The sequence below is a fragment of the Haliotis rubra genome, unplaced genomic scaffold (genome assembly GCF_003918875.1).
Source record: "Haliotis rubra isolate DU_JTF1 unplaced genomic scaffold, ASM391887v1 Scf270, whole genome shotgun sequence".
Lineage (NCBI taxonomy): Eukaryota > Metazoa > Mollusca > Gastropoda > Lepetellida > Haliotidae > Haliotis > Haliotis rubra.
In genome coordinates, this window is record NW_025766781.1 from 407,671 (window position 1) to 551,849 (window position 144,179).

At 40.2% G+C, this 144,179-nt stretch overlaps 5 protein-coding genes, 1 long non-coding RNA gene and 1 other non-coding gene across 10 annotated transcripts in view; 4 read left to right on the forward strand and 3 right to left on the reverse strand.

The window, feature by feature from the left end:
* Positions 1 to 8,046: 8,046 nt before the first annotated feature.
* Positions 8,047 to 47,188, forward strand: LOC124280641 (serine/threonine-protein phosphatase 2A 55 kDa regulatory subunit B alpha isoform-like). 4 transcript variants are annotated; one of them, XM_046716622.1, is made up of 8 exons: positions 8,047 to 8,359; positions 34,909 to 34,977; positions 36,433 to 36,545; positions 37,018 to 37,204; positions 37,965 to 38,255; positions 39,447 to 39,611; positions 41,343 to 41,604; positions 42,688 to 47,188. In XM_046716622.1, the coding sequence occupies exons 1-8, from the start codon at positions 8,266 to 8,268 to the stop codon at positions 42,962 to 42,964; spliced, it is 1,458 nt and encodes a 485-aa protein (XP_046572578.1). In that variant the 5' UTR covers positions 8,047 to 8,265; the 3' UTR covers positions 42,965 to 47,188. The 4 variants fall into 4 exon arrangements, with proteins under 4 accessions (XP_046572578.1, XP_046572579.1, XP_046572581.1 ...); XM_046716623.1 differs by having other exon boundaries at positions 8,049 to 8,359; positions 36,448 to 36,545; XM_046716625.1 differs by lacking the exon at positions 8,047 to 8,359 and adding an exon at positions 34,633 to 34,801.
* Positions 47,189 to 47,709: 521 nt separating this feature from the next.
* Positions 47,710 to 60,787, reverse strand: LOC124280643 (probable ATP-dependent RNA helicase DDX41). Its single transcript, XM_046716627.1, has 15 exons — positions 60,681 to 60,787; positions 60,109 to 60,198; positions 59,808 to 59,982; positions 58,430 to 58,504; positions 58,142 to 58,202; positions 57,358 to 57,567; positions 56,510 to 56,663; positions 55,182 to 55,318; positions 54,201 to 54,363; positions 53,062 to 53,265; positions 52,186 to 52,282; positions 50,707 to 50,856; positions 49,621 to 49,692; positions 49,041 to 49,151; positions 47,710 to 48,409 (listed from the first exon to the last, which is right to left on the reverse strand). Exons 1-15 carry the CDS (start codon positions 60,705 to 60,707, stop codon positions 48,273 to 48,275), a joined length of 1,863 nt encoding a protein of 620 aa, XP_046572583.1. The 5' UTR covers positions 60,708 to 60,787; the 3' UTR covers positions 47,710 to 48,272.
* An 18,675-nt stretch (positions 60,788 to 79,462) lies between these two features.
* Positions 79,463 to 107,175, forward strand: LOC124280644 (DNA ligase 1-like). Its single transcript, XM_046716628.1, has 4 exons — positions 79,463 to 79,474; positions 79,604 to 79,662; positions 103,699 to 104,068; positions 105,406 to 107,175. The coding sequence occupies exons 3-4, from the start codon at positions 104,032 to 104,034 to the stop codon at positions 106,959 to 106,961; spliced, it is 1,593 nt and encodes a 530-aa protein (XP_046572584.1). The 5' UTR covers positions 79,463 to 79,474; positions 79,604 to 79,662; positions 103,699 to 104,031; the 3' UTR covers positions 106,962 to 107,175.
* Positions 107,176 to 119,891: 12,716 nt separating this feature from the next.
* On the reverse strand, positions 119,892 to 139,850 carry LOC124280623 (golgin IMH1-like). The gene is made up of 10 exons (XM_046716603.1): positions 139,730 to 139,850; positions 136,277 to 136,362; positions 135,601 to 135,717; positions 132,297 to 132,526; positions 131,494 to 131,591; positions 130,357 to 130,459; positions 127,133 to 127,307; positions 125,494 to 125,568; positions 120,344 to 121,359; positions 119,892 to 120,098 (listed from the first exon to the last, which is right to left on the reverse strand). The coding sequence occupies exons 1-9, from the start codon at positions 139,812 to 139,814 to the stop codon at positions 121,204 to 121,206; spliced, it is 1,125 nt and encodes a 374-aa protein (XP_046572559.1). The 5' UTR covers positions 139,815 to 139,850; the 3' UTR covers positions 119,892 to 120,098; positions 120,344 to 121,203.
* Positions 122,760 to 122,832, forward strand: Trnat-ugu. The gene has a single exon. It is a non-coding gene; the product is annotated as a tRNA-Thr (tRNA).
* Positions 139,851 to 140,362: 512 nt separating the features above from the next.
* Positions 140,363 to 144,179, reverse strand: part of LOC124280646 — a 10,114-nt gene continuing 6,297 nt past the window's right edge. The window contains exon 3 of the long non-coding RNA XR_006899730.1: positions 140,363 to 140,529. This is a non-coding gene — a long non-coding RNA (uncharacterized LOC124280646). The remainder of the gene's footprint in view (positions 140,530 to 144,179) is intronic.
* LOC124280645 (probable E3 ubiquitin-protein ligase LUL4) overlaps positions 141,633 to 144,179 on the forward strand; it is a 6,345-nt gene continuing 3,798 nt past the window's right edge. The window contains 3 exon segments of the mRNA XM_046716629.1: positions 141,633 to 141,881; positions 143,138 to 143,342; positions 143,344 to 143,563. Coding sequence (XP_046572585.1) covers positions 141,754 to 141,881; positions 143,138 to 143,342; positions 143,344 to 143,563 — 553 coding nt within the window. The 5' untranslated portion in view covers positions 141,633 to 141,753.

Genomic DNA, 144,179 nt, shown 5'->3' on the forward strand with positions numbered 1-144,179 from the left:
ACTATCAAATAGTGTTGATACCAGGTGTTCACGAAAATGTAAGCGTATCCTGCCTCGGGTTTGAATACCTACATGGGTACATGAATACGTGATGTAGATGGTATAAAATTTCTAAAACTTTTCTCATTCACTCCATCAAACAGAGATCGATGCTCACGTCAATCACTGGATTGTCTGAACCAAACTCGATAATTTTCATATAGCAGGAAAACCGATATTTGCCGGACAAACAACAAACAAAAACCTTACATTAAATCAAAACATTTATATGTATAATGGGTAGCAACATGTGATAGGGTTGGATTAATATCGAAGCAACACCAATACATTCATGGTCTTTTCAAAATTCACACCGGAATTTACGAACCGTTTTGTATGGATTTGTCTACAGGTCGGTCAAGTCATATCTCGTTCCGATTCCATAAAACATTATGGCACGTTTCACCATATCAGTAGAACCATTATTTGACCTAGCAGGAATCCACATTGGAACTACTTTCGTGCCACAACAGAAACTGACGCCAGTCATAATTCGAACTACTTCCGTTTGCCTTTCATACAGAGGTTATAAGTAACTTCTGCCCATCACAGAATAATATGTCTTCAAAAAGAGCTGGGGGCGGTGGGGTAGCATAGTGGTTAAAGTGTTTGCTCGTCACGCCGAAGACCCGGGTTCGATTCCCCACATGGGTACAATGTGTGAGGCCCATTTCTGGTGTTCCCCGCTGTGATGTTGCTGGAATATTGCTAAAAGCGGCGTAAAACCATACTCAGTCAGTCAAAACTAGTTGCTCTATCATGCGAACTATATGACATTGGATCTCGCTGTTTACCGTGAATTCACGCAGTATCACTACGCCATTGCTGCCCGCGGATGTATGCAGGCAGCGGAATAAGCCGAGTGGGCGCGACTGAGTCACGTACGTGGATATTACCGAATTCTCAGTCCATCGTCCATCACACTTATCGTTGTGACTGGCTCCTGTTCTGATGATTCAGTGTTCAAGGTCACACGCTCTTGCTGGCGGGGAAATCCAGGATCTTCTGAAGCGGAAGACGTTAAAAATAGGCCACGCGGAAACGTGTCTCAAGCGATGTCAATTGCTATGGCGATGTAGACAAAGATCGTACATTTGGTGCTTATTTTAAATTTATCATAAGTCTCTGTGCATTGCACACAGACGGCCATATTTCATAAGGTGTAAATAAACTTAAACTTGGTTGTCTGTAATTGATTCAGGACACAAATAGTGAATTTGCATAGTTCTTATGAATATGTCATTTCATCTCTTTAAAAACCATTAAAGATTCTTTCGCAGTAGAATTTTTAATTGGTGATCCAACATTGTGTCTATTTAATTCGACTGATGGAAAATAAGTGTATTTACGATGCACATAGTTGACACCGTATTGGAATACCGGTGCAGAATCCCCCTCTCTCTCTCTCTCTCTCTCTCTCTCTCTCTCTCTCTCACACACACACACAGACACACACACATACCATGTATGCCGTAAGCGTTGTTCATAATATCAATCACCGGTTCCCCTTGCCCCTTGCCAAACCCGGATACAGTATAACCGAGACATTGCTGTCTCTCCTCACAAATAACTCTGACACATGATACATACATATCCTATTTCGGGGATTAGCGTCACACAACAATCAGGCATGTGGTTGTCACTGGCAACGTGATCACAATGTCTCTCTAATTGCTGGAATTTCTCCCCTGACCGAGACTGTTTCAAGGGTCAGTTGTTTAAGCACGAGATCATAGTGGTATGATATATAAGCATGTAATCGCCTTTGTTGGAGGGCCCTAGAGTTTGGAATTTAGGCTAATGCAGTCACCTGTTGTTCACAGCAAGGCTATCACGTGTCGTTGGCCTGTCAGGATGGAGTGTTGTGTGATAAGGTCATCAAAACAAACGCCATCAAACGTATCTGACCTCTTTCAAACTGCACAAGTGCCTTACGTGCATACAGCGTTTGATCGGAGTGAGTGAGTTGTGTTTTACGCCGCATATTCCGGCTATATGGCAACGGTCTGTAAATAATCGAGTCTTGACCAGACAGTCAGGTATCAACAGCAGGAGCATCGATCTACGCAGCATGTGTTGCCAAGTCAGCGAGAATGACCACCCGATCCCGTTAGTCGCCTCTTACGACAAGCATGGGTTCCTGAAGATCAATTCTAACCCGGATCTTCACAGGTTGTTTGATCGAATGGGCGGTGGGGTAGCCTGGTGGTTAAAGCGTTCGCTCGTCACGCCGAACACCCGAGTTCGATTCCCGAATTGGGTACAAGCCCATTTCTGAAGATATTGTTGGAATATTGCTAAGAGCGGCGTAAAATTCAAATAACACACTGTTTGATCGATCAAATGAAGATGAGCTAATTATACTGATTATTATACTACAAAAAGAAACTATACACTTAAAAATTGGGTTCGACCAAAGACGTTATCAAACCGACGATTATAATGATAATGATTATCAAAACGGATATGTTTACAATGATTATCATAGTAATCATGATGATAATTATTACTTGGGAACGTATTGTCATGTGTATTGTGAGAAATCTATGATATCTGTATCAAATTTATACATCACCATGGAATAAGCATTTATAATTTGTGTCATTTTTAGCTACCACCAACCTTTGGTGTAATGACCAGCAGTATATTTTTATAATGGCAAAAAATATTTGAGTGAAGTATAAATATTTACTTAAACAATCGAGGAGGAAGGGTGTGTGTGTATGGTGGGTGAAGAAAACAACAATGAAAACGACCACTTAGCGATTAATATACATGGGCGCCCGTGAAGATTAGAATCGATATTCAGTAATCCATGCTTGTCGTAAAAGGCGACTGACGGGATAGGGTGGTCAACCTCGCTCACTTGGTTGACACATGTCATCGTATTCCATTGGCGTAAATCGATGCTCATGTTGTTGATCACTGGATTGTCTGACCCGGACTCTTGACAGGCCGCCGCCATATAGCTGGAATATCCGAGAGAGACTTCCAACAATAACAACTAACACAATCACCATTGTTATGATGACAATGATTATCACAGTGGTTATGGTGACACTGATTATCACAGTGGTTGTGAATACAATCATTATCACAATTGTTATGATGACAATGATTATCACAACGGTTATGATAACTGATTATCACAACGGTTATGATGACAATGATTATCACAATGGTAATGATGACAATGATAATCACAGTGGTTATGATGACAATGATTATCACAAAGGTTATGATGACAGTGATTATCACAATGGCTATGATGACAGTGATTATCACAGTGGTTATGATGACAATGATTATCACAATGGTTATGATGACAATGATTTCCACAATGGTTATGATGACAATGATTATCACAGTGGTTATGATGACAATGATTATCACAATGGTTCTGAAGACAATGATTATCACAATGGTTATGATGACAATGATTATCACAGTGGTTATGATGACAATGATTATCACAACGGTCATGATGACACTGATTATCACAATGGTCATGATGACACTGATTATCACAGTGGTTATGATGACAATGGTTATCACAACGGTTATGATGACAATGATTATCACAATGGTTTTGATGACACTGATTATAACAGTGGTTATGATGACAATGATTATCACAGTGGTTGTGATGACAATGATTATCACAATGGTAATGATGACAATGATTATCACAGTGGTTATGATGACAATGATTATCAAAATGGTTATAATGACAATGATTATCACAACGGTTATGATGACAATGATTATCACAATGGTTATGATGACAATGATTATCACAATGGTTATGATGACAATGATTATCACAGTGGTTTGGATGACAATGATTATCACAATGTTCTGAAGACAATGATTATCACAATGGTTATGATGACACTGATTATCACAGTGGTTATGGTGACAATGATTATCACAGTGGTTGTGAATACAATCAGTATCACAATTGTAATGATGACAATGATTATCACAACGGTTATGATGACAATGATTATCACAACGGTTATGATGACAATGATTATCACAATGGTAATGATGACAGTGATTATCACAACGGTTATGATGACAGTGATTATCACAATGGTTATGATGACAATGATTATCACAATCGTAATGATGACGATGATTATCACAATGGCTATGATGACAATGATTATCACAATGGTTATGATGACATTGATTATCACAATGGTTATGATCACAATGATTATCACAATTGTTATGATGACAATGATTATCACAATGGCTATGATGACAGTGATTATCACAATGGTTATGATGACAGTGATTATCACAATGGTAATGGTGACATGATTATCACAGTGGTTATGATGACTATGATCATCACAATGGTTATGATGACAATGATTATCACAATGGTTATGATGACAATGATTATCACAATGGTTATGATGACAGTGATTATCCCAATGGTTATGATGACAATGATTATCACAATGGTAATGATGACAATGATTATCACAATGGCTATGATGACAATGATTATCAGAATGGTTATGATGACAATGATTATTCCAATGGTTATGATGACAATGATTATCACAGTGGTTATGATGACAATGATTATCACAGTGGCTATGATGACGATGATTATCACAATGGTTATGATGACAATGATTATCACAATGGTTACGATGACAATGATTATCACAATGGTAATGATGACAATGATTATCACAATGGTTATGATGACAATGATTATCACAGTGGTTATGATGACAATGATTATCACAATGGTTCTGAAGTCAATGATTATCACAGTGGTTATGATGACAATGATTATCACAGTGGTTATGATGACAATGATTATCACAATGGTTCTGAAGACAATGATCATCACAATGGTCATGATGACAATGATCATCACAATGGTTTTTATGACAATGATTATCCCAATGGTTATGATGACAATGATTATCCCAGTGGCTATGATGACAATGATTATCCCAATGGCTATGATGACAATGATTATCACAATGGTTATGATGACAATGATTATCCCAATGGCTATGATGACAATGATTATCACAATGGCTATGATGACAATGATTATCACAATGGTTATGACAATGATTATCCCAATGGCTATGATGACAATGATTATCACAATGGCTATGATGACAATGATTATCACAATGGCTATCATGACAATGATTATCATAATGTCTATGATGACAATGATTATCCCAGTGGTTATCATGACAATGATTATCATAATGTCTATGATGACAATGATTATCACAATGGCTATCATGACAATGATTATCATAATGTCTATGATGACAATGATTATCGCAGTGGTTATAATAACATTGATTATCACAATGGTTATGATGACAATGATTATCACAATGGCTATGATGACAATGATTATCACAATGGTTATAATGACAATTATTACCATAATGATTGCTTAAACAGGTGTTATCATATATAGTGTGAGAAGTGTCTTGTTGCCTATGTCCACGACACCTTAATCACTGCCTACCTACTATCCTCACTCGCATCGTGATATCGGAGTCCTACATGCTATCGCTGACTTGCACTGGCTGTGTTTAAGATATCACCCAGATTCTGCGTCGTGCCATGCATACAGATAAACATCTCTGACTGTTTTGTCATTCTTCTCGTCACGTGACACTTGCGCAGTTCCAGAGCACTGAGAATCACCTACTGCGCAACCACGATGGGATGGAAAGAACTGTACATGGTAAAGAAAAATGTATTAAGTGGGTTCGTTTTGTCATGGCCTCGCTGGTAATAATAGGTAATAGTACGAATCATGAGGTTAATGAGGTCACACACACAAACATAGAAGTCTTTGTGTCAGATAAACAAGTGGTTGACAAAAGCAAAGATGGCCGCCGTCGGGGCAAAACGGTACGCAATCAGCTGAACCTGAAACCAGCTGTGTGTGCGTGCGTGTGTGTGTGAGTGACTTTGTAAGCTGTGATGACTGGGTCAGATAAAATGAAGCGCACGAAAAGTCAGCTAATGTTATATAACACGGATCAGAATTGTAATAAAGGCTAAGAAAACGAGAATAAAGGGTTCAAGTTGGGGCTTCAGAGGAGGGCCTCGCAGGCAAATCGGAAACCTAGTTACACATTGTGTTGGTCCCACATACAATATATGGATTCACTTTTTACCAAATTAATGCAAATTTAGTATTTTTCTCCTATGATGTTAAAGCATTTTCGTAGTATTAGAGGACGTTAGCTGCGGGTTTCGCAACTCAAGACGTTTCATGTTACACCATAGGACATACCACATCTCAATTACCTGCATCCGTCCTTCAAACCTCCTTGTTTAACTGACAAGAAGGTAGATTGGTTTTCACAAACCAAGGTTCGTTTTCTGGTCTCAGATACTTAACGAGACTTCCACTGTGGATAATGATGCAGAAATGAAATTTAATGTACATTTTTGCGACAAGCTCGTGATTTTAGTATAGCAACATTTACCTGAAGTTTTAATTTGACTATGTATGCTTTTGTACTTTCTAATACCCTCTCGGGAAAGAAGCGGGGGTATTTGTCAAGGATTCCAAAATAAGGGCACCTGGCAAGCAAATTTGGAAACAATCATTACTTTGTAACATATGTTATGATTGGGATTTTGCTTTCTCAGTACATGTTGTAGTACTTCTGGGGTTGAGTATCCGGGGATCGAACCCACATTTCAGAGTGATACACTTAATCGCCAGCACACAAACTCAGCGAAGAACCCACCTAGCCAACGTGACATACAAAATGTATTACTATTTTCAAAGGAAAAGGGGGGGGGGGTATGCTTCCCCATTTCTTACAATTCAGAGGTCTTTTAACACTGCATATGGACAATTAGCAATTTCCTTCTTTACTGGCCCAGTTATTATGCGGTGATGTGTGGTCAAGTTGCCTAGAGCCCAGGTCACAGATCAGTTAAAGTAAACTAACGTTGGTCACGGAGAGTCCGTGGGTGGTTGAGCGTGTTTGGCAGCTTGACTCCTGAGAGTTTCTTTCAATCCTGCCCCACAACGAATCACACTTGACACATATGGTCTCACCACACGCAAGTGAGTTTTGTCAAAAAATTACCTCTGTTCACCCAGCAGGGAATGGGTACCCGGTGGGATAAGTCACATGAGTGGTAACCTGGCGCCTCAGAATCAGTTTAGGTTAACTTGGGAGTCACGGGTGCGTGAATACAGTGGCTTTATAAATAACCATTATTATATTATTATTATCGATGACATACATAGCACCTCTACAAAGAGACCACATTTGTTATAACTATACGCTATAAATGTACATGACATAACGTCTTTTGATTGACACGGGGGCCGAATACCGGAATGTAAGCAAGTGTACAGAAAGCAGTGTGAAATGAGTGAGTAATGTCTTGTGACACTTTCAACAATATTCCAACAATATCACAGAGAAAATTCACTCTCCATGTTTTTCGCTTGAGGCTGGCACTATTTGTTTTCTTAACTCTCTCACACACACACACACACACACTCTCTCTCTCTCTCTCTCTCTCTCTCTCTCACACACACACACGCACCTCAGCTCTGAAAATAATTGATTATCATGTAATTCACATCTATCTCCTAAACTGCCGACAAACACACACACACTATATACATATACTCAGCTCCGATAATTATTGATAATCATACCGTCTAAGTCACATCCATCACCAGCAACATCCCAGAACTGGGCTTACCACAGTGTACCCATACGGAGAAATGAACCCGGGTTTTCGGCGTGACGAGCGAGCACTCTAACCACTACCCCACCGCCCCTCCATTATCCAGAAAGATAAAAAGACTGAAAATTCAACGTTTGTGAATGTCACTCCTACTGTCAAACTGGCAACAGGAAGCCCCAATAGAATAGGTTACAGTCCATCCCAGCTTGGTGAGACTATACCGACAGTCCCAGTCAATCAGCAATTTGTTTACATAGGACACAGCCTGGCGTCACCCTGTTTTGGGCGCACTACGTACCTATTCGCAACGGTTCGGCGACCTGGGCACGAAATAAGCAGGACAGGCCCGCTTATCACATGCTCCAGAATCTATCCCTGAGCACATTCACTTGTGTTTACATCACCGAGCAAGTACGACCCCAAGCTCCGGAGCGAACCACCGCCTTACCAACTATCGGATATTTTTACTTGTGGGAGTCAATCGAATAGACGGCCATGGTGACCATCGGCTCACCGGTCAAGCTGACCAACAAGTTTTCGTCCATGTTACACTCGGCCGTCCACCACCATCATCACCATAAGGATAAAGGTAACACGAAGCTTTGTGTGAATTTTGTTTAGGTACGTTTTGAGAAACAACAGCTTGAAAACTGGGACGTGCATGTTTTGAAAATACTTTCACTATGTGCACTTTGGACGCAACCTGATTTGGTAGGCTGAGTGTTGCTTACGGTTTGATGTGCAAGTGTGGTAATTTCTGTGTAACTGTCGAACCAAGACAGTTATTGATCAAAAGAAGTTAAGGGCCACCTAATTCTTTTCATGTTATCATTGTTGATCAGATATGATATGACACTTCAACTATAGTGATATGAAACACTAGTGAAGAATCAGGTGGTCCTTTTCTTTGTTTAGATAGTATACGTCATGGCAGTTAACGTTAGTATGACAGACTTGGTGGCCCTTAACTTATTTTGAGTGGTATAATTTATTGCGTTTGTACAGTTGACTGACAATCGTTACTAACCATAATCAACTAACACATTCAACCTTATAGTTGATATTAAATTGGTTAACGACAATATCTCGTTTTCAAAGTTAAGATATAAGCATATATATAATCCGATATTTTAATTCGTATAGTGATTTAACGTGGGTGTATTCTTCCAGTTGCTTGGGCGGTGGGGTAGCCTAATGGTTACATCGTTCTCTCGCCACGCTGAAGACCCGGGTTCAATTTCCCTACATGGGTATAATGCGTGAAGCCCATTTCTGGTGTCCCCGGCCGTGATATTGCTGGAATATTGCTAAAAGGGTGTAAAACTAAACTCACTCACTCACTTTCCGTTGCAACTTACGTTGTAGCTCTATGGCTCTATGGTTTCATTCAATTCATGCAAAGCGGAAACGCCAGAAGCACTGTTATATTAAGATACCGAATCGAAACACATATATCGGAAGTAAGGAGTGGTTGAGGTAGCTCAGTGGTTAATGTGTTCAGGTTCGAACTTCACGCTCCATCGCCCACCGCCAACCCACCCACCTTCCGTAATCTGGCGCTCAAAGTCGCCAAGTGTAAGTGGCTCGAAAAATGTTTCATAACCTATACCCTTACTCATAAAATATGTTAGGATTAACTAGGGATAGGCACATCAGTCAGATTCTCAAACATTCGTGGTCAAGATGTGGTCAGTCTCAGGTCAGTCTCAGGTCATTGCTGAGGTCAGGGGGCGTGAAGGTCAGGTGTGATGTGACAGAGAAAGATGGTGGGCGTGGCGCGCGTACCGCGTCTTGGCGTAGTGAGATGATCCTCGATCAATGGGATTTCCTACTAGATATGCAGGAAGATACGATGAAAGACTGCTAGAAAAAATTAAAACAATTGTCACTTATTCTCATTTATTTTTTGTTTAAACATATGTACTTTCTTGTACCTTTGCTTGATATACATGGAAGGCTTTTCGCTGGGCTGACGTTCGTGGATGTGAATCTTATATCATGATATTTGACACCATGCATGTGCTCGTGGGTTTCAATTAAAATGTCGAGGGATTCTATATTAGGTGGGCCTGTCCTCCCACATTGCACTCACTAACTCAATACACTCGTTCGCTCGTCACGCCGTGGACTCGGGTTCGATTCCCCACATGGGCACGATGTGTGAAATCCATTTCTGGTGTCCCCCGCCGTGATATTGCTGGAATATTGCTAAAAAAGGCGTAAAACTAAACTCACTCACTGAAGGCACGCCAGGTATAACATCACTCACAAAACTAAGTTGGGACGGTGGGAAAGCCTAGTGGTGAAAGCGTTTGCTGTTTGAAAGCCTCGATAACCTGTCAACGTTCCTCGCCTTTGGTATATATGTATCCAGTTAATATTGACTTTGTATGTACAAACATTATACAACAAATTCACTTCACATTTGCCTTCACTGGAGCCTTGATATAGGATGATTACTTTACTGTCACCTGTATCAACTGAGCAGGGCATACGTTACTTTGATGTGTAATTCGTGTATTTACCGTTTAGCTGTAGAAACACTTGTTCGACACCGACCCTGACAAAGATAACACGGCAGTATTTCAAACTGAAATCTGCCATGTCAGAGATTGGGAGACCCATCTGTGCAAACCTTCCCAGGCATATAGCGATCACCAACAACGACGGTTGTAAATGTACGTCAAACGTGGTAGTCGTTGCAGTGATATTGCTGGTTTCGAAGAGTGAGTGAGTAAGTTTAATTTTACGCCGCTTTTAGCGATATTACATTCCAGCAATATCACAGCGGGGGACACCAGAAATGAGCTTCACACAGTATACCCATGTGGGGAATCGAACCCGGGTCTTCGGCGTGACGAGCGAACGCTTTAACCACAAGGCTACCCCAGCGCCCCCGGTTTCGAAGTGGTTGTGGTGTATTTTGCAGAGCCCTGATGTATTCAATCTTTAGGAATTACCGCCCGAAGAGATCCCAATAACCTAATGCGCGTCGTGGGAACCCAACTAAAATGTGGATTGGGTGGTCAGGCTCTGCGTCATGTAATTTCGTATGATCATTCCGTTGACATTGATCGCTGCTCATGCTCTCAGTCAGCGGTTTGCGTGACTCGGAGTCGATCATATACAGACCGCCGCCATATAGCTGGACTATTGCTGAGTGCGGCGTAAAACTAAACTCACTACAAGCCTTTGCGACATGGATGAAATATTTTGTGTGGCATTAAACGACATCCACTAAAATGTTTTCGGTCGACTGGGGTGTGTAACGCGTACAATACACATGAATCGGTGGGGTAGCCTAATGGTTAAGGCGTTCGCTGGTCACGCCGAACATCCGGGTTCGATTTCCACACATCGATACAATGTGTAAAGCCAATTCTCTTTTCCCCGAGATATTGCTGGAATATTGGTTGCTAAAAGGGACGTAAAACCATACTCATTCGGCACACTTACTTCTCGCGTAACACTGGTTGTAAATCTGAAATATTAACCTTTATCACATACCTCACATATCAGTGATATAGTGATGATGATAATCATGATATCATAATCAATGATACGAGTCATTTTTAATGTACGATAAAGCCAACACAGAGACCGCCATATCACAGATGGTGTTACAAACTCACTCACCCACAATACACCTGCGGACACAAGTGGGTTTCATAAGTATGTTTCATAAAACTAGGGGCACCGTCGTAACTCAAGATCATTGTGCAGAGTTGTGTCCCTTAGGCGTGTATGGAACCTGTTCTCCTGGGTTCGAATTCCGGTTTGTCACGATTATGTGTCTTGGTTTTATCGCATCATGCCCGTACTCGTCGTAATCGTCGAAGTGGTTAGCGTCAAAGATGTGCATTACTTCGGGATCTCCTCCCTCGCGACGTTGACACGCTAAACTTGAGTGAGTGAGTGAGTTTGGTTTTACGCCGCTTTTAGCAATTTCCAGCAATATCACGGCGGGGGACACCAGAAATGGGCTTCACACATTGTACCCATGTGGGGAATCGAACTCGGGTCTTCGGCGTGACGAGCGAACGCTTAACCATTAGGCTACCCCACCGCCCCTCGCTGAACTTGAACATTGTACAAAGTGCGTTAAACAGAACTCACCCACTTGTAAACTGATTCCCGGCACCTTTTGCGCGTCGTCAGCTTACACTCATATTGCGATATGAGAGACGGAACCCAGCTGAACTCGTTCCCTCTCCCTTTTAAGCGCACACACAAATGATCTGTGTGAATCCGGCGCAAAGCGACATTTAACCAAAACTAACCAGCTCACCCTATCTGTTGTACACTTCAGATATTATTAGGTGAACGGCGGCATGCTTGTCGTGCCGTCATCATTTCTGATAAAGGCGGATTTACTAGATGTGTTCTTGTGGGACATTGCGCATTCTGTTTACATGCCAGGTCTAAGACATCACATAGGGCGTCATCACTATTCTTTGTGCATGGAATGCGTTCAGGCAATTAAATGCAGCGCAGTGAACTTCGTGCCCTACGCTAAATAAAGCGATCCCACAGCTAATTATACCTATTTGCCTGAGCATGACGACCTTCAGGAGTGGTATAGATGCGTCATTTAAAAGATACTTGATGAGTGAATAACTTGATGTACGGTTTATTATTATGTTAGAAGGGGCGGTGGGGTAGCCTAGTGGTTAAAACGTTCGCTAGTCACGCCGAAGAACCGGGTTCGATTCCCCACATGGTTACAATATGTAAAGTCCGTTTCTGGTGTCCTCCGCTGTGATATTGCTGGAATATGGCTAAAAGTGGCATAAAACTAACTCACTATTATGCTAGCTGGATGGCCCGTGGTTAATTGTTAGAGCGTCTGTTGAAATACGTACGTCATGTACACAAGGACTGGTCGGCTCAGAGTCAGTATATTGTGTCGAGGTGGAGTATCCATGCTTAACTGCGGAGAGGTTATCTATGAGGGCAAGCACTAAAACGATAGTCCGGACTAGAACATGGATAGAAGAATCGGTCTTCAACAACCAATGCTTGTCGTGAGAGGCGACTAACGGGATCGGGTGGTCGGGCTTGCTGACTTGGTTGACACATGTCATCGTATCCCAATTGCGTAGATAGATGCTCATGCTGTTGATCACTGGATTGTCTTGTCCAGAATATTGCTGAGTGCGGCGTTAAACATCAAACAAACAAAACGAACATGAGTGCAATAACCTTGAACGCGATGTTCAACCCAAGCCACCCTCACCTCTGTGACCCCCAAACAAACCGATCACTTCGTTGAGATATACATTAAGTAAGAGAGTCCTATCTACCGCGTAGGCAATGCAATATGTCGTGATTATTTCGCAATATCATTCCATAAGCACAATGAATTCAATGTGTAAATATATTTTCCGCTGTGGGCGAAATCTAAATATGAGCACCGCAACAGTCTCGTATTCAATGAATACATAAATCATATTCTGCTTGTCGACGGAATATGTACACAGATGGCTAGATGTCAACACTGTAAGATTGTTCCCGAGAAACTCAATAACGTGAAATATACATGTATCGATATGCGCGTGCTGGACACAGCTGCTTGTCAACAAACGTGCCAACTGTCTCATGATGGCTGAAGAAGATCGATAGTGCTTGAAATTGACACTGACGGTTGAGCAAGTCACGAGTCTGCATACCTCCAAATCAACGTATCGGCATGACTCCACCCCTCTATCCCCCGTCCCCCTAGCCCCCTGTTGTTACAAGCCACTAAGTAGTACCTCTAGCCCCTCGCCTGGCTGTTCTGTTAGCTGTACTCACTCCCCTGTAGCTGGATTAACTACTCACTCCTCTGTAGCGGGATTAACTGCTACTATTAATTAACTCGTAAGCTCGTTAGGTTAGGTGTTGGTAGTGAGTACCGATACTTAGGGAGATAATAGTAGCTAATGGACAAAACAAATATGAAGATTCTATATTTATTTACATTCACAAATGTATTGATTCAGATCTTGAAGGTAGAGTCAGATCAGTTGTTTTTATGCGACATACATATTGTCCATCATATGTCCAATGGCACACAGTATGAGTCAAGATTTCTGTCACATAACATGTATACTCTAGTTCAAGGCGTTTAATCTTTCGTCTCTATCTACATATTGCTTCCCGCTTCATAATTTATGGCTTTTGTTTTGCTTTTTTTTTTACCAACACCTCACCCCCTACATAGTTAACAGCTTAGCAGCAGTTAATCCAGTTACAGGGGAGTGAGTACAGCTAACAGAACAGCCAGGCGAGGGGCTAGAGGTACCACTTAGTGGCTTGTCACAACAGGGGGTAGGGGAATTATGCCATCGGCATGACGTCTAATTAGACAGTAGTCCGAGTGACGTCTTTCAGTGTTCAGCTTATTAATACACATTCAGGGAGCAAGCGTGATGTCTTAAGCCCAGTTGGTAATCGTCTAGTTACACATGTGCAGGGGACAGCAGATACTGATATTGGGATATGGAAGCTTCTCGGGGAAATAACTTATGAATGATACATAATGGGTTTCGTGTAACAGCTCTGAATATCCCTTAATGCATCGAGCTGAATAATTGGTGATTTTGTCTGTAAATGTATGGAACACACTGTAGTAAACACGCAATGACACTGTTGTAATACGGGGCGGTGGGGTAGCCTAGTGGTTAAAGCGTTTGCTCGTCACGCCGAAAACCCGGGTTCGATTCCCAACATGGGTAACAATGTGTGAAGCCCCATATCTAGTGTCCCTCGCCGTGATATTGGTGGAATATTGCTGAAAGCGGCGTAAAAAACTCACTCACTGATCATATGATGAGCCCCTTATCTGGGTCAGTGAATCATTGACATACTCAAGGCGTGGATCAGCGTTTTTCAGCGTCACATTACTAATGATTGTGTTTACTTGACATCCAACTCTAGATTTTTCACAGGTTGCCATTCCACCATGATATTGCTGGAATTTGCTGAAAGCGGCGTAAAACCATACTCACTCTACAGGGTACCATGGTATAGTTTGAACCTTGTAAGCTGCGGCGTAAAACCATACTCACTCTACAGGGTACCATGGTATAGTTTGAACCTTGTACGTTACGGCGTAAAACCATACTCACTCTACAGGGTACCATGGTATAGTTTGAACCTTGTACGCTACGGCGTTAAACCATACTCACTCAACAGGGTACCATGGTATAGTTTGAACCTTGTACGCTACGGCGTTAAACCATACTCACTCTACAGGGTACCATGGTTAGTTTGAACCTTGTAAACTACGGCGTTAAACAACATTCACTTATACATATAATTTCATAACAAAACGACCCGTGAAGATCCGGGTTAGAATTGATCTTCAGTAACCCATGCTTGTCGTAAGAGGCGACTAACGGGATCCGGTGGTCGGGCTTGCTTACTTGGTTGACACATGCCACTGTATCCCATTGGCGTAGATCGATGCTCATGCTGCTGATCATTGGGTTGTCTGGTCCAGACTCGATTATTTACAGACCACCGCCATATAACTGGAATATTGCAGAGTGCGGCGTAAAACAAAATTCACTCACTCATAATAAAACACGATGCTAATCCATTCTGAAAACATGTTTCTAAACACGGTAACAGTAAGGATATCGAGATACACGTATCATTTACATCAAAACAAGGACCGGTTTCCGCACCGTCAAACATCCGTGTCCCACAACAATGACTGGGCGTTCATGTCCATGTTGCCCGGACAGATAAAGAACTGTTTACCAAAAATAATAAATAACATCCAACCCGTCGTTGGTATAGGATGTCGCGCTGTACGTTCGTACCCTTGAACTCGCGGTGTGGTTCAAATGAGAGTTTCAGGATTTCGCCTTGTCTTCAAAACTCTGAGTCACCGTGACTCCTTGCGTCAAGAAGAGAGTGAGAGAGTATTCGTTAAAACCACGTGTAGCAGTATTCCTGCAATGTCACGACCGGGAATATCAGATATGGAATTCACCGATTCTACCAATGTTGGGAATCGATCCTGGTCCTTCGAAGTGACCTGCGAACGCTTTTCCCATAGGCTACTCCACCGCCCCATCATTCTCAAAGGAGAATATGAACGAAAACAAAACTTTTGATATATTGTAAAGGATATTCTGTAGCGCTTGGTCTTTGGCAATATGGCGGACTCCAGGCACATTTGACGTCACGAGCGGAAAGGTCACGTGGGTTCCAGCGAAATATGCATAATGGCCGAAGCTGAGATTTACAGAAACTGTTTTCGCGATTAAAACATAATTATACATAAGTTTTAATTGAAAATTTGGGAATATGTTTCTGATGACTTTATCTTTCATCCATCAAATTATTGCAATTCACTCGTATTCTCCTTTAAGGTCGTGAGAATCACATTGGGAGTTCTACATGAGTCTGATATTCCAGGGTTAGTTGGATATTGAATCTCACCAATAAAGGATTTGGGTATGTTACATATGTATAATATGGTGTGCAGTCCTTTCACGGGAATTAACTAGCACAGATTCTGTTTCAACATTGATATTGAATTTAATGTGGGAACTTAATAGAGAAGGAATATAGAAGCGAGTCGTAACCTTCCGTCTTCCCGTCCTTTCAAACGTTGTCATATTCAAATAATTGCTGTGATGTTTTGGGAGACCGTCATGGCCAAAAATATATGTCCAATCGTGATCATTTTCGTCATCACGGTCGTTGGTAAAATGTCACCAGTGACTCAAGCTGCAGAAATCCGGGTTTAATAATGAAGTTGACATCCCACCGCTTTTGGTCGTTACATGTTACGTGATCCTTGTTACAGAGGTTTTTCTTTTCTTCTTGTTTATTTTATTTTATTTTCATAGCGTACCAAAATTTTCGGTTGTTTGATGTATGGGCCCAGCACAACCACAGCAACTTATTGTGCCTTTAGGCAGCGACTAAGGGGATCGGGTGGTGAGGTTCGCTGACTTCTCAATTGCGTAGATGGATGCTCTTGATTTCAGTCCTGGACAGTCTACTCCAGACTCGATTATTCACAGACAGCATTCATATTACGCGAATATTGCTGAGCGCCGCGGTATGCAACACACAAACAGTGCTAGTTATCTTCGGGCCGCAGTTCTGTGGAATTCCCGTGGCCATGTCCGGATCCTGTAGTCGTGGGTTTGAATCCCATATTCGGACCGGTTATGATCCTTGGTTCGGCAGCACTATACTGGTGTGAGAGACTTTCCCCAATCTGAATTAGTTAACGATTAACCTGACCGACTGACTGATCGTCACACCCGACGGGATGACTCGTTGCTCATGCTCTTAACCATTCGCCAGCCAGCCGTGATATATCTCGAAGAGGCGGTGGGGTAGCCTAGTGGTTAAAGCGTGCGCTCGGCACTCTGAAGACCCGGGTTTGAGTCCCCAAATGGGTATAATTTGTGAAGCCCATTTCTGGTGTCATCCTTCTTTGATATTGCTGAAAGCGGCGTAAAACTATTCTCACTCACTCACTGATGTGTCTCGAATAGTGCGGCGTATTACAACATTCAGCTTTTCATGTCAATAATCAACATAAATATACCACATATGTGATAATAGCCGCGAAGATCCGGGTAAGAACTGGTTTCAATAAACCCATTCTTGTCGGGAACGCCTACGAAGACGATAGAGTGGTCAGGCTCGCTGACTACGCTGATGCATGCCATTGTTTCCCCACTGGATTGTCTGTTCCAGACTCGATTATTTACAGACTGCCGTCATATAGATAGAATATTGCTGAGTGCGGCGTTAAACAACAAACAAACAGACATACTTTTATGATAGGTACTTCACCACTGGACCCCAAAGTCTGCCGTTCGTCACGTTTGTATTCAGGAAGTCGGATGTAGGTCCTGAGAAATGTACAGTGATTGACACATGTATATATCACCGAGTATGCCAGAGCGTCAGCCCCTGGTACTCTTCCGTTGCTCGTACATGTTCATTACGTGAATGACCGACATACTGAAAGGTCGCGGTGACCTAGACTTTAGTCGGACGGCTGTAAGCTCATCGTACGATAGTGTTTTGCTGATGTGTAATACTTTTTGTGTCTCCTTTTGTTTGCGTATTTTTAGCATGTGCATCAATGTTACCAAGTGATTCCTGTTACTTATAGTACACAATTTTTCGCCTCGCTAACTCGAGAAACCTGCCATAAGTTGACCTCGGTAAATATGTTAAGTCAATAGCCTGACAGATTTTGGGAGTGTGGGTTCGCATTACAGAGATATCCCAGACGTTCGCTCGTCACGCCGAAACCCGGGTTCGTTTCCCCACTTGGCTACAGTTTGTGAAACCCATTTCTGGTGTCCCCCGTCGTGATATTGCTGGAATATTGCTAAAAGTGTCGTAAAACTAAACTCACTCCCACACTACTCGACTTTGTCTCACTCACTCACCTCTCGGAGTTGTGGGTCTAAGGGCACCGCAATTCGTTGGACAGAAAGCAAGAAACCAATGATTGTGGCCATGGGTTCGAGTACCGGCTCGTCCCATTAATATTTTCAGGTTTCTCTGAACCATGTTCGTAGGTTTCACCAATAATGTAAACGTTAGTCCTGCATCATTTTGGGCATCCCACCCGCAGAAAACGATGTTGTATCAGTGAAATTCTGTTCCAAGTGGCGGAAAACCCAACTCCCTCATTCTCGACCTTCTCTCGGGGCGATGGGATGGCTCAGTGGTGAAAGCGTTCGCTCGCCACGCCGAAGACCAGGGTTTGATTCCCCACATTAGTACAATGTGTGAAGCCCATTTCTGATGTCCCCCGCCGTGATATTGCTGGAAGATTGATAAAAGCGACGTAAAACTGAACTCACTCACTCACTCAATCGACTTTCTCTCAGTCATAGGCTAGTTGCATTTGTGTTGCATCTCACACATCGATAGGGCTCGATAAATTTTCTAAACTCACCTGTCCGCCAGCTCTGTAGGCGTGATTATTCGCCCAGCGTTTGTTTGGACGGATGTTCCTTCCGGCGACTGTAACGACGGTTAGACTCCAAAAATCACAGTTCTTCTAATAATCGTATCTCCAAGTACATATTGCGGATAATTTAAATAGGTTATGTCATTGGAAAAACACAATGCTTCTCCAAACGCGATTTTGAGCGGCAATTTCCAAATTTGTGATGATCATGTTGAGAAGTCCGCCGTGATATTGCTGTATTATATTGCTAAAAGCAACGCAAAACCATTCTCACTCATTCGCTTAACCCGTGAAGGTCCGGGTTAGAATATTGATCTTCAGTAACCCATGCTTGTCGTAAGAGGCGACTAATGGGATCGGATGGTCAGACTCGCTGACTTGGTTGACACATGTCATCGGTTCCCAATTGCGCAGATCGGTGCTTATGCTGTTGATCACTGGATTGTCTGGTCTAGACTAGATTATTTACAGACTGCCGCCATGTAGCTGGAATATAGCTGAGTGCGGCGTAAAACTAAACTCACTCACTCACTTCTAATTACTGTAGTCGTGGGGGCCGTGAGTAGTCAGTTCTTGTTAGTTATATTCCAGCTATATGGCGGCGGTAAATAATCAGGTCTGGACCAGACAATCCAGTGATCAACAGCATGAACATCGATCTTCGCGACAGGGAAACGATGACATGTCACATGATGTGTCAACTAAGCTAGCGAGCCTGACCCCCCGATCCCGTTAGTCGCCTCTTACAACAAACATTGATAGCTGAAGATCAATTCTAACCCGGATTTTCACGGGTAAATGACTAAATGAGACAGGGTGACCGTTATCACCTGGCCAGACCAAAAGATATATACATAGAGACCTAGCATAACAGATCAACTCTAGCAATGAAATGATATGAAATAAACAAAAACGTCTTCTGAGTGGTACACATTTCGTTGTCATGACCCAGCCCCGATAATACCTGGAAAAAAGCCCGATAAAGAAGCGATTGTTTTTTTAGCGTCTCGAGGGCGTGTCCAGACTAAAAGGTTCGTGGCCTATTGTCATTAAGTTTACTTAAATACTTGTTTAACCTTCTAACCAAGTTAATATAAGCAGCGTATTTGTAACTACGTGGCGTCGATTTAATACGGATATCGAAGACGAAATACTGGAAGAAGAAAACGGACTGGACATTTTGCAATCCGTGCGCATCGGAATCCATTTTCCACCAAAGGGACTGTGGTAGTTATTGGCACGGTGCACGTGAAGTTCATTCTGCAGTTTGTCACAGCCTCTGAACCGTAGTGTCTGTAGTGCCCTGTCTGTAGTGCCAAAGTCCTAACAGAACTGCGTCTAGATTTCCTCAGATTCGAAATCTCCTAACTCACTGGGGCTCCTTTTCAATTTATAATAAATTATTTGTTCAAAATTATATACATTCAGAGAGTATGCGTTATTCGATGGCACCAATACCTATTGCGCACACAAAGCGTGTTCTACTCTCTGCTAATCTCCAGGGCAACAGGAGTGCAGTCCTAACTCTTATGTACGTAAAAGAATAATTCAAACACTAGATGTCTCGGTTTTCGCCATTGACATATAACTGCAAAACGGAAATTACAACCATGGCAGGTTAGCCAAACGTAGAGCAAATATACAGACTTTTGTAACACCTTGCAACGTACGGAATAATACAGATCAAACGGACAAACCAAGGGCGACAACTGTTGTTGGAGAAACATCAACCAAATTTCGTTAAAAGCCACCAAAATGGATTTCATCCTAACACTTCCGCCATTTCTCAAAGAGCCAAGTCCAGCAAATTATCTGACTTACGCCGGACTGAGCCCTTTGACATTGTGAGACCAATGGCGCGAAAGATCATCAATAATTCGGGTCAAGAAGGGAAGATACGACTGCTCTCTGACAGTTGAAAGATCAAGGTTGCAGAAATATGATTGTCTGTCGTCGCCGATATTCGCCTTATATTTATAACATGTGGTCACATTTAAAGCCACGGTCAACAATATTCCAACAATATCAGTGAGTGAGTGAGTATAGTTTCAGCAACATCACGTTTGGGGATACCAGTGAGTGAGTGAGTTTAGTTTTACGCCGCTGTTAGCCCTATTCCAGCAATATCACGGCGGGGGACAACAGAAATGGGCTTCACACATTGTGCCCATGTGGAGAATTGAACCCCGGTCTTCAACGTGACGAGTGAACGCTTTAACCACTAGGCTATCCCACCGCCCCTTGTGAGACAGACGAAGTCTAGTGTTAAATGTTGAATTAATGGCTGAATTTAGCATGTTGTTTTGGGGTATCGATTAAGTAGGGACACGGGAAAGAAGGCGTGGGAAGTTAAATTTGGGCTTTTTCCAACAGCAATTGATAGACAAGACAAATTGACATTCACTTGACTTTGCGTGTCACTTGTTCCAAAGGTCGTGGTGTGCTATAAACGTCTGTTCTGGTAATATATACCCCCTTTTGTGGAAACACTGGAAAATTTATATCCTACCGAGGCTATTGTCTACAGTGACAGTGGTGGCGGGTGTCCAATTCTCCGACTCCTTCTCCAAACAAGACTTGTGCGTGCCAAGTACTCTTTATGTATTGTTGTACGTGTAATACGAGAAGTTGGTCAGATGTCTGAAGTACAAACGACATAGGTAGACTGATCTTGTTTGTGGTAACGGTTGACTAAATTGTCAGTTGGATGTTCGCAGTGAGTGACCTGGCTCTGAGCGTGCCTTCAAATCATGGCGACGTGGGTTTTGGTCATGCTCTCAACCCATGGTTTTCTGGTCGGGGTTCGGTTATTTCCCAGCTAACACACAACGTTTCCGCAACGTTGTGGGAAGGTTGTAGATTGGTAACGTCATGACACAACGTTAGTATTCGGCATTTTATAACCCTATGTCACAACGTAATAACAACGTTGCAAATTTACGTTAGGGAAACGTTATGCTTTGTGCTCCTCACAACGTTATAACAACGTTTCTTATAACTTGGTGTCACGATAGAGTTTTCTGTAAAACGTTTCACTTTGAGATTCTTTCTTCACTATTCAGCTACAGCTTCAGAAAGCACAAACACAAACAAAAACGACGTGCAAATTGACGAATAAACATTAAAGTGAATATCTGCTTTGTTTCTGTACTGTTCACTACTGGGAAACTGTTCAACTATTAATGTTAAATAGAACGTTAAAACAACGTAAAATACGTTAGCATCACAACGTCAGGTCACAAAGTTGTCACAACGTAAATGGGAGTCCACAAAATAAACGTTGTAGCAACGGAAATATAACGTTGTGACAACGTGAACTTGATAGCTTGGAGAAGTACGAACGACCTGGGGAGACTTGATCTTGTTTGTGGCAAAAGTTGAATAAATTGTCAGTTTGATATTCGCAGCGAGTGATCGTGATCACAGCGTACCATCGAATCATGGCGATGTTCATGTTATCAACCACTGGTTTGCCTGGTCGGGGCTCGGTTATTTACGGGTTCAGTGATCGGGGTCAAGAGGGACACGGATAAAGTTTAGAAAGGTTTGGGAGAGGTGCGAGGGAGCGCAAGGACGGGTTCACTCTCCTACCCAGAGTTCAATGCGGCCAGCCAGCATAGTACCTCTGCCACTGGCCTGAAAGATGTGACGATTCGTCACATCTTGCACCGTCCATTCAATATAATGTACATAATTCGTAACTCTTTTATTTTTGACGAGCCTAAACATCTAACTAAACATCTTTAATAGAATGGTTTAGTTTCACTGAGAAAATATCCTAAAACATGTAACACTATTTCGATTTGCGTAGCGATCCTTTGTTTACATAGGTTGTACGGCTCCACGTGCTGTCATCGAAGCCGATGGAGAGCAAACGATGCAGCCAATTTGATATCTAAATATGTACTGTCATAAACCTTACTGTCGCTGTTGTGGAAGAATATATATATAACAATGTAAAACATTGTGAAGAGCGCGCCGAAAAGCTTAGGTAAGGCCAGTCTCTTCTTATTACGAATATAAGCGTTTGTTTACAAACAAGAGAAAAGTCCGGTCACATGATATGCAAATTAGCCTGTGGCAGTGATGTTATGCTAAGTCATCACTGCGCCGGAGTGTGGTACGGGTTGGGTCGACAGGAGGCCCAGGACGGGTGAGTTCGAGAGGGGGCCTATTACGGGTAGTGTCGAGCTGAGGTTGGATGGATTCGAGAGTGACGGGATCGGTCGAGAGGAGGACGAGTATTTCTTAGAATTATTTCTCTTTTTGCAAAATGTGCAACTTGTCAAACTCAGTTGGTAAGTCCTGACTGTTAGTTCAGATGCTGACGGTTCATGAGTACATATACGCATGCCGGGCCATTGGGAAATACCCGCACTGAACATTGAACCTCTATCGCCATTGTTCACAGACTGAGCCCCAATCCGGTCCTGAAACCTTCCTCGAGTGTGTATTATTTTAGGTGCGCTTCTCGCAATCACGACTTGATCGCGAGTGGGGACATTTTTCTGTTGTTTGTATTGTGACTGAGTTTGGTTTTACGCCGCTTTTAGCAATATTCCAGCAACATAACGGCGGGGGACACCAGAAATGGGCTTCCCACATTGTACCAATGTGGGGATTCGAACCCGGGTCTTCGGCGTGACGAGCCAACGCTTTGACCACTAGGCTACCCCACCGCCCCCTTGTATTGTGATGTAGTTTATGTCGGTATATAATACAGTTCCAGTTTAGGTACTAATTGCAACATATAAAGAAAATATGTAGATTTCAGTAAAGTCCCAAGAACTGGCAGATGACATAGTGAGTTGTAAGCTGTACCTCTGTTGGTGGTGATGGTGATTTGTTTGGCTTGCTTGGTTGGTTGGTTGGTTGGTTGGTCATTCAGTAATTTGCAAATATTCGAGTCTGGACGCAACATCCTAGTGATTTCAACCATGAGCATTGATCCATGTAATTAATGGCACCGAACCAGAACATCTCGATTTTCACAAGCACCTTTTCACCTGGAACCACTTATATGTAAGACCTGTGAAGGTCCGGGTTAGAATATTGGCCTTCAGTAACCCATACTTGTCGTAAGAGGCGACTAACGGGATCGGGTGGTCAGGCTCGCTGACTTGGTTGACACATATCATCGGGCAGATCGATGTTCATGCTGTTGATCACTGGATTGTCTGGTCCAGACTCGATTATTTACAGACCGCCGCCATAAAGCTGGGATGTTGCTGAGTGCGGCGTAAAACTCAACTCACTCACTCACTTACTTATATGTATAATATTGGTAAAAAAGGTAGTGAGGATTTTTCGAATGGATACCCACACTGTGTATTTCGGATCAAAGCGAATGGAAAAGTAAATGGTTGTCATTATTTGCCTTCATTTTTTTGCGTTCGATGCAATCATTATTTCTCAGAAATACACGTTTTTTAACTATTGAGACTTAACTTGTCATCGATGTATTGGCCTTGATTGATTGACAGTTGCAGTCCATCCATAGTTTGATGTATCGTTACAAGCTTATCAATTTGTAACTTTTTTTGTGTGTGTAGAAAATGTAGACTCTTATCACGCTTGAAAAATATATATTTGTTTTTAGATTTTAACTATGGCTGGCATTTGTTTTTATTTGGTTTAGTTTGGGTTTGTTTTATTAGGTTCTTTTTTTCTAAATCGATCAACTCATCAAAATACTTCACATTAAGAATTAGGTTCGGACCGTCTCTCCTGTGTGTGTCACCTCGACACAGTGGGTGGTGAATTCATGTTGGTAGTAGTTTCTTGACAACTTGTCCTGATTGCACTCACGGCTGTCCGATATGAAACGCAGTGTTATAATTTTATCGTAGAAGATAAAAAAAATGTGGTCTCTGATGAAGTGCATCACAAAGTAAAATTACCCCAGTCACTATCTATCCCACTTGTGTCCAGCTCTTGCCTTTTGGGGCAAACTGATGTGAAACTTACGGAAAGATGCGAGGTGTTACGAGTGACTGTATCTGTCGTTATCAGTATGAGACTAGTCTTGTTACGAAAGTCACATGATGGACAATACGAAATTAGATAAGCACCTGTTATCAACAAAAACAAAAACATATTTGTTGTATCTTATCAACATGTGGATGAAAGTTCAAGGTTCTCCATCCCTTCAAGCATACCGCCAGGTCACTACGACTCAATATTTGGGGTGGTGATTGAAGCAGTCGTATAATCTACGCATTTCGCGCCTGATTCCGTGAACACTCACAACGCACCAAATCCTTAGATGTGCCACCGGTCTACGACTCGACATTTATACCTCTCCTGTGGGAGATACAAAAACTATAAAACATCTCCATCTGTTCCGCGCATTTTGTTTCCGGAACCCAATCTTTAATCACACCCCTTTAGGCCGTTTGGTTGTCATGATTCATTGTTGCCGGGGGTGGGGTGGGGTTTATTTCCAGGAATATTTTTTCCTTTTCTATTTGGGTGATTTTGTTTTTCGTTGTCGTTTTTGGGGTGGAGAGGGTTTGCTGTTATTTTTGGCGCCAGAAATGGGCTTCACATATTGTACCCATATGGGGAATCGAACCCGGGCTTTCGGCGTGACGAGCGAACGTTGTAACCGTTAGACTACCACCACCGCCCCCTCAAACTCAAGAGACTCCTCACGACCAAAGTTACTTCACTTTGCCAAAAGTTGCTCTTTACAAGGCACTGTTTTAATTTGGTTGAAAATTTGATAAATCGGTGACTTGGTTGACACCGCGTGACCGTACGTTGGATCGTTGTTCATTACATCAGCCATTGGTTTTGGTTGTTGTTTTACGCCGCACTCGTCAATATTATAACGACATGGCTGCGGTGTGTAAATCGAACATCGATTTACGCAGTTGGGATACGATGTCATGTGTCAACCACGTCAGCGTTATTCGTCTCTTACAACAAGCATGGGTTTCTAACCCGGATCTTCACGGGTAGCGGCTGGATTATATGATTCAGGCTCTATAATCTAAAGACCGCATTCCTGAATACAGAGTTAAACAACAAAATACATAAATACTGAGAAACATAAACAAAACATGCATTATTAAACCTTGTTTAAACCATCTCCGAGCAACGTCGAAACCGTTACACGAGTCTACAAGCGCATACATACCGACCCTCTTATCAGGACAATCTACTATATCGTCTTAACCTGTCATTAGCAATGAATTGCGTTTTGTTGCCAATATGTCAATCACGATCGGTGTTCATGCAATATACATCAAGAAATAGACAATTTTCTGCCAATCCATTGCTTACGGTTTTCGCCCCGCAAACAATATTTTGTCATATGCGACTGGCACACACTCAACACTCCGTATTATTTGCCCCAAATCTAATATCTCTCAATCTCTGGACAGCTAACACACCTCCGAGCAGCCTTCTCGACTTGAGCACTAATCTTGTCCCATCGACCGCTATCCGACCGCTTAGGACACGCGGCATCGTTAGTGATATTGATTAGATGAAATCTGTGTCGACCTTCTCGTCGATGTCCATTACTTGAGTTATTTTTGACAAGCTAAAAATACTGGATGTTACGTTGGTTAGCTCCGTGCATTCAACTTCAAGCAGTTTTTGTATCTAAAAATATTCTGCAAATTACATTTATGTAGCCAGTTGTATTTAAGGTATGTGCACTGACAAGCAGACTGTTCTGTTTTGTAACAACGTTTTGAGGTGCGGATGTTTCTCTGATTATTTCTTAAAGGAATGTGTTAATGTTTTTGTGTGTTTTCCTTTTTCTGTTCTTTTGATAAGTGGTTTTTAAATATTTTATTGGGTGGTATTGAGTAGAGTGGTTCTTGGATAATTAAGAGAAATAGGTAGTAGTTGGGAGCTGGATGGTAGTTGGGAAATGTAGAGATAGTGGTAGTGGGGAGATGGGTGGGAGATGGGTGGTAGTTGGGAAATGTAGAGATGGTGGTAGTGGGGAGATGGAGAGATGGGTGGGAGATGGGTGGTAGTTGGGAGATGTAGAGATGGTGGTGGTGGGGGAGATGGAGGATGGGTGGTAGTTTGGAGATGGGTGGTAGTTGGGAAATGGAGACATGGTGGTAGATGGGAATGGAGGTGGGTGGTAGTTGGGAGATGTGGTAGTGGGAGACTGAGAGAGTAGTTGGGAGATGGAGAGATGGGTGGTAGTTGGGAGATGGAGAGATGGGTGGTAGTTGGGAGATGGATGGGTGGTAGTTGGGAGATGGGAGATGGGTGGTAGTTGGGAGATGGAGAGATGGGTGGTAGTTGGGAGATGGAGAGATGGGTGGTAGTTGGGAGATGGAGATGGGTGGTAGTTGGGGAGAGATGGGGAGATGGAGATGGGTGGTAGTTGGGATGGTGGGTTGGGAGATGGAGAGATGGGTGGTAGTTGGGAGATGAAGAGATGGGTGGTAGTTGGGGAGATGGAGATGGGTGGTAGTGGAGATGGGTGGGTGGGAGATGGGTGGTAGTTGGGGAGATGGAGAGATGGGTGGTAGTTGGGAGATGGAGAGATGGGTGGTGGGAGATGGGTGGGAGATGGGGTAGTTGGGAGATGGGAGATGGGTGGTGGTTGGGAGATGGGAGATGGGTGGTAGTTGGGAGATTGGGAGATGGACAGATGGTTGGGGAGATGGAGATGGGTGGGGGAGATGGAGAGATGGGTGGTAGTTGATGGGAGATGTGGGAGAGATGGGTGGGAGATGGGAGATGGGTGGTAGTTGGAGATGGAGAGATGGGTGGTAGTTTGGAGATGGGTGAGAGATGAGATGGAGATGGTGGTAGTTGGGAGATGGAGAGATGGGTGGGAGGGTGATAGTTGGGTGGAGATGGAGAGATGGGTGGTAGTTGGGAGATGGAGAGATGGGTGGTAGTTGGTGGAGATGGAGAGATGGGTGGTAGTTGGGAGATGGAGAGATGGGTGGTAGTTGGGAGATGGGTGGTAGTGGGAGATGGAGAGGTGAGAGAGTTGGGAGATGGAGAGATGGGTGGTATGGTTGGGAGATGGAGAGATGGGTGGGTTGGAGATGGGAGGTGGGTTGGGAGATGGAGAGATGGGTGGTAGTTGGGAGATGGAGATGGAGAGATGGGTGGTGGTTGGGAGATGGAGAAGAGGTGGTAGTTGGGAGGTGGGTGGAGAGATGGGAGATGGGTGGTAGTTGGGAGATGGGTGGTAGTTGGGAGATGGAGATGGGTGGATAGTTGGGAGATGGAAGATGTGGGTGGTAGTTGGGAGATGGAGACAGGTGGTGGAGATGGAGAGATGAGATGGGTGGTAGTTGGGAGATGGAGAGATGGAGGTGGTAGTTTGGGAGATGGAGAGTGGGAGTTGTGGAGATGGGAGAGAGGGGGTGGTAGTTGGGAGATGGAGATGGGTGGTAGTTGGGAGATGGAGACATGGTGGAGTTGGGGGAGATGGATGGGTGGTAGTTGGAGAGATGGGTGGTGGAGAGATAGGTGGTAGTTGGGAGATGAAAGAGATGGGTGGTAGTTGGGAGATGGAGAGATGGGTGGTAGTTGGGAGATGGAGAGATGGGAGTTGGGGGGTGGAGAGTTGATGGAGAATGGGAGTAGTTGGAGAGAGAGATAGAGTGGGGAGTGGTAGTTGGGAGATGTGGTAGTTGGGAGATGGAGAGATGGAGTAGTTGGGAGATGGAGAGATAGTTGGGAGATGGAGAGATGGTGGTGGGAGATTAGGAGGTGGTAGATTAGAGATGTAGAGATGGTGGTAGTTGGGAGATGAGAGATAGGTGGTAGTTGGGAGGAGAGATGGGTGAGAATGGGGAGATGGGAGATGGGGGAGATGGAGAGGTGGGTAGTAGTTGGGAGATGGAGAGATGGGTGGTAGTTGGAGAGATGAACCAGGGAGACTGAGAATAGAGTTATAGGTAGTTGAACAGTAGTTGGGCAGAGGGTTTGTTCAAGTCCGGGAGTTGTGCATTATGGGTGGTGAAAGTGGTAGGTGATGGTTTAGAGATTGCTATGTGGGCGGTATGATTAAGGATGGGTAGTTATATGAGAATACAAATTGCTGTTCCTGTTACTATTATTGCCCTTCATTGACTGCTATAATACGAAGATGTAATCAGATATACAAGATTACAACGTGATATCGTGTCAAAGAAGATTATTAACTACGGGTGAGGCGATTTTCCTTAAGACAACTCTTAAGTATACATGATAGGGCTTGTGTCACACGTGAATGTATCGTCAAAGGACGTATCAGTAGTTTACAAACACGAAAACTCTGACATAAGCATTGCTGTTATTGTTGTCATATATAGAAGACACGAGAGTGGGTTTGTGTGGTTTGTTTTTTATAAATATGTTTCATATATGTATTTTTATCTTATTTTCATGTGGGTTTTTTTTCCTATTTTATTATTATATTGTTTTGTGGGGGTGGCGTGAATGGGGGTCACTCTTTGTTTTGGGGGTAGGGGTAGGGGAGCGAGCGTGTCCTTTGCATGTGCATCCTTTATCTATTCTACAGTTTGAATTGTGCTTCACGGATAGGCGGGGCGGTGGGGTAGTCTAGTGGTTAAAGCGTTGGCTCGTCACGCCGAAGACCCGGGTTCGAATCCCCACATGGGTACAATGAGTGAAGCCCATTTCTGGTGTCCCCCGCCGTGATATTGCTGGAATATGGCTAAAAGCGGCGTAAAACCAAACTCAGTCAGTCACGGATAGTCTCTTACACTGCAGTAGTTACCCTTCATTATATATGCTACAGTCAGATTGTGAAATCCGTCATTTCGTGAAATTACTAAAAGAAAATCCGTTATTTCGTGAAATGACTAAGAGGAAGAGCCATTTCACTATTGGCTATATAAATAGGTTTGGACTTTTCCATCAAATTTGATGTAAATGTGCTTGATAACGATTGCCAATGTTCGTGATGCACGAAACAAATCCCCAAAACGCATTTTGTGGCCCCGACTCTCAGAAATACGAAACATGTCTTAGTCGGATATATGGGAAAGATCGTGCGAAATATCAGTATAAATGGCCTGTCCAACACTGAAATATCACTGCACATAAAGTCACACAGAGAGAATGCCAAGGTTAACCCAGGAAGAAAGAGAACGAGCAGTAGGGATAGTTGAAAGGCTGAATCTCTCAGTTATTTCACTGAAATTTTTAGTCATTTCACGAAATGGCTGATTTCACAATCTGACTGTAACATATATAGCATCTTAAATTCAAATATACCCCACTTTCATATAGCGAGGGGGCGGTGGGGTAGCCTAATGGTTAAAGCGTTGGCTCGTCACGCCGAAGACCCGGGTTCGATTCCCCACATGGGCACAATGTTTGAAGCCCATTTCTGGTGTCCCCCGCCGTGATATTGCTGGAATATTGCTAAAAGCGGCGTAAAACTAAACTAAGTCATATAGCGAGGTCGGTGGGATAGCCCAGTGGTTAAAGCGGTCGGTTATGACACGTTCACAGCCCGAGCGGATCCGGGTTAGAATTGATCTTCTGCAACTCATGCTTGTCGTAAGAGGCGACTAACGGGATCGGGTGTTGAGGCTCGCTGACTTACTTGACACGTCTACGTGTCCCATTTGCGTAGATCGAAATTCATGATGTTGATCACTGGATTGTCTGGCCCAGACGCGATTATTTACAGGAGGTGGCCATATCGCTGGAATTTTGCGGCACTAAACAGTGTATGAAATAAGGCCCATCCGACCGCCCGAGACGGTTTAGATTTCTGACGGACGGTCTAAATTTACAGCTAGCCAGCCCGATGGTCTGGTAACAATTTTAGATGTTCCATACATCTGAGTAAATACACCATATTTGGTCTGGTTAAATCCATTTTGGGCTGGTGACATTTTGAAGTTACCAGCCCTTATGTCTGACTGGATTTTTGGCTTATTTCACACACTGGTAAACTGCAAAGAAACATGCCTCAAATAGAACTCACTTAAACCATTATCAGGTGACGGGTCTCAGAACAAGGTGCTGAAGTCCGGTCAGTCTGACAAATCTTGCAGATTTCGGGTTAGAAGCGGTCCCCACCAACCTAGTCAATTACAAAAATCAGTTGTCAGCTATGGTAACTTGGTACCCAATAAACTGGTATTCCAATCCGTGAATCGAGGCTCACAATGTCGGTCACTGGATGGTCTAATCTGATTATTTGAAGAACAATTGGATTATTGGTGAGTGCCGCAGTAAATAACACTGTCAGAGGTTTCTTCCCCTTACACTAAAACTTAACTATACCAGACCGGGCATTCTTGACAAGGCACGGAAGGAATAACGGCCGGGCATCTAATACGGTATTTCCTCTAATAGACGCCCAAACATGAAAGACATTCGCGCAATCTGTTGTGTCGGCGTCTATTCTGTTTGTGCTGGTACAGTGGCAAATATCCTATCAAAATCCCAAATCCTGTAGTCACGAAAAGTGTACATTTTTACTAGAAACGGTTATTTCTTAATCACCAACATTATCACAGTATAAGAAGGAAACTCATCTTGACACCTCGCGTCTTATAGAGACCCCTGTCTCCATTTGTTTGGGCAGAACTTCAGACCCGGTTTCAAATGGAGGCCGACTGGTATTGGGTTCACGACGTATAACAGAGGAGAGAGTGAGTTTAAGTTTACGCCGCACTCAGCAATATTCCAACTATATGGCGGCGGTCTGTAAATAATCGAGTCTGGACCAGACAATCCAGTGATCACCAGCATGAGCATCGATCTGCGAAATTAGGAACCGATGACATGTGTCAACCAAGCCAGCGAGCCTGACCACCCAATCCCGTTAGTCGCCTCCTACGACAAGCATGGGTTACTGAAGATCAATTCTAACCCGGACCTTCACGGGTCTATAACAGAAGCAATACGGTATATGAACCGGGCTCTGATACGGGCCGGGTTTTTTCTTAGATTATGGTAGGTTTCAAGTGCCTAATGTTTGCTGTTAAAGCTGTCAAAAATGGGGATCGGTTGGTCGGTCTCGTGCATTGATCGCGGCGATCGTTGCTCATGCCCTGACATGGCCGGCGAAATTATAGCTGTAAAACTACTGACTGTAGTGTTAAACACTCACTCATAAACGTACGAGACCAATTACCACCATCACCCACTCATAATCGTTACCCGCGGTAGCCTTGTGGTTAAAGCGTTCACTCGTCAGGCTGGAAGGGTCTGGGTTCGATTCCCCACTTGGGTACAATGTGTGCAGCCCATTTCTGGTGTCTCTCGCCGTGATATTGCTGGGCTATTGCTAAAAGCGGCGTAAAACTAAACTCACTCACTAATTGTTACCCGCGGAGGGGTGGCCAAGTGGTTAAAGCGTTCGCCCTACAGGCTGGAAGGTCTGGGTTCGGTTCCCAAAATGGGTACAATGTTGAAGACCTCATCTGACGCCCGCGTTGTAGAATGACGAAACGGCGTAAAACAGTACTGAATCAGTCGGCAATCTACAGGGAAGTTCTGTTTCAATTCCACAAATTCAAAAAGTTATCACGCGAAGCACCCACAGATATAGATAAACACCACACCTACTGCCTTTGTTCGATGGCTCGATCGTAAGTGTTCGGTGATTAGATATTGTTGTAATGAGTAGGCCTATATATCGTGGGTTTTACCTTAAGCCTTTACCTGTTTATTTGTATTTACGTATGCAAGAGATGATTAGTCGTTTATTAATCAGAAGCTCAAAGGAAGTGTTACGAAGATCCGGGGCTGTGTGTTGACAGTGATGATAACACTGAATAACCGAGGTTCCACTGAACTGTTCCGAACATTCCCAATGTTTCACGATTGTAGTGTGTTCGTGACAGGAAATGGAAATAATACTTTTAATGGGCGATATACCAAATTATAGACGTGAAATGGTTTGTCGTGTGTTTATACACTACCCAACTTTTGTTACGAACCATAAAAATACGGGTGCGTGCGTCTATAAATTTGTACGTCAGCAAAAAAAGGTTATCGTGTGTACAGTTATACTTTCAAGTTTTGAATATTGTGGTTAAGTGTCAAAAGTAGCTGTTTGTTTTTCTCTTGTGGTTTCCCTGAAAAAGCCCTTCATTTTCCCATTGACAATGTACCTGTTCACGTGGCAAGTAAATGTAAACACAAATAAAATTTACTGTACTTCCCATTTCAGTTTTATTTGGAACTGCTTCGTCCGACGATATGGGAAAAAGATGTAAATAGTGTTAACCTAACAACTGGCTTTGAATGCGACATGTAATGCATGGCCTACTGACGCAAGGGTTTGAAAGGGGGGTGTTGGGGGTGGTATCGAGATAAAATGACAAGAAATAACCAACGATGGAATCTTTCTTAGTCCATCGTCACTTATTTTTGTCATTTTAAAGGGCACAGTGGTAAGGCTTAGATATTTACAGACCAGCTGGATGAGGCTGTGCAGTATTACGGCGTTGAACAACGTTAATTCAACCGCTTCTAGCTTTCTATGCACCTGCACCTATTAACTTTGCAAAGTTAACCAAAGTAAACATCAAGATAACTACTTCATTGTTGCAGGTGATTTTTAAAGATATAATTGGAAAACATTATTAATTCACTCAATCGTTAGAAATTGAAATGGCTAATATCATTTCTAAAGGACGAGTTAAATGGACACTATCCCTGTTGGGTTATTCGTTTTCACAGAAAACCTTATTTCACTTTGAGCGACACACACACGCGACAGACGTCGAAGGCGCCGCAAGTCCCTTACAGATTTGCGTCCCTTGGCCACGCCAGGACCCTGCTGTTGTTGGTTCAAATTCCCATTCGCCCCAGATTGTTTCCAGGTTTGTCGCCACCAAACCCCTGTTCGTGGGTTCGACCAATGTGGTATAGGTTTGAGGCCTGCGGGGCGGTGTTGTAGCCCAGTGGTTAATGCGTTCGCTCGTTACGCCGAAGACTCATATTCGATTACCCACATGTGTACAATGTGTGAAGCCCATATCTGGTGTCCCCCGTCGTGATATTGCTGGAATATTGCTAAAAGCGGCGTAAAACTAAACTCACTTACTCACTCGGCTGACACGACCTGATCTAACTGGAATACTGTTCAAAGCGGTGTTCAACCCACTCACTCACTCACTCACTCACCATGGCTTCCAACTACTTTTTTCAGTGTACGCAAAAACTCTGACGTATTAAAACTTTGGCCTTGGGACAAAGAAACTGAAAATTAAAAACATTGGCAGAGGAAAACATACCTGCTTATCAACGATAGTATGTTTTCTACTAATACACCCAGAAATACGCTTTTTCCAATCAGCGAAAATTCAAATACATAGTATTTTAGTGTAATCATTAATATTAGTATTTCTAATTCCCGGATAAAGGTTGCCTGTTTATACCTAATTTTGAAGGTATTGCAAGAGGGAAGTTTGTACGAAATATATACATTAACTATCGTCATATTTGGAATGATTAATACAAAATAAAATTGAAGTTTATATATATATATATGTTAAAATATATATATATATATTAACACACTGTTCCAGCTGTTCTGACTGGGGTTTACTGTTATAAACATGTGGAAACACTTATTTTTAACAAACAATCAAAAATAACGAACGGTAACCATACGTATAACAAGTAATGAAGTTTTCAATGTAGCTTTAGTTTCAAACTGAACGTTCAGATTACAAATACCATGGCGTTTTATGTTTAACAAGAATCCCGGCAATTATAAACATACAATTTGTATTTTGTTCATCAAATCTTTGACAAAATATGTTTAGCTGTAAAATGCTGTTTCGTAGAAGAAGCCGCATTTATTTTGTCCGTATTAACACAAGGAGTGGGAATCGTATGTTTCAACAGACGGTTTATGTCGTACATTGATGTGTCGTTAAGAAAACACTATATGTATGCCGGGCTTCCCATGGTGCATTATGGAAGTGACGTCATACAACACTTAGCCACAGTGCGCCATTTTGATATGTCTTCTATGAAACTACGTTAAATGTCAAATCCAATGACATCCTCTATTAACCAGTATTCCTGTGGAATTTAAATCCCTCTGCAAATTGCTAAAACGTTTGAAAAAATTAGAGCAAGATCCATTTTGATTCATGATGGCGGGTAGGTGCAAAATTATTTATCTTGTCGAGTCTTGACAGCGTCTTTCCGGCATGAAGATAAGATTCACTCGCAACAGCATGATAATGAATGTTTTTTTGTTTTTGCAGGCAATGGCGGGGAGATTCAGTGGTGTTTCTCACAAGTTAAAGGGACGATAGAAGATGAAGTGACTGAAGGTATATGAGTCCTCGTTACTTGGATATTGCATATGTAATAAGCTGTAAATTCATTCTGTCTGCCCAACTCCCACTCGTCTGACACAAGTATTCGACATAGAGCCCGCCTGATCTATATATCGGATCCAATTCACTCCTAATTCAGAGTACGGTCTTCAGAAAAATCGTTATTGTATAGGATGCAGAGAGATAACTTGTTAAACTGTTCCAAGAAACATAGCCCTATATCACGTTTGTTACCCGTCAAGAGTATTTTGCAGGTGTCTGTTTCTTTCGCCAAGTAGATGGTCACAAATGGAATTTCGTGTTTTACATTTACATTCTAACTGCGTATGTTTGCATGTTTCCTTTGATGTTTATCACTCACTATTACGAGCTCATGATGCAGGTCTAGTTGGACCTGAATGAAGGTTAACGGAAGTACCTCGGTGTTGCAATGGGAATCGCTTTGAATTGTACTTAGTTCTATTTTGGGCATGCTCTCTTGATACTAAACTGTTCTCGCCGTTTGTTTGTTTTGCTGAATTAGCATCAAACTTTCATTTTAAGAAATAACATTGCTTGGCATTAGGTACATAAAGGTAGTTATGGACAGTGGCTTTCATCCTATCTCTAAGCCTCTTTTACAATTTGGCATTTTTGTCAGTACTCAGAAATTCTGCTTTCCTAAGTCATGTGCTAGTTGCTTACAAAAAGGGATTTAGAATCACAGTACCACTTCAATTCTTTTAACAGGGATTTAGTTACTATTCTAATGCATTAATCACATCTGCATAAAGTTTTCTGTGAATGATACGCCATAAAATCTATATAGATCTATCTGGCTATGCACAGCATGCTTTGGCACATAAACATGGGCTACAACAGAAATACATGAAACAGCATTCTAACTTGAACAATGTTTAAAAAGTGCCACTTTTGGGGTTAAAATACCCACAAGACTGAACCCAAGTGGCTAAAAATGTATCAAAGACAGAAAGGAAACAAAATCCAGAGAGTAAATACTCACTGCTATTAAAATCTGTGACCCTCTTTGCATTGTGTGAAATACTGAACATGTCATTTGTTTCGCAAAGTCTTTAGTTATCCTGTCACTGTATAGGTGACACAATGCTAACTTATTCACTCGTTGCCCTGTCAATTTTAAAGTCTGTGGTCTGCAAGACATAACAAAGTGCAATGTAGTTTAAATTTATCTGAAAGTTCACATTCTTATGATTGTAAAATTATTTGTGCATGTTTACATTTGTGTCAGCTTGTGATACCTTATGCCAGCTGTTCGATGTCAGTTTTAATGTGTTGTCATTGGCAAAACTTATGCTCTATGATACTAATTTGTCTTGGCATGATGATTATTCTTTGCTCCCATGTTCACCTGCTTTTTAAAATATTTTTCACAGTCTTCAATTAGTACATGAAATCTACATTGAAATCAATAAAAATGTTGATCCACAGTTCCTGTTTTTGCAGCCGACATAATTTCCTGTGTCGAGTTCAACAGTGATGGGGATTTGCTAGCCACTGGGGACAAGGGTGGACGTGTTGTCATATTCCAGCGCGACAGGCTGGTCAGTAACATATCAGTGTTTCTTGTTTTAATGTGTCGACAATCATGAAATCTAAAATGTGTTGTAGTACTTGTGCTTCTGTAAATGTCAACATGACCTTTCATGGCGTTTTTATCAGACATTCTTTTATGCCACTACTAGGGTATTTGAATAAAAACAATCAGCTGATTTTAAACCCTGCTTAATACATAATGTGCAAGCTCAACATGTTAAGTATAATCAGGAGTTAAACACCCAGTACATTCATTTACTGTAGTTAATCTCATGACAAAGTAATGCACAGACAAGGTTGCATAGCCAAACTAAGACAGATGAATATTTGAGTTCCCTTTTAAATTTTCTTGTGAGTTTACAATGTCTATTCTAATTGTCTTGGAGGAGGATAGTTAACATTTGAAAATGGGACTACGTTTGTATTGATAAGTAAGTGCACTGCAGCAGATTTATCACCATTTGTCATGTTCCTTTTCAGAATGATACGTTGCTTCAGAGCAAGGTAGCAGGTGGCCCAAATCGTGGGGAATACAATGTGTACAGCACATTCCAGTCTCATGAACCAGAGTTTGATTACCTCAAAAGTTTAGAAATTGAAGAGAAGATCAACAAAATCCGTTGGCTGAAACGAACAAACAGGAATCATTTCCTTCTGTCTACCAATGGTAGGTTGGGCACTGTTGACAGGGAGTCCTTATTTGCAGGTCTTTGCAATTCCCAAAACTGTGGTTGATAAAGGCTCCAGCAGACGTACCTGACATTCCTGTAAAATGTGAACCTGATTTACCTTTTCCATTGTACTGTGTAGAAACTAATCTTGGGTGAGACTCCCCTTAACATTACAAACATTGCTTTTCTGCTGGTAAATTCCAAATTGAGCCTTGTGGTTAAATCTTTCACTACATGGGTACAATCTGTGAAGTCCCATTTCAGGTGCCCCCTTCTGTGATGTTGCTGGAGCATTGCTAAAAGTTCAATAAAACTAGACTCACACTCTTCAAATTATGATATGACTGCCTCCGTGGTGTCGTGGTTAGAGAGTCCGCCTGGAGAGCGGAAGGTCACGGGTTCGATTCCCGACCGCGTCATACCAAAAGACGTTAAAATATGGTTCTTGTTGGTCCCTGTCTGGGGCTCGGCATTAATGGGTACAACAAGGACTGGTTGGCTCTGAGTCAGTATATGTGTCTGAGTGGGGTATTCATGCTTCACTGCTGCATGGTATCTCAGTGAGCTAGCACTATAAAACCAGCTTAAGTCTGGGCTAGTACAAGCAGCCGCACATACACATACACACACATGCACGTCTTCATATGAGCGAAATATTCTCATGCACGATGTTAAACCCAATGTCACCTCACCTCAAATTATGATAAACAGACTCAAGTATGTATCCATCATAAAAAATGTCATGATTTCTTTCAGATAAGACAATCAAGTTGTGGAAGGTTGCTGAACGTGACAAGCGACCAGAAGGCTACAACCTGAAAGATGAAAATGGGGTCCTCCGTGACCCGAACTCCATCACCTCACTCAGAGTGCCAGTGTTTGCTCCCATGGAGCTCATGGTTGAAGCTAGTCCCAAGAGAGTTTTTGCTAATGCTCACACATATCACATTAACTCCATATCGGTCAACAGTGACCAGGCCACCTATCTCTCTGCTGATGACCTGCGCATCAATTTATGGAACTTGGAAATTACAGACCAAAGTTTCAGTATCCTTCTCTAAGAAAATATTTGTCTTTCATTTTCAACTTCTATACCTTATTGAACAACACACTTGGCAAGTCTTTTCCAGACAATATGCTGTCGTGCAGCCAGTCTAGTCACCAAGTCGAGCCACTTATTACATTTTGTCACCTCTTAGGCATCTCTAAGGCATCTCTTCCCTGCTTCCACCTGCAGCAGCTACCCACCCATCTGTGCTTTCATTGTAGAGGCTGCTATAATCCCAGCTTCAACCTGTCACAGCTTTAATCTTTTGAAGTTTGCATCTTCTTCTGATTTGAATTGGCAGGGATAGTAACTGTAGGTCTTGAGCTTTGAGATGTCATTTTCTCCCAAGTTCCAACTACTGCAAACATATTTAGAATTAGTAATAAATTCATTTGGTCTCTCTCCATACCTTTCTGATTCACAGCTGAATCATATTTAATTATTTCAATGTTCAGACTGGTATTCAAAGGTACGTTTGTGTTAAACATTACTGAGATTCTATCCTGATGTGCATTTGTAATCCCTACAGTACTTTCTTGCTAATCTTGTCCATCTAATATGGCAATCACATCACTGTCTTCTTGAGCACTTAAATGGGGACAGAATAAATCTGAAAAAGCATATGGTGGCTGTAACACAGTGAAACCTATATGGAGCACTGGTGTTGTGACCTGGTTTATTGCTTGTCATGGTACTTTGCAGGCTCAAATCCTTGCTCACAAGACATCTTGTTTGTTTGGGGCGGTGGGGTAACCCAGTGGTTAAAGCGTTCTCTCATCACGCAGAAGACCTGGGTTCGATTCCCCACATTGGTCCAATGTGTGAAGCCCATTTCTGGTGTCCCCTGCCGTGATATTGCTGGAATATTGCTAAAAGCAGCGTAATACTAAACTCGCTCACTGTTTGTTTAACAAAGCACTCTGCAATGTTCCAGATGTGATGGTGGTCTTTACAGGCTTGAACCTGGACCACACAAACCAGTGATTGACACCATAAGCATTGATAAGGGTGGTGGGGGATTCAGGATCATTTGAAAGCACGACTTGGCATGGATCATCTTTACAAAAACTGGATTGTCACGGCATCTTTTCAAGCAGCTGTCTGAGCTGGAACATGGCTGAGCATTAATCAGCAAGGCATATTTTGATGCATCATTGGATCTCAGCTTGTTTTCTTTAACCAGTATTAAGATATTGTTGACATCAAACCAGCAAACATGGAGGAGTTGACTGAGGTGATTACAGCGTCTGAGTTCCACCCTCGGGAATGTAACATGTTTGTCTATAGTAGCAGCAAAGGAACAATTAGGTTATGTGACATGAGGGACAACGCCTTGTGTGATAAACATGCCAAACGTAAGTATGCTATCAATAAATGTGAAATAACAAATGACTTTCAGAAGATGCAACCTCTGTCTGAAATAGATAAAATTTCTAACCATTATTCTGCAACACACAATTCTGGATTTTGCCACTGCTGGAGTGATAAGTACCTGTGAGACACTTGTTTGTCCTGATATTTGTTTTCTTGACAAAACTAGAAACACAGGGATAATAAGATGCAGGCTTCGTGCTTGAAGACTCTAATGTCATGTCTTACAAGCCCCGTTACCTGCAGATATAATTCCTAGATATTCAAACATTTTTCTATATCCGATTTTTTGGAGTAAGCTGAGTTGTTAATGATTCTTGTAACCAGCACCAAGATCACCTGAAAATTATCTTTAGAGGCAAGTTTGTGCCGTCTTGGCCAAAAGCAGGAAATACTAGCACAATCACGTCTTATGGATAGGTTCATTTCCTCAGGTTTTGGGGTTTTTTCAACCACAGTACTAATGGTGTTTGGTTTTTTTATAAAAAAATGTTCTCCATAAAATGGACCAATATGACCCATCAGTGTAGTCTTTGTGATGATAAGTGATTATTTACAGTTGATGATGCGACAAAGATTTTCTGCCAAGAAGTAGACTGATCACATTATTATAAAACATTAAAATTCAAGCCAAATCTTAAATCAATAGCAGCAAAAACTTTTACAAACTTCTAAATATCCATGTTCTCAAGTGTCAATTAGCTACCAAAAATGTCTTTCAAAGAGGGTGGAAAATCTGCTTTACAAATTACAGGCATCTGTTTATGCTTTCATGTGTTTTTCCACTGATTTCTGTAGTGCCTGTGAGACACTTGTTTGTCCTGATATTTGTTTTCTTGACAAAACTAGAAACACAGGGATAATAAGATGCAGGCTTCGTGCTTGAAGACTCTAATGTCATGTCTTACAAGCCCCGTTACCTGCAGATATAATTCCTAGATATTCAAACATTTTTCTATATCCGATTTTTTGGAGTAAGCTGAGCTGTTAATGATTCTTGTAACCAGCACCAAGATCACCTGAAAATTATCTTTAGAGCCAAGTTTGTGCCGTCTTGGCCAAAAGCAGGATATACTAGCACAATCACGTCTTATGGATAGGTTCATTTCCTCAGGTTTTGGGGTTTTTTTCAACCACAGTACTAAAGGTGATTTTTTTTATATAATTTTTTTTTCTCCATAAAATGGACCAATATGACCCATCAGTGTAGTCTTTGTGATGATGAGTGATTATCTACAGTTGATGATGCGACAAAGGTTTTCTGCCAAGAAGTAGACTGATCACATTATTATAAAACATTCAAATTCAAGCCAAATCTTAAATCAATAGCAGCAAAAACTTTTACGAACTTCTAAATATCCATGTTCTCAAGTGTCAATTAGCTACCAAAAATGTCTTTCAAAGAGGGTGGAAAATCTGCTTTACAAATTACAGGCATCTGTTTATGCTTTCATGTGTTTTTCCACTGATTTCTGTAGTGCCTGTGAGACACTTGTTTGTCCTGATATTTGTTTTCTTGACAAAACTAGAAACACAGGGATATTAAGATGCAGGCTTCGTGCTTGAAGACTCTAATGTCATGTCTTACAAGCCCCGTTACCTGCAGATATGGTTTTCTTTGGTTGTAATTAAATAATCTTAAAATGTACAATCCCCATTTTTTTCCGTTCTTTGTCACATAAATTGTACAATCCGTTTTTGTTATATTCTTTCAGTTTTTGAGGAGCCAGAAGACCCAACAAACAGGAGTTTCTTTTCGGAAATTATATCAAGTATATCTGATGTGAAGTTTAGTCACAATGGAAGATACTTGATAACTAGAGACTATTTGTCAGTTAAAGTGTGGGACTTGAACATGGAAAACAAGCCTGTTGAAACTTACCAGGTCCATGAATATTTGAGGAGCAAGTTGTGTTCTCTCTATGAAAATGACTGTATATTTGACAAGTTTGAGTGTTCCTGGAGTGGAGATGATAGGTGAGTACTGCAAATGTGTCCATTAGATGAAATATAACATGTGGTTTAACAGTCTTAAATTCATCTCTACAGTCCGTTTGAGTCAGAAATGGACCGATGAATTGCAAATTTTAACATTGTACAAAATTGCCACATAAATATAAATAGTACACATGTTTATCATTTACTAATACCCAACAGCTTTCTTATATTTGAAAATTTTCCGGACTCCACCAAGAAAGTTCTTTAAGAAACTATCAGTAAACTTTTGACACAGTTCACTATTTGTTACGAGGGAGGAGTGCAGAGAAAGGGACAGCCAGGTGTGCGAGAAAGGATGGAGACGGCACAGCACAGGCTAATGAATCAATAACTTGGTGGGCACTTGTGCACGTGCTTCTCTAACACCTGGCTGTCCCTTTCTCTGCACTCCTCCCTCGTAACAAATAGTGAACTGTGTCAAAAGTTTACTGATAAGTTTCTTAAAGAACTTTTTTGGTGGAGTCCGGAAAATTTTCAAATATAAGAAAGCTGTTGGGTATTAGTAAATGATAAACGTGTACTATTTATATTTATGTGGCAATTTTGTACAATGATAAAATTTGCAATTCATCGGTCCGTTTCTGACTCAAATGGACTGTAATCATTGTTTTGAAAGTAGAAATTTTTGTGACATCTGGTCAAGTCTATTAAATTATTTCACTCCTACATATACATACTCAATTTAACCCTTGAAGATCCGGGTTATAATTGGTCTTCCGTAACCCATGCTTATCGTAAGGCGACTAACAGAAGCGTCAGGCTCACCAAGTTGGTTGACAAGACATCGTATCCCAATTGCATAGATCTGTGTTCATGCTGTTGATCACTGGATTGTCTGGTCCAGACCCGATTATTAGACCTTCATCATATAGCTGGAATATTGCTGAGTGCAGCATAAAACTAAACTCACTCGCCCACTCACGTACTCATTTTGTGGAAGATATTTTTAGCATGTTCGTGTCTATATGTACTGATGATTACTGGATTAAAATTTATCCATTGTAACTGCTTGTCAAATGATGGTATTTAAGAAAGAAATGAACACCGACTGTTTCTTTTCAGGCACATTATGACAGGTTCATACAACAATTTCTTCCGTATGTTCGATCGTGACCAGAAGAGGGACAGTACGCTTGAAGCATGTCGGGAGAACATGAAGCCAAAAACAGTCCTGAAACCCCGCAAGGTTTGCACTGGAGGCAAACGCAAGAAGGATGAGATTAGTGTAGACTGTCTGGACTTCAACAAAAAGATTTTGCACACTGCATGGCATCCTCAGGAGAACATTATTGCCATCGCAGCTACCAACAATTTGTATATATTTCAAAGCAAAGACTAGCACAGACATGAACCTAGATGTATTGTTCTAATTGGTGCAAACGATGCCTGGAGACAGAACACTTGTGAAGACACAGTTCAGTCTCAGGTTTTTTGTGCAGGCGTAACTGATGTCCGGAAGTTAACATGACTCCCTCGGAAGCGATTGTAAATATGAGAATGAATTCATGCTCCATTCCTTGAAAGGAATAAGGATATTGTTTTTCTAAGTGATATCCCAAGGAACAAAATGAAGTCGGGATGGCTTTAAAGAATCAAGGATAAGTTCAGTGGTCCTTTCTGACCAAAAGACCCTATCTTCACACATGCTCTCCAAGTCTCGAGCATAATTTCTCGGCAGTGAGACTGATTCAAGCAGCACTCTCCATAAGCATAAGTTTTCAGAAACCGTTCCACCCCGAGTGTTCTCTTACCTTCTCGGCATAAACTGACTTATCTGTGCTGGTGTTTCTAAAATTTTGAGTTGGTTTTCACTAGCACCTGATTACATGGAATGTCTTAACACAATAGTGCTGCAATGTTTCATCTACTACTGTTAACACTGGTTTTGAAGTGCTATGTTAGATACAGGTTTATCATCCACATAATCATTGCATTATCTATCATGTGCCAATAACATTTCCCATGATCATTTAAGAAGGAAGGCTGCTGTAAAGTACTTGACAGTTCAGGCCTAGAAAATTGTTCTGTTCGCTATGAAATGTTGCTCTATTCACTTCTGAAATGAAATGACTTTATAATTTGAAGCAGAAAAATTTAGGGTAGCTATCAAGAAGTTTCTGGCATCATTAACTTATGTGATGAAATGTGTATTTCATATCCTTTAAGCCAGAAAATGATTTGCATTATCAAGACTAACAAACTGGTATACACAACTTTAATCTATTAATAATATGAATGAGAAACGGGTATATAACAGGCTTTAAGCATTAAATTTGTAACATGAACTAACAGTAATAGAATGGATTGGTGGGGCTAACAAAAGTGTACATGTGCTTGAGGCTTTCAGGGCAGCAGATGGACAACTTTGTATTCTTTTTTATTTTAGAAACAATATTGGTATAATTTACTTGACTCTTATGTAAGCACTAGTCAAACATGTTTTCAGGGAAATAAGAGATTGACATAATGCCTTGGTTTAATATGCCTAGAATGGTTCTGATTAGTTTGAATTAAGCCTCTTGTTGAACATGGATCTTTTATTTGTTTTTCAGTGGTTAGTGTCATGGTAGTTGAGCTCTCTTTAAAATTCATCCTTTTTAGGGCTGCATGTTGTGCTTATTCCTATGTTGCTTGTACAAAAAATTACTGAGGAGCAGAAGAGTGGTTTCATATTTAAAAGTGTCATGTCGTTTTTCTGTATATCTTAAGGTATAACTTCATAAGTGATAAAAGAATGAGCTTCCCTGTTAGAGAAGTTGAAGGTGCTAAGTTTATATCTAAATTTACTTTGTTACACAATTAAACCTCATAATATACGTTAGAGATGGTTTAAGAAATAAACACATTCTTTTGCTTTTGTTCCAGCAATACATGGTTTTAGTAAACCAATAGTGTAATTTTAAAAAAGTAAAAGTGTTCAAGCACCAAGCTATTAGGTATCTCCTCCCTTTCTTTTAAATTAAAGTTTTAAACCAGATCTTTTCTTCAGTTCTACATTACACTGCTGGTGCATTTGTAGAGGGTTAGGTTCTTCTGTGCTCATGATAGATTCTTTGAATTGTTTTTGCTCAAGTCTTTGCCAAACTATACAAAAGAACTGTTTGTGTATGGGATTAGGTAGTGCTCAGTCTATTTGTTCATCACGGACTTCCTTGTTACCCTGTTGCTTTGTGTAAGACCTCAGTATTAGTAATGTACTTAGTTGTGTAATTGAAGATCAGTTTGTACACTTGTGCAATATGTTTTGTTATTGACATGAAATGTCATGGCTTGTCTGGACATTTCCCTGAAGCCCCCTGATGGTTAGCAACTGATATGGCAAACCATCCCTCAAGGAAATGTCAAGAACGTTGGCTGTAGTTACAGACCTGGGACACACATGCCTGTTTAGGTACCATACAATCAGTGCCGAAATATTGGTTCTTTTCACTAGGACTCGCATGAAACCCTTAAGGCCAGAGCATATTATTAAGTATGTATTGTAACTTTGTTTCTAAGCGAAGTAAAGAATGAACTAAGTTTAATTTAATTTTCTGAAAAGACATTACTGGGCCATCTTGCAGAATATTGAGAGGTACAAAGGGGCCTTTAGTCAAGTGTTGATAGTCATTTGAAATGAGATAATGTGTGTACTATGCTAGTGCCTATTTCAGCAAGATGCTGGCCATAGCAAAAACATGTCAGCAGAAAAGCATATAACCCATGAGTTACTACGTTGTAACCCCAACTACTGTAAAGGATGTCAGCAGAAAACATGTAGACTGCAATCCAGTCAAAATCAAATTACCTTGAAGGATATTTTTTAGATAGAACTTGCATCAGTCTCTGTGAAACATGAAGGCTTTTGGTAAGGATCTTCCCCCTAGTGACAAATATTAAAGGTGCATGAACGTTTGCTCTATTGTGTGCAGTACAATTACAGTATTGATTCCTGTTCTCTGATAGTGCAACCAAGTTGCGAACAGGAGTTTTAATGATAACAGGACTAGTGATACTGGAAGTGTTTCCACTTTAAGGCTTCAACAATAAGTGTACAACGATTTCATGCCAGTTGACCCCTTCTTGATTAATAACTTTAAAATCAACAGTGTTCTAACTAGTCCATGAATTATACAAACGATGGCACTGAGCCGGTGATGTGAATAAAGATTAATCAAAATATACCTATGTGTAACCTCAGTCTTAGCTGAATCTGCAGTGTGTCCCAGTAGAAACTCACAGATCATTCCATTATGAGTTTGTACTCCTGTATGTTTGTGAACATATAACATGTTATGACTTTTGTGTTGGCAATGAACTTTCATTGTAATATCTATCAGGTACTCTCATTTGTATGCATATCAGAAAGCTTGGATTTGCGCTGTAGCATTCTGTTGCACTGTAACTCTGCAGTAATGTCTTCAGTGTTGTTTATCAAGGTTGAGTTTTTCTCGTTGTCCCGGTTTAATCACGTACAAAATCCTATTAGCCCGAATTGTGCTTGTGCCATGATATTAATATGCTACTACTTAATTTGTTACAACTAAGAAATCTAGTCTTGTGTGAAACCTGAGATTCACATTAACAATTCTAACCTGACCAGAAAGATTTGACATCAATCACAATCTCTTTATGTTCCTCTTTACACTTTAATTCTGTATGAAAATTGACCAGTGTATCTTCTGTTTGGTCCAGCTTACTTGTATCTATCCAAGCTTGAAGTAATTAAAATATGGATTTTGTCCATGTTTATTTTAAGATTTGTGAACATCAAGGAATATTTGAGTTGCATGACATCAGATGAAATTTTTGCATTCCAAAGCAAACTGTATGCATAATGCTGAGGTTTAACAAAGCTGTGTACCTGAATATTTGTTGATATAATTTGTTGATCATATATCAAGTGATTCAATTGAAATGTCCTTAGCATTAAGTTGCCACACAGGTCATGTTGACCTTGTGTTGCTAAAAACCGACTTGGCAACCACTGTTCTCTCAAGTTGATTCATTATTATTTTCTTCATATATTTTTTTGGTTTTGATTTGAAATAATTTTGTGCACCAATATCAAATTGCAGTTCCTAGTAAAACTGTAGAAATAAACCTGTTGAATAAAACAGAAAAATGTACTTAATGAAAGTTCCCCGGGGTTATTGAAACCCAAATATCAACAATACAGATTGGATTTTCAGTTTCCCTTCCCTTTTGCCTGCCCTCTGGTCTGTCCATTTCCTTCCAAAATAAAGCAGTATTGCTACACTGTACATAGAGATGAACAAAGCTATTGTGATAAGAAATGAATCAAAGGACCAATGTGAAGACTTGAAGAGAATGGTAACCAGTCCGGAAGTTAGTTGAGATTAAACCTGCACCAGCACAAGGCTGCAAGTATTGCACTAGCAGCGAGCGACTCAATAAACAGTGGAGACAGACCGAGTGTTGTTATACGTGTGGATATGTCGTCATGTATGACATGTGCATCCATCCCATTGTTATCATTGCCATGCAGGTAGTCAGTCTCATCATTGTAGACACAAGTCTGTGTCGTCAAAAATCTGCTACAGCAATAAAAAGAAAAAAAATACTTGTTGGTTTTGTGTTGTGTGAGGCTAGAAGAAGTTGGTGCATGGAAAACATTCACATCTTGCAATGACTGTTTACTCGTACTATAACAAAGGTTAACTATAGCTTTTTGCATTGCATGTTCTACAGAATCTCAGATGGAAAGTGTAAGAAACCTTTTATCTTCATTAAAAAATCTGTTGAAGACCAAATCTTTCCTCCCACAATGTCAAGCAGACGATTTCACAAAACAATAGCTGGAATCTTGCTGTTTGGCAAAAATTAATCAACATAACTCTGCATATTGCAGATACCAGTGTACAACTCATTTGGAGCAATTCATACTGAATGGGGCCGTTTTACTTGGAAGTTTTATTTTGTGAGCATCTAAAATTCAAAGTTACTTTTAACAAAAACAGATTTTTCAAAAATTTAAATAAAAAACACTGATTCCATGAACTGTCAACAGAATTTGTTGTAGAGTGACTGTGTGATGATGGAAAGTGAACTTCTATAAAACTTCCTAAATAGACACAATTTCCATAGAATGATCACGGTTTATTGACATGGATATTTACACAAACATGAAATAGTCATATGAAGAAACATCTGATAGTTAAGTTCGTAGTTTAACTCGTACATTGACAGTGCTGAAGAAAAACAGTACAGTGTATTATACCATTTTCAAATCAGTTCAGGGACCTGTTCCACGAAATGTCCATGCTAAAATATGGGAGATGCTTCTGTTACTTAACAGACCCATAAAACAAAATATACCAGCAAGTTTTTCATTGGTCATAAGAATGCCTTAGATTAAGGACATCTTACCACTGTCAGATTAGGTATACCACTCTAGAAAAGCCTGTAAAATCACTGGAACAGTTTCAGCAGTGTGCACAACATGAAACAAGCTGACAACATCACAGTGGTTCAATCCAATAATTACACAGCTTGGATTCTAGGCAAACAATGTGCTTTTTATCCCATTTATCTGAGTTTGAGGGGCTTGTCAACTAGTATCCAAGAACATCCTAGAAACAAAGTCACTGCTTGCACAGATGTGTTCTCGGAAGTAGATCAGCAGTTTTGCCTTGACATGATCCACTCTACCAGTCTGCACTGTTGTGAGCCAAATAGTCTCTCCGACCGATGCCCTGGGCTTGTTTCGTCTGCATTGCCTCCAACTTGGGACAATCCGCAATACGATGACCCAAACCGCCACAATATGAACATCCAATCTCACCTGGAACAAGACAAATTATGATAGAAACTACATAATTTTAACACTGTTTTATAATATAGCATATGCTACTCCCTGCTAGTAATTTGTTCTGGTACAGTAAAAATGGGGTGCTATATGTATTTTCAGAATAATTGGTGAGTTGAAGCTAAGCCATGTTCTCATCACTGTAATTGATATTTCTGTACTGTCAAGAGTTATGTGCCTTGGACCACCACAGCGCACGTCAATCCTAGTGTTAGCACAACACTTGCACTTCAATACCAGTGTTAGCACAACACTGGGATTAAAGTGCGCTGTGGTGTTCCAAGGCACACTTATATCATACTGGTATATAGCACAGACTTACAAGAATTGTAGCACTCTGACCACTTTGTGTAACTATCCCTTCAGCCTTAATCAGAGTTTTAATCAAAGCTTATGTAAAAATAGCCAGTCATAATTGTGGTTATTAAACTCGAAATATAGAGACAATTTTCAATATTTCTCAGGCACCATGCTTTAAAATCGGGTGTTTGATTTTTTTTAAACATTGAATCAAACATTTTTGCAGAGGGATTAAATATCCCAACATCCCATCCAGCGTAACAGTATAGTGGATGTCAACGCCATGTGTTCCTGTTTGGATACTGACCACCAATGTCCAAGTACTTCTCACTCTCTGAGGACAGAGTAGCCAGGAATGCCGGCACCTTCTGTTTGGCTTCAATCAGGAGATGCTTCAAGTCCAGCAACACAGACTCATCTGCAACCACAAAACCTTAACTGTTAGAATTACAAAATATGGTAAGTTTTAAATAATTCTCAAACAAGATGATACTGTGTCATCCTGGAAATATATGTTGCTCTTATCTAAATATCCAAGCCAGCAAGAAAAGATTTGTTGTCATGGCAACTTACAGTGGAGTTTGTGGTCACAATGACTACCAAGCATGGACAGTCCTTGATGGGATCATGGCACCAGACAGCATTAATTGTTACTTGCACTGTTAACCACTGGTTTCCTGGTCCAGAATTGTTTCTGTTCAGCTGGCATGACATGCGACAATACTTGATTACTATGTTGTTCATCCTTCAGTTTTGATAACTCATTTTGGCCTCAATGTTTCTTTAAGAAATAAGTAAAGCCAGGATTTAGTATAAATAACAGAGAATTGGTCTATTCAATCTGAGTATTGAAACTGCAATGTCGGCACTCTCAATTATGGCCTTACCAACTGTCTTATTAATGAAAGTTGTTGCAATGCCCGTCTTGCCGCAACGGCCTGTACGTCCAATTCTGTGAACTAAAACACAAAGAAAAGTTTTAATTTGTTGCAAAAAATCAACTGATGCATCATGTGATCTTTCCGATGAGCCAGTCAGCATCAAGGCTTTACAGTTCTCAGTACAAATGCGCGAATCATTCAGACATTATCTGATTATCTGTTTCCAAAAAGAACTTTGAACATTTCACAAATGAACATAAATTCCGCTTTTTACAAGATTGTTGCATGGCTGTAATTTGGCTCACAGTAGAACACAATTACCCTCCCCAAGAATCTTCAAGTGTTATCAAGGGGAGACTACCTCAAACCACAACAGACAGTTGATCCAATCTAACAAGCAAACAAAAAGTCTGCCAAATTTCATCACAGTTACTGTGAAAACAACCAGCTCATGGATCTCTTGCTATAAAATACCTTATTACTTCAAATATAAAGTATGACTTCAAAAGGTTTTTTACTGTTCTCTAAAGGGCCAGTTTGTTTAAGTAGTTGAGCAGAATCACCTGACTGATAACCAGACCCAAAGAAATATCTCACTGACTACCCATGAAGATCCGGGGTAGAATTGATCTTCAGTAACCCATGCTTGTCGTAAGGGGCGACTAACAGCATCGGGTGGTCAGGCTCGCTGACTTGTTTGGCACATTTCATTGCATCCCAGTTGATTATTACCCCTGGTCAATGAGTACAGAACACTCTGCGGAGAATACAACCAGTCGCCTGTCAGGCGTTCAAGGCTCAAATTCAGACTCAAGGTTCAAATTCGTATCATATCAGGTACCCAGTTTTACTGGTGGGTGGACAGAGGCAAGTTTGAACAAACTCACTTGCCTAAGGTGAGACCACATGTATCACATATGCTTCGTTGTGGGGCAGGACTGAAGTCCTAGAAACTCTCAGGAGTCAAGCTGCCAAACATGGTCACCCATCCGAGGACTGTCCGCGAACCACCGTTGTTTAACTTCAACTGGTTGTGACCTGAGCTCTACGCACAGGACCACACGCCGCCACGGTACTGGGACCTAATCTTACCATAGTTCTCTATGTCCTCCGGCATGTCGTAGTTAATAACATGTTGAATGTCAGGGAAGTCAAGACCCTTTGATGCCACGTCTGTAGCCACCAGCACGTCTTTCTCCCCCTTCCGGAACTGTTCCACTGAACGACTTCTCTCTTCCTGGTCTAAAAAAAAGAAAGAGAATGAGTCCTTACAGCACAACTCCATATACCCTCACTGCAGACAACCCCCTGGTGAGCATATTTATTCGTTAAATGCCTGTCTATCTAACATTAAATTGAAAGTCATATTTCTACTTGTTCAAAAAAAATGAAGTGTACCCCTTATTGCTGCTATTTTGCTTTTTGCTATAAGACCATTATGTGGAAACACAAAGGGAAGATATTATGACAGAAGTGGTGGAGGTTATCAACAAGGGAAAGGTAGTCTTTTTAGAGAGGACAGTAGCTCACCCTTCTGCCCACTGGAAACAAGCACTATATATCACTGACCTAGTGCCCTGTGATATGGGGTACTGGGCCCTATTCTGCTCCATGACATAGGGTACTGGGCCCTATTCTGCTCCATGACATGTGGTACTGGGACCCTATTCTGCTCCATGACATGTGGTACTGGGACCTATTCTGCTCCATGACATGGGGTACTGGGCCCTATTCTGCTCCATGACATAGGGTACTGGGACCTATTCTGCTCTATGACATGGGTACTGGGACCTATTCTGCTCCATGACATGGGTACTGGAACCTATTCTGCTCCATGACATGTGGTACTGGGACCTACTCTGCTCCATGACATGTGGTACTGGGACCTATTCTGCTCCATGACATGTGGTACTGAGCCCTACTCTGCTCCATGACATGGGTACTGGAACCTATTCTGCTCCATGACATGTGGTACTGGAACCTATTCTGCTCCATAACATGTGGTTCTGGGACCTATTCTGCTCCATGACATGGGGTACTGGGACCTATTCTGCTACTTGACATGGGGTACTGGGACCTATTCTGCTACTTGACATGGGTACTGGGGCCTATTCTGCTACTTGACATGGGGTACTGGGACCTATTCTGCTACTTGACATGGGTACTGGGACCTATTCTGCTCCATGACATGGGTACTGGGGCCTATTCTGCTACTTGACATGGGTACTGGGACCAATTCTGCTACTTGACATGGGTACTGGGGCCTATTCTGCTACTTGACATGGGTACTGGGACCTATCTGCTCCTTGACATAGGGTACTGGGACCTATTCTGCTCCATGACATGGGTACTCGGACCTATTCTGCTACTTGACATGGGGTACTGGGATCTATTCTGCTCCATGACATGGGTACTGGGACCTATTCTGCTCCATGACATGGGGTACTGGGACCTATTCTGCTCCATGACATGGGGTACTGGGACCTATTCTGCTACTTGACATGGGGTACTGGGGCCTATTCTGCTCCTTGACATGTGGTACTGGGACCTATTCTGGTCCTTGACACTCACCCTTCCCTCCGTGTATAGCAACAGCCTCCACACCCTTGAGCAGTAAGTACTCATGTATGGCATCAACATCCTGTTTCTTCTCTGCGAATATCAGCACCTGGAAATGGAACTGTGTTGTTACTCTCATTCACTGTTAACATCAATGACACACTATCTTACACATGATATCCTATTATGTTTAACCCATTATTTTCAATAACATCGCTTCAGTGAGGCAATAGATTAATTCAAAATGACAGATAAATCACAATTAAGTTCCTCAGTACAGTAATGAACTATGAGGCATATAAAGGAGAGAAATCTCCGATGACAGTTCTGCAATGGGGAAGGAAGTGGTCACCTTATCAAAACACTTGTACAAATATCAATTTCTTTGAAGTCCAGAAGTAAAAATGCTTTCAAGAATTACTGATAAGGGTCACTGTATAAGAAAAGTAGAAGTGGAATGCATAACGAAAGCAAGATTTATGGATGTCAACTTCTTTATAGTGAATAATATGTTGTTTCGGAGTCTATCCTTCACCTGATAAAGGAGCAAGCATACGCTCCAAAACATCGTGTTATTCACAATGAAATAAAGAGAAAAAAAATGAAAATTATTAGTGATATGGCTGAGAGGGTTAGTAGATGAGTGAGTGAGTGAGTTTAGTTTTACGCCGCACTCAGCAATATTCCAGCTATATAGTGGTGGTCTATAAATAATTGAGTCTTGACCAGACAATCCAGTGATCAACAGTATGAGCATCGATCTGCACAATTTGGACACGATGACATGTGTCAACCCAGTCAGCGGGTCTGACCACCCGATCCCGGTTTAGGAGATGAAGAAACGCTAACACCACTTAGTGAAAAATGGCTCTGGCATTGGTTTCTTACCGGCGGTGAAGTCTTCTGAAGACATTCCAACAAGTACACCATCTTGGCTTCCTGTTTGACGTACTCAGCTTCCTGTATGACGTCCATGCTCGCAGCACCGGCTCGGCCGACATTGACCGTCACAGGCTTCACCAGGGCACTGCGGGCGAAGTTCTGGATCTTCTTGGGCATAGTAGCTGAGAATAGCAGGGTTTGCCTCTGACCCTAAACAAACCAAAGACATAGTCAGGAGCCATTTTGACCACCTGATAAAACGTAAGAAGGAAAGGAGGGTGCAAGTTGTTAGATGGTTGGTTTGGTGGGTGGCTTCCAGGTGGGTAAATGATCAATGCCAGAGGAACAATCACAAAAACAGCCAAACCACACAGCATGACTGGGTCCCGTTCCTCAAAGCGATCGTAGCGCTACGACAGTTGTAAGTCTATGTTAAAGTATGGGAGTTACGATCACCTTAGTGCTACGATCGCTTTCAGGAACGGGGCCCTGGTTGGTTTCTTGTTTAACACCGCAGTCAGCAATATTCCATCTATATGGCTGCAGTCTGTAAATAATCAAGTCTGGACCAGACAATCCAGTGATCAACAGCATGAGCATCGATCTGCGTAATTGGGATACAATGACATGTGTCAACCAAGTCAGCGAGCCTGACCACCCAATCCTGTAAGCCGCCTCTTACGACAAGCATGGGTTGCTGAGACCAACATTTTAACCCGGATCAACACTCAATACATCACTTATTTCCATGAACCTCTGGACCCAGTATTCGTGTAATTCTAACCTGCATCTTCATGGGTCACACACAGCTTAACTATCTGATCTCCACATCTGTCAGCTCTTAAGAAAATCATGAGGTACTTAACACCAATTCTGACCTGTAAACTGTAGTGTGCATACACTTGAAGAAATTGATGGAGTGAAGTGACATTTTTTCCCTAATATCACTGTGGTCAGTAATTCTGGAGTAAGTGAGTGAGAATGGTTTTAAATCACTTTTAGCAATATTCCAGGGATATCATAGCAGAAATGGCTTCACCCACTGTACCCATGTGGGGAATCAAACCCAAGTCTTCAGCATAATGAGCGAACGCTTTAACCACAAGGTTCCTTGCAGGTTTAGTTCTCATTTCTCATGAACTTACCTTAAAGTAGGAGAAGATTGTTCTGACATCCTCCTCAAAGCCCATGTCAATCATCCTGTCCGCCTCGTCCATGCTGAGATATCGACACACGTCCAGATTTATCAGCTTCTTGTCCAGCATGTCCATCAGTCGACCAGGTGTGGCCACCATGATGTGCACACCCCTGGAAAGGAGAAGGGGAGTGAGTGAGTGAATGAGTTTAGTTTTATGCCGCTTATAGAAATATTCGAGCAATATCACGGCAGGGGACACCAGAAATGGGCTTCACACATTGTGCCCATGTTGGTCTTCAGCGTGACAAGCGAACGCTTAACCACTAGGCTAACCCACCGCCCCTGGAGAAGAAGAGGAGATACGTGGGTGGACTAAACTCAGTATAATCAGCGTCACACACAGTTAAGTACTTCATAGCTATTTTGCAGGTGACAACGCCCTTGTCAGCGAAGTCAGAAGTGGACACTGTTGGCTCAGTCTCCTGATTTGATTCTTACTGAGAGTTGATCTTAAATAGCTGAAAGGACAAATACCTAACCAACATTATAGATTTTTCCAGAAATTTCAAAAGTGGATGATGACACAAGGAACACAGGGTTTCAAGGCAGGTTTGTAGAGATTGGCAGTGGTTGTCTTGGTGTACACGGGAGATATCCAGGTTTATATGAGCCGTGGCTACTAAATCACATTATGCTGCTTCACGTTCACACAGTTTTATAACATTATATCCAGTTTGGCATTATAACCAGGGTATTATACAGGCAGGAAATGTGTTCTGGCAAAATCATGGCTTTATATCCAGGGTAGCATTATAACCAGGGTGCACTGTATGTTTAATAATAGTAAAAACAACCAAAGCAGTCAACTCAACACCACCTGCCATCTCTTTTCCGTTTGTTTGTTTGTTTGTATTTCTGTTTAATGCCAACAATATTCAAGTATTGACATCCAAACTACTGACAAGGCTATCGTGTTTATCGTGCTCACCTTCTGATGACCTCCAGTTGATCCTTCACGGACATGCCGCCGATACACAGGGCGGCCCTCAGCGCCGGGAACCCGTCAGCCTCCAGACACTTGCAGTAGTACATGATGATGTCATGGGTTTGTTTTGCCAACTCTCTCTAGAAATATCAGTAGTACATATTAAATGAACCCAAATCTATTCATCAGGTGGGAAAAAGGTTTTGTCTGATATCGTATTCAAATGGGACAGAATCACCTTTGTGTGACATCTGAGTAAAGAGATCAAAATGGCTAAAGGGAGAAAATTATGTGCTAAAATCATGAATTATTTCCCCTTAGACTGCAGATGTTTTATTTAACGTGTTGTAGTTGTCAGGTCTGCCATCACTTGTCTGCTTGTATTTCTGCAAAATGAAGTAGGCAGGCAGATATTGAGGTCAGTGTGGTACATTATGGATATGTCACAAGGCTCTACAGTCTCTGCCCCTTCCCAAATGGCACCCATGTCACCCCAACTCACCTACAGGCAGATGATGAGGCCATACAGTAGCTCACCCTTACCACACACCATTCATCCCTTTCACCAATGGACAAATAAGGCTGTATCACCCCACCCCCTTACTAAAACAGCATCCATCTCACCCTAACTCACCGATGGACAGATGATGAGGCTACATGGCTCCTCCATCTCATCAAATGGCATCAATCTCACCATAACTCACCGATGGAGAGATGATGTGGTCATACAGACCCCTCCCCAATGTCAAATGACATTCATCCCACCCTAACTCACCGATGGACAGATGATGACACCTTACTGGCCCTCCCCTTTGTGAAACGGCATTCATCTCACCCTAACTCACCGATGGACAGATGATGACACCTTACTGGCCCTCTCCTTTGTGAAACGGCATTCATCTCACACTAACTCACCGATGGACAGATGATGACACCTTACTGGCCCTTCCCTTTGTGAAACGGCATTCATCTCACCCTAACTCACCGATGGACAGATGATGACACCTTACTGGCCCTCCCCTTTGTAAAACAGCATTCATCTCACCCTAACTCACCGATGGACAGATGATGACACCTTACTGGCCCTCCCCTTTGTGAAACGGCATTCATCTCACCCTAACTCACCGATGGACAGATGATGACACCTTACTGGCCCTCCCCTTTGTGAAACGGCATTCATCTCACCCTAACTCACCAATGGACAGATGATGACACCTTACTGGCCCTCCCCTTTGTGAAATGGCATTGATCTCACCCTAACTCAAAATGGACAGATAATGAGGCAATACAGTGCCTCACCCTTATCACACACCAATCTCACCCTAACTCACCGATGGACAGATGATGAGGCCATACGGCCCCTCCCCCTTGTCAAACGGCATCCTCTTCTCCTGTTCCATAGAGAACATGATGATAGGTAGGATGAACACCAAGGTCTTCCCCGACCCAGTGAACGTAATCCCGATCATGTCACGCCCACACAGCCTGAAAAAACAACACAGAGCCACATGAACCAGTGAACTGGGCTTGATACTGCAATAGGTTCATGAATCATAATCCATAATTTGGGGGATGGAGGGGAAGGGGCCTGAAAAACTGTTACACAAAATGAGGTGTGTGGTAGAGTCAGCAAAACAAGATACATCCCCAAAACCAATCCAGATAGCTACGCCAATAATAAACGCCAGTGTCTTGAACAATAGTCATCAGAAGATGACATATCCCTCCAGTTCTGCATCTCAAGTTTGGTTATTGCCATTGGAAACATCCACTTCAGCAAAGAACAAGATAATGCTGTTCAGTATATTTCAATATTTCAAATCATCAACATCAGCTCACCTCTAGACTGATCTGTTGAGCAACTTTCATACAGCAGTAATGGAGTTGTACTCTGGAAACAATAGACAGATGGACGGACAGACAGCCAGATTGACAGATGGCCAGACAGACAGACACAGATGGCCAGACAGACAGCCAGACTGACAGATGGCCAGACAGACAGATGGACGAACAGACAAAGGGATGGCCAGACAGAGACACACACAGATGGACAGGCAGATGGACATGCTGAGTAATGTCCCCATGCACTTTTCAAACCGGGACATAAATATTCATCCAGACCAGATAATCCATAATGTTTCCTAGCCCCTAGTTTATTCTGCAGTTACTCTCCACTCACACAGCAGGAATCCCTTGCATCTGTATGGGCGTGGGTTTGAGGATGCTCTTCTTCTTCAGTCCATTGATGATAGCTTTGGGAAACTTCATCTCCTGGAATGTCTTGATGGGGGGTGGCAAGTCCTCGCCCTCTGTCAGTATGTGCATTTTCCTGCGCAGCTTCTCGTGGCGCTGGAACGGCATCGCCAGGACACGGCGTGGAGGGCGCCATCTGATAATGACGAGGAGTGAAAGTTTAAACTGCGTAGCCATGTGAATGACGTACAGCTGTAAAACTGCTGAGTGTGGTGACAAACAAGAATTTGAAGGGGTGATGAGGTAGCCTAGTGGTCAAAGCAATTGTTTGTCACACTGAAGACCCAGGTTCAATTCCCCACCAGGGTACAACGTGTAAAGTTCTGGTGTCTTCTGCCATGATATTGCTGGAATATTGCTGCAGGCAGCATAAAACCCAACTCACTCACTCACTCCAATACAAAAATTTAAAACTGTAACCAAGGGTAGATAACTCTAACCTTCTTTACCCAAAAGTGAAAGTACAAACTTAAAATGATGCATGAAGATATATATCTAATAAAACACAACATAGAGCAAATTTGTCTTTCCCTGAATGGACCTTGATTGTAGTCTGCACTGTAAAACATTTTACAGCATTGTCTTTTTTTCAAGAAGTAAATGATTCTAATCAATATGTGTACAGACAACTATTGTAATCAATGTGTGAAAACATTATATGAGAATGTTCACATTCACATTGAACACCTTCCCCAACTTGTGGCACCTACCCTGTTTTTATCGGATCCTGATATGAAATACCTTTTGCCAACTCAGCCACACCCATCAAAGCTGAAAATAAAGCACACATATTTCACGTATCTGTGCCAGATTTTTTTAGTGCTTAGACTATTCTTTTATTGCATTAAACTGATAATAAAATTAGAATTGACATGCCAATTCTCATGAGTTACACTGACATACAGCAACAAAATTAATAAACTGGTGGATAGTAATAAATTCTTATGATTTCATCTCATGAGCAGGTGTCTCTTGTACAGAAGGTTGTGACCACTGACCTTTCTTCTCAGCAACACTCTCCAGGATCTTCTGTTCTTCCTTCAGCAACTTCTCACGGGCCGTCTCCTTCCGAGCTGAAACAAGTAACAATAACAATCAGCAGTCTAATTACAATCCCATCATTAGGTCCAGATTAGAATTGCTCTTCAGTAAGCCATGCTTGTCGTAAGAGGCGACTAATGGGATTGGGTGGTCAGGCTCGCTGACTTGGTTGACACGCGTCATCAGTTCCCAATTGCGTAGATCAATGCTCTTGCTGTTGATCACTGGATTGTCTGGTTCAGACTTGATTATTTACAGACAGCTGCCTTATAGCTGGAATATTGCTGAGTGGGGCATGAAACTAAACTCACTCTAACTTGGTCACACTAATCTACGACAAACATGAACCCTTTCCCTTCACCTACGACACTACACACCACTGTCCTCCACCTCGATATTCATCGTCTACCCTACATATCCTGCCTCCAATATCACCCTCCGACTACAGCACTTCTCCACCCCTACCTGACCATACCCCATTCTCACCCACACCTTCAAACTATTAGTCGCCACCCTACTCTCCCCCATCCACCTACCCCACCCTACTCTTCCCATCGATCTACCCCACCCTACTCTCCCCCATCCACCTACCCCACCCTACTCTCCCCAATCCATCTACCAACCCTACAATCCCCCATCCATCTACCCCCACCCTACTCCCCCCGTCCATCTACCTCCGTGGTGTAGTGGTTGGAGCGTCTGCCCGGAGAGCGGAAAGTCGCGGGTTCGATCCCCGATCGCGTCATACCAAAAGACGTTAAAATATGGTACTTGTTGGTCCCTGCCTGGCGCTCGGCATTAATGGGTACAACAAGGACTGGTCGGCTCGGGAGTCAGTATAATGTGTCTGAGTGGGGTATTCATGCTTCACTGCGGCATGGTATCTCAGTGGGCTAGCACTATAAAACCAGCTTCAGTCTGGGCTAGTACAAGCAGCCGCACATACACATACACACGCATGCACGTCGTCATATGAGCGAAATATTCTCAAGTACGACGTTAAACCCAATTTCACCTCACCATCCATCTACCCCAACCTACCCTCTACTCCACACTCCTTTCCCCCTAATGCATCCAACCCCACATCCCTCTCCCCTCATGCCTTCATCTCCTCACTTAATTTCTGACCCTCCGTCACCAACTACCCCTTCACAAGTCTCCTTGTCCCTCACTAACATCCCCGTACCCACCAACTGAGTCTTCCTCACACATGTACATACATCTCCTTGTCTTGTCACCTCAACTCTACACCTCCCATTTCAAACCCTTCCCCACTCCCTCTACAGTTTCCCATCCCATTCACTTCTTACCATCATCCTCAACAAAGTCCCTTACCTTCAGCCTTCTTCTTGAGTTCGCTGTGTTGATCCAGCAGACTGAGGTGAGACTTGGGTCCCAATGAATCCCCTTCCTGATCCTCTTCCTCTTCATCATTGGTGGAGGACTTCACCTCTTCTTCCTCAGCTCTCAGTATCCCAGCACGACCAAGTCTCTTCTCCACTTGCTGGGACTTTGTTTCATGAAAGCAAAACATGAAAGTATAACCATCACTTAGACATGGTAAATTGCCAAATCTGTTCGTAAGTAATCAAAATGCCATAACACAAGGATATAGACTAGCTTGCCATTTACCTACCTGTAGTTTCTTTCTCTGTTTGATTGGAACATATGGGACATAGTTGTCATCATCTGATGACTCTGATTCCCTCTCCTCCCTGGCATAACGCTGCAAATAAAGTAAAGCACAGTTTCACATAATCTTTCATCGTACGTTAATCAATTGGTCATCTAAAGGTTTCCCTTCTGCCACTGGACATAAAGTAAACCATACATAATCCTTCATTGTGCGTTATTCCGTCGACCATGCAAAGATTTCCAATCTGCCACTGGACATGGTTCTTGAGAAAAACTGAACTTACAGAATAAACTTCTCTGTGAATATCAGAAAATATGATTGCAGATTTCAACGATACATTTCGTGATTGTGCTGTGATCTACCCATGAATGCAATTAAACATATCATAACAGAAATAAATAAATGGGGATTATCTTGCAAAAGACTTTTAAATACGGCAGTTTCATGGTATCTAGTAATTTAGAAAACTAGATACCAACCCGTGATACAGTTGTAAGGTTCTATTTTCACGTTGCAACAAATCCGTATTCGTATGAAATAATTTTAAGTTATAAAATTTACATTTGTCCTACTTTTCGAGCATATGATCCCGGTTCCATGTTTGATGAACTGGGTCCCGACGAAATTTATCAGTCAGATATCAACAACATGTTGAAAACGTTCGGGCACTGTAAATTAGAGTTACGTCCCTTTACGCATTATAGTCACCTAACAACTTTTATAATACAACGCCGCTTACAGTGGAATGGGTTTCTTGTAACAGATTGTGAGAGTAATGCGAACCATTATGTGTGGGTGGGGTGTTTAAATTAGTGTCTTATTTATCATGCAGTTGAATATCAATGATTCTGTTTTGATTACATGTTTATTATGATTTGTGATCATTTGTAATAGTCATTTAGTATATATGTTTGATATTAATTAGCACCTTTAACTAAATTTTCTGTTGTTGCTGTTAGATTGTTCATTATTAGCTTTACTTCAGTTCCATTGATGTTAGTGACAATTCTTTCTTTCATTTCATCTTTTTTTTTCATCTGTACAGTCTTTCTTTGATAATCGACGACATCTGTTGCTAGAAGTTTCATTTGTTTCATTTTTCAAATTAAATGAAATGACATTCAAATAAGGAAGGATGTCCGTGTGTGGATCACATTCGTTAACTGTGTTTACTGTGTTTTGTGATTAACAAGTGTTTTAATAAAACGCCGGCAACTTCTTCCTGTCATAGATAAAACGAACATTTATTCATGCATCCATTATTAAGCATCAGACTGCATCGTGTTGTTTTAGTAACCTAGCTTAATGTAAACGTAAGCAGAGTGAGTGATTTTATCTTAACGCCGCACTCAGCAATATTCCAGCTATATGGCGGCGGTATGTAAATAATCGAGTCTAGACCAGACAATCCAGTGATCAGAAGCATGAGCATCGATCTGCGCAATTGAGAACCGGTGACATGTGTCAACCAAGTCAGAGAGCCTGACCACCCGATCCCGTTAGTCGCCTCTTATGACAAGCATGGGTAGCTGAAGATCAAATCTTACTGGGATCTCCACGGGTGTATATGTATTCAGAAGTCACCTTACCCTACATATCCTGCCTCCCATATCCCATTCGGTTAGAAGTCACCAAACAATTTTTCACATGATCTTATTATGAGAAAGTATAGTGAACCCTGTCTAAACCGGTACCCAACGCGACCAAAATATAATGCCGGTTTAGACAGGGTGCAGGGTTAGATAGTGACGATCATTTTCCGACATGGCTGCCATTTACACTCGTCAATCGCTCTAGTGAGTGAGTGAGTGAGTTTAGTTTTACGACGCTTTTAGCAATATTACAGCGGGGGACACCAGAATAAGGCTTCACATATTGTACCCAAGTGGGGAATCGAACCCGGGTCTTCAGCTTAAAACAACACACGCCATGGTCTGCTGGTCACAACTGTGTAGGCAGAATGAGAAAGCGATAGATAATACTTGACCCTACCTCCCCACAAGAAAAAAAGGGAGAGCTTGATTATTCTTTTTGTGTCTTGTTTTTTTTGTGTCTTCAGTTTTTTGTTTGAGTTGTTTTGATAAGCGGACTGCTTGATTCTTCCTTGTAATATGGACAATCTTATGTTTCTGTTACTTACTATTTTCTTATTAAATATACAATGCCATTTTAGAAAGTGGTCAAATGTAACATATTGTTACGGTTAATAATTTGCCGTGATAAAAGGTGTAAAAGTCCCCTTTGAACCAGCAAAATAGAACACAGACAAGTCTAAAATATTCAATAATATTTTGAACAAACCATGAGCAGTCTACAATGAAAGACAATACAGATATCTTATACAGATATATTTTATTTGTTTTACAGGTGAACTTGTGTTACATTCACACACACTTGAAAAGCTGTTCATATCTAATAAAGTTTCAGCATTTAATGCTTAAGAAAGCACAGTCACACATATTCAGTATACCTTGATCTAACATATATAAGTTTGAAACTGAAGTTTCCCTTATATGAGATTTCTGGTATACAAATGTCTATATTTCATATATACTCAACCCAAAAAGTTTAGCACGCTGCACTAAATTGTCCTTACAGATATAATCAATGTTCTCATTAGTCTGAACCTGATACCTGTAAACTTGTGACACCTGTGGAATTGCTGTGTGACGAGAGAATTGAAAGTCACGTGCATTTGTCTGTGATTTTCGTGGAATTCACGTGAAACACAATTTCATGTCTCAAAAACAATGAAAATCATCCTGTGGCCGATGCATTATTGCATACCCACTGAGACATTCTCCTGAGAGGGTAAAACATTTTTAAAGTTTGAAAATCAACCATGAAAATCAGAGACATGAAGCGATTGGGAGACTGAATGCTGGTCAAACAATTACAGACGTAGCGCGTCATTTCAACGTGCACAGGAGCACAGTTTCACGTCTCCAGACACGTGTACAGCAGACCGGTTGTTAGAGATCGGCCATGCTCCGGCAGACCCCGTAAGACCACACCCCGGGAAGACCGATTTTTGGTGACGTCATCACGACGTCACAGGTTTACAAGTGCTCCAAAGTTGGCTAGACAGTTGCAACAGGCCACCCTCACGACTGTTCATCCCCAAACGGTAACGAACCGTTTGCACACAGCCCGACTGTTTGCCCGACGTCAAGTGGTTGGAGTTCCATTAAGTCAACGTCACAGACAGGAACGTTTGCAATAGGCACGTGCTCATCGGCGCTGGCGTCGTCAACAATGGAACCAGACATTGATGAATCACGTTTCTGTGTGGAATTTGCAGATGGACGACGCATAGTATGGCGTGGAGTGGGTGAACGTTATGACGCCAATAACGTCATCGAACGTGACCGCTATGGAGGAGAAATCGCTTTGGTGGTGGTTCCGTGATGATATGGGGTGGAATAACAGCACGCCAAAGAACTCCATTGGTGATTGTTCAGGGCAACTTAACTGGTGTGGGCTACAGGGATCAGATTCTTCGACCTGTGGCAATTCCTTTTCTGCAACGTCATGGCCCTGGGTTAACATTCCAACAGGACATACCCGCCCTCATACGGCAGGTGTTGCTATGGATTTCTTGCAACACCACAACGTTGACTTACTGCCTTGGCCTGCAAATTCACCGGATCTCTCCCCGATAGAGCATGTTTGGGACGAGATGGATCGACGTCTACGCCGTCTTCCTCATCCGCCAGATAACGTCCTTGACCTTGCAACAGAACTTGAGAGAATCTGGCGTGACTTCCCACAAGCCTTCCTTGCACGTTTGATAGGCTCTATGCGTCGTCGATGCACTGCTGTTCTCAATGCCGATGGTGGTCATACCCGTTATTGAGCTTGTTACATGGTCGTTTGACCCCTGTCCCGCTTGTGGACTCGTGACGTCATTGTGATTGACTTTTCAATTGAAATTCTCCCGACTTGTTATGGTCTCATGTACCTTTGACATTGTTATCGTACTTATCAACTGGGATAATATTTTGACAATGCACAGTTTCTTTATGTGGTTAGTAAATAGTTTGAATTGAATCGTCAAGCCCATTTGTTGATTGAATAAGGAAACATTACAGTTCTGAAAGTAGGCTGGAACTAAAAGAGTTCAATACAATATTATCAGTTGTTCGTTTCGTTCAAGTTGCAGTTTCCATCCTGTCACTACATTCTCCTTCCTGTTACTACTGTGTAAGTTCTTGATTGAATTCACGCTGTAAAGTGTCTGAAAAAGTAAAGATTTATTTTTATTGCTTTTCTGGCTTAAGTTTGTCATTTTTATATCAATTTCACTGGTGGTTTTTGGCGGTCAAAAATCAAATTATAAGATTATTCTATACTGTTACTTTTTCGATCCATCCTGTTACCACACATTCCATCCTGTTACCATACATTCCATCCTGTTACCATACATTCCATCTGTTACCATACATTCCACCCTGTTACCATACATTCCACCCTGTTACCATACATTCCATCCTGTTACCATACATTCCATCCTGTTACCATACATTCCACCTCCATTCCATCCTGTTCCATTCCATACCATCCATTCCATCCCATTCCATTCCATTGTTACCATACATTCCACCCATTACCATACATTCCACCCTGTTCCATACATTCCATCCTGTTACCATACATTCCATCCTACATTCCTTACCATACATTCCATCCTGTTACCATACATTCCATCCTGTTACCATCCATTCCATTCCATTCCTGTTACCATACATTCCACCCTGTTATTCCATTCCATTCCACCCTGTTACCATACATTCCATCCTGTTCCATACATTCCATTCCATTCCATTCCATTCCATCCTGTTACCATACATTCCATTCCTGTTACCATTCCATTCCATTCCTCCATTCCATCCATTCCATCCATTGTTTCCATTTACATTCCATTCCTGTTACCATTACATTCCATCCTGTTACCATACATTCCATCCTGTTACCATACATTCCATTCCATTCTGTTACCATTACATTCCATCCTGTTTACATTCCACCCTGTTACCCATTCCATTCCATACATTCTGTTCCTGTTACCATACATTCCATCCTGTTCCATACATTCCATTCCTGTTACCATACATTCCACCCTGTTACCATACATTCCACCATGTTACCATACATTCCATCCTGTTACCATACATTCCATCCATTCCATACATTCCATTCCATTCCATTCCATTCCATCTTACATTCCATTCCTGTTCCATTACATTCCATTCCATTGTTTCCATTCCATCTGTTACCATACATTCCACTGTTCCTTCCATTCCACATTTTCCATTCCACATTACCATACATTCCACCCTGTTACCATACATTCCACCCTGTTCCATACATTCTGTTACCATACATTCCACCCTGTTCCATTCCATTCCATTCCATTCCACTGTTTCCATACATTCCCCTGTTACCATACATTCCTTCCTGTTTCCATTCCATCCTGTTCCATACACATTCCATTCCATCCTGTTACCATACATTCCATCCTGTTACCATACATTCCACTGTTCCATTCCATTCCACCATTTCCTGTTACCATACATTCCATCCTGTTACCATACATTCCATCCTGTTACCATACATTCCATCCTTACCATACCATACATTCCATCCTGTTACCATACATTCCATCCTGTTACCATTCATTCCATACATTCCATCCTGTTACCATACATTCCATCCTGTTACCATACATTCCATCCTGTTACATTCCATCCTGTTACCATACATTCCACCCTGTTACCATACATTCCACCCTGTTACCATACATTCCATCCTGTTACCATACATTCCATCCTGTTACCATACATTCCATCCTGTTACCATACATTCCACCTGTTACCATACATTCCATTCTGTTACCATACATTCCATCCTGTTACCATACATTCCATACATTTCCACCCTGTTACCATACATTCCACCCTGTTACCATACATTTCCACCCTGTTACATTTCCATCCTGTTACCATACATTCCATCCTGTTACCATACATTCCATCCTGTTACCATACATTCCACCCTGTTACCATACATTCCACCCTGTTACCATACATTCCATCCTGTTACCATACATTCCATCCTGTTACCATACATTCCACCCTGTTACCATACATTCCATACATTTCCTGTACAGTTCATTAAATAGTGTCGGGGCGGTGGGGTAGCCTAATGGTTGAAACGTTGGCTCGTCACGCCGAAGACCCGGGTTCGAATTCCCACATGGGTACAATGTGTGAAGCCCATTTCTGGTGTCCCCCCGCCGTGGTGTTGTTGGAATATTGCTAAAAGCGGCGTAAAACCAAACTCAGTCAGTCAGTCAGTCAGTCATTAAATAGTGTCAAGTAAATTAACAACAGGTAAACTAAATATTTTGTTTCATTAACATCATTCACCAAGGAGCACTAAACATGTGAAAGATAATTTTATTCAAAGTTTATTTTCTTCAGAAAAAGTAAGTAAAATCAAAAGTAATACAAATAGAGACTGATAGACTGAGTAGGTATTGACCAACACAAAATAATATTTAAAGCCCTTGATGCAAAATATTTGTTTGCTAAACGAAAAGAACTAGTGCTGAATAACACAATGAGAGTGAAATTAATTCAAAAATATATTTATTGAGTTTTTTTCTTGCGATGATATTATTGGTAACAGGAAGGAACTATCTTGGTCCATAAGTACATAAACGTTTATTTTTTTTTGTATTTGCGGATGTCATTAAGCTTGCATATTTCTGTTTTGCACTCTTGAGTATATTTCTACTGTATTGAAAGCAATAAAATAATCATTCTGACAAACAAGGGTTTTCTGTTTTGATGCCTTGAAATTTTGACATTTTTTTAAAACGACCGATTGACGTTTTTGGAGCAATACCCCACTCTTGATTTTGGGGTCATAGTGGCGTTATGGAGAACAATGAACACAGGTCTGAGTGATTTTAAAATGGAAAAATGAAATGTAAAACCAACATGATTTGGATATACAATATATTTTGGTACCACATGATTTTTGTCATTTTTTATACCAACGTGCTTAACGTTTTGGTTGAGTATGTATCATGTTATCTACTATAAATAAAATATTAATACAATCAAGATTGTGTTATGTTATGTCATGGACAAGTCCATTTCAAAATTAGGGGTGGCCTGATTTTTCTCATTCTGCCTACACTTTTATTATGTCTGTAGGCAGAATGAGATGTAGGCAGAACGACGAGCGAACGTTTTAACAACTAGGCTACCCCACCGCCCCTCAATCGCTCTAGAGTGTCGGAAGGAGTGTATTGGATTAAGGGACCTTGATTGGACTGCTCATACTCATTCCGGCTTTAGGCGTTTGATTTGTATGTGCGAAGTTATCTACAACAGATATGGAGAATGAGTTGTCACTTCCGATACGCAGCTGAAAACGATCGCTCCTTCCACATCCGGGGACATGGGTGGTACGCACGTGTAAGGCGTCGCAATTAAGTTCCGTTATTTGGGCACGCCTGACAACTATGACTGCGGGTCCGACTAATGTGGCCAACGTTTCAGACATGCTCCCAGATTAGTGAGTGAGTGAGTTTAGTTTTACGCCGTTTTTAGCAATATTCCAACAATATCACGGCGGGGGACACCAGAAATGGGCTTCAAACATTGTACCCTTGTGGGGAATCGAACCCTGGTCTTCGATGTGGCGAGCGACGCTTTAACCACTAGGCTCCCCTACCGTCCCCTCCCAGATTAAGGTGACACGCGGTAAAAACGGCCTTAAACGAAACTTACTCACCCACAGGGGCACAGGGGCACCACAGGACATCGAACGTACAGGTCATAGCCTACATCTGAAACGCTGTTCAAAATGGTGTTAAGCAAAACTCACTCACTCACACGAAGTTATTGTGGTGAAAATCTTCTGAGTTTTTTATTATTTATTCATTCATTCATTTCTTATGTTTATTTATTCCTGTGCTAAAAATTCAGCTACGAGATGCGTCATAACAATAAATGCATTTATAAGCGCGAAACTGGGTGGATGTTCATAGCGCTAACAATCTGACTATAATTAACCCGGATAACCAAACTGCCAGTAAGGCGCTAGGTCATTATTCACATGACTTATCCCACCCGGTACCCATTTTCTGCTGGGTGAACAGAGGCAGTTTTGAACAAACTCACTTGCCTAAGGTGAGACCACATGTATCACATGTGCTTCGTTGTGGGGCAGGACTGATGTCCTAGACACTCAGGAGTCAACTGCCAAATTGGTCACCCATCCAAGGACTCGCCGCGGTAACCCATCAAAGGACTCTCCGCGGTCACCCATCGAATCCTGTCCAGACACATTCAATCTGTGACATTATGAGACACTATTCACGTTTTCGGGACCAGATGCCACTCAATCAACCCAGTAAGCCAGCCTGACAGCTTGTCCATTTGGCCGCCTCTTGTGAGCAGCATAGGCTAACATATTATCATATGATTAGTGGAAGTAGATAAGGTAGAGCTTGGACGACTTAAATCAAAGCTTGCTAGTACACAATCACAAGTATATTAGACCAAGAGGGGCTGTGGGGTAGCCTAGCGGTTAAAGCGTTCGCTCGTCACGCCGAAGACCCAGGTTCGTTTTCCAACATGGGTACAAAGTTCAAAGTCCATTTCTGATGTCCCCCGCCCTGATATTGCTGGAATATTGCTAAAAGCGGCGTAAAACCTAAACTTAGTCACTCACTAATAGAACAAGGACATTCTTCGATTTCCACACCTCCTGTATGCACAGGCGTTGACATTGTACGTCAAATATTACCCCAAAAGAAGATAAAGACTGCTCGATTATCTCATGTTTTTCTACAGTTGTGAGTGAGTGAGTATGGTTTTACGCCGCTGTTAGCAATATTCCAGCAATATTAGGGCTGGTGACACCAGTAATGGGCTTTACACATTGTACGCTTGTGGGGAATCGAACCCTGGTCTTCGGCGTGACGAGCGAACGCTTTGACCATTAGGCTCACCCACCGCCCCTACTCTAAATCTGTCACGTCATCACAAATTATAATAGTGCTCCTTAATTTTCTTTTTAGTATGCCATTCATCCTAACGATCATTGTTCGAGGACTGCACAATTTTATAAAAGCTGATTTTTACATGATTTGTTTACTGTGAAGGTCAAACGCGTAGTTGACCTTCTGTTTACCGGATACAAAGTGACAGATGTTTGACAGATGATAATACCGCCACGAGACAATGACCGGGGATCTTAAACGGAAGTATCTTTGGGAAAAAACACTATTTATTTCATTTACAGATAATTTCAGCATAATCGTGACACTCACTTCCGAATAGGTTACACCATTAACAGTAATAGTAGTAACATGTCAAGTGACGTCAGAGCGTACGAGCATGCACGAGTGAGTGAGAGAGTTTAGTTCTACGCCGCACTCAGCAATATTCCAGCTATATGGCAGCATTCTGTAAATAATTGAGTCAGGACCAGACAATCCAGTGATCAACAGCATGAGCATCGATCTGCGCAATTGGGAACCGATGACATGTGTCAACCAAGCCAGCTAGCCTGACCACCCGATCACGTTAGTCGCCTCTTACGGCAAGCATGGGTTACTGAAGGTTCATTCTAACCCGGACCTTCACGGGTCGAGCATGCACGAAGCGAACACTAAAACATCCCGTCAGAGCGGTGAGACGACACGAGAAAGGGTGAGTTTGGCCAAATGACCATAGTAAACAATATCTACAAGCCAAAAACGAATTTCGGAACTTGGGTCGCAAAAAAAAAAGGGAATATGAAGAAAGTATTGTAAATGAGGTATAGTTGATGCTGCTAAAAAGAAAGGTTGTCGATATGTTTGGAAAGCCATCAAAAGATATTGTTTTTGTAGAGAAAACGTTGCCCAAACATAACAGCTGATGAATGGTATAATTATTTTAGAGAACTCCTTAATAATGAAACCGTAAATGGAGATGACTATTTTGGTGAACATGGAGCATATTACTTTAGCGCTCATAATGCCCATGAGTGAGTGAGCGAGTTTAGTTTTACGCCGTTTTTAGAAATATTCCAGCAATATCACGGCGGGGACACATGGAATAGGCTTCACAAATTGTACCCATGTGGGGTATCGAACCCGGTGTAGCAGCCCAGAATAACCCCCCACCAGATTATACCCCGGGGTAAACTATAGGCTAGCCAAGTCTATACCCCCTGGGGGTATATTCTGGACAAGGCCAAAGTATACCCCTCCAGCCCAGACTATACCCCTAAAAAATTATGTTGACAATTCACTCAATGCGTGTGTGTGACTCCGGGCAATGGTCTTGGTGTCAGTTAAAGGAATTTGCAGTTCATTTACATTACTGCATAATACAAAATGTATGAAGTATTTGTTGAGTGCCTCTTTGCGATGTGATATTTTCGACCTTGCGTAACCCCGCCATGCTGATATATCATCAAGGTTAGTAGTTAGTTATTTGCGTTATTTAACGCCGCACACACAACTAAGGTATTTCGGCGACGGGGTAGTACTATCACTAGTACTTGCACTATCCGAGATCGAGTGGTTCAGCATATAAACAATGACATCAATGATGAACTAAAACATTTCCTAAACCAAAATGTCAATGAGTACATCACTAATTGAGGAATTTCACGAGATGGAGTGTGGGCAACAGATGCAGAAGTTATGTCAACAGCAAGTCTGTTAAGATGTGACATTTAGATTTACAGTACAGTTGGTCAGTCAATGCAATGGCTGACATATCCTGCCAGATTCAGCTTGAAAACCCAGACTGATTATGCTTTGTACCTGGAAAATGTATCGGACCATTTCAATGTTGTAACCAGTGTTTAATTGTGTGAGAAGTACAATAAAATTAATATATAGTAGTATCCTCAATCACTTGTTTTCTGTAGGGGTATAATCTGGGCCTGGGGGCCTATACTATGGCCTAGTCCAGAATATACCCCGGGGTATAGTCTAGGACGGAGGTATACTCTGGCCTGTTACACCGGGTCTACGGCGTGACGAGCGACCGCTTTAACCACTGGGCTACCCCACCGCCCCCATAATGCCCATGAATGTGACGACTGTACTAGTGCAGATGAATTACTTGGTAGTAGTACCACAGATAATGAGATTCTGTGTGCAATTAATAGTTTGAAAAATGGGAAATCCCAAGGTGAAGATGGTATTCCCGTAGAATACTTTGGTATTCAAAGAAGTTAGCACATTACTTTTGCCGTATATAAGTTGTTTGTTTAACCACGTTTTGGAGAGTGGTCTGTTCCCCGATTCTTGAAATATTGGCTTAATTATAGCATTGCATAAATCAGGTGGTAAGAAAGATCCCAATACCTGCAGGGGTGTAGGTGTACGTTAAACATGATATTTACCACTCTTATAGATAACCGCATCAAATTCTAGATCTCGAGTCAACAACTAATATCAGAGCATCAAACAGGTTTACAGAAAAATACAATATGATAAACATTGTTTTGTTGTTTAACGCCGCACTCAGCAATATTACAGCTACATGGCGACACTTTTACGCTGCACTCTGCAAAATTCCAGCTATATTGAGGCGGTCTGTAAATAACCGAGTCTTGGCCTGACAATCCAGTGATCAACAGCAGGAGCATCGATCTACGCAAGCGGCAAACGATGACGTGTCAACCAAGTCAGCGAGCCTGACCACCCGATCCCGTCAGTCGCCTCTTACAACAAGCACGGGTTGCTGAAGATCAGTTCTAACCCGGATCTTCATGGATCTGATAAACATGAACACATCACAGTTATGTTGGGATACGTGATGTCAAAATTATGCGATCTCAGTGTTGACGGCAACTGGTTAAAAAACAATGTCCTCTAAAGTCTGTCAAGTGGACGCATTCAAAATAACGCCCACACAAGGATACCAGAAGTGGCCTTGAGAGGGAAACGTGTGATGCCTTATTTGATAGTACAACACCAAATGGCTGTTTGACACTTACAGCTGACCTAGGATATGTAATTACGATATGGGGCAGTCCAAGGTTTATTTACTCTTAATCACGAGTAAGACAGCGAACACAAGCCTTTCCTGAGTTGGACTTTGGTCATTTTGTAACATTTGTATTAAGTACTTGATTGTTGTAGGAAGCTAGTATTACATCACGATTTAAAATGTTGTTGCTGTGCAGAAACCATCTCCAACGCAAAATATTGTGAACAAGTACGTAAGGGTGTTCAATAGCAATGTGCAAGGTAGACAGCGTATGTAAAAATACACGACCGATATTTCAGTAAAAGATGAGGTTATGGATAATTAAAACTCACTCAGCTAGTGAGTGAGTTTAGTTTTAAGCCGCACTCAGCAATATTCCAGCTATATGGCTGCCACTACGATAAACCTATCCCACTAAGCCATGGTGTTTGTGTTTGTGTTTGTGTTTGTGTTTGTGTGCGTGTGCGTGTGCGTGCATGTTTAGTCCCCTGTGAAATACATTGCGACTCTGGGAACCTGGTTCAATTTTTTCTGCTTCAAACTATCCTTCACAGTTGGTCAATGTTGGTAACTTGGTTAAAACATGTCTTGCATGAGCAAGGTGAAGATCAATGCCCATAACGCCAGTCTCTTGATGACATACTCCAAACTCGAGTATTTACAGACCATTCAGCTGGAATTTTGTTTAGCGCACTATGTCAAGCACACTATGAAACTACATACATACAATACACTGGCGGATACAGAAATTTCCATAGGCGGATCCCTGAACCCCATTTTCCGCCATTGCAAAACATGGGTGTTCTTTAGGGGATCGAACCCCTGAACCCCACCTGGTCCCCGGTGTATGCAGCGTTGGCGCTTCAGCACAAAACCAGGTCAAAAAACTTCAATGTAGTTCTTTTTCAGTCATTTTGTTAAAAGCAGAGCTATACACTGTATATTCCATAAAGGATCTGAGAAATTTTCAAAGGGGTATGCAGGGAATGTTACGGGCCTCTTAGTTTTCACCTTGGCTCCGCCATTGCAAAAGTAGTGAACTTCAGATGTGTTTTTAGTCATTTTCACGATTTGCCGCTCAATAGCCAAAAAATCTGACTCCAGCGATTTTACTTGCAGTGTTAACAATTTTGTCTATTTTAGATTTGAGATGAACTGAGAGAGTCCCGTACCAACAATGGAAGGAAAATTTTAAAATACTCTGAATAAATGCTACATAAAAAGATGACATCACAGATGGGTTAACATTGAAAGATCTCAGTTTACGCATGAGATGAAGACGTTGTTGACACTTTTTGTATAGGGCTTCAGTGTTAGAGTTCCAGTTCAGCTTAGAGTCAATGAAGGTTCCCAGATACTTATACTCCGACACTGTCTCAACAAATTCACCGTTGATTATCACTGGAAGCATTTCTGTGGGTTTACTCCGAAAGTCAATTATCAGTTCCTTTGTTTTTGTGACATTTAAGAGTAAGTGGTTTTCTGCACACCAAGTCGTAAAATGATTAATGTCCTCTTTATACAGTTCTTCAGAATCAGTGTCGTTCAGTTTGCTACTTATTTTACATAATTCGTGGTTATATGTCTAATCTAATCAAAACTGCGTAAATTATACAAATACGCAATCTCGGTGATGATTCATCCTCCTAACGGGAGAGAAATCTCACAAATTATTATAAATGACGTCAACCGGTAACGTGATCAACTTGACTGGGCTTCTGTCTACCAAAATGCGTAAAAGCGCTAAGGTTGTTGAGTGAACCAACAGTGGAGCTAGATCAACTTCAACTGCTGTAGCTGAGACGTGTTAATTATATACGTTAATTTGCTACAAATCATCGATATTTGTTGTCCCATCATTATCTTTATCACTGGCAGATCATAAGGAGGGGTAGTGTGGTTACCTTGTGTTCATGGTTTTTTTTGCTGTTTTGATTAACGCCGCACTCAGACATAGTCCAGCTATATGGCGCGGTATGTAAATATTCGAGCCTGGATCAGACAATCCAGTGATCAACAACATGAACATCGATCTACGAATTTGGGATACGTGTCAACCAAGTCAGCGAACCTGGCCACCCGATCCCGTGGGTAACGAAGACCAAACCTCACCGGATCTTCACGGGTCCTACTCTTCATTAACATCTCGGATCCGCCTCTGTTGTTAAATAACAACGTCGATGAATATATCTTTAACGATCGGTTATCTTAAAATCTGAGGGCAATTAAAACCTGTGTTCACGACGACAATGCACGAGAACGCTCCGTCTGGAAGTAAGATATGGTGATAGTGTGTTTATGAGCTCGTAGTAAATGGCATGACATGGTGAGGTGAGGTGAGGTGAAATTGGGTTTATCGTCGTGCTTGAGAATATTTCGCTCATATTACGACGTGCATGCGTGTGTATGTGTATGTGCGGCTGCTTGTACTAACCCAGACTGAAGCTGGTTTTAAAGTGCTAGCCCACTGAGATACCATGCCGCAGTGAAGCATGAATACCCCACTCAGACACATTATACTGACTCCGAGCCGACCAGTCCTTGTTGTACCCATTAATGCCGAGCGCCAGGCAGGGTCCAACAAGTACCATATTTTAACGTCTTTTGGTATGACGCGATCGGGGATCGAACCCGCGACCTTCCGCTCTCCGCATGACATGGTAGACATATGATAGCGCCGGTTGACGCTGTCATCTTTCAGCGTATCGAGAACCCGAGTTCGGTCCGAAAATAACCTTGGCAGCGACCGTCTTGACTCTCCTTCAAATTTGCCAAGCAAAAAATGCCGCCATCTTGAAGCTAAAGTTACGACAGAAATGTTTGATTTACGATAAGCGCTGGCCTCGCGAAAGGTTTTGTCATAACTTTACGAGATGTTTTCACGAAGATAGCTTTGTGGATCGCTTAATTTTTCCGTCACAAAGTTACGATAGGTTTACGATGTTCGTATCCCTACGAACACATTGTGGATCGGGCCCCAGTACCCTGAAATATTTCAAACGTTTGACATAACTTCAACCCAATTGAAATGCATACGTTGTATTTCCCAGAAGACAGTCAAATTAAGAGCAAACGTGAGTCATTGTGTGTGCTATGGCTAAGCAGCGTAAGGGAATAACGACGGAGCATGATACACCATGGGGTCTGTAAACGTCATAACCCCGGCCAAGCTAGTGGTTGATAGCATGAACATATATCCACCTCATCAATCATTGTTGAGACACTCCTCTATTATGATGTGTATTTTCTAATTGTATTCCGACATAAAATACAACGCGAAATAATTGAGTACAAAGCTTAAGTTCAGTCTAATTGGATCTACATCAGTCGTAGTCGCAGACAACCCAGAAAACCAGTCCGGTCCAACATGGGGTTGGATATAAGGGTTATATACCACATGCCCCCGTGTCTTTGCGAAGATTAAAGTTTTAAATTATATTTTTGAGATGACCCCCGACTCAAAATGCTTGACAGGACAATACGTCATGATGTATTGTACTGTGAAGCAATTCCAGTCGGAGGTCATCTCAAAAACATTTTTTAAATCTTTAATCCTCGCAGACACAAAGGCCTGTGCTATATATTATACTGGCTATATTTAACAAAGAATGTGTTCTGAGAACGTACATGGTTGTTATTCACAGTTGGCTAACCACACACAGAGAACGGAAATAGGTCATAATACAATTTGATCTCCTTTCCACCTCCGTTATGAAACATTCTATTTTAAATGCATGGTGTGTCTTTAATGTTGTAAATGTATCTCTTGTTTTTGTCTGTTGTCACGTTTTCTGTAAATCGGGACAGTTCCTACATGCCGAGAAGGAAATAACGAAATGACGTATTATTACTTCAGTAAGGATCATATTACAACAGTGTACGCCACAATCTGTAAATTCACTTCCTTGTTGCTACACTTGTCTCGCTGTTGACAAAAGCCTGATAAACGTTTACATATACTCAGGGAAACAAGTAAGGGAACACATGAAAGCACAGGTTTCTTCACAAGCTTTGTATCTCACTGTGGGTGAGAATCTCAGAAAAGAGGAACACTGCGGTGAAGTGGTATTCCCTTTTGTTCCCCTCAGTATTTAATAGACTGGTCCCCTGCCTTTCTTGCGCCCCCTTGTGCGGCCAGCTAGCTGAGCCATAGGAACAGGACAGGGGACCAGTTCAGTATGAATAATACTTCTTCGGGTGAACATATTAGAGCACCAGGAGCTCTACTTCACGGCGTGCTACGATATCGCTTGCTACTGAAACGTGCTGTCGCTGCGTTTAGCATGGCTTAAAATAATAATAATGATAAAAAGGAGAATTAGAATATGTATATTGCGCCTTTCCAGGCTTCATATCCTGCTCAAAGTGCACAATTTATAAGAATACTTAAAGCGCACAATCTGATTATTATTACCCCGGATAACCCAAACTAAGAGTGAGGCGCTAGATGGATAATAGCAGGGAGACTCTATAAGGTTATTGTTCAAAAACATCTTTCACATACACCTTTAATTTTTATGAGGGGAATATACCATCAGGTGAAAGTTTTTTGCAAGTAATAGTGATAGTTTTAATTTTTTTTTTTTTGTTAGTGTGTATTTGAGGTGTGTGAAAAATATGACATATCGCCGATCTGTTCTGATGCGCCATTGGTGCTTGTGATGCTTGAGTGTTATAGTTCTAAAACTTCTTTCTTTCTTGTTGATCTTAGTATTTGACAAAACTGGAAAGGTGTTTGCAAGGCTTGTGATAGTTCTAAACTTTCTGTTCTTGAGGGGTCTGTGACAGTGTCAGTTAACATTCTGTCAATGCCCATGCCATTCCACACATGCAATAAGATATCTGAATTAGTTACTAATGTAAACAAATGTCTCAAAGTAATTTTTTTTTAAAAAGGACAGCTGATGTTAACATGTGTTCTTCCAGGGATACTCAACAACCTTATAGAGTCTCCCTGGTTCTACCGATAGTTTTGCGTTCTTTAACATGTTTGGGGAGGGATGGTCGTGGTGTATCATTTATTCTTTCATTCATTCACATATGTTCTTTTTCTTTTGTTCTTTTTCTTAATTTCTTTCATTCATTCACATAAAATTCTTGCTCTTAATTCATTCATTCATTCATTGTAAAATTCAGACCTATACAATACACTGGCTGAAGTACTGTTAAACGCAGCCGAAGTTGCGCTGGGACCGAACCAAGTCACTGTGTGCGTTGGAGCATGACGAGGCACACGTTAATTAGTACAAATGGTAAAGAAAGCAAGCGAGTGACCTATCCCTGTTGTAGAGTATCCCTGATAATAGTCACATGTCTTATCCCACCGGGTACCCATTTTCTGCTGGGTGAACAAAGGCAGTTTTGAATAAACTCACTTGTCTAAGGTGAGACCACATGTATCACATATAAAATAGAATAATAAGTAGAATAAACAACTTAATAAGAATAATACAGTTCAGGATTAATGAGAAGATGACATGTATTCAAGTAAAAGAGGGAACATAGTTACATTCTCTTATATACTAACAGAAAATCCAAAAGAAATCCACATATTACAGAGTCTCCGACTAAATTTGTGTTTATTAAAAATGTTTAATATCAACAAAATAAGTAATTGTGTGAATTGTTTAAACGGTTTTTCGTTACACCCTTTAAATCAGTGCAGCGCAATCCCAGTCTGGGGAAACAAGCTGAAACCCATGCTTAGTTATCATTTCTGCCGTGTACGGGGTAACAGTAAGTATGCCATTACCCAATATTATATATGAAACCGACAGAGAAAATAATTCTTGCATAAATGTGTCCTCTATACATATCCTGTTTGCTGATGAGATCATTCGATAAAAGCACTGAATCCCGGCACGCTATCGAGACGCAGATACTCGTACCATATGTAATACAGTATTTACAACCACAAATACAACCTGTACAACCGAGAATATAGATTATTCCTACATTCAGGTTGGTTGGTTGTTGTTTAACGCCGCACTCAGTTGTATAAGGTAAGGGGTACAGATGAGAACGAGGGTGAGATAGTATGGGTTTTCGCCGCTTTTAGTAATATTCCAGCAACATTACGGCGGGGGACACCAGAAATGGGCTTCACACATTGTACCCATGTGGGGAATCGAAGCCGGGTCTACGGCGTGACGAGCGACGCTTTAACCACTGGGCTACCCCACCGCCCCCAAAATGCTCATGGATGTGACGACTGTACTAGTGCAGATGAATTACTTGATAGTAGTACCACAGATAATGAGATTCTGTGTGCAATTAATAGTTGGTAAATCCCCATGTTTAGATGGAATTCCCGTAGAAGTATTCAAAGAAGTTGAACGTCAAAAATTAACGTCACCTATATTTTAGTCATATAGTGAAGAGAAAGGTTTTATATACACAATAAATACAAGTTGTTAAATAACCAGTGAGTGAGTGAGTTTAGTTTTCCGCCGCACTCAGCAATATTCCAGCTATATGGCGGCGGTCTGTAAATAATCGAGTTGGACCAGACAATCCAGTGATCAACAACATGAGCATCGATCTACACAATCGTGATACTATGACATGTGTCAGCCAAGTTAGCGAGCCTGATCACCCGATTCCGTTAGTTGCCTCTTACGACAAGCATGGGTTAATGAAGACCAATTCTAAACTGGATCGTCATGGGTCCCGACATTCAGAAGTTCCGTGTTTATGCCATATATATGCTGGACTAAATCTTTAGTCATGTGAGTGTGGGTGAGTACGGTTTTACGTCGCTTCTAGCAATATCACAGCAATATCACGGCGGGTGACACCAGAAATGGGCTTCACACATGCGCTCTACCCATGTGGTGAATCGAACTCGGGTCTTCGGCATGACCACTAGGCCATCCCACCACCCCTTAAGTCATGTGTTTTAACTTCATCATTGCCTGGTGCATTAAATCATAATGCCATTCTGATATCAGCAGTAGCAAATGGCTTGTACGATATCTTAAAGTTAAAGGGGCGGTGGGGTAGTCTAGTGGTTAAAGCGTTCGCTCGTCACGCTGAAGATCGGGTTCGATTCCCCACATAGGGGCATTGTGTGAAGCCCATTTCTGGTGTAACCCGCCGGGTTATTGTTGGAATATTGCGGCGTAAACTAAACTCACTCAATGAGCACGAGGCAGACAGTTTCCTGATCAATCAATGTAAACTCACTACGGAGGGTCTACAGTTTAACCTGCTCTTAATACAGAGGCCATTCTGACATTCACATTAAACCATTCAAAACCCGATTAATAAAAGCTTTATTCTTCTGTTATCCCGGACACATGATAACACACAAGGACATTGAAACTACATTCGGAGCAAGCGTAACTTCGCAGGTAAATGTTTCTAGTTTTGTCGTATAACTGCATATATGCTGTTTAATTAAGATGGTTAGCACTGGATTTGGTAACATATAGTATATTGTGAACACTGGACTGTGTGTAACCTGGAACCTACATCTGCAGATCAGCGAGCTGTGGTTTTAACCAGCGGACAAGGGTGTTATCGGGCTCGTTTGCTAGAGGTAACGATGTAACCAGAAAGTGAATGTGAAATCTATTTTTAAATATTCTGTGTATTGAGTGGTGGGATTTTTCAGTTTCCATTTATTTTTGTTTATAACCGTTCATTTAGAAAGTAGCCTACATATTGTTCCAAACTATGGTATGTTGAAATATATACATATGTATATATCGTTCTAAAATATGTTTCTAGACATCGGTGTGCAAACTAAATCACAGCTACAGGTATTCAGTACAGTACAGTCTGTACAATACGACTGGCATTTAGCATAGCGTGCTTGCTTTCATATTGTGTGTGGTATATACAAACTCCATATATTATGTCTTGCGTAGTGTATTGTACACTGTTGAAACATGAATACCGTGTCTAACGCCTATAGTAAATCATATAGGCCTACTCATAACTATATATGCATATTTATGTTCTTGTTGATAACTCGCGACATCGGCAGGCTTTTTCTCATAGATGTATATGCATTCATTACCACCAACACAGTGTTTGCTTACAGGGAATCCGTACCAAATGCACCAAGATCATGAGTGTAGTGTTAAAACTATATATCATTTCCATGCTTTTTTACTGTAATATAAGATTAACCCGTACAGAACTAACTTATACGTACTTTTCACACGGGCGGATACAGCTTTATGAAAAAGCGGAGGGTGCGCACACCTGCAACCCCCTTCCCCGCCCCCTGGATCTGCCTATGATTTTGCACCAGCGCTTGAGTTTACGTCACGTAACAACATTCCTACCTTTATGGTATTTTGGACCGACATAATTTAGGCCACACATACGAACATCGTTCATGACTTCCTTGATTGATCCTGATGACCCTAAACATTGACATGGCGGGTCGAGATGTAAAAGTATGCTTTTCGGATATAAGGCCTTATATCGATAATTCAGACAGTTAAATAATCACATGTGTATATACACTCCAAACTCATACTCGGCAAGTTAAATCTGAATATAAGTCTGTCATATATTCCTGTGAACGAACCCGGTATTGACTAAAACAGAACAGGGAGTTACATTTATTTTCATGCCGGGCTTACTATTACCCATAAAGCACCGCTGTAATTGAAGATTAAGGGGCAGATAACTCCCGGGTTTAAGCATTTTACTTCCGTGTTGTGGATCATGGTTAACGTATAGCTGATGTACAAATCAACGACATGGGGGACAAACCTAATTGCCAAGTGGCCGGATATCTGTCCGTCCATTTGAAGGGAGTTTTATGGGTAAGTAAACTTTATGTAGAAAATAATGACAATTTGCATCACGCATTTAGATCCCCTACCAGTAACAACCACATCGTTATATCATATATGCCTTAACCTTGCACTGTAGATATCATGTCTTCTTTTAGGCCATCATGGCTCGGTAGATTATTGTTATCTTGTGTAATAATGTTATCGGGTTTAATAAATGAATTGGTAGGTTACACGGTAATGTTCGTGGCACGTTGTGTAATAAAATGTCTTGTCACTTGATAGTAGCAATGGATCAAGGGCAGGTTATAAAATAGTTTTATAACCCGTTAGTAAATATTACAACAACCCGCTTACATGCAGCATTCTACGAAAAACAACCCATTATCCAACTAATGGGAACATGAATAAATATGGCCATGATAACAGTCTTAGAATATCTTGTTTAAGAGGCATTTGTAGAAGTTGTATAGGTGAAGGAAATTTTTTGTTCAATCTTAGAATGTGTATTGTAAATTGTGAAATGATTATTGTATGAGAATTTTGAAAATTATATGAACCAGTACTATAACAAGTTGAATCATGTATTGATGATAAACTATTTAATTAGTAGAATATATGTTAACATGTTGATGATTAAATTTAATGGTATAACATAAAACAACTGGGGGAAACTGTCTTTAAAAATATATCAGTCACCATGGCTACAGGTTCACATAATTATATAGATCACCATGTTATGCATTTTATATATGCAGATCGGTTGATAATGTATATATGATTTGAGTATATTACTGTATCCTTCAGAGATATCATATTTACTCAAAATAGTCCTTTGAACTGAAGAGGATGTGTTTATTTATAAATATATTAAGTATATTTAGTAAATGAACATGATTTACAGAAGACTGTTTGCACATTACATAGTTGCTACACTCAAACAATCTACCAGTAGTTTCTATGAGAAAGGGTTCTTGACAGAATGAGATGGTCATGTGAACAATTGATATACACTGGCTTTAACCCGAGTGTAAGAGTCAGATAGACTCTGTTTATCTATTGTAAAGGTATCCCAAGGACTAAGTAAGGATAAGATGGATGAGCAACTTCTTTATTTACAATGAGAATGTTTTGGTGTAGATTCTAACACCGTTATGAAGCAAGTGATATACAGGGTAGTATACGGAGGCATGTATACAGGTATGTCAAGAGATGTTCCCAGTATTGTCTGACTCATGACAACAGCTGATTTGCTTAGGTCACACCTCGACTATCTCTGACTGTGCCTTTGTAAATTGCGAAGGATGCTTCTAATAACTGGATATTTGAAGTTCAGTCCATCTGTTGAAGGATGATCAATGGTAAACATCATTATTACAGCAGTCAATGGAGCCATGTGCTCTCAATTTTCTTTCTAAGCTCCATTTCTGGTGAGGCACCAGAAAGGTATGTCACATTGCCAAATTACCACATCTCATCCTGAGGTGTAACCTGTGAAGATCCGGGTTAGAATTGGTCTTCAGGAACGCATGCTTGTCGTAAGAGGGGTCTAAAGGGATCAGTTAGGCTCGCCGACTTGGTTGACATATGTCATCGTATCCCAATTGCAGAGATCACAATGCTCATGATGTTGATCACTGGATTGTCTGGTCCAGACTTGATTACTTACAGACCACCACCAAATGGCTGGCAGTGTAAACTCCCTATATAATTGCCACATAGCTATTATAAAATATGTTTTAGTTTCGTTGATATTTGAACTATTTCTACTGTTTTGTCCAACAACATATTTATCTTGTGCTTAAGCAGACTCCTTTGGGTAATATTCTTATTGCCCGGGGTACATATTATGGTGAATATGGTAACTGGAAGCAGTGCATGTTCTACTCAGTTATCAAAGGTAGCTTGATGATTTTATTAGTGTGTAACTAGTGATTTGACACCATTAACCCAGCTGTCTCATTGAACATGCAGTTTGACTGGGGAGTTTAGCTTCTAGCAATTGCTCATTATGCACTTGCCATCTAGGATTTTATTACTGCTTGAGGCAAAGGTTTAGGAATCTCCTACGTTAACATGAATATCACTATTTCACTTGAGGTTAGTGATATCATCATTAATCACTATGTTGATGTGTCAATAAATGTTGATATAAATTTCTGAATATGGATACGTAAGTAGTGATGGAGTACCGCAGATGCATTTGCATTGATTATGTTACAGTGGTAAGATGGACAATGAGAAGGCAGAATATTCAAAGGTATTAGTCACGTTCATATTTGCTTTGCAAATTGCATTCATTAAATATAGGCCCACAACTAATTGAATTCATGAAGGGAATCGGCCATCAAATATGCCTTTGAATCAGTATCATGTATGAGCCCAATTTGTGTTCAGAAATATATTTTGGAGTCCAAATTAATTGCCGTTGGCTGGAAAGTTGAGTTTTTTGTGCAAATTTGTTGGGGTTTTTAAACTCACAGTAATATTTTGTTAAAATTAAAATTCAGAGGGATTTTGACATGGAATATTAACATTACATTGAATACAATAATAAACACTAACACCTCCAGCAATATGTTGATCCTGTTATCAGTAAAAGCATCGGCCCAAAAACATAACATTAGTTGTGACTGTAACAGCATGAAATTTGAAATATAGAACAAACTTTATGGATAACAACTTCTTTTTATTCGTGAGTGCGACGTTTCGATACAGATTATGCTTGACAACGGTACAAGAATCTGTATCGAAAAGTCGCTTGACAACGGTACAAGAATCTGTATCGAAACGTCGCACTCACGAATAAAAAGAAGTTGTTATCCATAAAGTTTGTTCTATATTGTAGTTCCCAACTTCTAAAAATGCCACTCAAAGAAATTTGAAATGTCAAACCACTTTTTCAATTTTTACTGGCATTTGCTGCTTACCTGTAGATGAATATTGGTTCAGATAAATCACTGTGATACATTATCATTTTCAGTACAATTATTCCAGTGCCCATTGTTGTATCAATAGGATATGTTGTGTGGTAACTAGTATATTGCCATGTTTCTGTGCACACAAAATGTCAGTGCATGCAGCAGTGTCTGATCTGCCAGGGGATACAGGAAGGAATTTATTCATCCTTCCTTCCATCAGTCCACTTCTCGACAAGGACACATTTTCTTAAAAACTATTTCAGTTAGAGAAATGACATCAGGATCTGAAATGAGTTTTTTTACAAAGTTAACGCCCTTGTTCCATGCTTTTCATCTTAGTGCACCCCACATGAAATGGGGACAGTTTTTTTCAGAAATTACTGAAGTTACATGAGTAAAGGATTTCATGCTCATGTAAGTGCTGTTTGTCAAGGCTGAATCGAAAATGTTTTCTCTGTCTTGAATGAGTGAGTGAGTTATCTTTACGCCACACTCAGTAATATTCCAGCTATTTGGCGGCAATCTGTAAATAACCGAGTCTGGACCAGACACCCAGTGATCAACAGCTTGATCGTCGATCTGCGCAATTGGGAACCAATGTGTCAACCAAGTCGGCGAGTCTGACCACACGATCCCGTTAGTCACCTCTTACGATAAGCATGGGTTACTGAAGGCACATTCTAACCCAGACCTTCACGGGTATCTCTGTCTTGAAATGTAATACAGTCTCAGCTCCATGAGGTGAATACTAGGGCCTCTCAACCTTTCAAAGGATGTCATTTAGTCTCATGCTCACTAATACATAGAGCATTAAAATAAAATATCATTGCAATGATCTAAATAGTAATATAATATACTGTCATATAAATCAAAGGCTTATGTTCATATTTGACACCCATGATAATACAAAGGCCTCTCTATTGTGAGAGGGGCGGTAGGGTAGCCAAGTGGTTAAAGTGTTTGCTCATCACGTTTGACACGCCGAAGGCCCAAGTTCAATTCCCCACATGAGTACAATGTGTGAGGTCCATTTCTGGTGTCCCCTGCCGTGATACTGTTGGAATATTACTAAATGTGGCATAAAACTAAACTCACTCACTCACTCTTGTGAGTTTTATGTATAAATGCAGTCGATTTCACCATATCCAGGCTGCACCAGGGCAGGTAAAATATTAAAGTGCAGGTCACTTTTATTGTCAGGCTACACCCAGTGCAGGTACCATTTTCCACCTCAAGTGTTTGGCAGTTGTATTGATATATACTTCCCATTTTGAATAAGTTTTTTCCTATCCTGTACGTCAGGTGAATCAATTGCCGGAAGTAAAAAATGTAAACAAGTTTGTATTCATGCTCATAAATCAGTTACTCGACCACAGACTGTGTACACAATCTATTGACATTTCATGGAAGGTCAGCTGATATACACGATAGGAAAAGAAAAATGGGAGGTTTATGTCAATAAAGGTTTAAAAAAATAATGAAATCATACCCTGATTTCAGTTGATAACTGAACGATGTTGTTTCAGGTAATATATAGCTGTTGTTTCAGGTAATATATAGCTGTTGTTTCAGGTAATATATAGCTGAAGCCTGATATCCATTGTTTTCATGAAAAAAATACATGTAATTGAGGGCTGATTTATGCAACCAGATAAATTGCATGGTTATATATTTCACTGTGTATACAGCTTGCCGTCGTAGTTATCGGTCATGGATATTGCAAGACATTGTAAATGATGCAGGATAAAATCAATGCTGTTATAAGTAAGTGAGAATGTTTTTATGCCACTTTTAGCTGTATTCCAGCAATATCATTGCATGGGACACCAGAAATGGGTTTCACACATTGTACACAAGTGGGGAATAGAACCCAGGTCATCACTATTATGAGCAACCACTTTGACAACTAGGCTACCCCACCGCCCCTGGTACAGCCTTATAAGACATGATTGGGTACATGGGTAGACAAATCATGTGTTGTATCATTGTTAAATTCACACAGTTCGTCTTCAGTCATGAGCCAAAATTGCCAGCCCATCAGCTCTTAAACTGTTATATGGTGGTTTATGTTGATAATGAACATGATTATGATGAACTAACAGATATAATCAATTGTTTTAGGGGGGAGTCTGGCCACATTCTTTATATTTTATCTGAAATGCCTCCAGCCAACTATGGTTATTACAAACATAAAGACTAATGCAGGGCTCCAGATAAGGGCCGTATCGGCGTATGTACGGCTAAAAAATATGCATGATACGGTGGGAAATAATTTAGAAAACGTAGTGGATACACACCACACCAGTGGTGTACGGTCTCAGAATCATTTACAGATGTATTTATCTGAAAACGTATTATTTTATTGTTTATTGATCCATTTACACAAGAGTAGCAATGTTGTGGTGCATATATGAAACGAAACACAAGATTACTGATACTGCATTTAATTCCATTCAGTACTCGAATGTACTCTTAAGGTTTTCAAGTACTCCTATACTGCAAAAATAAGGAGTACGTACTCCTGATGTTGAAAAATTATCTGAAGCCCTGCTAATGGGATCAGGTGGTCAGGCTCGCTGACTTGGTTGACACATGTTATTGTATCCCAATAGCATCCATCGATGCTCATGATGTTAATCAGTGGATTGTCTGGTCCACTCAAGTATTTACTGACCGCCTCCATATAGCTGAAAATTGAACATTTGATGAGAGTGACACTAAACAACAAACCAACAAATTAACAAAAAGTAGTAGTCGTTTTGAACTTAAGAAAGGTACTTTATGAAAGACAACATCTTCATTATATTACTTGACAGCAGTATAAGAATCTGTACTGAACCGTCACATCATAATATAATAAAATTTGTCATCTATAAACTGTCATATTTTTCTTATTATTCCACCTCTAAAATGACTATCAAACAGACCTTTTGAGTTAGTTGTAAGAGTGAGTGAGTTTAGTTTTATGCCACACTCAGCAATATTCCAGCTCCTGTAAATCATGAAATTAATGCGAGCATTTTATTAATGCGAAAAATGCGTCTGTACTCTTCTCGCATTATTATAATGATGCATTTCAGCCTGACCATGTCTTCTTTTGAGAACTTAATAAAAGACAGAAAACGTAAATCTCTAGTCGTCTACACAATACATGTATAAAAACAATTTAGACATCTCTCATAAAATTAATTGACAAATGATCACAAATTTTCATGACACTAATTGATATCCATGGAATTTATTCATCGGCAAATTATGTAACAATAACATTCTTTGCTTAACAAGCTCAATTCAGGTTATTTGGTAAATGACAAGTGTGAAAAGAAAATGAACAGCATCAAAGATTCAGGGTGTCACATTTTATCATCAGATGCCCGAGCTCGCATTAATTTTGTGACGCATTTCAGACTAGACCCTTGTCCTTGCATTAAAGTCGTGAGGCATTAATTTCATGTTTTACAGTATGTGGCAGAATTGTAACAGTAGTATGAAGTATCAAGTATTGTTATCACTGGTGGTACACCCAGACTCCTGTGTGACACTGAGTTTAGTTTTCCGGCTACTGTTTCACCACCTATGCATCAAATAGGAAGTATAATCCAGTAGGATCTATGGTCTGGTGCTCTCTCAAACAATTAACATTATTTATAGCATCCGTCTAAGTTGGGAGAGGAAACAAGTAGAATCTAGCTGGTTTGCCTGAGTTGAATTTTCCCTTGCACTTACCTCGCTTGGTATGTCATGTGTATACATTATATATAATATAATATTTTCATGTCTTTGTATTGGTGTGGTATTGAGATATGCCACTTGCTTGTTTGCCATTTCGTTTCATTATGACATAGATATGTTTAAAACACATTGTAAAAAGCTGATAAGTAACTGTCACTGTAGCAGTGAGGGACTTGGGTGTTACTCCACTTTTAGCAATATTCCAGCAATTTCATGGCAGGGGACACCAGAAATGGGCTTCACACATTGTACCCATGTGGGAAATCGAACAAGAGCCTTCGTCATGACAAGCAAACGCTGTAACCACTAGGCTACCCCACTGCCCCTACTAAAGTTGTGTTCTTAATCAAACTCATTGAACCTAATTTCAGGATACAAAGGCACTTTTTTTCTTTCTTTTTCCTTTAAAATAGAGACTTTCAACAGATTCGGGTTGTGTTCTTAGTAAACTCGAGTAACACTTTTAAGCTTCACTTAGTTAATACAGTATGATTATTGAGTACTGATCATGCTGATGCTGTTAAGTAATTATGTGACTGTATGTAGGATTATTTATATATTATGACTTTAGGTATTCCTCTCCAAGTGTTGTAAACATTTAATCATTTATAATAATAATGAGTGCATTTGTTATGCACTATTTTCCATCAGTGGCCGTTGCTCAAAGCGCAGAAACACAATCTGATTATTGTTACCCGGATAACCCAGGCTGCCTGTGAGGCACGAGATAACAGTCTCATGACTTATCCCACCGGGTACCCATATTCTGCTGGGTGATCAGAAGCAATTTTGAACAAACTAACTTGTTTAAGGTGAGACCACATGCATCACATGTGCTTCGTTGTTGGGCAGGACTGAAGTCCTAGAAACTCTCAGGATTCAAGCTGCCAAACACGGTCACCCATCCAAGGACTCTCCGTGCCCAACATTATACACCTGATTTGTAACCTGAGCTCAACACACAGGACACACACCACCACACATTCATAAAAGGGGCGGTGGGGTAGCCTAGTGGTTAAAGCGTTCACTCGTCACGCCGAAAACCCGTGTTCGTTCCCCACATGGGTACAATGTGTGAAGCCCATTCCTGGTGTCCCCTGCCGTGATATTGCTGGAATATTGCTAAAAGTGGCGTTAAACCATACTCACTCTCTCACTTATAATGGGTAATACAATGTCAGCTCCATATGATGTATACAAAAGGCTCTCAACCTTTCAATGGGTTCAATCTCATCTCCCTGAGGAGTATACTAAGATTTCTCTGTCTTGTGGTGTAATACAGTCTCATCTCCCTGAGGAGTATACTAAGATTTCCCTGTCTTGTGGTGTAATACAGTCTCATCTCCCTGAGGAGTATACAAAGATTTCCCTGTCTTGTGGTGTAATACAGTCTCCTCTCCCTGAGGAGTATACTAAGATTTCTCTGTCTTGTGGTGTAATACAGTCTCATATCCCTGAGGAGTATACTGAGATTTCTCTGTCTTGTGGTGTAATACAGTCTCATCTCCCTGAGGAGTATACTAAGATTTCTCCATCTTGTGGTGTAATAAAGTCTCTCTCCCTGAGGAGTATACAAAGATACAGTCTCCTCTCCTGAGGAGTAGTATACAAAGATTTCCCTGTCTTGTGGTGTAATACAATCTCTTCTCCCTGAGGAGTATACTAAGCCATCCATCGAGGAGTATAATTCCTCTTGTGGTGTAAAAAGTGATATTGTCTTGAATATTGCTATAAACGGCACAGAACTAAATTAACTCACTCACTCACTCACTCATTATTTTCCCTACTGCCTCACCCTCCCTGCAATACTAAAGTTCTTCATGAAGCAAGTCTAGATTTCCTCAGGTTCTAAATCTCCCATCTCACTGGGACTCCTTTTCAATTTTTATCAATTTTCATTTTATTTGTTACTGTCAAACTTATATATATATTCAGAGACTAAGCGTTAGTCAACTTTCTGTATAACATCCCATTGTTTATTGCATAGAGATGTATGGATGCAGATTCCTAAATCATTATGAAGATAACATGACTTCAAACAAGTGATGTATATATGTATAGCTATGTTGTGGCAAGCATGAACACACAATGTCATTTAGAAAGTGGTCAAATATTACATACGTTATATCTTTATTTTTCTCTGTAAAGTTCAGATTCTAGCACATTTCTTTTCTTCTTTCTTCTGCTCTCCTTACATCTGTCCGTCTGTCCGTCTGTCCCTAATCATTTTATTTCCCCAGCATTACTCATTAACCATTCAGTATTTTTCAACAAAAATTGTGAGATATATCAAACAGAACCTAAAGTGGTGCTTTTTGATATTTACAGATTTTTGTCATTTTTATTTTTCTTGGTTTCCATGGAAACGATTTGGACTTAGTCTTAAAAAAATCACGTTGGACTTCAAGTAACTGTCAGATGATTTGTTCTTTCAAATTTGTGGGGGCTGGGGGGATTTGTCATCTGATGACTTTTGTTTTCACAAGCAGCAGAGTAGCATTATAACAAGGTGGAGTAATTGATAACAAGCGCCACATAATCGGACGAGGCCAGATAGAGAGTACAACAAATAAAGCATGTCAAAGAGCCAATGTAGGGCAACTGTTGAAATGTAAATAAACTGATTAGATACCAGTTGAATAGTTGATTTGATAGTCTTTCAATTGATTAGCTCTTCATAAGCTATCATGCTATGTAGTAGCTTGATCTCTGTTGATCAATTATTTGTGGCGGCCGATTTTTATGGCTATGCATAGTAACTGCATATATTTCTCATCATTTGGTTGTAGTCACTTCAGCTAAACAACCGTTAAAGATCGATATCAAATCGTCACTCTTTGCAATAAGTGAGGAGTTGTTGTCCATAAAATTATATGCTTTGTTTCTTTCCAGGTTAGTTTATTATGTTGAATCTACATCGATGCGAGAGATGGCGTGTTTTTATTTGAATAATATGAATATATGAAGTACTAATTCTACCAGGCGTTCCTGCTTGTATTTGAGAATGTACACAATACCACAAGTCAACTAGTGTTAATTCCCTTGTAACTTGTAATAATGTAAGGAGTACCTGTAATGAGCATTGTGTTCCTTGATTGAATAGCTAGTTTGTGCATGTTTAGTGTTGCGTTGGTCAAACTGGACTCTAATAACACCTTTGGTGTAATTAACCATGTTAACATATAGGAATGTAGACATTCGGAATAATGGCTGATGGGTATATCACAGGCAGATTTTTCAACTTATGCCATTAATTTTCAAAGTTAACTTTCGTGGTGATGTTATGCAAGCAATTCTGCTTTAAAAGCTCTTTGAGTGGATTAAAAAACACAACTACTATCATCGCATATTAAATCTATAAACATGAATCATTGTGTCAATGTGCCCAACTGTTTATTACCCTATTTACAAATCCTTATATAAATATGATAAAAAATTATTTTTTTATTGAATATTTTATATTAAAAGTTGTGTATATTTAATACAAGGTCTCCCAAATTGTATATTCGATGCAGTATCCCAAATTGAATATTTTACACATGATCTCCCAAAGTATATATACACAAATGTATATGTAATACATGATCTCCCAAATTGTATGGTTATGCCTGGTCTTAGGTTGTTATATTGTTTCATTCTGTTACAGATCTACACATGTATGTGTTGTTATTTGATTCCATTACCCAATCAAAGATTTCAAAATTACTTTTCACATTAATTTATTGCAAACTTAATTCGAATGTACCACATAATCTCTTTTAGCCACATTACCCCTGTGGTCGAAATGTGAAGAGATAAACCTACAGGCTCTTGTGGTCAGGCTCGCTGACTTGGTTGACACATGTCATCATATCCCAATTGCATAGACCGATGCTCATGATGTTGATCACTGGATTGTCTGGTCTAGACTCGATTATTTACAGACCATCGCCATATAGCTGGAATATTGCTGAGTGCGGTATAAAACTAAACTCACTCACTTACCCTACTTTGGTGACCATGTTTGGAGTCCCTGTGAATCTGTCACACTAAGTTAAAAACAATGTGCACACTTTGAGCAATCTTTTACAAGCAGGCATATTGGAAAGAAATTCTTGTCAAAATAAATGGTCATATGTCCTACTTACAACACCCACACATACATATGACATGTGACATTCTATCCAGTGATTGCTGTGAGCTAGTTACGTCAAATGAACCTTAAGCATCACTTCCTAGTAAACAACATGCCATGTCTAAAACTATCTTTTTTAAAACAAATTCATTAATATTTGGTTGGAATGATCACAAATAAAGAATTGAATTTATGATGGGATAGAATTGATCTTCAGTGAGGTGAGGTGAAATTGGGTTTTACGTTGTGCTTGAGAATATTTCGCTTATATGACGACGTGCATGTGTGTGTATGTGTATGTGCGACCGCTTGTGTGCGACTGAAGCTGGGTTTATAGTGCTAGCCCACTGAGATACCATGCCGCAGTGAATCATGAATACCCCACTCAGACACATTATACTGACTCACCCGAGCCGACCAGTCCTTGTTGTACCCATTAATGCCGAGCACCAGGCAGGGACCAACAAGTACCATATTTTAACGTCTTTTGGTATGACGCGGTCGGGGATCGAACCCGCGACCTTCCGCTCTCCGGGCGGACGTCTAACCACTACACCACGGATGATCTTCAGTAACCCATGCTTGTCATAAGAGGCGACTAACGGTATCGGGTGGTCCGGCTCGCTGACATAGTTGACACATGTCATTGTATCCCAATTGCGTTGATTGATGATCATGGTGTTGATTGTCTGGTGCAGACTCAATTATTTACAGACCGCCGCTATATAGCTGAAATATTTTTGTGTGCAGCGTTAAACTGCAAACACAAAGAAAATGTGTGTGCATCGATTCAAACCAATCACATATCTTGCAGAAAAGACCGGGAAAATGTACATTCCTAACAGATATACCTGCAGGCATTCCAAAAAAGAATAACCTGTGTTTTATACTTGTACCAAGCGCAGATCGGATGCATCCCTATTGCGTAGATTTTTGCTCATGCTGTTGATCACTGGATATTCTGGTCCAGACTCGATTTAACAACAAACACACAAACAATTCATCCGATATAGTGACACCTGTTTGACACCTGTCTGACACCTCTTCATGCAAGATAACATATGGTTACTTCTCGCAATGAGTTTGCTGGAATATTGCTAAAAGTGGCATAAAACTAAACCCACTCACTCACTCACTCACATGGTTACTTAAAAAACAATAGTAAAAAGCATGTCATGTCATTAGGCAATGTGATAAGGTTGCGGAAAAGGATGATACATGTCATGAGTGGTATCCTATTAAATTGCGGACAGTGATTGGTAGAAGTCAGCTTGTAACATGAGCCATGGCCAGATAGCATGAACATCATGCAGGAAGTTGTCTTCGTGTGGTAACCTCAGTTCAAACAGGACATCCCCTGATGCGGTAGGTAACTAAACAAGGAGGAAAATATTTCAATCAGATCTTTTTTGTAATGCATGTATTTTATGAGGATTTTTGTTTGTTGAGCCTTTTGAACAAGCTGTGCTACTATGCACTCGAGAATTACTGTTGTTTATATTTATAAGTTAATCTGTGTCAGGTAACTTACAGTATGTACAAGTTAGGTTAGGGCACCGTATGTATAAGAATTACTATATGCCCAGTCAACACATAGTGGCGGTGTTTGTATTTGTGCACCAAGGCACCTAAGCTCAACACCAGCTAGTCTCTGGGTGAGGTCATCTTCAGTTTCTTCTCTGGACCAAGGATTATGTACGGATGTAGCTTGTTTTTGGCTGTTTGTTTGTTGTTTACACCACACACATCAATATTCCAGCTATATAATATATAGATATAAAAGAATGTCAATGCCAATAGTGGCGGTGATGGTATTTGTGCCCAAAGGCTCAACACTACAGAGTCGTGCCAAAAGTATTCGGCACTTGACATTACTTACATGTTAATTTAGTGTAACATTAATAATTTTCGTAAGATCCAAGTCAAATTTAGCACATTTGTGAGGAATCATTTTACCTACAATCACATAATTTCTGTTTAATTTTCCGTTGCTTATTAATCAAATGGCAACAATTTAATCAACATGTTTACAGTGACGTGAACTCCTTTAACATGGCGGCCTATGGGATTTTGCATTGTGGAACCATACGCAAGTTGATAAATGTGATGTCATTAGTTAAATAGTGGTCAGAAAATTGAACTGAAATTATGTGCACAGAGCAGAGATGATTTCAAATTTGACTGTCAAATTTTACAAAGATCCATCGTAAACCCACTTCATGAAAATTATTTATGCTACACTAAATTAACATGTAAGTCTATGGAAATTACATCAAGTGCTGAATACTTTTGGCAGGACACTGTAGCTAGGCTCAGGGTGAGGTCATCTTCAGTTTCGTCGCTGAGGTGAGGTTAGGTGAAATTGGGTTTAACGTCGTACTTGAGAATATTTCGCACATATGACGACGTGCATGCGTGTGTGTGTATGTGTGTGTGCAAGCTGCTTGTACTAGCCCAGACTGAAGCTGGTTTTATAGTTCTAGCCCACTGAGATACCATGCCGCAGTGAAGCATGAATACCCCACTAAGACACATTATACTGACTCCGAGCCGACCAGTCCTTGTTGTACCCATTAATACTGAGCGCCAGGCAGGGACCAACAAGTACCATATTTAACGTGTTTTGGTATGACGACGTCCAACCCGCGACCTTCCGCTCTCCGGGCGGACGCTCTAACCACTACACCACGGAGGCTGTCTTTCGTCTCTGAAGAATTGGGATACGATGACATGTGTCAACCAAGCCAACAAGCCTGACCACCCGATCCCATTAGTCATGTCTTATGACAAGAATGGGTGCTGAAAAACAGTTCTAATTATATAACCCAGATCTGACTGTGTTTTTTTAACAGATGTAGGCCAGGTCACGAGGCTTGTATGACATCAATGAAATCCATTTTCCATGAGATGTTAAATATATTCCTGAGTGACTGTGTACCCTCAAACCTCTCCCCCCAGCCCTCTCCCCCCATATAAGTGACCAAGTCAAAAAGGTAAAAGGGCTTAATATGCATTTGTGTTATTTTTTTGTCACACCAATCATCATAATCATAATCATCTTGTGTTATGAGCTGGCACTGGTCGCCTAGCAACAAATAATGACAAAACAGTACTCCAGATATGTCCGATGTATGGAAAGAGTACTGTGTACTGATCCGTAGCCAAGGCTGTACTGAAGGCTGTATAGTAATTCTATCCTTAAAGACCCGTGAAGATCAGGGTCAGAATATTGATCTTCAGTAACCCATGCTTGTCGTAAGAGGCGACTACTGGGATCGGGTGGTCAGGCTCACTGACTTGGTTGACACATGTCATTAGTTCCCAATTGAGTAGATCGATGCTCATGCTGTTGATCACTGGATTGTCTGGTCCAGACTAGATTATTTACAGACCGCCGCCATATAGCTGGAATATTGCTGAGTGTGGTGTAAAACTAAACTAACTCACTCACTCACTCACTCTATCCTAAAAGAGGCAAGTCTAGATAACCAGACAGTAAAGGATGCCAGTCTGTTAGATGGGTATTTATATTTTTTAGAAATTATCATTTAAACTATTAATTATTGCCTTAGAGATTTGTGCAGGTGTATCTGAAACTCTGAGAGTGTTTACTTTTCTTACATAATACTTGAACAGCCCTCTTGCTCAAATCAGGAAGTGGCAGAAACATTAGATCAGGAAGGAGCGTGTCACGACACATTAAGTTTTGAAAAAGCCAATTGGTGTGGAACATTGTTTCCAAAGGATATAAGGATAGATAGGTAGGGTTCTATTCAGATGATTATCATTTGCAGAAGCCCAGGGTCTGCCATTAACTGAACAAGGAATGAAGGCAATTGACCAGAGAGAGATCTTTCAAATGATGATGTATTGTAAAGTGGTGTTACCATTACTATTAGCGACCTTTAACAGCTGAGGCCTGGGATTTGTTTGGAGACAGGATATTTTTGTGCAGCTGCTCCCGCTACAACTATGAGCCTTAAGTATTTAGAAAAACCTGTTGGAATAATGTAATTTCTGTGGCAGATATGCATATGTCCGTTGCATGCACACACATGCATGCACCCACCCACACCCACCCACACCTATCTGTTGACCAACAGTTCATAGTATATGTATATCGAGGGCGGTTGTGTAGCCAAGTGGTTAAAGCTTTAGCCCGTTACGCCGAAAACTCTGCTTCGATTCCCCACATGAGTACAATGTGTGAAGCGATGATATCTGATATATTCCGTGCAGTGATATTGCTCGAAAATTGCTAAAAGCAGTGTAAAACTAAACTCACTCACTCCTACAATATCACAATCATCCTCTGTCTACGATAACACACTTGGATGGATCCATGTATATGTACAATGCCATCCAGTAATTTCCGCGCACCTAAGCACATCGATCGCAACACAGCAACTAACGTCTCTTATTTTTTGTGGTTTACGTGGCTAAACATACTGGTATACATCATATTTACCTACAAATATAAGTTATATTGACAACTATAAGATTCTAACGTTGCATTATGCCATATGGTTGACCTTACCGGCGTTTTGACGACATCGCTTGTTGTCCGGTAATTCTGCGCAGCAACTGATGCTAATAACATCCAGCTGGCGATCCGAAGTATGGAAGCGTATTAGGGCCAGAATATTTTCAAAAAATCACTTCATCAATATAAGGAAGAGTGTTTCATATTAAATCTAATTATGAATAATGAAGAAAAAGGTTTAAAAGTCTGAAGAAAACAAATTGTCATAAAACTGTCAATTTATCTGTCAATTACTGTTATTTACTTACCTTTAGTGATTAAAAGTCAATCCCTTGTAGAAATGTCCCGATTTCAAGCGTAAATGTGGTAGCAGACGATTTTACCTTCGATACGGAAGTACGCTCAGTAATTGCAGCTGTGCAGAATTACCGGACTCGCTTGTATATGGTCGATTCCAACGAAAAGTGTACACAGCATGTTTGGGCCCATAAAATTTTATCATTACTACCTTCATTTATTTCAGGGTGCCCATCACATCGGCACAAGTGAGACGATTCGGGCCATATATAACATTAACATGACTATTTTAAATTAAAAATTAGGTTTATGGGAGACAAAAACAGGCCATTTTTATTCATTTTGACTTTTATTTTACAAATGTTTTGTTGAAAACATGTTGTTTGTTAAATACTAGTCAAACTGGATGAACAGAAGTTTATTAATCTGATTCCCAAATATTTCATGAATAAATCCCCTGAAATGATTTTGTCTAGGGCTTAATTCGTAATTTTGGTAATTTGTTTTCAAGTGGTATTTTCTTGCGTTACCTACGAATACAGTTTTCAATGACAGTTGTCAATTTATGTAAATGCAACACAAGGTTATGTTTTGTATTACTTTTTACAGCATTAATATGTAAAGTACTCAAATGCAATGGCGTTACATAATATTTCTTACAGATAATAATCTGAATAAATGTTAAAAAATCAAAGTCTCATTTGGTAAAACAAATCACATTACCTACAAATACCATTAAATATGTTGCTGTTTCCACAAATGAACACATTAGTGAATGATATCCTAAGTTCAAGTGCAAAGGGCCACAATATATACGTGAACTAAATCTGAAATTTTCTGTGCTGTTTTTACGAAGATATCACACAAAATAACCTGTATTCATAAGTAAATTTTAACTCCCAAATGTTACCTACAAGTACCAACAACTGATCACATTCAAATAGATTGGTGGAATGACAACATGTGACATGTGTTCCATTTGGAAGTCATCATAGATGAGACTAGACAACATATTGGTGATTAGTAAGTGTATTTTACATTATCTGCAAGAATGTTATATAAATAAACCCATGTCACAATAACATAGGATGCATATGACACCTGTTACAACTAACCAACTTTAATTTTAGTGAGGTTTTAAGTCTTATTATTGTGAAAAAGGCCTCAGACTGCAAGTGGAATTGACATGGAGGCTCAAATTGGTAAGACATGGTGTCCCGCTGGGATTTCCCCGGTTGTGGTTCATGGTATTTGTACGTAACATGTATTCATTGTTAACAAAATGAAATAGAGAACACAATACGCTGCTATAACATAATTTATACTGAAGACAATTATTGCAGATCATAAAACTGATTAGGTACGCAGTACTGCCTATTAATAGATTGAAATGGTTCCTTGGTATTCCAAATGGCTATAATGGTTAAAGCGCTGGCTCGTCACGCCAAAGACCCGGGTTCAAATCCCCACATGGGTACAATGTGTGAAGCCCATTTCTGGTGTCCCCCGCCGTGATGTTGCTGGAATATTGCTAAAAGCGGCGTAAAACCAAACTCAGTCAGTCAGTCAATCCAAATGGCTACATAACTGAGCGTTCAACAAAAATGTTCTATTCAGAGATGCACTGCAGTTCGTGGTTTAGACTTTATTATAGTGATATAATGAATTCTTTTTGATTGAAATGCCAGAAAACAAGTTGATCTTGGTGATAAAGTAAAAGTTTGCTTGATATCATGGGATAAACGGTAGATTCGTAGGTAACATGTGTATTCGTTGGTAACATTCCGTATTTGTAGGTAACATCAGTCAGTGTGTTTCAAGTTGTAAGTCTTGTTCAGGGCTGTCACCGATGCACTTGCGAACATAGGAGAATTGAGACTGTAGTAGAAGAAAGTTGCATCGGTTTAGTAATTAGATTTGTCATTAAGGTATGTCTTATTCGTAGGTAACTCTTTTTTGTAGTTAAAACTTTCTGTAAATGTCTATCTAATAGCAATTGTCATTGCAAAATATGGGTAATTAAAGCAGAGTTATGGTTCAGTACGATGTATAATGTTTTGATTGTTTTAGTGACATGTTTATCTGTACATAATTTTATATGGTATATGGTAAGTAAAAGCGTTTTGAACATTTGTGATGTGCTTTCTTTGAATACAAATGTCAGTTGGAACATTTGGTAAATAAAATTTCAGATGTAATGATTTTAGTTCAACTTCTATACTTCTCATCACCAGTTTAGACTCACTAGTGTAAATATAGCCACTTATTCAGGCGACTGTTTTAAACTAACTTTGCAAAATATTCCATACTGTTTAAAGGTACTGTTTACACATGAACTGATGTATTGTAAAACAAATTCGTAACATTGAAAAGATTATTGTCATGAGTTCAATCAATGATACAAATCAGTGAAAATTGGTGAATTCTAAACTAAACTTTACACCAAAATGCAGCTGTTCACATGCACGTTATTTGCACATGCTTTTCAGCAATTTGATGCATGTTCCTCGTGCAATTCATCTGCATAAGGTTTGCAGTTGGTTACCCCAAGTTAGTGGAGAAATCAATCTTCGATGTGGCCATATATATATATATATACACATAACAATAATAAGGCCGGGTTTTTTTTATTAATTGGTTTACGGATTTTTTTCCAAAATACCTAGGGTCGGTTGTCGAAATAAAAATAAAAATAAAATTGAAAGTCTTCAATTTTTTTAAGTGCTTGTCTCAACATTTGAGTTGGTAGGATTAAAAAAAGTAATCCAAATTTTGATATTGTAAGAGAAGAAGAATTATTGTGAATCATAAGAGTGAATGACTGAGTTTTTGAAAAATATGTTGACATCACCTGTAGAATGCGGTACCTCACTATTACAATCAACCTGACATCATTTAATAGTCGTTGCTTGGTGACAGTGCAACAATGGTATGGACAGTCTGGACATGCCTCTTTTCCATCTTTGAAGCATCGAATATATAGGATTTGTCATGTTTCCAGTGTAATATCTCGGCAAATATCAGCCTTTCTCCATTATGAGATGAGAGGTAACTGATATTGCACTGGAAACATGAAATATCCTCCATATTTAATAAAATGAAAGTACAAACAAGGGACATATTCACTACTGACTTTAATACTGCCCAGTCGTCTTTGACTTGTTGCTTATTTGTTTACAAAATGCAGAAATCAATGACTATTTCTTCTTTGGTCCCACCTTTAGGGCATTTCGCACTGCAGGCTGCTTTCCAGTCTGCAGACATGTTTCACATAATGGCCGCATCATCGTCACCACAGTAGTAACAATTTTGGTAGTCCTCAAATTCCAATCGTTAATAAACCAAAAAATTAATTTGACAGAGGTGTGGTATCATAACAAACAAACACACAATATGTTTTGGCATAATTTAATTCAGTCATGACAGATGGATATGATCATATTATTCAAATAATACAAATGCAACGTAAATAAGTTAATATTTAATGAAAATGCAAGCTTACACATTTATAAGGTCCAGATAAACCACGAAGGGAGCAAAAAATGCGGCGAATTTTTCCAATTGTAACATGTCATAATTATCCCCTTACGTTTTTCTTTTATATTTTCATGTTATGTCATCGGAAAACTATTACAAAGAGATTTCTCAAATAATATGTAACGTCGTCTATTTCCCGAAACCAGTGGCTTTCCGCTCAGTAACGTGATACAACAGTGGGATATACCTCCGTTTTGAAGCCGTGATGAAAACATGTGAGGCGATTCGTTTGATGGCGGGTATCGTTCGTAGCTCTGAACATCAACAATATCACTGTACCCTTGCCAAGAGTATTTTCACAGTTGTAAGAAGCGATTTTATTGGATAAAGATTGGTTTCTAATGACGCTTTTCTGTCATAGTCTGCTACGAGGATCGTGATTGGTCAAAATCACACACGTGACCTAAGGCAGCCAATCATACTACAGCAATGGATACCATCCTCGTAAAGGAAAACTTTTAGATTCAGATTAAAGTTTTGGGTAAAATCATGCTATTCTGAACGTGTTACGCACAAGATCACTACCTATGCGTATATTATGGACCTTAACCCTTTCAACACCGTAGGCCGCTTAAGCGGCCACAACGTTATGAGTCCCAAGACACCGGAGGCCGCTTAAGCGGCCAGGCAGTGGTCACGTCAAAATGAGACATAATTTTAGGAACTTACCTGACTTATGATTCATATATTAAATCCATCACATTTCACAATGTCTGGAAACACTTATTAAATTTCAATTGATCATATATTATCGGCAGAATTAAAATTATAAACTATTTTTCGCAATGTAATTGAAAACAACGATTCTCGGACACATGCTTCGGGAGCGGGTCCACAATAACATTGTCAAAGAGCAAAGTAACGATGTTTCGAGGAAATGATTAAATAAATAGAATAAACTAATGAATAAAATCAACAACAGCATTCATAAAAGTTGTCAAAGGTACATATAAAATTACTTTTTCCATCTTTTTGTGCGATCATGTAATGCAAGTCAAATCACTGACAAGTGACATCTCGGCTCTCGCCGCCTCAATCTTCACGCTCGGACACGATGTTTAATGCGAAAATATATGCATGAAGCATTTTTGTCACAGGTCATTACCTAGCACAATACGTCCAATAAGTCCCATAATTTACGTATATGTAGCGATTTCTTGCTTAATATGTTCAGAATAGTATTATTTTACCCAAAACTTTCGTCTAAATCGAAACTTTTTCTTTTACGAGGACGGTATCCATTGCCGTAATATGATTGGCTGCCTTAGGTCACGTATCTGATTTTGACCAATCACGACCCTTATAGCAGACTGTAGCGAAAAAGCGTCATTAGAAACCAATTTTATCCAATAAAATCGCTTCTTACAACTGTGAAAATACTCGGCAAGGGTTCAGTGATGTTGTTGATGTTCAGAGCTTTCGACGATACTTCGGCATCAAACGATTAGCCTCCATGTTATTCATAACGAAGCTTCAAAACGGAGGTATTTTCCGTTGTTATGTCATGTTACCGGCGGAAAGCCACAGATATCGGGAAATAGGCTGACCATACATATTATTTAAGAAATCTTTTATAATAATTTTCTGATTACGTAAAAGTGAAAATATAAAAGAAAAAGGCACGGGCATGTTATGACATGTCACAAATGGAAAAAAATCGCCTTAGTTTTTGCTTCTTTCGTAGTTTATCTGGACGTTATAAATGTAAGCTTGCATTTTCATTCAAAAATAATTTTATTTAAGTTGTAGTTGTATTATTTGAATAATATTATAAAAATAAACTTCATATTTATCAACAGTGGGATTAGATCTTTTAAATGGTGTATGGGATGTAGAAGCAATAACGTTTTGCAAGCTTATAATTTCCTTCATAAACATAGGCTTCATCTTTGACCTCAGAGTCTCTGGGAACTCGGTGTCATGGCAGTAAATGCCTCTGGTTGACTGGTGTTGAAAGAGTTAATGGACGTATCGTGCTAGGTTATGCCCTGGGACAAAAATGCTTTATGCATATATTTTGGCATTAAACATCGTGTTCGAGGCGACGAAAGCCGAGATGCCACTTGAATTACATTACACGATCGCACAATAAAGATGGAAATAGTAAGTTATAATGTACGTTTGAAAACTTTTATGAGTACTGTTATTGAATATATTCTTCAGTTTATTCAATTTGTTTAATTATTATCTCGAAACATCGTTACTTTGTTCTTTGACAACTTTGATGTGGACCCGTTTGCCGAAGCATGTGTCCAAGAATCGTTTTTTCAATAACATTGCGACAAATATCTTATATTTCTAATTCTGTCGATAATATATGGTCATTTGAAATGTAATAAGTGTTTTCAGACATTGTTATTGATTCGTAGTCATGCCCGCGATTTTTCTACAAGTGAAATATTTATTTCTGAGCCAGTGCATATAGATGACTGATTTTAATATCGGGTATGTCAGTCGATCTTTTTTTTTTAATGTAGGTTTTGATACCAAGGACTCGGCTGTAATAAAAAACACTTCTCATTGAAATTTTATTTTTATTTGCCATTGCCAAAAATTAGGGTCGGCGGATCCGGAAACCAATTAATAAAAAAAACCCGGCCTAACATACAGTGAGTGTTTCTAGTGAGTCTAAACTTTTGATGAGAAGTATATTTCCATCAGTTAAAATGACATTGCTCTCTCCAACATACACTGCGACAAAACAAAGAGAAAGCGTTAAACTGGTTGTAAACAATCTTCATTCATATGTCCCTATGCAATTAGAAAACAATTTCCAAACTGTTCGATGTTGTAATAAACCAGCTATGATTTAGTTTGACATATATAAACATTTATGAAATACAAGGAATTACGTGATATTTCTTTCTTACAAGTACATTTTTTTTATCTTCCACCCAAAATTTAGTTATTGATGCATTTTCAAATTTGTTGTACTTGCCGAAAGTTCCACCCGTGGTCTCTCAGGTGAATAAGATAGATATGTAATAATGATTTGTTTGTGAAAAGGACACTAAGTGGTGCTATCTCACTTACATCAAAGAAAGGTACCAAAATGGTTCTATTTTCGTAAAGCTTGAGGATATAACACATGAAAGAAACCATGATATGGCTTCAGAGTTTCTATGGTCATTAACATATTGTGCATGCAGAACAACAGTGAATTTGGATGTTGGTATTTGTAGGTAATTCAGAAAATGAGCCTTCAACTTCACTGATCCACTAACTTGTCACTTTTAGAGATTAGTGATGGCAACTAATATTCATAAGAGGCAAATATGTTGACTTTACATTGGTAAAAAGAAGTACAAGGTGCAAGCAATTCTATTTTGGACACCTTGTACCCAGCTGTGTACACTTTTCGTTGGAATCGACCATGTACAGTGTTTCACTGCATTAAAGGGTTGGTGGGTGAGCTTACTGGTTTAAGCGTACGTTCGTCAGACCGCCAAAAACCTGGGTTCCATTCCCTGCCCGGGTACAATGTGTGAAACCCATTGCTGGTATCCCCCAGCCATGATATTGCTGGAATGTTGTGAAAAGCAGCATAAAATTCTCTCACTCACTCACTCACTCACTCACTCACTCACTCACTCACTCACTCACTCACTCACTCACTCACTCACTCACTCACTCACTCACTCACTCACTCACTCACTCACTCACTCACTCACTCACTCACTCACTCACTCACTCACTCACTCACTCACTTACTCACTCACTCACTTCTTCAATGTTTCAGTCCAAGTCCTGGCAGAGGCGATATTGTGTTCTAGTGGAGCAAAGCGGCAAGACTCCAGAGATTCATGCATTTGAGAAGTTGGAACATTTCCAAAAAAAGAAGGAGGGGAAAGTGATCAGTCTGGATCATGCGAAGGGATTGCGGTGCCCCCACAAAAGGAAACTTGGTTTCGATGTGATCACAAAAAAGGACAAATTCTGTTTTACGGCAGAAACAAATGAGGACTATAAAACCTGGGTGTCTAGCTTAAAGCGCTTCTTGAAAGTGGTTATAATAGCTGACGCCGACAGTGGAGAGGTGTCCGATGACGACGAGAGTGATAGTCACTGCTACATGGATGACAATATCATATATGAGTCTGCGGAGACAAGTAAGTTTCAAGTCTGGGGACCAACCTTTTTAGCACATGTTAAGATTATTATCCCTATCAAAGTATATTGGGAACGTTAGTAAAAAGTTTTCTTTGAAAAATGGTATCGCAACTACGTGGGTCAATCAAAAAGTACGTAGACTACCGTATTTGAGGACCCAAAAAAGCAGTCTGTAGAAGGGGGTCGTCTTATCCATGGGTTACGCTTTCGTCAATCTTTTTTCCAGGGGTAAGAAAACAACATTGATTATTTACCTTTTAAGTTCTAAGTTGTTTTTGCTGGGCATTGTATTATTTGCAGGGATTAAGATTACCGTGTGTATCTGAGCCGGAAATAGCAATCAGCTGTGCAATAGCAATCAAACTGTGCACATGTTGCCCGGCTGATCAAGTTCAAACATGCACAATAATATATCCGGCATTTTGTTATTTTAAATTCTAACATGTGCAGTCATCAGTAAAATATAACACAGAAAACTATTATTTAACCCAAAGAAATATATCCTAGCATTTTGTTATTTTAAGATTAAGATTACCATGTGCATTTGAGCTGGAAATGACTGTATTCTCGATGTCCAAGGTTTGAAAAGCTTCCATTTTATTTTGAAGGAATCTTTAGCAAAGTCAGACCTCACACTGCATCACCAAGGTATCCCATATGTATCAACCATCATGTTGTCAGACCTCACACTGCATCACCAGGGTATACTATATGTATCAACCACCATGTTGTCAGACCTCACACTGCATCACCAGGTATACTATATGTATCAACCACCATGTTGTCAGACCTCACACTGCATCACCAGGGTATACTATATGTATCAACCACCATGTTGTCAGACCTCACACTGCATCACCAGGGTATACTATATGTATCAACCATCATGTTGTCAGACCTCACACTGCATCACCAGGTATACTATATGTATCAACCATGTTGTCAGACCTCACACTGTCAGACCTCACACTGCATCACCAGGGGGTATACTATATGTATCAACCACCATGTTGTCAGACCTCACACTGCATCACCAGGGTATACTATATGTATCAACCATCATGTTGTCAGACCTCACACTGCATCACCAGGGTATACTATATGTATCAACCATCATGTTGTCAGACCTCACACTGCATCACCAGGGTATACTATATGTATCAACCACCATGTTGTCAGACCTCACACTGCATCACCAGGGTATACTATATGTATCAACCATCTTGTTGTCAGATCTCACACTGCATCACCAGGGTATACTATATGTATCAACCATCTTGTTGTCAGACCTCATACTGTATCCACACTACTCAAACATAATATTTTGCTGTTCCAGCTCCCATGTTCAATGTCATTGTTGAAGAGACAGAAGCTTCTGAAAGATGTGGCTTGAAGGGACCGTACATACTCGCGGTGAACATTCAGAATATAGCATTGGTGGACTGTAACACCAAAAAAGCTATCTTCCAATGGCCATTCAGATACATCCGAAGGTTTGGCAAAACCAAGACCCACTTCCAGTTTGAGGCCGGCAGAAAGTGCCCATCAGGGGAGGGGGAATTTAGTTTAAAGACTAATCAAGGCGTCATGATCTTTGACACAGTCACTAGCACAACGCAGAAGATTCGATGTCATGGTGATGACACAGTTTTAAGTGCGTCAGGGAAATCCCAAAACGAGCCCATTCAAGGTTCCCGTCTTAGTCAAGGTAGAAGTCATGGCACCGGTGCTGCACCTGTGGAAACTAAATTGTCCCCAAAGATTACACCAAGAAGTGTTTCAGTAGATCCTGAGAAAAGGTCAAGCGTTAAGTCAGGGGGAAATGTAATAGGAATTACACAAGGCTTCACTTCACAGTTGAACCAAGTTATACAGCATAAAAAGGATGGTGACCATCTAGTTCCAAATGCAAGAAGAGGATCAAATTCGTCTTCTGAAAGACTCTCAGATGATGTACAACATGCAAATAAGGGAGATAAAAAATCAGATGATGCACAACCTGCAAAGAAGTTGGATAAAAAAGAACTGAAAGCAAAGAAAGAACAGGAACAAAAAGCAAAGAAGGAACAGGAACTGAGGGCAAAGAAGGAGGAACAAGAACAGAAAGCAAAGAAGGAACAGGAATTGAAAGCAAAAAAGGAAGAACAGAAAGCAAAAAAGGAACAGGAACAAAAAAAAAAGAAACAGAAAGACAAAAAGGGAGATGTGAAAAAGGGTGAGAGTGAGAAACCAGTACAGGCAACATTGTCGGCAAGCACCCCAAGGTATGGAGAAGCAAACCTTCATGCATATGAGGATATAACTGACATAACACCCAGCTGTATCAACCAGCCAGGGCCGGAACCATTATACGCTGAAGCTGCTGAAACCTCCCTAAGACCTATACCGAAACCAAAACCAAGAGCAGTGGACCATAAGAAACATGCTGTAGACAACCCAGACACTGTTGTGTACTCTGAGCCTGAGAAGAAGAAGGATGCTTGGAAGCAGCATGCTCGGCCTGAAGACAATGTTCATCAAGAGGATTATGACAACATTAAAGTAGCTGCAACTTCCAGTCCTGGAGACCTGGCCAATGGGGCGCCTACATTTGTCACCCAGGAGGAGGATGAAACTTATGATCGCATAGTTCATATGGGCTCTAGGTCTCAAATTGCATCTGCTTCTGAGAATATATACGGCATGGCCTCGGGAAGAACGATTGCTGAGCTTCAGAAGGAAAGAGCTGAGAATGAATACGAGGAGGCTACGTTTAATACCAGTGCTAAGAAGAGTGTGTCCATACCAGGTGCTTATGAGGAACCATCGTCAATATCACCATCCCTTGCTCTTCCATCCCAGGTTCCAGATGAAGAAGAAGAAGAGGAAGATGCATATGCGGCTATCGATTAATGTGATTAGCTAGCTTATTGTGGTTTGGCTGGGGGCCATTGAGTAATGTGACTAGCTAGCTTATTGTGGTTTGGCTGGGGGCCATTGAGTAATGTGATTAGCTAGCTTATTGTGGTTTGGCTGGGGGCCATTGAGTAATGTGACTAGCTAGCTTATTGTGGTTTGGCTGGGGGCCATTGAGTAATGTGACTAGCTAGCTTATTGTGGTTTGGCTGGGGGCCATTGAGTGACTATGTGATTGAGTAATGTGATTAGCTAGCTTATTGTGGTTGGCTGGGGCCAGCCATTGAGTAATGTGATTAGCTAGCTTATTGTGGTTTGGCTGGGGGCCATTGAGTAATGTGACTAGCTAGCTTATTGTGGTTTGGCTGGGGCCATTGAGTAATGTGACTAGCTAGCTTATTGTGGTTTGGCTGGCCATTGAGTAATGAGCTAATGTGACTAGCTAGCTTATTGTGGTTTGGCTGGGGGCCATTGAGTAATGTGACTAGCTAGCTTATTGTGGTTTGGCTGGGGGCCATTGAGTAATGTGACTATTATTGTGGTTTGGCTGGGGCCATAATGTGACTAGCTAGCTTATTGTGGTTTGGCTAGGGGCCATTGAGTAATGTGACTAGCTAGCTTATTGTGGTTTGGCTGGGGCCATTGAGTAATGTGACTAGCTAGCTTATTGTGGTTTGGCTGGGGGCCATTGAGTAATGTGATTAGCTAGCTTATTGTGGTTTGGCTGGGGGCCATTGAGTAATGTGATTAGCTAGCTTATTGTGGTTTGGCTGGGGGCCATTGAGTAATGTGATTAGCTAGCTTATTGTGGTTTGGCTGGGGGCCATTGAGTAATGTGATTAGCTAGCTTATTGTGGTTTGGCTGGGGCCATTGAGTAATGTGACTAGGTAGATTATTGTGGTTTGGCTGGGGGCCATTGAGTAATGTGATTAGCTAGCTTATTGTAATTTGGCTGGGGCCATTGAGTAATGTGATTAGCTAGCTTATTGTGGTTTGGCTGGGGCCATTGAGTAATGTGATTGAGTAATTGTGTGATTAGCTAGCTTATTGTGGTTTGGCTGGGGCCATTGAGTAATGTGATTAGCTAGCTTATTGTGGTTTGGCTGGGGCCATTGAGTAATGTGACTAGCTAGCTTATTGTGGTTTGGCTGGGGGCCATTGAGTAATGTGATTAGCTAGCTTATTGTGGTTTGGCTGGGGGCCATTGAGTAATGTGACTAGCTAGCTTATTGTGGTTTGGCTGGGGGCCATTGAGTAATGTGACTAGCTAGCTTATTGTGGTTTGGCTGGGGGCCATTGAGTAATGTGACTAGCTAGCTTATTGTGGTTTGGCTGGGGGCCATTGAGTAATGTGACTAGCTAGCTTATTGTGGTTTGGCTGGGGGCCATTGAGTAATGTGACTAGCTAGCTTATTGTGGTTTGGCTGGGGGCCATTGAGTAATGTGATTAGCTAGCTTATTGTGGTTTGGCTGGGGGCCATTGAGTAATGTGATTAGCTAGCTTATTGTGGTTTGGCTGGGGGCCATTGAGTAATGTGATTAGCTAGCTTATTGTGGTTTGGCTGGGGGCCATTGAGTAATGTGGTAAGGTAGATTATTTGGGGCAGGCAAGGGGCTATTGAGTAATGTGATGGGGTATATTAGAGCTGGCTAAAAAGATAGATACAGGTAATCGGAAAAAAAGGAAAATTTATTAATGATTATCGATATGAAAATAGTGTCATTGATAATATCGTTCATACACTTTGGTGATAAAATGAAGTTTTAATTTACTCAAACAATACACAAAGTTAGGTTTTTATTCATGGGTTGCTTCTAAATTATGGGGGCGGTGGGGTAGCCTAGTAGTTAAAGCGTTGGCTCATCACGCCGCAGGCCCGGGTTTGAATCCCCACATGGGCAATGTGTGAAGTCCATGTCTGGTGTCCCCCGTCGTGATGTTGCTGGAATATTGCTAAAAGCGGCGTAAAACCAAACTCAGTGAGTCAGTCTAAATTATGTTCAGTATGCTGTTTTCTTAGTAACCCATGCATAAACATGTCACCACTTACCAGTGATGTGAAATATATTCATTTCTTTCAGACTTTATGGGGCATTTTCGCTCAGTTACTTCTTCGATATTCATTAATAATCAATCAATATTTAGTTAACGATTATCGATCTCTATGATCTAAATCAATAGCCAGCTCAAGGGTAGATATTTCAGGTAGGCTAGGGGCTATTACTGTAAGTTATCATGCAGGTATGGAAGCATCAAAGGCTAGGGATCACTGTTGTTATATGGTAGTTTATTATTGGTAAGGCCAGACCAATTTTATTTCTTGTTTTATGGATCCGCCGGTCATATTTTTTCAAGAATATGAAAAACAATAAATATTAATTTTCCCTGCTCAAAAAGTAAAAATCCTAATGTCTTTATTAGCCAAATATGTAAACTTACCTAACAAATTGTTTGATTGTTTTTGCCTCATATACACTTCATAAATTGCCAACAGTAAAATCCTTTTAGTATTTAAAAGAAACATTTCCCATATTGGTGATTTAAAAAGAAAGAAAAATCCCTCCTATCTTTAGGTTTTCTGAGGACAAAAATCTGTAAAACAATAAATAAAATTGGTCTGGCCTAAGCTAATATGGTTTAGGTCTTTGACTTGAGTAATATGGTAATTTGTTGATATTAGGGGTAGGTTGGTCTTCACTGAATGCTTTGCTTACCGTATATATACTGGGTAAGTTTGGGGTTATACTGGCATGATATAATAGTACATTATGGGTAAGCCAGTTGGAGGAAATTTATTGGCATGATTCTGTAGTTTATTATCGGTAAGCTAGAGGTCATTGATTGGCATGACATGGTAGTTTCTTATGGATAGTCATGGGCAGGTGCTTTACATAACAATAATAATAATAATGATAAAATTGTGGATCTTAGACCTACACACTGATGGGATAATTGGGAAAGAGACTGTTACAGTCACCCTCAGAGAGATCAGACTGGAGGCACTGGTTCCTGGTATTCTGTATATATTGGTACAGGGAACACAGATTCATGTGAGCTCCATCAGGAAGAACAACATCAGGATGATGTCAACATGTAATACAAGATCTGATGCATATTATTATTATTATTATTATTATAGCAAGTGGGACTTGTACAAACTGGTACAAGAATGTAATTCTTGTCATTCCATGGCAGGTGTTTCACTGTTCTGGCCCTAAACCTGACGTCAGAAGCAAGAATTCTTAGTTTGAACGAGTGCAAGCGTTTACAACACTGTATCTGGTGTCTGTATCTCAAAAATGGACATAAGCAGCCGGTTCCAAATGGAAATAATAATGCCTGTACAATGATCAGATGTTTGATAGGCAGTTAGAAGTTGGTAGGGTAATACAAGACACTTGATATGGATGTGCAACTTCTCTATTATTTACACATGACGTTTCTGGGCTAATACTAAAGAAGTTGCACATCCATATTAAGTGTCTTGTATTACTGTACAAGGATGTTTGTATTTTGTGTGGCTTTTTTTTCCACAAGCACAATGTCTTCTTGAACATGGTTCATGGAAGTGTAAAAACATGTATCTTCTTCTTCCATACATTAACTGGTTTATCTGGTGTCCCCCGCCATGATATTGCTGGAATATTGCTAAAAGCGGCGTAAAACCATACTCACTCACTACCTGTTTGAAACAGGGAAGCTACAGAATCCATGGCAACGTTTTTGTTATGTTATTGTGTAGATTATATGATTAATTGGATGTACATTTGTATCACAATATCAATTTCAAAATCAAATATATTTTGATTATTATTTTATGTTTGATCTGATGTAACAGCGTGGTGTAACATTCCGTTGAAGAATTGCTATGGTTTTGTGTGAGTGAACAAATGGGTCATGTTCTCACAGAACTTCTGCACATGAGCACAAAATTATGCCATTGTTATGGCTCCGTATTTTGGCTAGAAATGTGTTGAGGGATGTGCCCTAATTGATTTTTTGTTTTGTAATTATTCTCATCAAAATCTCATCTATTCTACAACATGATACATTTCTGACAGATCTGACAACCATTCCAGTAGGAGGTTATATCTGGTTAAGTTTATAATCAGCCAATTAGTGTCAAGGTCCTGAATTCTGTGTATGAACAAATGATTGGATGTAAGCAACCTGTTTGGAATGGAAATAGTTACACCTGCACCATAACATTGTGCTACTTTATTCTCCATGTTGATTTTTGACGCCATGGTATCTACACTGAAAAAGGTGTACCATTGAGGGAATACCTATTTTGAGGTTTTTTTTCTTTTGTTTGATTCTAACTTGAACAGGGGCGTAGCTTCCATTATAGAAAAAAGGCCGGGCTTACACATGATTTTGAAAATGAAAGTTGGGCTAGCCCTCAATACTATCTAAATATATAGCTTTGCAACCTCTCAGGCTTACATGAAAAAGTTGGCTTGCTATGCGCCTGTTGAAGCTGGATTATGTTGGCTTCAAACCTCACTCGTTCTTCATTTTGATTGGGCCATCAGTTTTGGCTTAGGGTTCACCGGACACCACCCCCTTTGTAATGCTTGTCAGATCTAAAATAAAGAGGTGTCGTGTGTGCACAAAAGATTTTATCAATGAGATTGTTTTAGTGAGATGAGACTATGGTACAGGCTGATGAGATGATGAAGATGTACAGGTCTGGAGTGTGTGTTATCTCTGAAACTGGATACTTTTATGACCTGCTTACAAATGGACACCAGAACTGATATTGTGTGTAAAGATTGTATATTGTAATTATTAAATATTGCACAATGTTTGACATCTGTGATGAAGCAGGGTTCCTTTGTACAAGATTAACAATCTGGTTTTCTCCGTTTCGAAGTGAGAGACCAAAGCATGTCAGTCCTCATGATCTGAACTGCAACTATTAATTATGCAGAGTTCTGTCCCTTTGTCATGCTAGGATCTCCTGGTCACAATTATATCCAGGTCTGTTATTCCCTGGTATCATTTTCGGGTCTTCATCAAAAGGGAGCTAATACGTGTGATATGTATAAAATACTCTTCAAATACAGAGATCAAACAACTCATTGAATGGAGAGGCACTGCATAAACTAGTACCCCAAAGGTTATGAATAGAAGTTTTCAGTTTCTTGAGTTACCTGATAAAATGTCCTTTGAAGACAGTGTTCAGTGTGTTTAATATGCGACTATTTACAGGATAAATAATCCTGTTATTTTCACAATTTAAGATTACTTTCCATGATTCATCCAAATCTTCTTTGCAAACAGAAATATGTTGACTGTTTCTGTTCTGTATTAACAGATGGCTTAAGTTAGAAGTTTGGACTTTAATTCAAGGAAGGAATGTTTAATGCTGCATAGGTGTTCGAATGTATAGCAGGATTTGTTGGACATTATTTGTCTGGCTTCATGTTTCCTTACATAAGATTCACAAAATGTCTTTCCTATTTCATTCATTATTACCTGCGAAGATCTGGTTTAGAATTGATTGTCAGTAACCCATGCTTGTCGTAAGAGGTGACTAACAGGATCGGATGGTCAGGCTTGCTGACTTGGTTGACACGTCATCGTATCCCAATTGCTTAGATCGATGCTCATGCTGTTGATCACTGGATGGTCTTGTCCAAACTCAATTATTTACAGAAAGCTGTAATATTGCTGAGTGTAGAGTAAAACTAAACTCACTCATTTTTACCTGTGCTGATAGTTTATTCACACTCACTTATATTATCTCAAATGTACAGAGCATGAATCTAAAGGATATGATTGAGCCTGTATTAATTAGCGTTTGATCAGCCATGACATACCGGTAAATGCAGCATTTATTGATTTGCAGAAATGTCACAAATCTAGTAGTCTATATGCACCATAACTATTTTCTGTATACACCAGTGCCTCGTTTCACAAAGCTGTCGTAAGACGCTACAACTGTCGTAAGTCATGTTACGATATAGGAGGTACGACTGTCATAGCGCTACGATAGCTTTGTGAAATGGGGCCCAGAACTGTATCACTGTCTTATCACTGGCTATTATGTGTGTCTTGCTAAGTTACCAGCAAATAATTCCAATATTTATTTAATGAAGGAAAGTATTTGAATACTATGAAATATTCTATGCAAACAAATGTTTGACAAATATGTCAACAATATTCATTATTGTTTATTTTGTAAAATATTTGTAGTGGTATGCTTATCATGTCTATAAAAAAGTATACATATGTGATGACACTGTATAAGAGTTGCCTTTGATCACTTTGTCAATAAGTAACTTTGATCCATCTTCTTGAGTCAAGGTTATTTTTTTTCAAAATGAAATGACACATTGTGCCATTATTGGAAAAGGATTTGTTTGTAATTTGCCTTCATCCAAATGTAATTGCATGATGTCTATATGATGCATGTTTTCAATTTCTTGTTGTTTTTTTTATGCAGAATAAATGTTCACATGAATTTTATGGCAATGTTAATCCACTAACATTTTATGCACTTGGCATTTTAATGATATAATAGCTGGTCTATAATCAATTATTGACACATACTTATGTTTCTGGACATTCGGGCTTATTTTATATGCATTTTATCTGTATTAATAACTGCATATATGTATTTAATTCACAATTTGTAATTATGTTCACAATTTTGCAGATTACTAGTTTAAACAAATGAGATTATTAAAGTAAACAAATGTGGTCCTGATTTAGGTTTAAAGAATACGTTCCTGATTTTTGTACTTTTTAAAATTGTTTTTGTATTCACCTTGAGTTTGTCATGAAACTTATCAAAGGTATTCAAGAGTCTAGTATTAAGGGTTGCTCTGTTGGTACAGTTCAAAATTATACTAATCTTTTTTAAAAAAACTTTAAACCTTTTTTACTTATGATGCTTTTTATTTATCAATATGGGGTTGATATCGGTGTTTATAGTGGGTAAATTTCCTAAATATATTTTTATGAACGTACAAAATAAGAACGTTTTGTCAAACAGCAAAGACACATATCTAAAATTTTGTTTTTTCACTCCTCTATTTCCAACTGTATATTTTTAGACATTTAAAGAATTTACAAATAAGCCTTCATTTTAAGGGAGTATACAACCATTTAACCTGCAATTGCTGTTTACAGTTCAGCCTGCTACAACAGATTCTCTCGATAATTTTTGTTCATTTTACTATATTTCCCAAACTTGTTTATTTTTCTCAGGATAGTCCCATTTCCCATCTTAAAACAAAATGTGAGTTCCTTGGTCGCCATGATCTGGCAGTCCTCTTGACTCTAGACTTTTAATACAATTTGATACATGTAGGCCAACTTGGCTGCACAGTCTGAGACTGGGTTGCGTGTTTGTAGATACACATTGTATGGAATTTCGTGTCTTTTATGTATTTAAGTTTTAGAATTGTTTGATAAAAGCAAAATCAACATACTAATTGCACTTGAAAAGTTTTGACACATTTGAATATTGGGTTTTTTTTTTTAGTTTGCTTTCTTGTTAAAAGATACTGAGTGTCATCTTTCATTGTCATGGTATACCAATTGCGGAGATCAAAGTTGGCCAATCAATGGCTTGTCTAGGATAGATTCAATTGTTTACAGACTTCCATCATACGACCAGGATGTTTTGAATGTGCATTCTTTTACCCAGGCCTAACCATCACATTGAAGGATATTATCACCAATCCTCAACCCAACTTTTGTGTTCGTCTTCTATACATCACTTCCCTCCTCATCTTAGTCCTGGAGAAAACAGTTTAAAATCTTCTGATTGGATAAAATATATATATACAAGGGATTGATCAGATGAGGCAAATAGATATGTCCCCAAATCGATTTTAGAGGAGGCATTCTGATTGGTTGTTGATTGTTACCGGTACTCTTGAAAGAGACCTTCTGTGCAGTTGGTGACAAAAGATGGAGCTTCGGGGTGTCACTTTCAAAACAAAGTTCGGGTGACAAATGGGTCCAGGGTATGTCGTATTCTATGACAACTTCAGTAAATACTGGATTGTGATTGGTTAATCAAAGTCATTCAGAGGTGTATTATCATGTTATACCTCTGATTTTCCAATTTTCCAACACAGTACGTATTTTTTTTTTTAAATCTTAATTACGCGGTTATGGTAGAATGGAGATAAACATACTGTGTTGGAAAATCAGAGGTATATAACGAAGTCATAATAGATCTAATTTTTTTATTTACAACCTCATGCTACCTGTTCGGTTTTAAATCACATTTAGAGCTATTATAATTTCGTTATATACCTCTGATATTTCCTACACAGTATGTTTATCTCCTAAACAGAACAGAAATATACTAGATAACCAAGGATGAATCAATGCAGGAAATATATTATTTAGACACCCAGGCACACATTCAAACCTAACAATGAAAAAGCTGCAGATACTTGACAATATGTCAGTATGTTTCTTTGTTGTACGTGTTCACTGCACCACTCCAACTGTTGCTTGGTGACATAAGTTGGTCTATCAGAGGACCAGATAAGCTGCGTATCCGGGTAAAATACGCATAGAAAGTTTCCAATTACGCACTGAAAAATAATTGTTGCATACCAATTACGCATTTAAAATGTTAGATACGCAAAAAGTTTAAAACAAATGCGTACGGAGTATATTTATAAAAATCGCTTGCGTAATGAAAAAGACATCGATTGCTATCAAGTTGTACTGTTTTTATAGGACAAGTGTTGTACTGTCAGTATAGGATGAGTGATTTTTTATGAAATCATTTCCATTATATTTAACTTGGTTTTGATTAGGTATGACATAAGGCAGAACATACCTGCTTAGGAAACTTACTCAATGACACAATACTTAGGTGAGTAATATGACTGCAATACGCACATATTTGAAAGCAGTGGGTAACGGAAAATGAAATACCCACTCAACATTCATAATACCCACTCCAAAAAAATACAGTGGGTACAGTACCCACATGAGCTAAATCTTATCTGGAGCTCTGGTCTATCACTGAAGAGGTGAAGCCAAGAATCTTGGCAAATGAATGTACAGTGACCCCCTTCTATTTTATTTGAAAACTATTCTTAAGTCTTCTTCTAAAAGCAGCCAGAGTGGACAGGTGTGGTAGTCATCAGAGGCCCCAAATTTTGTGGTGCAGAGTTATCTCCCTTTGATGTGTCAGAATGCTGATTGAGTTCAACTCCCAGATTTGCCTGATTATGTCTCTTGGTTTGTCAGCACCATGTTCATGGCTTTCCCCTATGTGGTAAACACGGCAGACCTGTATTACTTTGGTTTATCCTCCCACACGAAGCAGACCCACCCACAGTGATAACTGAAATACTGTTCAAAGCAGTGTTAAACCTAGCTGAATCACTCACTTCATGCTATGAATATTACAAAGCTATAAGGGTGTTATGATGGTCTTAAGATCGCTTTACACTAGTTGGCCCTGGAAGACCAAAGACTCTGCATCCTGATACGTAATGAATGACTCTCCTGGCATGAGGGCTGTGTTTTTACCGACTATCTGGGTTTTGTTCCACAAAGCGATCGTAGCGCTACGACTGTCGTAAGTCCATGTTAAAGTATGGTAGTTATGATCATCTTTGCGCTATGAATGCTTTGTGGAACGGGGCTCTGGTTTGGAGTGGTTTTGCTACTGTACTAATCCTTAATTATGATGACATTGAGAGTGCTTTGTCAGTTCAAGTTACAGTAAATCATCCATACAATTATTTTGAAGTAAATTCACTCAAGCCAGGACAGGATTTAAGAAAATTACAAAATATGAAATTTGCTTTCTGTCAGGATGTGAACTGAGGAACCAAGACACTGGCTTATTCCATATGATGAAAATGAAATATGTATGTTTATGTACATTTAGAACTGCATTGACATAAACAGTACTTCCATATTCAAATTACAATGCTTTTAAGAATATCCTGAATAACCCTTTTCAGATTTGTGTGGTATTTCCTATTGACCAAGGCCATAAGCTTGGGGTTTTGCCATATAAATATGAATGATAATATATGAAAGACCTATTTCTATACAGTGTGTCCCCTTAAAATATTCAAGCAATGTAACTTACATGAAACAAGTTACAGAAGATACATTAGAAAATTGTATTCATCTATTTTAAAACTTAAAAATCAATATTGAGGCAAAATAGAACCTGAATCTAAAAGTTTTTTGCCCACTTCAGGTTCTCTTAGTCATCCTGGAAGGAGCTGTAAAGTTTCATTATGCGGTAACATGTTGTTAGTATCAAGGAACTGAAATTGTACCAGGATGTAGCCAAGCTTCCTCCCTGAACCACACATCCATAGCAGAAATTTTCTCAGAAATTTAAAAAGCATTTTTAAGTTATATTTTAACCCTTTAATGCTAACACATTGCCTGACAATATCACTTTTACATTGCTTGGGTCGTACAGTAGTATTTTTATAGATCTAGTTTTTACCGGGCTGTTTGAAAACCGAGCTCAAATCTGATTCAGATTGTTACAGTTCAAGGTTTGAAATATCATGTTTGTTACCAACAGTGACACAATGTTGCTGACTTTCTTATAATGCAATGGTGTGTTTTTGAAGAATGTATTAGTTTGACGAAATTCATGTGTAATGAATATTCTTACTCTATAAATAGTGGACCGAGAGTTAGGAGGAAGGTCCAACTTGAATACATGCAGTATTTTCCATGAATACAATTTCACTGAAAACCACAAAATATTCTTCAGTTCATTTCTACCTGGGGTAGAAAAAGAAAGTTATTTTGGTCGTAGATTTAGGTGTGAATATTGACAGTAATTTATTGAAAGATATTGGTTCTAAAGATGAATTTTGTACATATTCCCTCAGTTCAAGTATGCAAACAGAATTTGCTGGTACATTGGTTTGCATTTATTCCACCAAATACTGTTATGTCATAATCGTTTCTATTTTTGTACAAATTTATACATTACTAGTAGTTTCTTAACATTTAAAATTAGATATTTTAAGGTAATGTGTATATCTAAATTCAGTATATTGTTTTGTATGTCAATTTGATATCTAGATTTGAACACTATTGATGTAACCACTAGGACGGGGCGATATTTAGCAATAACACCACATACCCTTCCTTTAAATACTTTAAACTGTAACAAAGATATTGCACAAAATGCTGAAACAATGACTGAGTTTGATGTACATGACATATATACTGAGGGAAAAAAATAAGGGATCAGATGTAAGGAAAAGTGTCCATTATTTTTTTCCAAGGTTTCTTCACAAGCTTTGTGTCGTATAGCTTGTGAAGAAACCTGGAAAAAAATAAGGGAACGCTTGTGCTTTCACGTGATCCCTTATTTTTTCCCCTTAGTATATGTGTGAAAATGTTTATTACACTCAGAATTCCTGACATTTCACAAGGGACGGGATTGTTTAGACTTCATATAATAGACATTATTTATCTAACACAGTAAAACATTCCAACATAGTAGAAGTAAAATTTTGGGCAAGCTTGGACAAAAACTGATGACCAATTTGTTACATTTATCCTAAGCTAGCCTATTTCATGATCCGATTCTGTTAGTTATAATTTGATGTGCACATAACAGGTTTGATAAAGATATGTAAGAGGCTGTTCTTATCAGTTGCAAATACAGAAAGTTTTTTTCCTTATCACAATTTCTTTAAAGGCCAGAGACAGTCTCTTTCTTTATGCAAATAGTAATAATATTGGTGTGTGGTAAACTTTGTCAGATAAGTATGGTCCCCTCTTTCCTTACAGTTTAATATCAATTGTACTCCACTGTGTAGATATATCTAATTTTGTACAATTTATATGACAGTATTTCTACTGCTTATGCTTCCACCTCAGACATACGTTGTTATATCTGTTGAATTTTCAAGAATGGAAGTTTTATAAATATTTGTTCAGTAACATTCCAATATTCAAGCGCTTGGAATAAACAATAAAATATTGCTTGAAAGAAAGTGTTTGTCTTCATTCTCAAAGCCTCTTAAAGATGTGAAAACCATCCACATGATGTCAGGAGAACCTTCTGGTCAGCAAGTCATGGCAGTCTAAGTAAACTTAGGATTAGTATTATTCGTTACACTGCTATACTGAGTTTAACAAACCCCAGTAGAAGGTCGCGTCAGCTAACCTTTTGAATTTACCAATCAGAACACAGCTTACCAAATCACGAAAGTTAACATTAGAACATAACATTTGAATTTTTACCTTGAAAACGTTTGTCTTCGAACAATTCCAAATGCTCGATCACTTTCGATGATACGCATGGAGAACATCATTATTCACAACAGTGAGTAAACAGTCTCTGAAAATAGCGTTTTTGTCAATATTCCAGGATGTCATCTTGCGGAAATATAAGATAATAGTAACAATGTCATCAGAAACCTCTAAGCGTATATACTACCGGTCAAATATCTGTGTTTTATGCAGTTGAGAGATCAGTGTCAGTAACTGGGAAAGAGAAAATTTTGAAAAAAGTCCCGCCGAATACTAAATAGTAGCCGTTGTCTGACTGATTAAACCTGTTCAGCTGTCTCGTGTTTGATTGGACGGTCATAGGTCGCTCAAAGGTTAGCTGACGCGACCTTCTACTAGGGTCTGTGAGACTCAGTATAGCAGTGTAACGAATAATACTGAGCCTAAGTTTACTGCAAATCATGGTCACTTGAAAACAAGTGTAAATAGGCAGTTCTGGATGGTGTACAAGAAAGGCTGTTCTCCATATGTTGTGAATATTTTAGACACCCTTTTGTTTCTGGTTTGGTTTGTTTGTTGTTTAATGCTGCACTCAGCAATATTCCAGCTATTGACGGTGGTCTGGAAATATTCTAGTTTGGACCAATCAATCCAGGTAAGTTGACTTAAATTTAAAAACTGCTTTGACAATATTCTATGCTGCAGCAACTCAGTGAGGAAGGAAAATGCTTAACAAGCCCGAGACCCTTTCACTTGGGCGAAACTCACAAACACACACATATAGAATGAGCAAGAGAGTATGGTTTTATTGTTGGTTTTGGCAATATTCCAGCAATATCACATAAGGGTACACCAGAAATGGGCTTCACTTGTATGGGCAGACACTTTAACTGTTAGGCTACTCCATCGCCTCATGGACCTCAGCGGTGGAAATAACCCATTGCCCGACGCCCAGGCCAGTGTTTTTTTCTGTCGGGCTAGCAAATTTGTATGTCACGCTGTACAGGTGTCCAGTTGACTTTCCAATGTTAATTATGTTGTTTATTTAAGAAATCAACAAGAAAATCAGCCAGTATAGTGGAAAAATTATCAGGGCAAGTGATTTTACATGTGCCAGTGTACCGGAGTACATTAGCAATTTTAAAGTTATTTCCACCCCTGGACCTATTTAACAACCAAAGACAATACATGAACTAAAGGTGATCTAGGACCTCCATGCACAACAAGCAGATCCTGGCATAGCCATGGGAAACAACAAAAAACTGAGTCAAGTCAGGCCACTGGGCCAGTCACAGTTAGCTTCAGTCTCACAGCTCGTTCACATATGTGCGATGTCTAATTTCTGTTTGCTTAATGATTCTATTCAAACGTATCACAAGAAAGATGCAGGAAAGGTTTATGTATTTACTTAACATGACCTATCTGCAGTGAGCACAGTATCTGTCTGCGCTGGCTTATCAGCTCAAAGCACAAGGGTGTAAACAGGCCATCCTGAATGATCACAATCTGGCCTCAACCAGGAAGTAGAATGAGGGCAGGTTGAAGTGCACCACAAGCTATCTTGTGACAAACAGCTTTGTTCTGTCAACCGAGACAACCTGCCTCAATCCAACATGGCTGCCTAAGGAGAGAATGAAAAGGTTGGGCTTCATGCTGCATCTAAGAATATTTCTGTTTCATGATAGCGTATCAGCTTGATGTGGGAGGAGAGCTTGAAAAGATTCTGGTCCGAGATTTTTGCTACTTTGGTGAGAACCATAAGAATTATTATTATGGTGCTGAAAAATCAAGAATCAAAGGTGAATCTGGCATTAAACGCAGGATCATAGGATCCTCGTATTCCTAAGGGAGGCAATGAATGTTGCATTTACAACCTCTCTAAACATTTGCATTTCCCAATGAATTCCCAAACAACCATTTTATCAAAATAATTCTTTCTTCTATTTTGTGGAATATATAGTCAGTCATTTTCTACCAAGGCATATTTAGTATCACATAAGATTAAAAGATTGCTAGTGAAGTAGTTAAACTCTCCTGGGTCTGAATATTGATCTTCTCTGGTGTCCAACATCCTTTGGAGATTGCCTGATATCTTCAGCTGGCGGAGTATTTGTGACAAGGTCAGGAAGGGTCATGTCATCATCAAAATCCTCCTCCTTCAACTCAACACCGACTTCATTCTGAAGGAGAAATATATACTTGACTATTTCACAAGACACAATGAGAGTAATTTAACGTTGCTGAAAATATGCAGAGGCTTTGCTAAACTAATGTCCCTTCACCAGTCACTTAGGTTTGGGATATAAGGCAGTGTAAGAAACCTTTCAAAATTTCCCACTAGACCACAGGTCCAGTGAGTGGACAATAATTAGTGGTCCTGTCTGAACTTCACTGGTCCAAAATAGCATTCGTAGATTTACTTAACTATCAATAGAAAAATTCACTGGCCACCAGGTCCACTACAAACTTATCATTCAGTGGCCCTGATGAATTTTAACTAGCCAGGGACCACAGAACCACTCAGGCCAAGTTGGTCATAATACAAGTCTAGATGAAATTCTGCAAAATTACTTAAAAAGGCTCTGTTACAAATTGGAAAAATACTTTACTTCACGCCTTTACCTAATTCTTCACATTTTAAATATTTAGAGGAAAACAAAAGACATAAAATGTAATTGAGATAGCATTTGGAAATAAATTTATCAACATTTAATTCAAATTATTATCATGCTATCAATAATATCAATTTTTTTCTTGTTTTCTTCATAACTTACCACACTCCCAAATATTTCCTTACCATATTAGTAAAACGAACATTAAAAAACATCTGGGCTGAACGTCGTAACCCTACTTTTAAAAAAATATGGGTGTTATAATAACATCAACAATATATATACTGTATTTGTTTTAACTGATTTAATACACACACATATTAAAAAGTTCTGCATTTAATTTAATCCAAACTACATGTAGTATAGATGATAAAAATAACCAAGTTGAACTCACTATATTTGGACTGAACATGAAATATTTCATACTTTATAAAAAAAAGAAGAAAGAAATATTTTGTAACCATTTTTTCAGATCATAAATCTCTCAATGCACAGTGTTATAAGTATATTTGTATTGTATAATGACAGATTTTATTGTAGAATTAGTCTGTTTTGTTCTTTTATATACATCCAGTGATGTCATGATGCCCAAAGGGTTTATTTCTTGTATTAAAAGCTAATTAACTGAAAGAACATGTTTCTGTAATTTCTTGTAAAGATTATAGTTGAAAGGAGATATAACAACAAGCTAGATACTGACCAAATGTATAGTTCTACCAATTCAATGAATATAAAATACAGGTCTATATTTCCACGACAGCATTACATGTAAACCTATAATGCACAAGTTCATATAAATATAATAGCTATCTCGTACTTGGGTCGCAATGTCCTGCTGAAAACAGCCTTCAACTGATACAGATAGGAGCCTTGCTTTGCAAGCTGGGCGGAAATCTATAAATAGCTCTCCCTGCTGGGAAAGTAGGTCAGTCATATCAACCATGAATTTCTCCAGCAGCAGCAAGTAAGCCTCCATAGCTCAGTGGTTAGAGCACTGGTCTTGTAAACCAGGGGTCGGGAGTTCGATCCTCCCTGGGGGCTGGCTGGTGTCTTTTTAATTTTGTAAAAATATTTTCTACTATTTTGGATTTTATCAATCATGTTTTGGTTAATAAGCAAAAAGCATGATTAAAACAAAATGCACAAATTTTGATTTGAGGATAAATTTCTTAATATCTTGAAAAGATAAATGTTTAAAACACAGAAAAGAAATTGAACCACAGCATTATAATTTATTTTTTATATTCGTTTGGCAAAAATTACGGTGCCAGTTAGCCTGAATCAATGTAAAACAAAACAAATTGGGCCCAAGTTACTAACACTATTCACAAGTGTAATTGTCAGTTGCTTCCCAGGAATCAGATGTTTCTGGTTGAGACATATCTCTAGTATTGCTTTCCATCTATCTCCATACTAGCCCTGTGGGACATTCCTGACTAGCTATTCAAAACAGGCAATGTAATGGATTGACTCAGTGACTTTGTTCCGTGTTCGTCATCATATTCTAACAGGTAGTTATATCAGTCTTTGAATTGTCTGGTACAGACACGATTGTTTACATGGACCATAGTCATACAGTTGGAATATTGCTGGGTGGTGTTAAACCACCACAAAACTAATCGATATATTTGAACTATACATAAAACCGGTATGTACAGACAGATGGACAGAGTCACAGAGATACTCCAAGGCATCAGCTCACTTGACGTTACCATACGTTGTCCAAGAAATACTCTTTATTTCTCCAAGCTTAAGTGAAATATCGACTTATTAAAACTGTAAAATAGGCTAATTAGAAATTAACTAGCCTGCAACTTACAGGGTTTTACGTTTTACTTCGACTCACAAACATGGGGCTCCCAGGGACCCCTATTTGTTAGCTCTAAGGGTCCTTGCAGGCAAAACAAGGGTCCTGTGAAGTAACAGTTTAGAGAACTGTACCAGGGGTGGAAATAACTTTAAAATTGCTAGTGTACTCCGGTACAGTGGCATAAGTAAAATCACTTGCCCTGATCATTTTTCCACTATACCGTCCGTTTTCTTGTTGATTTTTTAAATAAACAACATTATTAACATTGGAAAGTCAACTGGACACTGGTACAGCGTGATATACTACAAATTTGCTTGCCCGACAGAAGGAAACACTGGCCTGGACGTCGGGCAATGGGTTATTTCCACCCCTGGTCCAGACTTACGTTGGTATTATAGCGGTAACATACTGATGTACCATGTTGCAGTTTGAAATGGATACACCACACAGAGTATATATACTCTGAACCAAAGGTCCTTGTTTTATCTCCGGGATGTTTGGTGCCATGAAGGGTACAAGAAGAAGTACCATCTATTAACATCTTTGTATGAGGCGACCATGGATCAGTTGTCATATGACTAAATTGACATTGTTTGATAGAAACCAGTTCTGTTTGATTGGCATTGTAGAAGTTGGTGAGTAATAAGAAAGTAAGATACTTCATGGATAACAATAACCAGGGACTGGAAATAACTTCAAAATTGCTAGTGTACTCCGGTAGAGTGGCACACGTAAAATCACTTGCCCTGATCATTTTTCCACTATACCAGCCATTTTCTTGTTGATTTTTTAAATAAACAACATTATTAACATTGGAAAGTCAACTGGACACTTGTACAGCGTGATATACAAATTTGCTTGCCCGACAGAAAGAAACACTAGACTCAGACATCGGGCAATGGGTTATTTCCACCCCTGGTCCAGACTTACGTTGGTATTATAGCGATAACATACTGATGTACCATGTTGCAGTTTGAAATGGATACACCACACACAGAGTATATATACTCTGAACCAAAGGTCCTTGTTTTATCTCCGGGATGTTTGGTGCCATGAAGGGTACAAGAAGAAGTACCATCTATTAACATCTTGGTATGAGGCGACCATGGATCAGTTGTCATATGACTAAATTGACATTGTTTGATAGAAACCAGTTCTGTTTGATTGGCATTTTAGAAGTTGGTGAGTAATAAGAAAGTAAGATACTTCATGGATAACAATAACCAGGGACTGGAAATAACTTTAAAATTGCTAGTGTGCTCCGGTAGAGTGGCACACGTAAAATCACTTGCCCTGATAATTTTTCCACTATACCGGCCGTTTTCTTGTTGATTTTTTAAATAAACAACATAATTAACATTGGAAATCAACTGGACACCAGTATAGTGTGATATACAAATTTGCTTGCCCGACAGAAAAAAACACTGGACTCGGACGTCGGACAATGGGTTATTTCCACCCCTGCTGTACCTTTTGATAATTTCTTGAGAGCCTAGAATGAATCATTGATCATGTGGACTGATGTATAAAATTATGCACATAACTGCTCAGAAAGAAACAACCAAACATATTACAAAAAATCGTAGATGTGTTTTGGGACAATGAATAACATTGTGCGTCCCACTGGATGCAGAGAATTTGGGGGGCCCATTCTCAACATTTGTGCGTACTGGACCCACATTTGTGTGTTGCGTAAAACCCTAACTTACAATTACAGGTTATCTGGCCTAAGTGAATGAATTTTGAAAGTACAACATGTAGACCATGGCAATATAGGACTGTCATCATTGGGCAAAATTGATAATTTAAGCATCTCATTCTACCCCCGTTGTGTAGTAACCGATGACACATTGTTCTTTTCATCTCCTGTTTTAATAAATCTTATGTCTCACCTCTTTAACTAAGTGAGAAAAATTGGAAACACAAAGTCGGTTGCTTGTGCTGCTCTCAGGAATGGACTCTTGAGGCTGCAACATAAAAAACATCAGACGATATTCAGCTCTGTCACAATTGTCCTTTCTGAAAACCATCAGTATGGTCAGTTATTCCTTTTGAATGTACAGCCAATATGTACTGAGTGATCCAGCTTTGTTTCCTTCGAACTCACACAGGGTAGGTGGGGTATTGCCTAAGCCCAGTAGTTAAGGCATTCACTCATTGTGCCGATGCCCTGAGTTCGATTCTCCACATGGGCACAATTTGTGAAGCCCATTTCTGTTGCCCCCCTCTGTGATCTTGTTGGAATATTGCTATAAGCGGGCGTAAAACTAAACTCAAACAAGACTGTTGTGTGTTGTAATGCCATTTGAATACCATCAGTCACCAAATATACTTCCCATCAAAAGTTTAGACTCATAAGCGTAAATATAGCCACTTACTTCAGGCAACTGTTCTAAACTAAATTTTGCAAAATATTCCATACTGTTTAAAGGTACTGTTTACACATGAACTGATGTATTCTAAAACAAATTCGTAACATTGAAAAGGTTATTGCCATGAGTTCAACAAATGATACAAATCAGTGAAAATTGGTGAATTCATAACAAAACTTTACACCAAATCGCAGCTGTTCACATGCACGATATTTGCACATGCTTTTCAGCAATTTGATGCATGATCCTCGTGCAATTCATCTGCATAAGGTTTGCAGTTGGTTCCCCCAAGTTAGTGGAGAAACCAATGTTTGATGTAACCATATAGATATACATAACAGATAGTGAGTCTAAACTTTTGATGGGAAGTATATGATCTCAAATGCTTACTTGCTCACCACTCCAATTTGAAACTATGTCACATTTATGGTCTAACTTTTGCGACTCTACTCACATACATTCTGACTCTGTCAGGGCCACTGGGAGGTAAGTTAATAAGCCCAGTGACAAATTCTAACCAAGATCCCAACTGGGGCAGAGATGCTTGTTTGGGTTCACACTCAGCAGTATTTCAGCAATGATGGCACCTGTCAACAATTCAGTAATTCACAATTCAGGGTTTGTACACATTATCAGCCACAAAATCTAATGCCTTTTCAGGTCTATTCAAGACCTATCCAACAAAGAATTTTAAGGCCTTAACGATGCACATATGAAACAATTTAGCAGTTCAACAGTGGACCGACCATGAAAGGGAAATCACTCATAGCTACATCGCTGTGATGGGAATGATTTGCTTTGCAATAGAGATTAATCAACAACCATTATAATTGCAAGGTATTTTTCATGTTTCAGTTTTCTGTAATATAATAACTTGACAAGTTTTGATAAATTTAGGAACTATTCAGGACAAATCACTGGCAATTAAGGCCTTTTCAAGGCTTAAATGAATGTAGGGCCTTTTCAGGGTAAAATGTTCACATTTCAGGCTATTTCAGCCTGTGCGAACCCTGCAATTTGATATTGTGATCAATGGCATCTCCTTAAAATGACTTCTTATCAACATGATTCTAATCCATTGGGTCACTTCAACCAGTTGGAGTTGCTGCGGACTTATTCTAACACAGAAACCCTTTGGTGCAGATGTGTAATTCTTTACTTGGGGCTTGAATGTATCTTCATTATGCTGTGGATGCTGATGCTGATGCTGTTTGCGTTGTTGTTGCACTGCCTTCAGTCTCAGCTGCTGTTGAAGGCCGTTCAGCTCTGTTTGGAGTGACATACATTTCGCTTCGAGATGAGCAGAATGTAATCCCTCCAGTTCTTTGTGTAATCTGGAAAGAGCATGTATCGATGTCTGGATGATTGATTATAATACAACATGAAATTCAAATTTCAGCCACTTCAAAGTAGTGTTGTACAGTGCTGTGAAACCATGGATTGAGGGGAGGTGATGTGAGGTGAGACTTATCACCATTATGTTATTGTAACTGCAAAGATTATTGCAAGGTGCATGCAAGGGTGCAGGTGCATTTTCTGGTCTTGATTTGAGTTATAGTGCCAGTCAACAGTGACACCAGTAACACCATGCCAAACTTTAAGATAGATATAACTCTTATACACATTATACTAATGAAAAGTTAACCAGTCCTTGTTTTATTCCTGTTATGAAGAACAAGGTAACAAGTAACATTAATTTATCACATATATTTATTGATAACAACTTCTTGTACTTTGCGAGAGTGACGTTTCGGTACAGATTCTTGTACTGTTGATGAGCAGGAATGGTACAAGAATCTGTATTAAAATGTTGTATTCACAAAATAAAAGAACTTGTTTTTCATAGATTTTTTGTATTTAACTTCACAACTTCTAAAATGCCACACACAAAAAAACAAGTAACATCTGTTATGTCTTTTGGCATGATGTAGCTGGGTTGTTGGTTTCTTGGTTGGTTGTTGGCGCACTCAGCAATATTCCAGCTAGATGGCAGCAGTCTGTAAACAAGAAGACAAAGTCATCAATATCCCCCGCAATGGCAAAAGTGGAAGGAGAGTATTGAAACGTTTTTAAGATCTGCTCCAGAAAGGAGCACTACCACCAAATGCAGTTGAAGCCTAACTTGTTGCCATGGAAATGCAACAAGATGACATCCTCATAGTCACAGCCTAAGTCATGTTTCAATGGAAACCACAAAAAATAAAATTCATATCTGGGTCTAACCCCCAAAAGGCACATCTAGGGATCATGCTTGATATGTGCACCAAGTTTGATGAAGCTAGCATGTATAGTTTAGGAGATCTGCCCCGGACAAGATGACATCCTCATAGCCACAGCCTAAGTCACGTTTCCATGGAAACAGCAAAAAGTAAAATTCACATCTGGGTCTAACCCCCAAAAGGCACATCTAGGGATCATGCTTGATATGTGTACCAAGTTTGTTGAAGCTAGTACGTATAGTTTAGGAGATGTGCTCGAGACAAGATGACATTCTCATAGTCACAGCCTATGTCATGTTTCCATGGAAACCGCCAAAACTAAAATTCGCATCTGGGTCTAACCCCCAAAAAGCACATCTAGGGATCATGGTTGACACGTGTACCAAGTTTGGTTAAGCTATCACGAATAGTTTAGGAGATGTGCTTCGGACAAAGTGTGACAGACGCACGCACGGACGGACGGACACGCGGACTCACAGAACTCGTTTCTATATCCCCCGCAACTTCATTGTTGAGGTGGATAATAATTTAAGTCTGGACCAGACAATCCAGTGATCAGCAGCATGAGCATCGATCTACACAACTGGGATACAATGACATGTGTCAACCAAGTCAGTGAGCCTGACAATCCAATCCCATTAGTCGCCTCTTACGACAAGCATGAGTTGATGTAGCTGGGGACCCAACCACCTTCCTTTCTGGTGCTGGCGGACATCCACTGTAGTCCAATCATGATGAATATGTGGCACAACTAGAGGCTGAATGAATTGAGTGGGCTGGTAGTCACATACAGAGTCCTTCAGTCTACAGGTTGCAGAGGTTTCAGTTGTACATACACAACAAATAATATATAAGTAACATTACATTCATTATTACAGTAGATTATCATCTAAATTTATGAACAATTTCCTTTAGAGTCATTGTTTTTAGTCCTCAACCAGAAAATCTTTGTACATTAGGACTGCACAATATTATCATGGAATAATGAATTTTCGTATGAATTATTATTCCATGATAACTGGGTCATTAAGCCATCTATTGTAACACCATAACCATCCAAGCAGCATGTCAGCACAATTAGTGCCAGTAAATTAGAAAGCATCCAGGACATATGTCAACACAATTAGTGCCAGTTGAAATAGGATTAGCAGGATTAAGTACTAGTATTCCCCCTGTCTGGTCATTTCATTTGTAGGACACACCCCAATTTGTATATTCTGTATTTCATTGGCTTTTATAGGGCACACCCATTTTTGTATCAGTCAACCAATCATAATCTCTTCCTTGTTTCAGTTTTAGATAAATAGTCACCAACTCCGATTTTTTGTCAGTAGGATTTAGACTCCCAACACAGGTCATCTCTAGCCCTCAGCCCAGAGGGTTGTACCGACTCTCTGTGGCCACCCCATGTTATTTTTTGTTTCTTGTTAATAAAATTGTAATTAGCTTCTTGTGACTTCAGACTCTTTACTGAGCTAATTCCCCAAAGCAGACCACCACGCCAGTTAGATAAGGGGTTTCACCAGAACCCTCACTTGGACCCCAGACCCCTATCATAATAATATTACCTGTGCTCTGCATACTGCAGGTCACACTTTTCAAACATGACATTGTAATTATCTCTGTTTTCTGGTATAACAGGTAAAACATATCATAAAACATACTAATCCTGTTATTTAACCTTCAAAATTGATCGACACAAGAGTGGGAACAGGGATGTGATTTTTCTCTGATGTTACCTCCCCTTTATCATTGACAACAAAATGGCGGCAACTGGTCATGCCACCTTTGACATTTTAACATTTATACCAACCAAAATCCATTCCTATGACTCAAATATGTTACAGCTTTGACTGACACTTTCATTGCCAACCCAGGCAGTCAACTAATACCCTTCATTGCAGGAAGCATGTCACCCATTTACAAATCGCACAAGGTGCAGCCCAATAATGGCAGAAGAGGAAAATACACGTAACCTACATCCTACATAATGACAATTTACATTCTTATACAAAATTTTCCTTACTGGCAATTTTCAGCCTGTAATGTTTTATAAAGAAGGCTTACAACTTTTGTATCAAGCTCAAGTATTTACACAACCTTATATACCAATAGTTTAGTTATGCTTAAGTTTCATGCCAATATGATACCTGCATCCACATACACTTTAAACTCCTCTCCGTTCAAAGGGAGGCCTGCAACATGTGATTTCTCTTTCTCAAGGCCTTCAACCAGCTCTTGGGCAGCCCTGATCTCTTGCTCAAGCTCTACAACAAGAAGAGTCCTAACATATCTTGGATCTGTCTATAAAACCATAGAGACCTAGCAAAAGACAAAGCACCACAGATAATCCTGAAAATCCATGTAACATTTGGAAACACGTACAAATAACACATATCTGAGATACAGTGTTCATTCCAGCATTTATAAAAAGTGAGCCCACAGCCCTCAGTTATGTGGGTCATTTAGAAAATATTGTGGGTCATGTCAAATTGCTGTGACTTTTTAGCCATACACTACTAGTTACTACAACCGATGTGTTCACCATGGCAACAAACATATGAAACTGCAACATCCAGCGTGATTGGTTAACTTAATTTAACATAGCACAACCACTTTTACTAAGCACCCTGTCTTTTTTATTACACCGATTTGCAGGTTCCGCACTATCATTCTAAACACGAGTTGATAGCCATGAGCTGAGATCAGAGTACACCAAACTTGTTTCAGCGAGAATAGGTGTATTGTTGTTTTTTAAAGATGTTATTTCAGATTGACATTTATGGATGCCCCAACACAACCCACTCGTATCTGTACAGTGCGCCATGGCGAGAATGGTGCAAGGGTGCGGCCTAGAATGAACACTGGAGATACCATCAATATCAGATTGAAAAATGTAAACGATCACAGCATATTCTTCAAGGACACATGTTCTTTATTTCTATATGAATCTGTCACATTGTCAACAAAAACAAATGTGTTTTGTGAGAAAATCTATACTGTGTCATTGTGTATATATATCTCTGATTGTGAAAACCGTTAACAGACACATATTCCCTAATATAATAACATAACACAACAACCTTTTAATGTTTCATGTCAAACAAATAACTGGTTCTCAGACAATGGTTGTGTGCAGGCATGCAAGGAAAGTTCTTCCTAGTACAAGTGTGAGTGACAATAATGTGCTTCTTGTAACTGGGTATTAATTGACCTCCCTGTGCAGAGTACTTAGCCATGTCCCATCAGAGGTCAATAGAAAGGCAATAAACGAGCCAAGATATATTCATTTATGACCTACCTGCTAACTGAACTTTGGTTTCTTCCAAATTGTTTTTGGCCTGGTGGAGCTCTTCTTCAAGTGACTGGCCTGCAGTTCTCACCTCCCATTTGTGAGAACTCCCAGTTGTGAGACTCCCAGTTATGAGACAGTGGAGTAGGTAATTAACAAAGAAAACACACCATACTCCCCTGCCTGATAGAATGGATTAACCCTAGCTAATTACTGATTTGCTATGTAACTGAATCTTTTGGAGGTAACTTAATGAAACTTTATAAGATAAATTGATTAACATACTCCAGTAAATGTCCTTAAAAATTAAACACTTTGATAATGATAATAAAATATGTTTAAACCAAAATGACTTTCAAACTTCATAATAGTCAATAAAAATGTGTTATCATAATTACATATTCTTCTGAATAAATAAAATATTTAATGAACTATTTCTTCTTTGTAAATAAAATCTTTGATAATCTATTTCATTAATCAACTCATCAATGAACTATGCCTCCTGTGGGTACTCTTCAACAACTGGGCTGATCCCACTTTCATTGTGGGGATGTGGAAACACCACCTATGTGCACTGAACCATTAATTAATGTGTCTCACAACTGGGAGTTCTCACAAATGGGAGGACACCGACATATTTTTCCTTTTGCCTTATGAAAGCTCTAATACAAAAGAGGTCTCCATAGAGGTTTCAAACAAAGTCAGGCAGAGTAAGTGAGTTTGGTAGAAATCACAAGCACGGTACTGAACAAAGTAGCACTAAGTTGCTATTATCACCAGTCGGGAAATGTACAAGTTTTCTCAGTAAGTACTTTGAGGAGTCATTACTGAACAGTGTTATGAAACTATTTTTATATATCTTTACATATTCCTTACCTTCAGTAAGTTGCTGCAGTGGTAGCTCCAGCTGGTCAGCTTGTTCCCGAGCCTCCTTTTCCCTTCTTGCCGAACCTGAGCTGAGCAGGTCATAGTCCTCACCAAACAAACTTACTTCTGTGCTGAACTCGGACATAGTGTTCAGCAACTCAGTCTGAAGCTCCTTCTGTAAACATAAAAGGCATTCATTAGGCCAGTGTATAAGGGGTTGAGTCGGTGTTGGATGGGTTTGGATGAGGACATGAGGTGGTATTTGATGGATTGGGATGAAGTGGTACAGGATGGGGTTGGATGAGGAGGCCTTGGATGTGTTGGGATAAGGTGGTGATGGATGGGTTGGGTTGAGGTGGTGTTGGATGGGTTAGGATGAGAGGGGTGTTGGATGGGCCCTGTGTTGGATGGGTTGGGATGAAGTGGTGCTGGATGGATTGGGATGAAGTGGCGTTGGATATTTTGGATGAGGAGGTGATGGATGGGTTGGGTTGGGGTGGTGTTGGATGGGTTGGGATGAGAGGGGTGTTGGATGGGCCCTGTGTTGGATGGCTTGGGATGAAGTGGTGCTGGATGGATTGGGATGAAGTGGTACAGGATGGGTTTGGATCAGGAGGCATTAAATGGGTTGGGTTGAGGTGGTGCTGGACAGGTTGGGTTGAGATTGTGTTGAATGGGCTGGGATGAGGTGGTGCTGGATGGGTTGGGATTAGGTGGTGCGGGATAGGCTCGGTTGAGGTGGTGTTGGATGGGTCGGGATGAGGTGGTGTTGGATGGGTTTCGTTGAGAGGGTGCTGGATAGGTTTGGATGTTGTGGTGTTGGATGGGTTGGGATGTGGTGTTGAATGGGTTGAGATGAGGTGGTGTTGGATGGGTTGGGATGTGGTGGTGTTGGATGGGTTGGGATGAGGTGGTGTTGGATGGGTTGGGATCTGGGGGTGTTGGATGGGTTGGGATGAGGTGGTGTTGGATAGGTTGGGATGTGGTGTTGGATAGGTTGGGATGTTGTGGTGTTGGATGGGTTGGGATGTGGTGGTGTTGAATGGGTTGGGATGAGGTGGTGTTGGATGAGTTTGGATGTGTGTGGTGTTGGATGGGTTGGGATGAGGTAGTGTTGGATGGGTTGGGATGTTGTGGTGTTGGATAGGTTGGGATGTTGTGGTGTTGGATGGGTTGGGATGAGGTGGTGTTTAATGGGTTGGGATGTGGTGGTGTTGGATGGGTTGGGATGAGGTGGTGCTGGATGGGTTGGGATTAGGTAGTGCGGGATAGGCTCGGTTGAGGTGGTGTTGGATGGGTTGGGATGAGGTGGTGTTGGATGGGTTTCGTTGAAAGGGTGCTGGATGGGTTGGGATGAGGTGGTGTTGGATGGGTTGGGATGTGGTGGTGTTGGATGGGTTGGGATGTGGTGGTGTTGGATGGGTTGGGGTTAGGGGTGTTGGATGGGTCGGGATGTGGTGTTGAATGGGTTGAGATGAGGTGGTGTTGGATGGGTTGGGATGTTGTGGTGTTGGATGGGTTGGGATGTGGTGTTGGATAGGTTGGGATCTGGTGGTGTTGGGATGAGGTGGTGTTGGATGGGTTGGGATGTGGTGTTGGATAGGTTGGGATGTTGTGGTGTTGGATGGGTTGGGATGTTGTGGTGTTGGATGGGTTGGGATGAGGTGGTGTTGGATAGGTTGGGATGTGGTGTTGGATAGGTTGGGATGTTGTGGTGTTGGATGGCTTGGAATGTGGTGGTGTTGAATGGGTTGGGATGAGGTGGTATTGGATGGGTTGGGATGTGGTGGTCTTGTGGTGTTGTGGTGTTGGATGGGTTGGGATGTGGTGTTGGATAGGTTGGGATGATGTGGTGTTGGATGGGTTGGGATGTGGTGGTGTTGAATGGGTTGGGATGTGGTGGTGTTGAATGGGCTGGGATGAGGTGGTGTTGGAGGGGTTGGGATCTGGTGGTGTTGGATGGGTTGGGATGAGGTGGTGTTGGATAGGTTGGGATGTGGTGTTGGATGGGTTCGGATGTTGTGTTGGATAGGTTTGGATGTTGTGGTGTTGGATGGGTTGGGATGTGGTGGTGTTGGATGGGTTGGGATGAGGTGGTGTTGGATGGGTTGGGATGTGGTGGTGTTGGATGGTTTGGGATGTGGTGTTGGATAGGTTGGGATGTTGTGGTGTTGGATGGGTTGGGATGTGGTGGTGTTGAATGGGTTAGGAGAGAGTGAAATAGGTGGATGGGTGGTTTTGGATAGGCTGGGATGTGGAGTGAATGGGTGTTGGATAGGATTTGGAGGGGTGGTGTTGTTGGATGGGTTGGGATGAGGATTGATGGATGTTGGATGGAATTGGGATGTGGTGTTGGATAGGTTGGGATGATGGGCTGGGATGTGGTGGTGTGAATGGGCTGGGAGGTTGTGGCGTTGGATGGGCTGGGATGTGGTGGTGTTGGATGGGTTGGGATGTGGCGGTGTTGAATGGGTTGGGATGAGGTGGTGTTGGAGGGATTGGGATCTGGTGGTGTTGGATTGGTTGGGATGAGGTGGTGTTGGATGGGTTGGGATGTTGTGGTGTTGGATGGGTTGGGATGTTGTGGTGTTGGATGGGTTGGGATGTTGTGGTGTTGGATGGGTTGGGATGTTGTGGTGTTGGATGGGTTTGGATGTTGTGGTGTTGGATGGGTTGGGATGTTGTGGTGTTGGATGGGTTGGGATGTGGTGTTGGATAGGTTGGGATGTTGTGGTGTTGGATGGGTTGGGATGTTGTGGTGCTGGATGGGTTGGGATGAGGTGGTGTTGGATGGGTTTGGATGTGGTGTTGGATGGGTTGGGATGTTGTGGTGTTGGATGGGTTGGGATGTTGTGGTGTTGGATGGGTTGGGATGTGGTGTTGGATAGGTTGGGATGCGGTGGTGTTGGATGGGTTGGGATGTTGTGGTGTTGGATGGGTTGGGATGTTGTGGTGTTGGATGGGTTGGGATGAGGTGGTGTTGGAGGTGATGCTGGGTTTATTAGGATTGGTTGATAAACTACAACTAGTTTACAATGGCAGCACACAGGAGGTGTATATAATTGCCTTGAAACCATTATCAAAAAAGTTCTAATGTCATCAATGTTTGAACAAAGTTTGTTCCCTATCACTTGATGTCAGAAAACAGGTGTCTATGAAAAGTAAATGTCTACGGTCTCAAATTGTCAGTCCAAGGTGCTTATTAGTAAACAGTAATAGAGCAAAATCCTCATGAACAAAACTGCCTACCAGCTGTGATTTGACATGGTCACTCTCCACCTCCAGGGCCTGTCTCTGCTCCAACAAGATGGCCTGCCTCGATGTGAGGAAGGACAGCTTCAGCTCTTCTTGCTTCCAGTGCTGCACCTGTTTGTCAGGCAAATCGGGGAAATAAGATACCTGTACAGTTATATTTATACAGATTCCGAAGAATACATATAAGAAGCCTTGTTTGAAATCAAGATAAATCCACTATTTCGAGATCATGACTAGTAAACTTCAAGATGGACCCATGACACTTCTTGGGGACTACCCCTGTTACCATTAGATAGTTAGATGTTTTTTGTGGACTATTGTAAATATATATTCATTTCAAACTTCTGATAGGATATTTTTCTATATCTTTACAAAATATGAACATTTATTGGATCTTTCGGATGACAATCAGTCAAGTACCTCGAAAATGTACCAAATTGAAACCCACTAGGTATCACTGTTATGGTTATTAAACACTTACAAAACATCTGCTGTTTTCTCACTTATCATATTATTGTTGGTTTGCTGTTAAGAGCCTCACTCACCGCTATTCTAGCTATTTGGCGGCACATATCATAGTAACAGGTGCCAACATTTCAATTACTTAGAAAAGACAACTCTACCTAAAACATCCCTCTAGTTTAAAGTGGCTAAAGTCACAGCATGTAACCTTCAATAGTAATCGTCCTTTAAGTCTCTTGTGTTCATCTTCTGACTCTTCAAGTTCTGTCTCCAAGGAAGACAGTTTGGACTTCACTGAAACATACAGAAAGAGTGTGAGTGAGTTTAGGTTTACGCGGCACTCCACAATATTCAGCTATATGGTGACAGTCATAATAGTAAACAGTAAATAATCGAGTCTGGACCAGACAATCAAGTGATCAACAGCATAAGCATTGATCTAAGCAATTGGGATATGATGACATGTGTCAACCAAATCAGTGAGTCTGACCACCTGATCCCATTGGTTGCCTCTTACAACAAGCATGGGTTACTGAAGATCAATTCTTTACAGGATCTTCACATGTCCATACAGAGATCTCAAGGATGGACTGTGCTCAGGAGCAGGTTGTAACAGTTTTAATTCCAGTATTATATACAGGAAACAGTTTCATGAAAGACATGATAAGGGCCATTAAACATGCATGAAAAAGGCATTAAGGTGTCATTAAACCTTCATTAACCAATCATGAATTAAAAATGACCAGAAGTTTAACGTATCTTTTAATTTGATTTGTTGTTTAATGTCTCACTCGACAATATTCCCGCTATATCACAGTGGTCTGTAAATATTCAAGTCTGGGCCAGACAATCCAGTCACTGACATGAGTATTGTTCCATGCAACTGCGGCATGATGACATACATCAACCCAGTCAGTAAGTCTGACCACCCAATCTTGTTACTAATCTCAAGAATGGGTTGCTGAAGACCAAGTCTAATTCCGATCTTCATGGGTCATTCAAGTTTAATGTAGCCATTGGGGAAGTAGAACAGGGTTAAAAAACAAAAGAAGAGTCTCGACCTAACAAAACTGAACCTACAGATCTGTCTAATCTGTCTAGCTGATATCAACAGCAGGTTGAAGGTTTGTTTGTTGGATACAGTGTAATTGCATAGCTATGTTATGCTGATGAATACACGTAGAGTACAAACTCTATGATAGTCCCCCACAGATTCTTCACACTGTTCAAGAAACACTGTGTCCCTGCTGATTTTTAACCCAAGTTTGGTAAGCAATAGGCCTAGACACATATCAGACCTTTGTGTAAAACTGAAATATTTTTTGTAAACCAGAAGACAGACAAAATGGGCTTACAGTGGAGTTTGCCCAAGGACTTCAAACTGGAGTACATGTAGTTCCATTTACATAGCAAAATTAAGGAGTAAAAAACCCTTTACATTGAAACTGTGTTTATGATTATGTCATGGCTACAGGTCATACTATTGTTATGTGATTGTCTTATTCATTGTGTTTTACATTGTTTCTTTAGACATTCAGTCAAGTGTTATATTTAGAGTGAGTGAGTATTCAGTAAGTTAGCTGCTACGCCACGCTCAGCAATATTCCAGCTATATGGCAGCGGTCTACAGTGGGGATACGATGACATGTGTCAACCATTTCAGTGAGCGTGACCACCCTATCCCGTTAGTCGTCTCCTACGACAAGCATGGGATCAATTCTTACCCAGATCTTCACGGGTTGTTTTATTTAGACGTGTGCTATATTTACACAGACTTTTCTGGAAGGTACTACAAATGTATGGGCCTTCCCAGCTTAGTCTTACCCAGAAAATTATGGAAAGTTTCAGAACAGTTACACTATATAAAAAAAGGGGCATGTTTTGCCTCAATCATCTTACATAACATCTCACACAACAACACCTATAAAGATTAATAAACCCTGGATTATCAGCCTAGAAGGTTGACCATTGTAGCAGTGTGGAGGATATTATCATCAATGTCTTTTTATCCCAATCACTGCACTTATATATAATATTGCGACTGTATTTCTACTACAACTCAATTTTGCACTGCCACTGTAATTCCTTTGCAGTGATTTGTAAACTTAGTTACTTTTGAGTAACACATTCACCATCTTCTTCTTAGAACTTAGGCGAAAGAGAGAAAAAAGAATGTAAGCTTGCTTAACAAGTTTCACTGTGTGAATCTATGATTAATAGAATGTCCCAGTACCCAGTCCTTGTCCTAAATGTAGAGTAAAGTGAGTGGTTGGATACTATTAAGCATAACAATTGTTGGAGTGGATTGTTGCAGTGGTAATATTACCCTTGTAAATGGAATAATTGTATTCCATAAGATAAGATCAATTTGCCAGACCTAGTCATTCTGTCAGTTTCAGAATGCAGCCATAATGCAGCATTTATTCAGAGTATTTTAACATTTTCCTTCAATTGTTGGTAAGGGTCTCGCTCAGTTCATCTCAAATCCAGTCTAAGTAAACTTAGGCTCAGTATTATTTGTTACACTGCTATAGCAGTGTCTCAAATCTAAAATAGACAAAATTGTTAACACTGCCAGTAAAATTTCGGGAGTCAGATTTGAATGTTTATCATCAATATATGAGCGGCAAATCCTGAATCAAGCTGTCAAAATTATATCTGACCCAACTCACTACTTAAATTCGGAATACAACCTCCTCCCTTCAGGCCGCCCCTACAAAGTTCCAATTGTGAAAACTAAGAGAGCCTGTATACCTCTTTTATTCCAAGTACCATATCTCTTTTAAACAAATGCGAAGATACTTAAATCAATGAATTTATCTCTCTGATCGATGTGTCAGTAGCTTTGCTGATGTAACACAAATTCCTGAAAAGGCATTAAAGTATTATTCTATTCTATTCTATTACACATAAAATTACATAATGGCACAAAAGTTAACACTGGTACAACAGATACTATCCGAAAACTAACTTGTCTTTTCTGTTGTACCTTCACCTATTGAGTCAATAGTATTGACATGTTGCACTCCTGATGGACAGTACAAAAGGAACATTCTCAGGGGTGGAAATAACTTTAAAATTGCTAGTGTACTCCGGTACAGTGGCAGATGTAAAATCACTTGTCCTGATAATTTTTTCCACTATACCTGGCGATTTTCTTGTTGATTTTTCAAATAAACAACATAAAATTAACATTCAGTCATTGGAAAGTCAACTGGACACCGGTACAGCTTAATATAGAAATTTGCTTGCCGGACAGAAAAAACCCACTGGGGTGGACTGGGACGTCGGGCAATGGGTTATTTTCACCTCTGTCATTCCAAGCTTTATTCGTGAAATTCAGAAATATTTATCACCCCTGGTTTCATCAAATATCACAAGTGTTTGTTTATTCAGCAATATTCCAGTTAAGGTGTTAAGCTGTTCTGGGAGATATCACGTTCATTTTTCCAGTTTCCGAAATGAACACACTGCTCGTTATATAGTGTATATATTTGCGACCTATTCAAATTCAGATTACATTTCAAATAAATGATGACGTTTGACCAACAACACAGTAGGCTACTGAAATTCAGAAACAATAAAATGTTTCAGTCTCAATTTTCAAGCGCTTCGAATTCCCCGTGTTATTCACTGTCTGCATTGTATTTATGTGTTTTACCTTCTTGTAAATAGTTCTTCTTCTCCTGTGCCTTTCTCTCTGAATGAATAATTTGATCAAACAAGTCATGAAGAGTTGTCGTCATCGTCTGCGTCCAAATTCCAATTCTTTACAGTCGTATTACGCGCCGTAAAATGTTCGGGGCAGAGATAATACTTCCCAAACAACAAATATTGATTTTGTAAGTTTCACCACGCTTCAGACGCATGGAACTGTGGGATTGTAATTTGGAATAAATGTTTCGTACATTTCATAAGAATCTATGTCGAAACGTCGCCTTTCACAGAATAAGAAGTTGCATATTCATAAAATTGTCATCATTCTTCATCACCTCAATTGCTAAAATGCCCATCAAACATAAACAAACGTATAAAAGAAAGTACACATCCCGTTTCGATGTTGGCTGACATTGAAGCAAACAAATAATGGTTATTAGACGATGATGTGTTTTGCTATAGTTGTGTTTTGAAACTTTAAAACGTTTGCTGTGTTCCTGTGTCTGCTCTCAGCCAAGTAACAACGTGATTAAGGGACCGTTCATAATTTATGTGTGTGTGAGAGTGTGAGTGATATGCTGATTTTAAGGTGGGGGTCACCCATTTTGTTCTGGGGAGGTAGGGGGGTCAGCAATTTTGTACATATCAATATTACAAAAATATGCTTAGAAATTATGGGAGGGGGTGAGGTAGTCTTTGATTTTGTACATTACATGCAGGGGGGGTTCACTTACTTTTTACCAAAATTTTAGGAGGGGTCATTCACATTGTACATGCTTCTCCATAAAAATCACCATCACCCCCCTAGCTATCAATCATGAATGGTCCCTAATAACGTTTGTACTCATTAAAAACTAGGGGAACCTTAACTTTCAATTTTTGTTTAAAAATGAATCTCGTACACAGGCAAATTTCACGTCATACACCAATCATCTTTTAAGAGCGATTACTGTACAAACAACTGTGGTCATAAGGAAGTGCAAGTGGTGATGCACTCTCAAAACATTCATTATTATCATATCAACATTGATTGACTCCGATATATCTCTCAAGTTTTTCAATCGTAAATTAACAATGAAATTCCCCTACATTTTTTAAAGAGTAATTTATATTTCTTTGTCAATCCAATTTTCAGTTTGTACTTTCTTTTGCTCTGCTGTGTGCACGGCGATATCATTTAGAAATCCGAGAACTGTTAGATGGAGTGTTAGAGTGAGGTGAGTATGGTTGTACGCTGAGTTTGGGCACAATTCCAACAATGTCAGTGCTGAGGAAACCAAGAATGGGCTTAACTCACAGTACTCATATGGGGAATGGAACCCGGAAACTATGAATGTTTAGATAGACAATTATTTAAGGAAATTCATGTTAAATATTTATGCATAGATTATTAATTTAATTAAGCTCCGACTACAATGATGATTAAATCTCGACAAAACCTAATCTACAAATCCGCTGATGCATATGGTAAAATATCATTATCTTCATTATACACTGCGTAATTAAATGTTGCTACTCTTTCATACAAGACGGGTTCCTAAACAACTACATTCATATCTATCCGTTGAGAAGATAGTATCCGCCCTTCGTTTGTTTCCGGCGCAGGTTTTGGCCATAATACGAGTGGTCACGAATGCATTCGTGACCCACTCGTGTTATTCCGGGACAAGCCGAATGAAAGGGGCGAGTGGTGACGAATGGTCACGAATGCTGACAAAGTTACTTCGGCTGTCCCCGTGAACGATCGATAGTGTCCGTACAGTTTTCGCGTGGAGCCGGTAACCTTTCACCTTATGCAAATTAACACGGGAACCAATCATATTGCTAATAACATCATGTTTCGCGGAATTGATCTATTTATAGCTCTGTTTTCCTGGAAGCACGTTGCCAACAAAAACAACCCATGATTACTGAGTAACCTACTATAAATAGAACCTTTACTCACAGTGTCAAGGTTTAGGCGAGGCTTAGTATGTATTAAATACATATATTCGTCATCGTAACACAGGTATAAAGTACGTCTTGAACATGGCAGAAGCAAACATCCCGTCTACACCTGATTGTGAAAACACCGAAGTTCCACGTGAAGATTCACCGACAATGGCTGAAACAAATTCTCCAACGGGCATGGATCGATTTCTGCAGAAAACCAGAAGGTAACACAATCTAGCAAATTAGCAGTGTCAGCTTATCTAATATCTAAATTTGTTGTTCATGAGACACCGCCCACAGACCAATTTAAGTAAAGTTGACATCGAATCTGTTGTTTTCTTTTCCAATACAAGCACTGCGAACTGCGAAACATCAGTTGAGAACACAGTTGGTTTTTTAACTGCAGTAAGTAAGCAGATAGTGTTCCAGACTAAAAAAAAAAATCATTTTTCATTTTTTTTGTCCAAACGAGTCAGAAGTATTGAAACACACATCTATCACCAACTGAAAAAATATTTTGTGAAAGGTTATATGAACATACAAGAATTAATTTGTCAGTTATACTGACTGACTGACTGACTGACTGAGTTTAGTTTTACGCCGCTTTTAGCAATATTCCAGCAATATCACGGCGGGGGACACCAGAAATGGGCTTCAAACATTGTGCCCATGTGGGGAATCGAACCCGGGTCTTCGGCGTGACGAGCCAACGCTTTAACCACTAGGCTACCCCACCGCCCCTGTCAGTTATACTGCTTCGCCCACTGCGGTCTAAGGATAAGTCTATACTGAGAAAAGTCCATTCGTTCATGCTTTAGCCAATCATGTCAATAGCTTCATAAAATTTGACAAAACTAGATTTCATTTGTATTATTCAATGCACACTTAGTTATTTTCAGCACCATGCTGGTTGGTTTGGTTTTACCATAGTTGTAATGTGACCTAAAACTGCTTTTATTTGGGGCTTTCATTCAACATGAACCCCTGAAGGTCTGGGTTAGAATAAACCTTCAGTAACCCACTTGTCGTAAGAGGCGACTAATGGGATCGGGTGGTCAGGCTCGCTGGCTTGGTTGACACATGTCATCGGTTCCCAATTGCGCAGATCGATGCTCATGCTGTTGATCACTTTATTGTCTGGTCTAGACTCGATTATTTACAGAACGCCACCATATAGCTGGAATATTGCTGAGTGCGGCGTAAAAATAAACTCACTCACTCATTCAACATGACTTGCCGTGATTAAAGCAAAATACTTCTGTAAACTATGATTAAAAGAAACTAAACCAATCACAGACTTTAATTTATCATAACCATATTTTCTTAAAAAGCGTGTCAACTAAACATACAGCAAGTGATTTATATGAAAAAGGTCAGTCTATTACATCCATTAGTTCATTATGAGTGTGTTAATTATAAATGTAGTTCACTGCATTTGAACCAGTGACCAACCTTTCTCACTCACTCACTCTGATTACAGCGAGCTCATGTACGAGCTGAGACAGATTCAACATGGAGAGCGCCCAGTCACTGGTCAGAATCGGCGAGAAAACATCAACCAATTTTTCGCCAAGCATCTTGAGGCACCAGCTGGGAGTGAAGGAAAGGAGAATGTTCCTGCCAATGTTGACACTGTTGAGGAGCATCGACCAGAGTCTGTTGTCGTTGAAGTTGAGGGCTTGTTCGGAACAACGGCGTGTGTCATCAGTATTGCAGTCAACTGCGTTTAGGCGATCTTTGGAGAGGATAATTCGAGGGAGCATTGTTACAGCATCTTCAAGACCTCAACCCACCCCTTCTCGTTCTGCCACCCCTCAACATACACATCCTAGAACTAGTCAGAGAGAGGAACAGCGGTCAGAGAACAGTCCATCTGTAGCATCAGGACCACAGCAAGATTCAAGAGGTAAGGTTAACCTTAGAGTGAGCGAATTTAGTTTTACACCGCTTTTGGCAATATTCTATTAATATCACAGTCGGGGACACCCACAACAGGCTCAATTTGTACCCCAGTGGTGGAAATAACTTTAAAGTTGCTAGTGTACTCCGGAACAGTGGCACATGTAAAATCACTTGCCCTGAAAATTTTTCCACTATACCGGCCGTTTTCTTGTTGACTTTTTTAAATAAACAACATAATTAACATAGGAAAGTCAACTGGACACCGGTACAGTGTGATATACAAATTTGCTTGCCTGACAGAAAAAAACACTGGACTCAGACGTCGGGCAATGGGTTATTTCCACCCCTGTACCCATGTGGGGAATCGAGCCCGGGTCTAAGGCCTGACAAACAAACACTTTAACCAATAAGCTCTGCAAAGCCCCACTTTACCTTAGAGTATAGCTGTATCTGTCAATATTACTATCAGATGTCAAAAGAAACCATGGCAAAAAAGACTTAAAGTCTGTTATCAACAGTCTGCAAAGGAGCAGTGAATCATTCCTTTTCAACATTTGTTCAAGCAAGAAATAGCTTTGCACTACAATTTGTACAAAGTATATGAACTGTACCCCACCTGG

Excerpts from the sequence above, each read along its gene's own strand:
- LOC124280641 (XM_046716622.1), top strand. The coding sequence starts at position 8,266 with ATGGTGACCATCGGCTCACCGGTCAAGCTGACCAACAAGTTTTCGTCC. Across the intron at positions 8,360-34,908 it reads TCATCACCATAAGGATAAAG|GCAATGGCGGGGAGATTCAG; the intron begins GTAACACGAAGC and ends TTGTTTTTGCAG. Across the intron at positions 39,612-41,342 it reads GTGTGATAAACATGCCAAAC|TTTTTGAGGAGCCAGAAGAC; the intron begins GTAAGTATGCTA and ends ATATTCTTTCAG.
- LOC124280643 (XM_046716627.1), bottom strand. The coding sequence starts at position 60,707 with ATGGAACCGGGATCATATGCTCGAAAA. Across the intron at positions 56,664-57,357 it reads ATGCAAGGGATTCCTGCTGT|GCTGTGTGGGCGTGACATGA; the intron begins GTGAGTGGAGAG and ends TTGTTTTTTCAG. Across the intron at positions 48,410-49,040 it reads GAAGTACTTGGACATTGGTG|GTGAGATTGGATGTTCATAT; the intron begins GTCAGTATCCAA and ends GTCTTGTTCCAG.
- LOC124280623 (XM_046716603.1), bottom strand. The coding sequence starts at position 139,814 with ATGACGACAACTCTTCATGACTTGTTTGATCAAATTATTCATTCAGAG. Across the intron at positions 125,569-127,132 it reads AAGATACATTCAAGCCCCAA|CCTCAAGAGTCCATTCCTGA; the intron begins GTAAAGAATTAC and ends TTTATGTTGCAG. Across the intron at positions 121,360-125,493 it reads TTTCTCACTTAGTTAAAGAG|AATGAAGTCGGTGTTGAGTT; the intron begins GTGAGACATAAG and ends TTTCTCCTTCAG.
- LOC124280644 (XM_046716628.1), top strand. The coding sequence starts at position 104,032 with ATGGATGACAATATCATATATGAGTCTGCGGAGACAA. Across the intron at positions 104,069-105,405 it reads ATATGAGTCTGCGGAGACAA|CTCCCATGTTCAATGTCATT; the intron begins GTAAGTTTCAAG and ends TTGCTGTTCCAG.